Raw genomic sequence first — 144179 nt, 5'->3', positions numbered from 1 at the left:
TTCCTCTTCAGAGGGAAAAATAATAAATTCCCATTACTCTAGCACTTCTGAAGAATAGTTTTTCTATGCTTCAACTTATTCAAATTTTATATTTCTTAATAACTTTTATAATTTTCTATGTTTAGGTTCAAACTATTTGTTAAGTTTATTCATTGATATTTTATAACTTTTTACCAATATAAAAAGAATCAAATTTTCATATTTTCTAGCTAGTCATTGCTGGCTGATAAAAATACCATCAATTGTTTTGGATAACTTTATCTTATATCAAGCTATTAAAGGGTCTTGCTGACTTTGTTTACCAATTAATTCTGTTGAATTTTCTGTATGATATAAAATGTTGTGATCAATCTAACCATTTTTTCTTTTAAAATATGTATAAATGTTCCCCCTTATTGCATTAGCTAGAGCCTTCAGAATTATTTTTAATCATGGATGTGAGAATATACACCATTGTCCTATTCCTAAATTTAACAGAGACATAGTACAGGTGAGGTAACTAGGTGTTATCTTGCATGTCAATTCCAAATCATATGAAGGGCTGTCTGAAGAGCTGAGTTAAATGTAATTCTGAGGCTGTGTCAGGAAACAGCGGTATGGCTAATTATCAATAGCTACCATATTTTTGTGAGGAGGTGATTGTGGGACATGGATTAATAATATTGATAGATGTTATAATATTTAGCTTTACTTGATATGTAACTTCTATTTTGATTGCCTTTTTGATCTAACAGTTACCAAGACAAAATATCTAATTTACAGGTAGAAGCCCCCCCTCCGCCTTTTTGTTAGAGAGACGGCTTCTCTCTTTGTTGCCTGGGCTGGAGTGCGATCATAGCTCACTGCAGCCTCAAATTCCTGGGCTCAAGTGATCCTCCAGCCTCAGGCTCCTGAGGAGCTGGGACTACAGGCATGTGCCACCACATCTAGCTAGTTTTAAAAATTCTTGTAGACATGGGATCTCACTATCTTACCCAGACTGGTCTCGAAATCCTGGGCTCAAGTGATCCTCCTGTCCCAAGGTGCTAGGATTATAGGCATAAGCCACCACGCCTGGTAGGAACTCTCTCTTTGTAGTTCATATTTAATTTAATTGCATCATGGTTGAACAATGTTTGAAATTTTATTGAAATGTTCTTCGAGTTAATTTCTGCAGATTGTCTACAGGTATATATAAAGGATATGCATTCTGTTTTGGGAGGTAAAACTCTATATATCTTATAAACCAACCTTATAAGATATTTAAATATTTCTATAGCCATAATCATTTTTTGTTCAATTAGTCATGAAATTCTCTGGGAAAGGCATAAGAATTTATCTTTCTGTAATGTTAGTTTTGTCAAATTTTTCTTTCTTTTATAATAGTATTTGCTAATATTGGTACATTGTTTTCTGTTGTATAGATATTCATGTTTAATATCTTTTGATAGATTATTTTAATAAAAAATTCTGTCTAGATCAGTTGAATGTTTTTACTAACTTTTGCCTGGTATGCATTTCTCGTATATTTTTATTTTGAAATTTTCTATGTGATTTTATTTTAGGCATAGGCACCTCACTTACAAATATAAAAGATGAGATACAGAATTGAAAAGATGAGACTTATATGATTGACATCATCACCAAAAACAGTTGACATCCAAAATTGAATCAGTTTTGAACTTAGAATTCCAAACAAGAAACTTGCTATAATATATGAACAAATTCCACCCACGATCTCTTCAGCTACAAAAAAGGGGCGTAAATAAGAAATAGTTAATAGAACTTGCCCTTAATTTTAATTGATATTCCAGGTTTATTTTCCTTTCTGTCATTATCTTTAAAATTAGCTAACTGCCACAATGAACATGAGAGTGCAGATATCCCTGCGACATATTGATTTCAATTCCTTTGGTTATATACCCAGAAGTAGGATTACTGGACCATATGGTAGAGTTCTACTTTTAGTTTTTTGAGGAACTTCCACACAGTTTTCCATAATAGCTTTACTAATTTACATTCCCACCAACAGTATACAAGAGTTTCCTTTTCTCTGCAATCTTACTAACACTTCTCTTTTATCTTTTTGATAAAAGCCATTTTAACAGATGTGAAGTGATATCTCATTGTGGTTTTCATTTGCATTTCCCTAATGTTTAGTGATGCTGAACATTTTTTAATGTACCTGTTGACTGCCGAGTGCTGTTGCTCATGCCTATAATCCCAGCACTTACAATCCCTAGGGAGGCCGAGGTGGGCAGATCCCTTGAGGCCAGGAGTTTGAGACCAGCCTGGCCAACATGGTGAAATCCCATCTCTATTAAAAATACAAAAATTAGCTGGGTGTGGTGGCACATGCCTGTAATCCCAGCTACCTGGGAGGCTGAGGCATGAGAATAGCTTGAACCCGGGAGGCAGAGGTTGTAGTGAGCCGAGATCACACCACTGCACTCCAGCCTGGGCAACAGAGCAAGACTCTGTCTCAAAAAAAAAAAGTACCAGTTGACCATTTGTATGTCTTCTTTTAATGTCTGTCTGTTCTTAGCCTATTTTTTAATCGGGTTATTTATGTCCAATATATGGAGTCAACCTAAGTGTCCATCAGTGAATGAATAAAGAAAATATGGTAAACATACACAATGAAATAGTATTTGTCCTTAAAAAAGAAGGAAGTCTTGTTATTTACAACAAGATGGATGAACCTAGAGGACATTATGCTAAGTGAAATAAGATAGGCATGATCTTACTTATATATAGAAACTAAAAAAGTTGAACTTACAGAAATAAGAGTAGAATAATTATTACCAGAGGCTGGGGATGTAGGGAGGAAGAGAATAGGGAATTGTTCATTAACAGGTGCAAAGTTTCCAAGAGAAAGCAGTAATAAGTTTTTAGATCTATTCCACAGCAAAGTGACTATAGTCAATAATAATGTATTGGTATTTCAAAATAACTAAGAGTAAATTTCAAATCTCTCATCATAAAAAATTATAGTTAAATGAGGTGATGTTAATTAGCTTGATTCAATCATTCTACATTGTATATATATATCAAAACCTCACATTGTACCCCATAAATGTATACATTATGATTTGTCCATTAAAACTAATATTAATAAAAATAGCTCATTGTCTTTGGGGTAGATGGACAAATTTTCTTGTTTCTGTGTTGAAAGAGTTTATTTTCAACTGCTAAAAGCCATGCTTAAGTTTGTAAAATTTGGTCAGTTTAGTTTAAGAGCTCCTTTTGGTCTCCATTAAGGAATTTATTCAGTGCCTTTAACATGTCAAACATGTAATAAATAGATTTTAGAGATATATGAAGGAACAAGTAGGAAGTCCCTAAACTCATGGAAGTGATACTCTAGATCTAATGTAATACACACAGGAAATACAGAAAGAGGAGTGTCTCTAGGCCTCAGGTGGGTGAATCTCCTGCATTATGTTGGCCTGCCAAAGTGACTGATCGCTTCCTTATTTTTGAGCATTTCATATGTTTTAGCTTTTCCCCCTGATAAACAATGTTGCAATGTATATTTCTGTACATACATTTTTCTGTGCTTCTCTGAGTGCTTTTTAGGTTCCAAAAGTAAAATTCATGCACCAAAAGATATTTGCTTCTTTGGTGTTGTTACTTTTATATTTTGCCTAATTGCTTTCCACAGAGCAATGTCATGATGCCCTTCCCAGGAAAACAGGGAGCCCGAGGCCATCATAGGCTCATTTGCTGGAACTACACATGGCTCTAGGCCACATGAGCTCTAGGCACAGAGCTGGTCATGGCAATAATTTTGAGTCCAGCATCTCCTGTCACTAAAATATAGGATGGAGGCTAACTCTAGTTGCAGAAGCATACAGGAATCTGGAGTTAGAAGACTCCCGTTTGAATGTTGCTTTTTCCTTTAAGAAAGGAAAATACATTTTAATAAGTAACATGTTTGCTGACTAGATTTGTTAAGCCAGGAAAAGTCTCAAAGCAAAGCCATTACTGCTTATACTGTTTTAAAATTTCTAGCACTCGAATTGGAAAGAGTAAGAACTCTGAGTGAAATAATCTTTCTTAATTTTTCCCTATTATAAAATATGTGCTAACTTCACAGATTAGTAACACTGTTTAAATAATTACAGAAGTGGCCGGGCGCGGTGGCTCACGCTTGTAACCCCAGCACTTTGGGAGGCCGAGGCGGGCGGATCACGAAGTCAGGAGATCGAGACCACGGTGAAACCCCGTCTCCACTAAAAATACAAAAAATTAGCCGGGCGTGGTGGCGAGCGCCTGTAGTCCCAGCTACTCGGAGAGGCTGAGGCAGGAGAATGGCGTGAACCTGGGAGGCGGAGCTTGCAGTGAGCCGAGACTGCGCCACTGCACTCCAGCCTGGGCGACAGAGCGAAGACTCCGTCTCAAAAAAAAAAAAAAAAAAAATACAGAAGTTATAAAAACACTGGTTACTCTGAAAAATATTGATTCACAATTGTCAAATGAAATAGCAGTAAAGCTTATGAAGCATCTTTATTTCTTAAGGAAAATTTGTATTTCAAAGGTGTTGAAGTTCAGAGAAAGTCATAATGTCTAAAAAAGTAAATTCATCATTCTCTTTCTCCTACAGCAGAGTTTTTACTGAAGTTATTACTATTATTATTTTAATAGTGATTACTTACAGTTTTTATTCCTCTGAAATATAAAAAAATAAAGTTCCATTCCATTGATTATTATCAAAATTACAAGGCAAGCTCTATGGAGGCAAGGGGACTTTGCTTATTGTGTTTATGGTTAAATCCTCAGGCCCTAGAATAGAAATTCTCACATAGTACATATTAATAAATAATTGTTGAATCAGTAAATGAATGAACTTCCACATCAGAACCTTTATTCTTCCTTTTCCTTTCCCTTCTCCCAATGAGTACCAAAAAAGTTCCCCTGATTAGCCTGTAGATGTCATTTCTGATATAAGTTTCCCTGAAAATCCGTGGTCAGTATATAATATCTTAAATAAAGCCTGGTAGAACACTGAACCAGGTTTAGTAGGTGAATATGGATCCTCCTGAATGGCATGCATGATTGTATTTCTTTCAGGTTTTTCAGTTCCCCCAAGGGTGGTCCTTGAGTTTTTTAAATGTTCTGAATATAGAAATTTCTTTGTTGCTCACCTTAGTTAACTTCAGGAAGGTCATAGCTATAGGAGGTTTTATGGTGAGTGCTCTCTGAGTGCCATATTGCGTCACCTCCCTTTGCACCCTGGGTTTTAGTAGAGGTTGTGTTTATAGTTGTTTGGCTTTCACACACATCACAGATGGTGAATTGGAAGTACCTAAAGACGATGTACCTTTCTGTGCTAAACTGAGATTCCAGGTTCACCACAGATGCTCCAAGCTTCCATGGGCTAGGTAAACTAACACCATACAGAGAGCTTCACCCATCTGTTGTCCATAAGCCTCAAAGGCTGAAAGCAAATACCTCCTATGCCCAAGTGGGGTAACTGTCCACCACCTGGATCAGCTCCTTTGAGGGAAGGGTGAGAGGGGTGGTGGTCCTCAGGATGATTCTTCTTGGGAAAAATATTCTTCACTTCTGAGTTTTAGGATAAGGCAGGCATAGGAAAGAATAGAGGTATACAGGGTCCCTGGTTGCACAACAATGAAGCACTCTCTAGGGACAGGGAAAACAGTTACAGCTAAAATCTCCCCTTCTTGAGTAGTAGGAGAGGTAATTTAAGATATTCTTCATTGCTGAGGGGAGGGGGGGAGTAGAAGAATCCCCTTCTTCACATAATCTAGGGGAATTCACATAATCTAGCTAGGCTTAGAAATTATCTGACTTTCTCATTCATTCTTCCCAATGGTTTTAGAAATCAATCTCCATGAATGGAGAGTTCCTGATATTACTCACTTCCATCCAAATTTTCCTCTATTTATGATGGCATTCTAAGTTTAAATGTCTATCAGTTGTCCTTTTCCTCTGCCATTAAATGTGCATGTAGTGGTAAATCCACTGCAGCAGAGTGGATTGTTTGATACCATACAGATCAATGGATTAGAATATGTTGTGGAGGCACCTCCTAAGCACACCTTTTCCACAGGAATGGGGGTAGTGGTGGAATGAGACAATGCTACATAAGACCTTAGAACAAAGAAGACACCCAGTGCATAGAATAGTAGGTCGTCAGTTTATCAAGGAGACTGTAATAATTGCTTTTCCAAAACCAGTGCAAGTGCACCACAATAAAAAGGTAAATAAATTCTTAGTAATATTATGGAAATGCTTTGATTTCATAGACACCCTGAAAAGATCCTATGAACCCCCTTCCTCCACTAGCCAGGGATTCAGAGACTAAACTTTGAAAATGACTTTTCTAGGAGGAAGATACAGGGTTTTGACCAGAGAGGAGCACATAAGTTGCTTCTAGGGATGGTGGTAACATGAAATTTCTTCTCCTGATTAATAGTTATATAGCTGTATACATTATAATCACTATTATAATATACATATATCATTTATTTTATATACACACATAAACATGATAAAGGGGAAAAAAAGTACTTATGGTTTAGGGCTATCTGAAAGCGGTGAATGAAACAGCTCATGGAAACTTTGCAATCCCTCTGCTAACAAGCACTATTCTCTGGCCCTGTAGATGGCTAATAACTCATACTTCCTCCCTTATTTGACAGCTTTTTATGTTGCCAGCATGAGATACAGTCCCAGGGCAAAGGGAAGAGAAGCTGCCTCCTCTCACTACTAGTGGATGCACTATTTGGCTTATCTTCTAAGCTCATCTTCAGCACATAAAAAAGAACATCCCTCATTCTGGTTGTCTGGCATTCTGGTTCAGCCCAGGCCTGTGGAATGTTGCTCCCATAAGCATCTCCGTGAAGAGTCTCAACCCAGTCTCACAACAAATATGTAACTAACATTAAGTAATGTATAATAGTGCTTTGTAAAGAGTAAGTCACTAAACCAATACTCACTATTATCTTCCTACAAATATAACTTATGGTAGGATATTACAAAATACACATCAGCTTTCAGAAAATACAGGATTCTGATGTTAAGAAAAATTTTTTAAAAAGATACGTACCTAAGGTATGGTTTCTTTTACTTTGTAGTCTTTTGCCAAAATCCATAATACTAGTAAATGTAATTAATGATATAACAGAGGTCATCAGACTTTCTCCATTAATTAAACTGATGAGGCTTCTAGAAAGCCCTACATATGTTGAGGGGGAAAGATGTTTTTTAAAGTGAGAAAAACATTAAAAATTAAATGTTAAAGAATACAATTTTCTTAGCAACTATAAGGATGGTCTTAGCTATGGATTTACTGTAAGTTAAGTTTAGATAATCATAATTGGCACTAAATTAATTATGGCCGTTATGTTTATGTAAGTGAGATAATTAAAGTTCTCATTCCTTGCTTCAAAGCACAGAGGAAAACATGAAATTTATTATTATTTTTAATTCAGTGAGTTATTCTATATAAATGCATGCATGATAAATCAGATATATTTAAGATAAGACAGAAAATGATGATTGAGGAATAAAGTAAATTTACAAACCAAAGCTTTATAACATGACATCCAAACAAATATTAAGGCACTTGTTCACATAATCTAGCTAGGCTTAGAAATTATCTGACTTTCTCATTCATTCTTCCCAATGGTTTTAGAAATCAATCTCCATGAATGGAGAGTTCCTGATATTACTCACTTCCATCCAAATTCTCCTTTATTTACGATGGCATTCTAAGTTTAAATGTCTATCAGTTGTCCTTTTCCTCTGCCATTAAACGTGCATGTAGTGGTAAAACTACAACTTTGAGCATCTATAGTGATTTTCTAAAAGCCATAGGAGGAAATGTTATTATACAGTAAACGTACTTTCTGTGAATCAACCACTCTATAACTGCAATCACAACCTAACTACAATCAGTACGCTGATAGAAGAGATGAAACACCAAGGCTGTTCCTGTGTGGCTCAATTGCCTTGGCCATCCCATACTTCACCTCTGCCTGTATCTATGCCCTTCGCTGTAAGACTTGGCAGTGATTCTCACCAAAAAGATCTAGTTTGTTTTTTTATGAGACTCGATGAAAGCAGAAATTTTTTGCCTCCTCTCTGACTCCTGCCACCGCCATGGCAGCATTCCTCTATAGGAATATAAGAGATACAAGAAGGAATCTTAGATCTTCCCAAATGAGGCCATCCTGGATCACTTTGCCTCCCCAATGTCCACCAGCTGATTACAGATTCCTTAGTGAACCTAGCAAGATCAGCAGAACCCAGCCCATATCATCAGAACTGCTGGATTCATGAGAAATAATAATTGTTGTTTAAGCCACCATATTTGGAGTTGTTTATTACTCAGCAAAACCTAACTGATATTATTGTATAATTATTCCATTTTAGAAAATGGAAGTATGGCAAAATGTAAATACTCAGATATACTTAGTAGATGTAAGGGCATAGGAGGAGTCAAAGGACATGAAAAGCTCAAGCCAATGTGAATGTACTTCTGTATTCTGACTGTCCTGGGCAAATTTTTCATGTATATATTTAAAAAAGTATACATATGCACATACACATGCACACACACATACACATATATACATATATCTAAATCTTATAAATCTTGCTTTGTAAACTCAGGAACGATGCTGCCAAGAAGAAATTACTTTTAAAAATTTCTTCTGGAAAGATACAGGGAGGAGACAGACAAAATTCTGAAAGTAATGGCAAGATGGACAAAATTTATGAACATAACCTTGCAAGGTACTCTTCGTAAATCAAATTCAACAGCAGCAGGGTAGAAAATCAGTGGAATACTAGATTACAAGATAACAAAGTTAGACAAGAGTGAAATCGGATCTCAGGTATCATAAGAGTCTCTCCAATATAGAGGAGAAAAGGGCTGGCACTGACAGTCACAAGGAGGCAGGGATGTGTGCTGAGAGTATGGGGAGGAAGACAAGAATACAGGGTTGGGTGGTGGATGTTGGCATCTTCTTCTAAAGTGTCATCTCACTCTCTTAATGTCCTTTGTCTTGAAGGCTCAGCTCTCATTTATTCATATATTTACACTTGATGTGTCTCCCCTACTCTATTTCTACCTGCGTTAGATAGCTATTTCCCCTTTAATTGGCTAGAAAGTAAAATTAAAATTGAAAAGAGTACACATGTTGTGTGTGTGCAAATGTGTGCATGGGTTGCCATATTAATATTCTATTTTAAAGCAATTTTTCTAGTTCTCATTAAAAAGTGATGAAGGGAGACAATAAAGTTATTGTTTTTCTTGCATGAGGCTTTTTTTTTTTTGCTCTTCTGGGCTAAATTGAGTTGGTATTTTACTTTTAAATATAGATTGATTTTTCTTAAAAGAGTATACACTCAAAACACTGTGTGATTGATGATTTTACCATTTTTTGGCTTTTTAGGCTTTCAGTCTTGATGATGACAATGACTCCAAAAGCAAAATATTTTTAAAATGGCATTGTCCTAATGATTATTTACAAAGGAAAAGAAATATTGGGCAACAGAAATGTCACCACAGTGTATATGAAATATTGTAACATCCCAGAACTGTTCTGTTGGCTCAAGGTAGAAGTATGTATAAAGTCAAGGGTTCTAAACTAATCCCCTCTCCTATTCCACAATTGCGTACAATACTTTTTTTGACACTAAGTAAGCCCGTCACTGGCATTTCTTCTGCCCTAAGCATGACCTCCAGAATCTCTGCTTAATCCTCAACCCCCAATCCCTCACTACCTGACTTCTCATAGTGAAAAGCTACCAAAAGCAAAACATCTTAAAACAAATACAAGTTCATTATGAAATATGATATTATAAATATAGAAAAAGAGAACAATATACCTACCAAGGTCTCTTACAGCAGCTGCGGTTAGCATGGGATCTGAACTCACAAGGATAGCTGAAAATAATAACCGCGAGGTGGGCTTCAAAAGTAATTTATTTACAGATGCCAGATACCAAAGAACTAAGATATAATTAACCAAAAAGCCGGGAATTGTAATTAAAAGTATCTGCAAAGAAATTTTACAATTAGAAAAATCAGACTGCTTCTGTAGTCCATTTTAAGAAGAAGATAATCAGCATTATTGGAGATACAGAATCAACCAACACCAACAGTACCCACCAGCAGACAGAGGGGTGGGGCCATCTAGCTCACGCTGCTTCAGCTGACTTCCACTTGACCAAAGATGCAGGAGATGGCTTGGCAGAGCTCAGATGAGACAACCCAAACCCCTTTTATGTCTATTCTTTTTGATTTCATCTTTTTGTCATTTGTCTGAATTCCATGTGTCTGGATTTGGCTTAAAAGTATAAATTATTCTAACAAATTATTTGCTTCTAATGCAGTTTAAGTAATGGCCTGTATTTACAAAACTGTTTTGATTACTTTGAAAGAAACGTACACCCTACTTATGATTTGGAGGGTTTTTTCTTGAGGTCTTTCCCTGATACAGTTCAAATTTCACATATTAAAAAACTTAAGGTTTTTGAATTAAAGTTTAGCTGCTTCTGTGTTTTCTTCTCTGCTTTTATTCTCTTAGATTTGAATGTAGGAAGCTCTAGAACATAGGTATTTAAAACATGACTTTTCTTAGCAATTTCCTTTTATTGGAGCTAATACACTTTCTCATAGCACTCTTGTAGCATTTCAGTGTTAAAATTATATCTGGTATGAAGTTATGCGAGTCAGATTTTCAGAATTACTGTTTTCTTTCATTATTTTTACCCTGGGTCTTTGATATGCTAGGCAATTGCCAAGATATGGCTTATTCACTAAATTATGAAGCTGAATTTATTACTCCCATACCCTTTTCTTTCTTCTTTGTTCCCTATTTTGGAAAAAAATATTTAAAAAATTTGAACATAGATAATATGTGGTTCATGAATGAATGGTATTACCAAAAAAGAATGCTTACCTGCCAAAACAACTTTCGAAGCATGTATGTATCCATGTCAAGTGCAGTAGTAAAGAAAATTACTGGTGTAAATATACGAAAAAATAAGTCTGGACTCATCCATTGTATGGCGTTTGCGTATCTTTGGACCTAATATTATACAAATATATCATCTTCTCATTTATTCATCACTATTAGAATAGAATACATGCTAGGCACTCCTAAATCTAACAGTAGAGAAAGACAATTTTTAAAAGATATATCACACAAAGGAGTAAGTGATCGTATCAAATTCTAGAAACTACAAATAATTGACCATGGCTTATGTAGAAGATATGTGTGGAAGAATAGAAGGGATAGAGACTGGAAAGTTAATGCAATTCATGCAATAACTAATTAACAATGTTTAACATGAGATATTTAGTGGAAATGTGTAACTCCTATTATAGGTATCCATTCAACATTCACTTATTAGGGAAACACTGAGTACCTACTGTGTTAGGTAATATCTTTGCATTTGGGAGATAATTCTCCATGCACCTCTTGTGTTTCTCCATGGTTTATGCATACAGGCATTGATTGTTTTTCTTCCAGACTATCTTTTCATGAATGTTGGTATGGCTTAGAAGGCAGAGCAAGTGTCTTCCTCCAGAGCAAATGACAGGTTTACTTTACTGTCCAGTGTAATAAAGATAGTATCTCCCTCAGAGACGTTTATTACATTTAAAGAACAGATACAGGAAGTACATTGACATGGGTACTAAAGAATATGCAGCAGATTTTCAGGCAATCAAAACGAAGAAAGAAGTTTCAGGTAGGTGGATAATCATGCACAAAATTCACAAAAGAGTAAGTGATTGTACCAAATTCTAAAAACTACAAATAATTGGCTATGGCTTATATAGAAGATCTGCGTGGAAGAATAGGCAAGAGAGCAAATGAACTTACTACCCATTATAGAGGATTCAGGTTCTCTTAGCTTACATTTCTTCTCCTGTGGCCAGATATATAACCCAATGTAGGTGCAGATTTCACCTGGCCCTCTTTGCTTCTTTGGGATTATGGTTCAGGAGACAGGCACAAGAAAGTGTTAACTCTGGTTATTGCTATTGCTGTGGATAATAAAACCCTTTTTCTCTGGTCCAGGAGTCCCATCTCTTTTTCTGGGATCATGAAACTGGCAGGCTAGCTTATTAGCTGGCAAGTAGAGAAAAATCTTAGACCCTTCATGGGTCTTAACATTGGTCTCTTCCTTTGAAGGAGTTGCTGACAAATAGTAAAGCTTATAGAAGTACTTCAAATTGCATCTGTGTCAAAATCATATGATTATAAAACCTGTTTATGACAGGTAAAGTAGTAAACTGCTTCTGGTTCTTACATGAATACATGTTTTGTATAATACTTTTAACATTATTGACTAAATTTGTTTGGGAAAGTCAATCATTTCAGACAAGTTCTCACATCCATTCTGATTGACTAGGGCAGATATTGGCAAATATGGCCCCTTGCCCAAATCTGCACACTTAAGAGACTAGTTTCTCTTCTAACAGAAACCCTTTAAAACCGTCTTCATTGAGGAAATAGCTTAGTTCAATATTATAATATTTTTGCTACTCAAGTCCTGTACCAGCAGTACAAAGTCTCCCTGAGCTCCTATGTCATTAGCCATTTTTTTTCTAAGCTTTTAAAATCTGTTTAACATTCCTTGGCCACTAATACTTTCAGTAGCTGTATGTACTCAGTAGCTGTATGTACTCAGCTTTTGCAGATCTCAGCTAGACCTCAGCTTTTGCAGGCCTGGCTCCTTTTTCTACATGCCTGATGTGATGCTAGCCACATCACAATCATCTATCAACTGGCAGAACAGTGAGGGGATGAATAATTTTTGCAAATTTTAAATGCCATCTCTGCATTTATACAATTCTCAAATAAATAGTGTAAAATACTCATTTACAATACACACCTGTGAAGATGTAAAGCTTAATACTTCAAAACTGCATCCAAGTAAAAATAATATCACAGGGACAGGAATTGGAAAGTCTTCCAAGAGCAGGTTCAAAAATGCTGCAAAAAAATATGTTGTTACTGAAAGGCAATGAGATATCTCATTTATAGAACTTTAATGTGACATGATTTCTTAAAATTGTGAACAATGTCTTACAGTTTCACTACTTGTTTTTTTTGTTTGTTTGTTTGTTTGTTTTTTTAGGGTAATTGGCTCTGTCTTTAATTTTTTTTTTTTTTTTAATTATACTTTAGGTTTTAGGGTACATGTGCACAAGGTGCAGGTTTGTTACATATGTATCCATGTGCCATGTTGATTTCCTGCACCCATTAGCTCGTCATTTAGCATTAGGTATATCTCCTAATGCTGTCCCTGCCCCCCCCACCCCCCACCCCACAACAGTACCCGGAATGTGATGTTCCCCTTCCTGTGTCCATGAGTTCTCATTGTTCAATTCCCACCTATGAGTGAGAACATGCGGTGTTTGGTTTTTTGTCCTTGCGATAGTTTACTGAGAATGATGTTTTCCAGTTTCATCCATGTCCCTACAAAGGACACGAACTCATCATTTTTTATGGCTGCATAGTATTCCATGGTGTATATGTGCCACATTTTCTTAATCCAGTCTATTGTTGTTGGACATTTGGGTTGGTTCCAAGTCTTTGCTATTGTGAATAGTGCCGCAATAAACATACGTGTGCATGTGTCTTTATAGCAGCATGATTTATAGTCCTTTGGGTATATACCCAGTAATGGGATGGCTGGGTCAAATGGTATTTCTAGTTCTAGATCCCTGAGGAATCGCCACACTGACTTCCACAATGGTTGAACTAGTTTACAGTCCCACCAACAGTGTAAAAGTGTTCCTATTTCTCCGCATCCTCTCCAGCACCTGTTGTTTCCTGATTTTTTAATGATGGCCATTCTAACTGGTGTGAGATGGTATCTCACTGTGGTTTTGATTTGCATTTCTCTGATGGCCAGTGATGATGAGCATTTCTTCATGTGTTTTCTGGCTGCATAAATGTCTTCTTTTGAGAAGTGTCTGTTCATGTCCTTTGCCCACTTTTTGATGGGGTTGTTTGTTTTTTTCTTGTAAATTTGTTTGAGTTCATTGTAGATTCTGGATATTAGCCCTTTGTCAGATGAGTAGGTTGCAAAAATTTTCTCCCATTCTGTAGGTTGCCTGTTCACTCTGAAGGTAGTTTCTTTTGCTGTGCAGAAGCTCTTTAGTTTAATGAGATCCCATTTGTCAATTTTGGCTTTTGTTGCCATTGCTTTTGGTGTTTTAGACATGAAGTCCTTGCCCACGCCTATGGCCTGAATGGTATTGCCTAGGTTTTCTTGTAGAATTTTAATGGTTTTAGGTCTAACATTTAAGTCTTTAATCCATCTTGAATTAATTTTTATATAAGGTGTAAGGAAGGGATCCAGTTTCAGCTTTCTACATATGGCTAGCCAGTTTTCCCAGCACCATTTATTAAATAGGGAATCCTCACTACTTGTTTTCTCTTTTCGTGAGTTTAAAATCCTCCCTCACACTTATCAGCACACAGAATCAGTGTGACTGTTAATCTACCGGGTTACTGTTTTACCTCTCCTATGATGTATCTCATGCTCATCTCCTTAGAAACTTAACAAACATTACTAGCAATTATTGGCTCTTGGGTTACTATTGAAATATTTATAGTAGTTTTGTACACATTATAAATCAGAGATTAGTTTCTTTAGCAATCCTGCAATAAAAGGTTAGTAAGTAAACCTTAATGAAATCTTCTGGTTCAGGAACAATGAGAAACTAGACCAATTTAAAAAACTAGTTGTGGAATAGTGGGTTTTGCTGCAACTGGTTCATTTTCCTCCTGTTTTCACTCATTCTGGCACAATCTGGCACCATCGTCCTTCTTGTAAGGCTGAGCCTGAGAATGCAAAGCAGAGAGGTAGGACCGAAATTGAGGTGAATCTGGGAACCTGACAATGGGTCTCCAGGTGCAGTCTCTGAAACTGGAGGATATGGGGAGAAAGGGCTCTCCGATGCGGAGATAATAGGGAAGCTCTTGGCATGGTTGGCTGCAGGTATGTGATCCCGGAGGAGCGGGAGTCAAATAGGATACGCCGACTATTAATTCAAGGAACACTTTTCTGAAACACTTTGCCACAGTGAAGGAAATAAGGAATTGTATTCTCAGAGATTTTGGGAGAAGATGCATGGGTCTTGGAAGATAATTACTCAAAATATGCAGGGAAGGAATAAAATTGAAGGGCGTTTTTCTTACAGAACATCATTTGTCATATTTATTTGATCAAGATGATGAAGATTTATATCATAAGGATCTAGTCTGAAGCACTAAGAAGAATAAGACATCAGTTTAAGAAGAGGAATATGAATTCTGCTAAAATTGAAGCAAGAACAAACATCAAATTTATGTTGACACTTGGGTGGAAGAATGGTGACTTAATTGATGCTTTATGAAAAGTTTATATGTGTCTGGAGACAATGCTCCAAAGAGAATGGTTTACAAATGAATAATTAGTTTTAAGAAGGGATAAGTAATGTTGAAGAAGAAGCCCACAGTGGCAGATCATCCACATCAGTTTGTGAGAAAAAAATTAATCTAGTTCATGACCTAATTGAAGAAAACCAACAATTAACAGCAGAAACAACAGCCAACACCATAGACATCTCAGTTGGTTCACCTGACACAATTCTGACCGGAAAAGCTCAGCAAACTTTACACCTGAGAGGTACAAAAACCATTGCACCCAGATCAGCTACGGACAAGACCAGAACTTTCAATGGACATTTTAAATAAATGGGCTCATGATCTTGAAGCATTTCACTGAAAACTTGTAACAGGAGATGAAACCTGTCTTTACCAGTGCAATCCTGAAGACAAAGCACAATTAAAGCAATGGTTACCAAGATATAGAAGTAGTTCAGTCAAACTACAAGTGGACTGGTTGAGAGCAAAGGTCGTGGCAACAGCTTTTGGATGCTCAAGGCATTTTGCTTGTTGACTTTCTGTAGTGCCAAAGAATGGTAACATGTGCTTATTATGAGAGTGTTTTGAAAAACTCAGCCAAAGCTTTAGCAGAAAAATGCCAGAGAAAGCTTCACCAGAGAGTTCACCACAGCAATGCTCCTGCTCGTCCCTCTCATCCAACAAGGGCAATTTTGTGGGAGTTCTGATGGAAATCACTAGGCATTCACCCTATAGTCCCAGTTTGGCACCTTCTTACTTTTTTTCCCTAATCTTAATAATTTTTTTAAGGGCAGTACATTTTTCTTCAGTTAATAATGAAAAAAAAAAACCGCATTGATGTGGTTAAATTCCCAGAACTCTCAGTTCTTTAGGATGGACTAAATAGCTGGTATCATCCCTTACAAAAGTGTCTTGAACTCGATCAAGCTAATGTTTAGAAATATAGTTTATACTTTTATCTTTTAATTCCATTTTTCCACAAATTTTTGAAGTCTCCTTGAATATCTACCCTTTATAGAGGGGAAAAATTCTTGTGACTATTCATGTTAACTTAAATTAATGCTGACTTAATTTTCTATTTTATAAATATACACAGACATAAAAATTGATACAAATTTTGTTTATAGCTCTTAACAAACAAATTTGTGAAATAAATGCATTCAGAAACAAACTAAAACAACATTAATGGAATGGATGCTGCTGTTTTACCGAGGCGTAAACATGGTACTGGCTGCTATGGAAAAAGTTACAGTCATGTGCCTTGTGATGATCATTTTGTCTACAACTTTACTCTTTGCAGACCTCACGACTATTGAAATGAGGGGAGGGGATCTGAATTCCCAAAAGAATGTCAACTGGGCATGGAGGCTCATGTCTGTGATCCTTGCACTTTGGGTGGCCAAAGCAGAAGGATCCCTTGAGGCCAGGAGTTCCAGACTAGTCTTGGCAACAAAATGAAATCCTGTCTCTACAAAAAATAAAATAATTAACGAGGCATGGTTGTGTGTGCCTGTGGTCTTAGCTGCTTGGGAGGCTGAGGTGGGAGGATCACTTGTACCCCAGGTGTTGAAGCTGCAGTGAGCTGTGATTATTGCCACTACAATGGGTGACAGAGCAAAACCCTATCTCTAAAAAAAAAAACAAACAAACAAAAAAAAAAAACACTAGAATGTCTTTGTGCTATGCAAATCCTAATTTGAAGAATTCTGCATTAAATTCTCTCCAAACATTTTTCTAACTCCAGTGAGCAGTTCAGTTTTTATTTGATTCAGTATTAGGCTTGGACAGTAGTTAACTAAATTGGATTAAAAGTTAACTGTTTTGGGAACTAATAAGGAGTTTTTCTTTTTTTAGATATAGGCAGTCCTTGCTTTGCACAGTTCCAATATGCATAAATATCAGTTACCACAGTTAAGTTAAATAAAACCAGTCCAACAATGTGGTTAATATTTCCATGACCACAGTATTGAGAAAACTTGCATAAATTTTGCTGCTAGCTCTTTAGTCCACAAATCACTGTGCAAAAAAAAAAAAAAAAAAAGATTTGCATCATGATCAGTCCCCTATTACATTACTTCTTTCAAAGTTTGTTGGTGATTCATTACTGATCATCTGTTCAGTTCATGCACATATAGCAAAGCACAAAGTGCATAGTAGTGTTGCCTCCTCAACCCCAAGGATTAAACTCGTGATCATTTACAAAAATGGATAATCAAAAGAGGTAATTGGTTAGCAAGGGACAGGGCAGCAAAGAAAAGTGATAATGCTGGAAGTGCAATTGGATGTGATTAGATTTGAAAGTGGTGACAGCAAAGCAAAGATAGGTTGAGACTCAGACCTGCATGAAACTATGATACAAACCTATTTAAAAAGTCTGATAAATGTAAAAAAGTAAAGTTGCTTCAACGTCTTTCAGTTTAATTGCACTGGGAACAGAAAGCTGCTTGTGGTTGAAATGGAGCATTTACTTGTTTGGATTGAAGACTAATCAAAAACAAATCCCAATCAGTTTGACTAGCATTCAGGCCAAAGTGATAACTTTAGTTACTGAATTGAAAGAAAATGGTAACGACAAGAAGACTGAAAGAGAATATATTATTACCAGTAAAAGCTGGGCTCATCATTTCAGCAGTCGGCATGAATTGATGTTAAGCTATCTCATGAAGCAGCAAGCTTCAGATAGAATGTTACAGAAGATATAGCTGACTATGGGAATGTTAACGCTGCTGCTGTTCAAGAGGCAGTTCTAGATATGTAGCCAGGGGAATTTAGCAAAGTCAAATGTATAGACATACATTAAGAAAGTGGTTGTGATGTAAAGAATGACCATGTCTCAGGAAGTGATGCCAGCAAAAAACTTCACATTAAAGGAGCCCTCAGGTACTTCATTACACTGAAAATGCAAAGAATAAACTTTTGGAAGCTGACCCAAAGTTAAGAAGGAGTGAGACAATTTGCCAAGGCATAGAAAAGATGCTCACTAGTAAGTTATATGATAAGACAAGCACTATTCAAACTATTCTTGACAAAATTATAAAGAAATGTTTTAGTGTTTCAATGTTTCTAATATTTCGAATTACTAAAATTTAGTATACTAAATAAATATTAGTTTTACATTATTAGAAAAAAATACATTTTTTTGTTTTTTTGAGACGGAATCTCGCTGTGTCGCCCAGGCTGGAGTGCAGTGGTGTGATCTCGACTCACTGCAAGCTCCGCCTCCTGGGTTCACGGCATTCTCCTGCCTCAGCCTCCCGAGTAGCTGGGACTACAGGTGCCTACCACCACGCCTGGCTAATTTTTTGTATTTTTAGTAGAAACAGTGTTCCACCGTGTTAGCCAGGATAGTCTTGATCTCCTGAAAAATATTTATAGCCAACAACAGGAGAGGTTTTTGTTTTGAGAAGGTGTGATGCTATGTCACCAAGGCTGGAGAGCAGAGGTATGATCTCGGCTCACTGCAACCTTCGCCTCCCAGGCTTGAGCGATTCTCCCACCTCAGCCCCTCAAGTAGCTGGGACCATAGGTGTGCACCACCACTCCAGGCTAATTTTTTTGTGTTTTTAGTAGAGACGGGACTTTGCCTTTTTGCCCAGGCCAGTCCTGAGCTCCTGAGCTCAAGCAATCTGCCCGCCTTGGCCTCCCACAGTGCTGGGATTATAGGTATCAGCCACCGTGCCCAGCCAGGAGAGTTTTTAATCTAGCAAATTTAAAAGTCACAGAACAATCATAAATTTTTGCATAGATTAAGATTACACTGCATAATTTCAGCTTGCATGCTCAAAGCCAGGACTCTTGCATGTAAAAACAAGCTAGGGAGTCTGCAAATTTAATCAGATGTAAATATGCACATCAAGTCTACAAACAGCTACATTTTTCCTTATGGTATTCAGTTATAATTTAACATTTACTTCTTTTTTTTTTTGAGGTAGGATCTCGCTCTGTCACCCAAGCTGGAGTGCGGTGGCATGATCTTGGCTCGCTGCAATATCCACCTCCTGGCTCAAGTAGTCCTCCTACCTCAGCCTCTGCACATGCTAACATGTGCAGCCAATTTTTGGTTGTTGTTGAGACAAGGTTTTGCCATGTTCATGGGGCTGGTCTTGAACTGCTGGACTCAAGTGATCTGCCCATCTCAGCCTCCCAAAGTGTTAGTATTACAGGTGTGAGCCACTGGACCTGGCCTAACGTTTGGTTTTGATATTGCATTTATGTGTTTCTATATCAAAAGCTTTGAAATAAAATTTTTATAATACTGTGAAAAAAAATTACTTATTACACATTAAAAAGCCCATAACAAATATTTAACTTTGTGTATTATTGTTATAAAAGTACAATAAGTAATATCATAACATTTGCTTCCATTTCATTTTTTTCTGCTTCTTTGTAATACAGTCCCTAATTAGGACAAAGAAAGTGCAAAAAGTGTTTTCTTTTTGTTTATACCATGTTCTTTTCTTCTCAAAATAGCAGGCATAATTTATAATTTGGACAAAACCTATGGGACACCCTTCCCCAACCCTTGATTTTCTGCCTGTTTTCTTCAATTCTCTCCTTCATTGAAATCTGACCCTGACATAGCAAGTAAGAAGGTATGAATGAACACTTTGAACCCAATAGGGTGAATGTTATGAAAATCAGATTCTACACGTCTTTCCATAGGAGCAAATTATTATTGGATTCATTTGATTGAAAATATTGAGATAAAGGTATAAGTTTGAGAACAAAATTATATCCTATTACTTCTACTTTCCTTAATTCTATATGGTAGCATTTATAAGATGTACTGGAAGAATAAACTCAGATAAAGAGATACTTACCTCCAATGGTGCTGATCAAAGACAATGTTAGAATGACTTCAGGGAGGTCCTCAGGAAAACTCCTTAAATATTCCAGCCATGTGTCAGAAAAATTTTTATGAAGATTGATGTTAGAAACAATCTCTGTATGATCATCCATCTTGTTGTTTTTCACAGTCCATCTGAATCTAAGAAACATAAGATTTGCCTTCTTGGTGGCCTTCTAATAATTTTCTAAAAAAGAAAAAAAGCCCTATTCTCCTTTAATTATTTCTAGTGATTTCTCATGGTCTGCCAAATTTAGGGATGCCTCTCCCTTCTATGATGCTTTCAAGTTAATGTAATAAAAAAGTCGGAACCCCAAATGATAGAGACTACCAGTGTTACCTTATATTTACTTACAATGCCAAGCACTACTCAGTTGTTACCCACTCGGAATCCACCCAACTGTCTGAAAGAAGGATTCTCCATCTAACCATTCACACTCACCAATGTGGTCATTGGAACCACAAGCTGGTGCAGGTTACTTAGCTCTGTGGAAGGACAACAAAGGGTTTTGTCCTCAGATTATCTAAGCCTCTGCAAGCACGTTCTGACAGCTATTCCAAAGTAGTAGGGAAACCAGGGAAGAATATTTGGATCTCTTTTGTTGTTTTATCCAGACAGAAATTAATAAATCATGATAATATCCAATCACAGCCTTCTTTGATCTCATTTGGGACACTGACAGACCAGGTGTTCTCTAAATTTATATGTGTATATAGCAACCAAGAATGTAAGAAAAATATTAAAACCAAAAAACTTTCTTAAATCAGGGAAATTGTTACATGTTCTATTTCTTTGTTACTTCTTGGAAGAGGAACAAGAGGGGCCTTGATAAGAGTTTGAAACAACAGACAGTTAACCACAGTCAGGCAATCTCGTCTGCTTCCCATGGAAAGGAAAGTTTTACATCAAAGGTCTTACATTTCACACAGGATATTATGATTCTATCTCTCATAATGGTAGCTTGACATTTTTTAGTGCCTTCTATCAGCATCTCATATGGCTGCCTTGCTAAGAAATTATAATTCCTGGCCGGGCACAGTGGCTCACGCCTGTGATCCCAATACTTTGGGAGGCTGAGGCGGGTGGATCACGAGGTCAGGAGATTGAGACCATCCTGGCTATGGTGAAATCCGGTCTCTACTAAAAATATAAAAAATTAGCCAGGCATGGTGGCGGGCGCCTGTAGTCCTAGCTACTCGGGAGGCTGAGGCAGGAAAATGGCGTGAACCCGGGAGGCGGAGCTTGCAGTGAGCCGAGATCGCGCCACTGCACTCCAGCCTGGGCCACAGAGCGAGACTCCATCTCAAAAAAAAAAAAAAAAGGAAAAGAAATTATAATTCCTCTCATAATCTGATAATCTGGCAATTTGTTTTTTCAGTTTCATACACACACACACACACATTATATATATATGATATATATATGTTTTCTTATGTCTTTCTTATTATAAAACAATATTTTGAAGGGGAAAATAAATACGTTTATTGTGAACACTTTTTGAAATAAATATGTAAACAAGTATTTCAAAAGCAGAAAAGAAATGACCCAAAATCATATCATCCAGTGGCTCTTACAGGTTTTATTTGCATTGTTGGGCTCATCCTTTTACGATTAAATTTTGTGCTGTTTTCCTCTTATTATTGTATCACCAGCATCAAAAGCCTTATAGATAACATTCACAAAGATTGTAACATATTACTGAGAGGTGACAGCATGCTGGCAGTCCTCACAGCCCTCGCTCGCTCTCGGCGCCTCCTCTGCCTGGGCTCCCACTTTGGGGGCACTTGAGGAGCCCTTCAGCCCACCGCTGCACTGTGGGAGCCCCTTTCTGGGCTGGCCAAGGCAGAAGCCTGCTCCCTCAGCTTGCAGGGAGTGTGGAGGGAGAGGCGCGAGCGGGAACCGGGGCTGCGCACGGTGCTTGCGGGCCAGCTGGAGTCCCGGGTGGGTGTGGGCTTGGCGGGCCCCTCACTCGGAGCAGCTGGCCGGCCCTGCAGGCCCTGGGCAGTGAGGGGCTTAGCACCTAGGCCAGCGGCTGCGGAGGGTGTACTGGGTTCCCCAGCAGTGCCAGCCCACCGGCACTGCGCTCGATTTCTCACCGGACCTTAGCTGCCTTCCCGCGGGGCAGGGCTCGGGACCTGCGGCCCGCCATGCCTGAGCCTCCCACCCCCTCCATGGGCTCCTGTGCGGCCCGAGCCTCCCCGACGAGCGCCACCCCTTGCTCCACAGCGCCCAGTCCCATCGACCACCCAAGGGCTGAGGCGTGTGAGCGCATGGCGCGGGACTGGTAGGCAGCTCCACCTGCAGCCCCTGTGCGGGATCCACTGGGTGAAGCCAGCTGGGCTCCTGAGTCTGGTGGAGATGTGGAGAACCTTTATGTCTAGCTCAGGGATTGTAAATACACCAATCAGCACCCTGTGTCTAGCTCAGGGTCTGTGAATGCACCAATCGACACTCTGTATCTAGCTGCTCTGGTGGGGCCTTGGAGAACCTTTGCGTCTATACTCTGTATCTAACTGATCTGTTGAGGACGTGGAGAACCTTTATGTCTAGCTCAGGGACAGTAAATGCACCAATCTGCGCCCTGTCAAAACAGACCACTGGGCTCTACCAATCAGCAGGACGTGGGTGGGGCCAGATAAGAGAATAAAAGCAGGCTGCCCGAGCCAGCAGTGGCAACCCGTTCGGGTCCCCTTCCACACTGTGGAAGCTTTGTTCTTTCACTCTTTGCAATAAATCTTGCTACTGCTCACTCTTTGGATCCATGCTGCTTTTATGAGGTGTAACACTCACCGCGAAGGTCTGCAGCTTCACTCCTGAAGCCAGCGAGACCACGAGCCCACCGGGAGGAACGAACAACTCCAGATGCACTGCCTTAAGAACTGTAACACTCACCACGAGGGTCCGTGGCTTCACTCCTGAGCTAGCAAGACCACAAATCCACCAGAAGGAAGAAACACACCTGAACATCAGAAGGAACAAACTCCAGACGCGCAGCCTTAAGAACTGTAACACTCACCGCGAGGGTCTGTGGCTTCACTCCTGAGCCAGCGAGACCATGAACCCACCAGAAGGAAGAAACTCCGAACACATCTGAACATCAGAAGGAACAAACTCCAGACGCGCCACCTTAAGCTGTAACACTCACCGCGAGGGTCCGCGGCTTCATTCTTGAAGTCAGTGAGACCAAGAACCCAGCAATTTCGGACACATTACCACCAAGGTAAAAGTGCATACTCTGGCTGGCCTACTGGCCCATGCCTATAATCCCAACATTTTGGGAGGCCAAGATGGGAGGATCCCTTGAGGCCAGGAATTCAACACCAGACTGGGCAACATAGCAAGCCTCCATTGCTACAAAAAATAAAAAACTTAGCTCAGTGTGGTGCTCACCTATGGTCCTAGCTACTCAGGAGGCTGAGGGGGTGGTGGGACATTGTTTTGAGCCCAGGCATTCAAGGCTGCAGTGAACTATGATCATGCCCCTGCATTCCAACCTGGGTGACAGAGTGATACCTTCTCTCTAAAACAAATTTCAGAATCTGCGGTCAGACTACTTGCATTCGTAGGTCTGATGGGCTTCTGCCTATAGGTTGAAAGACTCAGGGTAACTTACTTTAACACCACTGGCCTCAGTTTTCAAATCTGTATAATTTTCTAGTCTGTGTAATTTCTCTCCCTATATTTATTATTTTTTGGAATTACCTAAGGAGCTATAATGATACTGGTGCCTACGTCCTATCTCCAGAGATTCTGATTTAATTCAGTCTGGTCTGCAGCCTGGGCTCTTCAGGTAATTTTAATTTAACCCAGCCAAGGTTAGCAACCACTGTGATCCACTCAATTCAGACAACATTGCTCAATTTTTAGTCTCAAAGCCAGCTTCTTTTCAATATTCTTGGTGAGGTTTTGTGAGAAAGGCTGTCAATGCCCTTCAGCCAAATGTTACCAGAAATACATCTGTAGTCCACAAGTTTTGTTTGTTATTTATTTGTTGCAGTGAAGGAGATGACTCACCATGGGAAACCATGGGGTATATCAACGAAAGAGTGTTAGAAATAACCTACTAGAGCACCTGCGCTTTGTCTGGGTAATTTTGGAAAAGGTCTGTGGAAGTGAGGGTTCACTTTAGGTAGGGTGCTGTCAGAAAGTGAGGACAATTCCGGGATTGAGTATTTCAATAAAACTTTACTATAAGGAGGGTAGACTAGAGCTAAGATACAGCTGTGATGGGCACAGAAGCAGCAGTCACTCATTTTAGCTGAGACTGGGTGTTTGGTGTTGTATAGGTTGCACAATAACCTTTGTGTCTCATTTTGCTAAGGTTTGAAGTGACTTTGTCTGATGTTGATGTTCTGTGGGATCATTTATGTCAAAGAGGAGAACAACATTGGCCCAGCTGTGAGCCTAAGGCCAGCTTGGAGCAACATAGTGAGTCCTATCTCTGAGTATTAGATCACTTCCTGGATTTGGGGGCTGTTTTGGGTTTTGTGTTTGGTTCTTTTCCTCAAAGGATTTCTAAATTCTTTAACGTTACCTAAACATATCAAGAACTGTAGGTAGACCTGAAGATCTCGAACGTAATACAAGTGACAGAGAAGAGTGAGCTCAGCTATGTCGCTTAACAGAGATTCTCAACCTTGGCCACACATGGAATCATGTGGCGAGTTTTAGAAAATACTGATGCCTTGGTGCCCTCCCTCCAAGGTTAATTTAATTCATCTGGGGTGCAGCCTGAGTACCGGGAACTCTAAAAGCTTTCCAGTGATTCTAATGAGCAGCCGGTGTTTAGAAACACTGCTCCAGGGGAAGCCCCTGCCATTAGGAAAGAACATTTTGGTCAGTTAGTAATATTTGCTCTTAACATCAAACTATTGAGAAAAATATTGTCAATGTCACCTCTTAACTTGCCCACTCTTATGCCAAGACTAAGAATCCTTGAGTATACAGGCTAGACGAAATAAGGAAAATTATTTTCTGTACCACAGTTACACATTCCTACATGCTTTCTGAATTTAATATAGTTAAGAAGCCTATTGTTTTCCAAACTAAGAATACATGCTCCCATGAGCATTTTTATCATTTCTAAAATTATTTAAAAATTGTAATAAGTGTTTACAGATTCAATTATAATAAATTTTGTTTCAGAAAATAATAAAATTGTGCTGTGGTCTGAGAGAGTAGTTATTGTGATTTCAGTTCTTTCGCATTTGCTGACAAGTGTTCTTTGTTTGACCATATGGTTGATTTTAGAGTATGTGCCATGTGGCAATGAGAAGAATGTATACTCTTGTTTTTGGGTGAAGAGTTTTGTAGAAGTCTATGAGGTTCGTTTGAGCATGCTGAGTTTGGGTCCTGAATATGTTTGTTAATTTTCTGCCTTGATGATCTGTCTAAAACTGTCAGTGGGATGTTGAAGTCTCCCACTATTATTATGTGGGAGTGTCAGTCTCTTTGAAAGTCTCTAAGAACTTGCTTTATGAATCTGGGTGCTCCTATGTTGAGTGGATATATATTTAAATAGGTATCGTTAAATTGAACCCTTTACCATTATGTTATTACCTTCTTTTCCTTCTTTTTTTTTTTTTTTTTGATCTTTGTTGGCTTAAAGTCTGTTTTGTCTGAAATTAGGATTGCAACCTTTGCTTTTTTCTGTTTTACATTTGCTTGGTAGATCTTTCTCCATCCATTTCTTTCAATCCTGCATGTGAGATGGGTGTCTTGAAGACAGCATACCATAGGGTCTGAGTTCTTTATTCATCCTGCCACTCTGTGCCTTTTAATTGGGGCAGTTAGCCCATTTACTTTCAAGGTTAGTATTGATACATGTGGATTTGATCTTGTCAGCGTGATGTTAGCTGGTGATTATGCAGACTTGACTGTGTGCTTGCTTTACAGTGTCACTGGTCTGTGTACTTAAGTGTGTTTTTGTAGTGGCTGGTAATGGCAACATCATTCTCGACATAAGAGTGAGCTAAGGTTTTACGACAAAGACATCAAAAACAATCGCAACAAACGCAAAAATTAACAAATGGGATCTAATTAAACTAAAGAGCTACTGCACGCAAAAGAAACTATCAACAGAGTAAACAGATAACCTACGGAATGGGAGAAAATTTTTGCAAACTATGCTTCTGACAAAGGTCTAATATCCAGCGTCTATAAGGAACTTAAAATAATCTACAAGAAAAAACAACCAACCCCATTAAAAAGTAGGCAAAGGACAAGACACTTCTAAAAAGAAGACATACATGCTGCCAACAAGTGTATGAAAAAAAAGCTTAACATCACTGATCATTAGAGAAATGCAAATCAAAACCACAAGGAAAGTACCATTTCACACCAGTCAAAATGGCTACTATTAAAAAGTCAAAAAATAACAGATGCTGACAAGGTTGTGGAGAAAAAGGAAAGCTTATACACTATTGGTGGGAATATAAATTAGTTCAACCACTGTGGAAAACAAAGACCTAAAAACAGATCTAACATTTGACCCAGCAATCCCATTACCGGGTATAAACACAAAGAAATGTAAACTGTTCTATCATAAAGACACATGCATGCGTACGTTCATTGCAGCACTATTCACAAAAGCAAAGTCATGGAATCAACCCAAATGCCCATCAATGGTAGACTAGATAAACTAAATGTGGCACATATACACCATGAAATACTATGCAGCCATAAAAAATGAGATTATGTCCTTTGTAGGAACATGGATGGAGCTGGAAGCCATTATTCTTAGCAAACTAATGCAGGAACAGAAAACCAAATACTACATGTTCACACTTAAAAGTGGAAGCTAAATATTCAGAACACGTGGACACATAGAGGGGAATACGCTGGGGCCTACTTGAGGGTAGATGGTGGGAGGAGAGAGAGGATCAGGAAAAATAACTAATGGGTGCCAGGCTTAATAGCTGGGTGATTAAATAATTTGTACAACAAATCTCCATGATACGGGTTTACCTATACAACAAACCTGCACATGTACCCCAGAACATAAAAGTTAAATTATAATCATATTAATAATAATAAAATTACCACAAATCCTGTTTACTCTTAAATTCAGAGATATATATGATCAAATTCAACACAGTTTATCTCTCTGGCTATGCATATGTTGATAAATACCATTTGGCTTCCCCAACCTCTACTCCAAAATCTCATAAGAAATCTCTATTTGAGAATAGATGTCATTTTAAAATAGTTCTTAAAATACTAACATTACTGTAGCTTAATATGTTAAACGTATGGGTAAAGAAATAGCTATGAGAATAAACAGGTTTTCTGTTTTTTATTTTTTGAGACGGAGTCTCGCTCTGTTGCCCAGGCTGGAGTGCAGTGATGCGATCTCGGCTCACTGCAAGCTCTGCCTCCTGGGTTCACACCATTCTCCTGCCTCAGCCTCCCGAGTAGCTGGGGCTACAGGCGCCCGCCACCACGCCCAGCTAATTTTTTGTATTTTTAGTAGAGACGGGGTTTCACAGTGTTAGCCAGGATGGTCTCGATCTCCTGACCTTGTGATCCGCCCACCTCGGCCTCCCAAAGTGCTGGGATTACAGACGTGAGCCACCATGCCCAGCCACAGCTTTTCAATGTAATTAAAACTCTTCATCTTAAGCTGACTTTTGACAGCTTTGTAAAAGTCTGTGAGTCCAAATCCCATTAAGGAAAAAATATTGGTTAATCACATAGGTCCTCTGCATTAATTTATCAATAAGTTAGTTGACTGAGCACAGTGGCTCACGCCTGTAATCCCAGCACTTTGGGAGGCCTAGGCGTGTGGATCACTTGAGATCAGGAGTTCGAGACTAGCCTGGCCAAAATGGTGAAACTGTCTCTACTAAAAATAAAATAAAATAAAATAAAAAATAGCCAGGTGTGGTGGCACATGCCTGTAATCCCAACTACTTGGGAGGCTGAGACAGGAGAATCAACTGAAGAGGCGGAGATTGCAGTGAGCCTAGATTGTGCTACTGCACTCCAGCCTGGGTGACAGAGTGAGACTCCATTTCAAATATAGATATATATTTCATGTTAGCTAAAATCTCAATTCTGTTTGTGCGTGGAGGAAATTAATGACTGCCCTCTCAAAAATGACATGAATTCGCCCTTGTCAGTCAGCCAGCATTGAGAAATTTTGTCTCATGAACCGTAAGTCACACTAATTTACCATGTTCCTGAACATGGCAACAGTCTTCTTCCTTCACATTGGAACATTTTGCAAGAATTAGGTGAAGAAAGCATCCTGAAGAGGGCACTGTGGGATCTCAGTAATCTTCACAGCTACAAAGCTCATGCTTAATGGTTTATTTTATATTGATACCTGAGGCTGGATTGTCTCCTTAGTAAACTCTCCTACCACACAACGCAGACATCTTACTGACTCTGAAGGTGGGTGGGCTATTGCCCTCCTAATGCCCCTCCACTCAGAATGAGCCCTTCCTCCGGCTCAGGATCAGCTCCACACACCTGAGGCGATTCCGTGAACCAGTGAGCTTTCCCCTGGGGCTGGACTTTTCAGTTTCAGTAACGCAAAGGGAACACATGCCACTGGATAGTTCACAAAGAGTTGATGTAAAAAGCATAAGGGAGGAGGGGAAGCGGCTAAGGGGTAGAAGTTCAAACCGAGAGGCTAGCTGATCTTTGGGAAAGTGTTTCATGGTCTGCCACAAGAAAGGCGGAAGCTCCAAGAGGGAGTGGCTGAATCTCTAGCCGGAAAACTGTGGGAGCCTTTGTTCCTCTAGGAGCCGAGACTGGGAGAGAAAGTACCAGTAGGAAAGGTCAACTTCCAGAAAAGGAAACTAGAAACTGGAGAGCTCACCATCCGGAGCCTCAGGAGGAGTATCCCGTGGTGTGCTAGTGAGAAGTAGGGGGCAGCTATTTCCCTCACAGCCAAACAGCCCGGACCAACTGCAGCCTCACTGACAGTTACTTGCTCCAAGCTCGCCCCTAGTCTGCACCGTTTAGCTTCAGGCCCATCTCCTCTTACTTGATTGGCTGATGAAATGCAACGTCATTGCTCCTGCATATCTCAGGCATTTGAGGGCTTAAGGCTTTGTTTTTATTTTTAAAAATAAATAAGGGGTGAAAATGAACCGACAGAAATTGCGCCATTGTGTTAATTTAAGACTTTGGGACAGTGGATTTCTGACAAAGAGCTTTCCCAGAATTCTAGTAAAAGGAAGTTTCCTGGATACGATAGTGGGGTAGAGATATGAGGACGCAGGTTGCTGGGTTAGGAAAAAAGCGAATGGATATTCTGGGCATGTAAGAGAATGAAATCAAGATGACAAGGTGAACTTTCACTCTGGGTTATACATGAGGAAATTTTCAGGAATAATGATATATATGCTCATTTGTTTTTTCTAAACATAATATGTAAAAAATATTTTAATTGAAATTACCGTTATTACTATAGAGCCAACTTTTCACATTCCTACTCTCATAAAATATCTTAAAGTTATTTAAAATTGTATTTAATGTTTTGTTCTCTGTGTTTCATTTCTTTCTCCCGACCCACACGTTTATAAGTGAATGGTGGTAAAATTCCCAACTCTTCATTTGGCCTCCTCTGATACTACCCTGATGAAGAAGGCACGAGGCAACTTGTTTGACTGGATGGGAGTAGAAGACCAGGCTCCCTACATGGTCTCCACTGAGGCATGGGGTGCCTCTTTACGGCCTGGTTGTTATGAAAGTTCCAGCTCCCACTAGGCCTTTTCTGATACTGCTCTGGTTGGGGTGGGGGAACAGGCAGGGTTCTGGCATCTTGTATGGTATGGGTGAAGTTTAAGCTTCCTACTCGGTCTTTGCTGGTATGTGGGTACAGGGAGTGGGTGAATAATTTTCTGTGGTGTTTGGTTAAAGTAAAGCGGTTATTGGTGACATTTGCTGTCTTGCTGGGCTGCCCCTTTTCTTGGGTCTTTAAAAAATCTATTCTCGGCCAGGCGTGGTGGCTCATGCCTGTAATCCCAGCACTTTGGGAGGCTGAGGCGGGTGGATCACCTGAGGTCAGAGGTTCGAGACCGACCTGACCAACAAGGTGAAACCCCATCTCTACTAAAAATACAAAAATTAGCCGGGCATGGTGGCAGGCGCCTAGAGTCCTAGCTCCGGGAGACTAAGAAAGGAGAATCACTTGAACCCGGGAGGCGGAGGTTGCAGTGAGCCGAGATTGCGCCACTGTACTCCAGCCTGGGAGACAGAGTGAGGCACCGTTTCAAAAAAAAAAGGATTCTCATTGTTGGAAATACATACCACATATCCGTGTGTGGGTTGTGGTTCATGGGTAGATACATATTTAAAAATTAATTAAGTTGCAAACCTAATATTTGCTACATTATGTATTTGTTTATATACATATGTCTTGTTAAGTTTATATATATATACATATATATATCAAACAGGAAATGTAAATGTTGTCTAATATTCCTCTTTAGAAATACACTCTAATGACCACATACTGGACATCCTTGTAATCCAGAATCATTCACCTTTTTTTCCCTAAGAGATGGGATCTCACTCTGTCACTCAGGCTGGAATGTAGTGGTATAATCATAGCTCACCGCTACCTTAAACTTCTGGGCTCAGGCAATCCTCACACCTGAACCTCCTAAGTATTTGGGTGAATACTTCTACAGGCATATCACCACACCTGACTAATTTTTAAATTCTTTTTGTAGCGATGGAGTCTTGCTATGTTGCCCAGGCTGGTCTCAAATTCCTGGCCTCAAGCCACCCTCTCCTCAGCCTCCCAAAGTCCTGGGATTATAGGCGTAAGCCACCTCCCACGGTATCAGTGGAGACCATGCAGGGAGCAGTAATGGGGCACTCTTCTCTTTCCCATCCAGGGGGCTATCATCAGAGACCTAGTGAAGAGCCTGAAGCCCCACTCCTACCTAAACAGTAAGAAGACACCCCTTCTTCGGCTGTGTGTCAAGACTGAGTAGAGAACTTGAGCTTTTATTCCAACTTGCCTACAAGAGGTGATCCCACTTCTCCTGCCAGAGCAGTGTCAGAGGATGCCTGGTAAAACCCAGGATTTAAATAAGATCCAGTATCTTATAATATCTGCACTGTCCAAATAGAAATTGAAAATCACTCATCATACCAAGAACGAAGGTGATCCCAACTTGAATGAGAACGGACAATAAAAGACACCAACCCCAAGATTACAAAGATGTTAGAATTATCTAAAAAGGATTTTAACATAGCCATCATAAAAATATTTCAGCAAATACTAATAATTATGAACACTATTGAAATAGATGAAAAAATAGAAACTCTGGGCAAAGAAATAAAGTTCCAGGGAAAAAAATAGGTGATATAAAGAGAAACCAAATTACAGATGCAAAAAATACAACAACAAATTCTAAAAAAAAAAAAAAAAATCAGCAAATGGACTGCCTTGCACTTCTCTTGTTAAACTTATTCCTGGTCATTTAATTCTTTTTGTTTTGTTTTGTTTTGCCATCACAATGGAACTGGTTTTTTAATTTTATTTTTGCATTATTCATTGTTAGTGTATAGAAGTACAACTGATTTTTCTGTATTGATCTTGTATCCTATAACCTTGGTGAACTCATTTATAGGTCAGTGCAAAAGTAATGGCAAAAACTGCAACTACTCTTGCACTAACCAAATATTAGCTCTAATAGGCCTTTTGTAGATTTTTAGGGGTTTCTGTATATGGGGTCATGTCATCTGCAAGTAGATATACTTCACTTCTTGTTTTCCAAACGGTATCCCACTCCATCCCCCGCCTTTTAAAAAATCTTGCCTAGCCGGGCGCGGTGGCTCACGCTTGTAATCCCAGCACTTTGGGAGGCCGAGGCGGGCGGATCACGAGGTCAGGAGATCGAGACCACGGTGAAACCCCGTCTCTACCAAAAATACAAAAAATTAGCCGGGCGTGGTGGCGGGCGCCTGTAGTCCCAGCTACTCGGAGAGGCTGAGGCAGGAGAATGGCGTGAACCCGGGAGGCGGAGCTTGCAGTGAGCCGAGATCGCGCCACTGCACTCCAGCCTGGGCGACAGAGCAAGACTCCGTCTCAAAAAAAAAAAAAAAAAAAAAAAAAAAAATCTTGCCTAATTGGCCTGGCTGGAATTTCAAATACACTGTTTAATAGAAGTAGGGAGAACATATTCTTGTCTTGTTCCTGATGTTAGGGAAAAGCTTTGTTTTCACCATTAAGTATGCTGTTAGCTATGGGTTTTTCATACATGCCCTTTATTGATTCAAAGCAGTTTCCTTCTATTACTAGGGTTTCTTTTTTTTTTTTTTTTTGGTGTTTTTTGTTTGTTTGTTTGGTGTTTTTTTTTGTTGTTGTTGTTTTTTTGAGACGGAGTCTCACTCTGTCGCCCAGGCTGGAGTGCAGTGGTGTGATCTCGGCTCACTGCAAGCTCCGCCTCCCGGGTTCACACTGGTCTCCTGCCTCAGCTTTTTAATTATATAAAGTTGTTAGATTTTGTCAATTGCTTTGTCTGCATGTATTGAGATTATCAAAAGCTTTTCTCCCTTATGGTGCATTACCTCGATTTTCATTTGTTGAACCAAACCTACATTCCTGAGATAAATCCCACTTGATCGACATGTAAATTTCTTTTTTATATGCTGCTGGGTTCAGTTTACTAGTATTTTACTGAGAATTTTTGCATCTATAGTCTCAAGAGATAATGATCTACAGTATTTTCTTGTGAATTTTTTTGTCTGGCTTTGGTATCAAGGTAATGCTGACCTCAAAAAATGAGTTAAGAAGTGTTTCCTTCTCTTCTACTTGTTGTTGTTATTGTTAGGATTTGTGAAGGATTTGTGTTACCTCTTTAAGCATTTGGTAGAATTCACCAGTGAAGCCATCTGGTGGCTTCTTTTTTGTAACACATTTTTTGATTACCAACTCAGTTTCTTTACTTGTTATAGTTATATTTACATTATCTATTTTTAGTCAGTTTTGCTTGTTTCTATTTTCTATTTCTCTTTCCACATCTGCTCTAATCTTTATTGTTTCCTTTCTTTGCTTGTTTTGAATTCAGTTTGCTCTTCTTTAGTTTCATAAGGTGGAAGATTAGGTTATTCGTTTGAGATTCTTCTTTTTATTGACTATATATATTTATGATGTGCAATGTGGTGTTTTGATACATGTATATATTGTGGAGTAATTAAATCAAGCTAATTAACATATCTATCCCTTCACACATTTATTATTTTTTGTATGTGTGGTGATATACTTAAAAATCTATTCTCCTAGGAATTTTCAAATATACACTATATTATTAACTGTAGTCACTATGTTGCACAATAGCTCTCCAGAACTTATTGCTCCTGTTCAACTGAAAGTTTGTACCCTTTGACCAACGTCACTCTATTTCCTTTTTCCTCCATCCTCAATCCCCTAGTAAGCACCATTCTAATCTCCACATTTTCATTTCTCTACCCCCTCCACATATAATGCTATTGATATCACAGTTTACATCTTTTACATATTTTTCCATGACCAAATTTTTATAGTTATAGTAATTTTTAATACTTAAAGATTCTTTTACACTGGATTAAGTCTAATTTATGTGCCACTTTTACAGTATTTAGCATATCCTAAGTTTGACTATATTCTAACCTTTACAGTGAGTTTTGTACTTTTATGTTTTCATGTTATTAGCATTATTTTGTTTCAACTGAAATAACTCCCTTTATCATTACATGTAAGGCAGGTGTCATGGTGGGTGAACTCCCAAAGCTTTTTTATATGGTTACTAAATTCATTTAGATGTTCTACAGTGTTTTCTTTTAAAAGCTGTATTTTGCACTTTGGGAGACCAAGTTGGGAGGATTGCTTGAGTCTTGGAGTTTGAGGCCAGCCATGGCAATACAGTGAGACTTCATTTCTACAAGAAATTTAAAAATTAGACAAGCATGGTGGTATGTATCTATAGTCTCAGCTACTCAGGAACCTGAGGTGGGAGAATCACATGAGCCCAGGAGGCAGAGGTTGCAGTGAGCTGAGTTTGCACCACTGCACGCCAGCCTGGATGACAGAGCAAGAGCCTATCTAAAAAAAAAAAAAAAAGCTGTGTTTTATCTTCATATTTAAATCTTCAGTGCATTTGAAATAGGTTTTTGTCTCCAGTCTTAGGTAGGGGTCAATATATAATATATAATTTTGCCACATGGATATCCAATTGACACAGCATCTTTTATTGGAAAGATCATTTTTCTCTAATCTTATACACTGTCTGTTTTATTTGTATATTTTATATATTATATATATATATCAGGTGACTATATTTGTGTGTCTTTTTCTGAATCACTATTTTATTGTATTTTCTTATCCTTAAATCAATATCACATTGTATTACTTTAGCTTTATATCTGGAACAGAGGTAAGTCTTCTGTTCGTTATCTTGGCTTTTTCAGAATCAGCTTGTCAATTTTCACAATTAAACATTTTTTAAAAACTGGTTGAATTTTGATTAGGTTCGTACTGAATCTAAAAATCAGCTTGGAAAGAACTGACATCTTTATGCCTTTCCCTGTGTATGAATATGTTGTATCTTTCCATTTATTTAAGTCTTTAATTTTCTCAGAAATATTTTGCAGGTTTTAGTGGAGAGGTCTTATAAACCTTTTAATATATTTATTTCTACATATACTTTTATTTCTTTTTATTGGGGAGATGAGCTGTTGTTGTAAATGCTATATTCAAGTGTTTGTCTTCTATGAGCTTACTGAAGATATACAGAAAAACAATGCTTTAAGATACTATTTTTTAGAACAGTTTTAGGTTTAGAGAAAAATAGAAAAGATAGTATAGTGTTCTTATGTACTCCCTTCTCTAGTTTTTTTTCTATTATTAACATCATACATTAGCATGATACATTTCTTAAAATTAATAGACCAAATTCAATACATTTTTCATAACTAAAGTCCACAGTTCATTCTGATTTCCTTAGTTTTTACCTAATGTCTTTTTCTATACCAGGGTGCCAACCAGAATATCACATTGCATTTACTTGTGATGTCTACTTAGGCTTCCTTTGGCTGTGATAATTTCTCAGAATTTCCTTGTTTTTGATGACTTTGACTATTTTGAGGAGTCAAGTATTTTGTAGAATTACCCTCTCTCAGAGCCTGTCTGGTGCTTTTCTCATTATTAGACTGGGGTTATGGGTTGGCAGAAAGCCCACAGAGGTAAGGTGCCATTTTCATCACATCTCGTCAAGTGTGTGCACTGTCAATTATGTTTGCATAGATACACTTATCATACAGTTAGATTTTCAGGTTACAGTCTGCACTCCTTGGAATTCCTAAATTTCTTTTTCTCTTATCTTAAGATAGAAGCTTATTGATTTAAATCTCTCATCTTTTCTAATATATGCATTTAGTGCTATATATTTTTCCTCTGAACACTGCTTTTACTGCATCTTACAAATTTTGATAAGTAGTATTTTTATTTTCATTTAGTTAAAATATTTTTAGGTTTTTTTTGAGATTTCCTATTTAACCCATATGTTATTTAGAAACATATTGTTTAATATCCAAATATTTGGGGACTTTCCATTTATCTTTTTGTTATTTCTAGTTTAATCCCATTGTGGTCTGAGAACACATTTTGTATGTTAAAGTGTTGTTTTAACTCCCAGAATGGGTTCTAGGTTGGTTAACGTCCTGTGTGAATTTGAGAAGAATAAATATTCTGGTGTTTTTGGATAAAGTGATCTTAATGATATTAAGTTGATTGATAGTGTTTTCAGGTCAATTACATCCTTCCTGATCTCTTGGCAGCTTGATCTATTAAGGGATGTTGAAGTTTCTGGCTATAATAGATTTGTCTATTTTTGCTTGTGGTTCTATCAGTTTTTGCCTCACATATTTTTAACATCTATTGTTAGGCACATACATATTAAAAATTATTGTCTTCTTAGAGAATTAACCCCTTTATTGTTATATGATGCCCTCTTCTATCCCTGAAAATTTTTCTTGTTTTGAAATCTGCTTTGTCTAAAGTTAATATAGCTACTGCAACTCTCTTTTGATTAGTGTTAACATGGTATTTTTTTTGGCTCCTTTACTTTAAACTTATCTGTGTCTTTATATAGTCATTCCTTGGTATCCACGGGAGATTGGTTGCCTCCTCTCCAGTACTCTACAGTACTGTAGAGATGAGTGCTCAAGTCACTTACATAAAATGGTGTAGTATTTGTATATGACCTACACACATTCTATCATATACTTTGTTTTAAACATTTTTATAACATTTTTATTGCTTTATATGAATACTACATTGAAAGCCCAAGCATTCCATTTACTCACAGAAACTGTACAATTATATATTACTTCATAAACACAATGAACACATTACAGTCTACAAAATCAGAAATCACAGAAATTTAAAAATTCTGAGTATCAAATAATACAGATGAAGAAATAGGCATAAATATGGCAGCCCATAATTTTGACAAAGAAATTGTAGCTTCTCTATCTTTAAATACGTGAATTTGAAAATACTGAGTTTGGAGTAATCATTGTGCTTTGTGTTGGTCTAAAAAATATAACACTGGCTGTCAAATAAGCATGTTTGAAAATATTTAATTCACTTCAAAATGTCATACAAATTATTGTGGCTTCTATGTACCCTAAGGCTTCAGTCATTTAGCTCAGGTACATTGCTAAAAGTAATATATTAATTCTTTCAGTACAGTGATGTTTCATATCATTTACATGCTCTGGAATAAAATAGAAAGAAATGTGTTATATTCAAAATATTCAGAAAAGCAAGCAAAAGGTCAAGGAAACTGCTGATTATTCTGAAATAATCTTGTGTTGAGGTGGGAAATTAAAGAAAAATAAAATTAAAAAGAGAAAAAAGTTTTCCTGTTTTAGGCTAACTTGTCCAAGAGGCAGCAACAGGCACAGCCCAGACCTAGGAAAAGTCTTGTTAATATTATCTAATGTGCTCTGGAGACTCTCCCAGCACTCCCTCAACACAGGGAGAAGAAAAACAAATTTTCCTTTGTTTTATGGAATGAGTTTATAGATTCTTGTTGTCTGTAACTAGTGACTTTAAGTATTCTGTTTTATCTAAGTACAAAAAAGGTCATGAGAAGCCTGAGTAGGCCTGAACTACAGCTGCCTGGGCCCCATAGTGAAGGTTATAGGATAAGCCTGTGCACAGGCAAACCTAGATACCGAACATCTGGGTTGCTTGGCAACGGTCATCTGCAATCCTGTCTTTGTCCTGCCTCTGGATCCCTCCTTTCATGCCACTGTAAGCTTGCTTCAAGCTAGCCCACCCCATTTTGTGAAGTGTGTATGAAAGTCAGGTGCTGTCTTTGTTCTGGGCCCAGTCTTTTGGACATGAGTCAGCTGGGCCTGAGTGCACTCTAATAAAGATTCTCCTGTTTCAACCCAAGGTCTCTCTCATCCTCCTGAATCCCATAACATTTCTGGTGAGCCAGCCAGGAGGCCGTGGAGAGGACAGGTTGGCTGTCTCCTTTGCCTGTAGGTGGTCTGGGGCCTCAGCAGTGGGAGACCTGTAACTTCAGGCACCACTGGAAGAACTTAAGCCCAGAGAAGGAAGCAAGGAAGCGGCTCTTCCACTCCCCAGCGCCCCTCCCCATACAGTGCATCAAAACCTGGAGGGTTGCAGGACAATCTCAAGAGCAGCGCGCAGACATCTGAACCGTGGTAAGGTTTTGGGGCCCAAGGCAGGGAAGCCCGTCCCCTAAGGACAAAGGGGAGCTTGATCACTTCCCAGGGAATGACCACTAATCCAACCCAGAACAGCTGGGTGTGGCAGGAGAGGCTTGCCCATTTGGATGAACCTCTTGTCCCCACTAACAAGTAAAAGTGGTTCACTGGATCTGGAGACAGGAACTGGAAAAGGGGAGGAAATGGGCCAATAGAGTGGCAAGTGCAGCAAGGTAGAGCTTGCTGGCAGGGTGGCAAGAGTGGCTTGCCACCCCAACTGGGAGTGTGTGGGTGCATGTGAACCCACCCGGGACACGAGAGAGAGACTTGTTTCATCTGATGAGTTCTGGGGTAGGGGAGGTTTGTGAAAGCGTGTGAAAGAGACGGTTCTGGGAGAAACCAATGTGAGGAGTGACATGCAGGGGGCTGCAGGTCTCTTAGTAGAGGCTGTATGCTCTGAGCAACCTATAGGACCAACTGGGTTCGATCAACCTAAAAGGAAAGGAAGAGGGAGTGTGCTGAGCCTTGAAGGGAGAAAGGGAAGAGTGAATGTGATGCATTGTCACTGGGAGGAAATGGGAGGAAAATCCTCGAAACCCACCCCCTTGGAATGCATGCTAAAGAACTTTAAAAAAGGCTTTGCAGGAGATTAAGGAGTCAAGTTAACCCCTCAGATGCTGAAAACTCTCTGTGAATTAGAATAGCCCTCTTTTAGTGTGGCGGCCTGGCCGAAGACACTATAGATAAAGAAATTGGCCATGTGTTTTAAGGTGGTGACTAGGGTCGGAGGACAGCCAGGACATTCAGACAAAGACTTTATATTTACTCATGGCTAAATAGATGCAGCCCTGCCTAGCAGTTTGTTGCAGAATGCTCGCAGCTCACGCCAAGAGAAATCAGCTGCTCTGGCAGCTACAGAGTTAAAAGGAAAGTCACAGGGGCTTGTAGCACAGCCGAGCCAAAAGTGTAGGTAAAAATCAGCTGCCCTGGCAGCTATGGAGACAAAAGAAAAGTCTCAGGAAAGGCAAAAAAATTGGTTTTGCAAGAATTACGGGACAATCTACCCCCCCTTTACCAAGCCTAACTGCCTCTAAGAAGTTAAGTTCAAATGGATACACGCTCCCAGACTCACCCGAGAAGGAGAAATCAGAGCTCCAGGAAGTTAAAGTGAAAGGTTTGAAAAGTCAGGCAGGCTGTCTCAGGTCTGTCCGCGCCCAAGTTATGCCTGTACCTCTTAAGAGGACAAGTAGACCCCCATTAGGACCCAGATGATGCAGTCTAGCTACAGTGTCTGCAAAGATGCCGAGAAGCACTTCTGCAAGGGCTTTTTAAAAGATGGTAGAAGAAAAAGGCAATCGATATAGAAAAAAATCTCAGAGGTGCTCCAGGGTGCAGATAAAAGCACCAGCCAGTTTCATAAAAGACTTTGTGACACATTTTGGTTGTACACTCCATTTAACCCTGAGGTTGCTGAAAATCAGCGCATGGTGAATACGGCGTTTGTAAGGCAAGCCCAAGGAGATATCAGGCAAAAATTGCAGAAGTTAGAAGCTCCGCAGGCGTGAATGCTACTCAGCTTATTAAAGTGGCTACCAAGATGTACATTAACCGAGATCAGGAGGCAAAAAAGGAGGCCGATCATTAAGAAAGGCTAATTTGCTAGCAGCAGCCCTTACGGGAAGAGAAGCTGACTTTGCAAGGAGGCTTGGACGCGGGCATGAACGCAGTCGTGGAAGAGGCTGTTCTGGACAAGAATTTGAAGGCCTGCCGAGGCTAAAGAGAGATTAATGTGCACGGTTCAAAAGGAAAAGACACTGAAAAGATGAATGTCAAAAGAATAAGGAAAATGATCAGGGCCATGGTATAAGAAAATCACCAGCCAAGGGCTACTGCACCCGGAGGAACCCAAGACCTCCTGCACCTGCTGTAAAAGACAGGATATAAAGTGTCAGGAAAAAAGGCTCAAATTTGCTTTAAAAGTGTCCAGTATTTAAGCTTTTATATAAGCCAAGAGGAAAGATGGCTTAGTAGTGAACAGAAGCAGGCTGTTTGTGCACTTCCTACTCCAACCACCAGGCGTCAGATAAAAAAGTTCCTATGGGCAGCAAGGTTCTGCCGCATTTAGATGCCAAATTTCTTGCTCATGGCTAAACCATGATACGAAGCCACAAAGGGGGGGAAAGAAGGAGCCCCTTTTCTGGAAGGCCAACCAGGAAAAGGCTTTTAAGGAAATCAAAAAAAGCCTTGACTCAGGCCCCAGCTTTAGGACTACCAGGTCTAACTAAGCTTTTCTTCTTGTATGCCCACAAGCGAAAGGGACGCCATAAAGATTCTAACTCAAGCCATAAGGTCATGGCATCACCCGGTGACATACTTATCCAGCAATTAGATTCTGTGGCACTTTGATGACCTCTTTGTTTTAAAGCACTAGCTGCCACTGCCTTACTGGTGCAGGAAGCTAATAAACTGACTTTAGAGACTGTGAATACCCTAAACCCAGCTACCTTGCTCCTTCCTCATAAAGTCAGTGCCAGAAGGCCCCCTTCATTGCTGTATGGACGTGGTAGATGAAGCGTTCTCAAGTGGAGAGATTTGACAGATCAGCCCCTCAGGGACCGGGACATTGAATATTTTACTAATGGAAGCAGTTTCATACTAAAAGGAGTCCACCAAGCTAGATATGCAGTAGTAACTTTGAACTCAGTAGTAGAGGTGCAGTCTTTGCCTACAGGAACTTCTGTTTAGAAAGCAGAGCTAATAGCTCTGACAAGAGCTCTCTGGCTAGCAAAAGACCAGAAGGCAAATATTTACACAGATTCCAAATATGCTTCTGCCACTTTGAATGTTCATCTGGCTATTTACAATGAAAAAAAAAAAAAGACTTTTAACTGCTGGAAGTAAAGAAATAAAGTACAAGGAAGAAATTCTACACCTCTTAAATGCTGTATAGGCCCCCAAAAAGGTAGCAGTAATGCACTGCAAAGGGCACCAAAAAGCAAGAACACTGAAGGCTAAAGAAAACAGAAAGGCAGACAAAGAGGCAAAGCAGGCTGCAGTGACAACTCCACCTTGTAAAGAAGAAGCCTTAGCTATACCTCTCCTCCTGGAGATTCCCTTCCCAGAGATCCCAAGCTACACTCCAAATGAAAGGGCTTGGTTTGCCCAGGAAAATAGAAATTACATTGAAGGAGAATGGTAAAAAATCTCCAATGTGAGGCTAGCCATACCTGAAATGGTGGCCCCCAGATTTGTAAAACAGTTCCACCAAGGAACTCACATGGAAAAAAAAAAAACAAAAAAAACCCAGCACTTAAGACATTATTAGGGCATCATTTTCTATGTGCCATGGCTCATTGCTATTACTCAAGCCATTTATAAACAAACAGTGTTTAACTTGTGTTCAGAACAATCCACGACAAGGGCCTACTCAGCCCCTGGGAGTTCAGAAAACAGGCGCCATACCCTGTGAAAAACTGCTTATGGACTTCACTGAATTGCCCTGAGAGGGGGGCTATCAATATTGGTGTTCATTTGCACCTTTTCAGGATAGGTCAAGGCCTTCCCCACCCAGACAGAGAAGGCACTAGAGGTGACCAACATGTTGTTAAGAAACATTATTCCCAGATTTGGACTGCCTCTAACTCTAGAATCAGACAATGGACCAACATTTGTGGCTGAAATAGTTCAGAACTTAACTCGACTATTAAAAATAAAGTGGAAATTATAAACAGCCTACAGGCTGCAGAGCTCAGGTAAAGTGGAGTGCATGAACCGGACACTCAAACAGCTGCTGAAGAAATTTTGCCAAGAAACTCATCTAAGGTAAGATCAGGTCTTGCCCATGGTCCTCTTCCGAGTCAGGTGCACCCCCACCAAACAAACTAGGTATTTGCCCTGTGAGATTTTGTTCAGCCGGCCACCCCCATCATAAGTCAGATTAAAAGGGATCTCTGTAAACTAGGAAAACTAACTTTAAAAAGCCAAATGCAGTCTCTAGGAATGGCCATGCAAAAAGTGCATGGCTAGATATAGAAAAAATGCCTATTAAGTCTGACAGACCCCCAATACACCCTTTCAAACCTAGGAACTTCAGTTAAGTTAAAAAATAAAATCCAACCGCTCTAGGACTCATATAGGATAGGCCCCATTCTATAATCTTGTCTACTCCTACTTATGTTAAAGTTTCAGGAATCATGCCTTGGATTCACCACAGTCAGCTAAAACCAGTGGCCCAGGATCAGTGGATCAGTCAATAAGACCCAGACCATCCAACCCGGCTGATCCTGTGACAAGATCATGTAACTAGCAGAAATAACAGTAGCCCTGCTGTGGCCACTCCGGAGGCTGGCCAGTCTATGCGCGGCGGAAGCTTGAGGAAAACTGTAAGCCCTGCTGTAGTCACACAACCAGAAGCTGACTAGCCTACGCGTGGCTGAAGCTTGAGGAGTCATCATCAAATGAGTAGATGTGAATACAAATTTTATGTTTAATTACTATCTTAGTATTACTAGTTGTTTTATTACTATGCTATCATTATTGCCAATCTGTCTGCCCAAGGGAGAACTCTTTCTGTCCATGTTTGGTATAAGAATGTTACTTTTTACCTTGGCTTTATTTGCACTTAAGTCTATACAAAAAGAAAAGCACATAGATAGTTGTCATCAGTGCAAGCACACTACATAAATAAGAAACACAGTAGTTAAGACTTTATTGTACTTTATGTACTATGAATACACAGAAACCCCTCTGGAGACTTGTATGTACGACCAAACAACCTATTCAGTCTGTGACCCAAGGAGTAGCCAGTCTTATGTATGCTAGAGCCCTAAGCTTTTATCTAGGACCTGGTTTAAGATTTGTACCAGGTCAAGGAAAGGAAGTCTTTTAAACCAGACCAAAGTCTCTCTCCCATGAAGGAGTCAGATCTTTATATTTTAATGTTTGCCAGATAACATCCATAGGCTCACTCTTTCCCCTAATCCACAGTTCCATGGAGTACTATAGTATCTGTTTACACAGTTGGCTAAAAACATAGCTAGACAAACTACCACTCAGCTAATGGCTTTGTGTAAATATCAACGTTTGCTCAAAGAAGAAAACTTGTCTCTTCATGCGAAATTAAGTAATATTGAGGCCTTCTAGTAAACTCTTTTATAAAAGGCCTCAAAGGGGGGAATGAAGCGGGAAGTTAAAAAAAATAATAAAATTAAAAGAAAGAGAAATAAGTTTTCCTGTTTTAGGCTAACTTGTCCCAGACGCAGCAACAGGCACAGCCCAGACCCAGGAAGTCTTGATAATACTATCTAATGTGCTCTGGAGACTCTCCCAGCACTCCCTCAACACAGGGAGAAGAAAAACAAATTTTCCTTTGTTTTATTGAATGAGTATATAGATTCTTGTTCTCTTAACTAGTGACTTCAAGTATTCTGTTTTATTTAAGAAGTACAACAAAGGTCATGAAAAACCTGAGTAGGCCTGAACTAGAGGTGCCTGGGCACCACAGTGAAGGTTATAGGATAAGCCCGTGCACAGGCAAACGTAGATACCGAACATCTGGGTTGCTTGGCAACGGTCATATGCAATCCTGTCCTTGTCCTGCCTCTGGATCCCTGCTTTCATGCCACTGTAAGCTTGCTTCAAGCTAGCACACCCCGTTTTGTGAAGTGTGTATGAAAGTCAGGTGCTGTCTTTGTTCTGGGCCCAGTCTTTTGGATGTGAGTCAGCCGGGCCTGAGTGCACTCAATAAAGATTCTCCTGTTTCAACCCCAGGTCTCTCTCATCCTCCTGAATCCTGCAACAGTGTTAGCTTCATAAGTATTTATTTTACAAAATAGTAAGCTAATGTTTCAACACAATTTCCAAGATAAAGCACATTTTCTCATAAATAATGTAGTCTTTTTCTCAGGCACCTCAAAGTATAAAAAATAATTTTAGTTTGAACAAATCTCTTGGAATGTGTTTAACCTTGTATTTCAACAGACTTAAGATTTCCAGGGTTTCACAAGGGCTAGATTTTATTTGAATTACTCAGAAGAGAAAGAAAATGTCTTCTGAAAGAGGTGAACTCAATCATTACCAATAGAAAAATATCCACCATATTTATCTCTTATAGAAACAGAGGATAACATTTCCCTCCTTCAAATTATATATATGTTATATAATATTATATATATAATTTAATATAATTATTATATATATAATTATAATTATATATAAAATAATATAATATATAATATAATATAATAATATATAATATAATATAATAATTATATATAGTTTGAATTATATATAAATATTATATATATTTCAAACTTCATTGTTTGTAGTCAAATAATAAAATCTGGAAGCTAGCATGAAACCCTATAATTCACATGTTAAAATGTTGAAACTACGACCAAAATATGAAACTCCTAGAGCTATCAGAAAGAGACAAGACAAAAAGTTTTATTGTGTGTGTATAAACTAAAAGTGATAATCTCAAAAATCTTTCAAAATTATAATTATTACCTTCCAGTATAAAAACTAGTTCTAAATTTTAAAAAATCTATACACAAATTACTGATTTGCTCAGACCAACAAAAAGTCAGCAGTAACCAGAACCCAGAGGAGCTGATACTCACAGTTCTTACATGTACGACTCTTCAGAAATCATCTATAAAGTACTTTAAATAATGACAAGAAAAAAGTCTGTGCCTGTTCAGTACAGACACAACTAACCATTTTGTTCCCAAATATTTTTGATCTATTGCTAGTTGAATCCAGAGATGTAGAACTCATGGATATAGAGGGCTGACTGCATGTAGTGAATGTCTTGTAGACAGCATATAGATTTTTTTGAAAAAATGTAGTCTGGGCCGGGTGTGGCGGCTCACGCCTATAATCCTAGCACTTTGGGAAGCCAAGGTGGGCAGATCACCTGAGGTCAGGAGTTCGAGACCAGCCTGGCCAACATGGTGAAACCCCGTCTCTACTAAAAATACAAAAATTAGCCAGGCGTGGTGGCATGTGCATGTGCCTGTACTCCCAGCTACTCAAGAGGCTATGGCAGGAGAATTGCTTGAACCTAGGAGTCGGAGGTTGCAGTGAGCCGAGATTGCACCACTGCACTCCAGCCTGCGCAACAGAGCGAGACTCCGTCTTAAAAAAAAAAAAAAAAAAAAAAAAAAGGAAGAAAAGAAAAAATGTAGTCTGGCAATTACTTTTAATTGGTATATTTAGACCATTCATTAGAAGGAGATCATTGATACAGTTGGATTAGTATCTGCTATGTTTATAACTGTTTTGCTATTTACCCTTGCAATTTGCTTCTTTTTCATACTTTCCCTAGCTTCTCTAGTTTTAATTATTTTCTGTGATTCAATTTTCTCTCCTCTCTTTGCATACCCATTAGACTTCTTTTTAAAAACATTTTAGTGGCTTTCCTAGAGCTTGTAAGATACATTTACAACTAATTGTAATCTACTTTAAAATAACACTATACAATTTCATGAGCATTGTGGGTACTTTATAATAGAGTATTCCCAGTTTCTCCCTCCTATCTTTTATAATATTTTTGCCATTTATTTTATTTATCCATGTGCTATAATTACACAGTGCCTTATCACTGTTATTACTTTGAACAATTAGATCAAGTATATAAAAAATAAAATATCTTGTTTTACCTTTATTTATTCTTTTCTGATGCTTTTACTTTTTTATGTAGATTCAAGTTTTCTATCTACATTATTTTTGCTCTATCAAAACAGCTTCTTTTATACACACACACACACACATTTTGGCATAGCAGATCTGTAGATCTGCTGGCAATGAATTATTTGATTTTGTTTGTCTGAGAAAGTCTTTATCCTCCACTTTTAAATAAGAATTTTAGGTTGGTGGATTTTTTTTTTTCTTTAAACACTTTAAATATTTTACTCCACTCTCCCCATGCTTGAATTGGTTTGATGAGAAGTTCACTGTAACTCTTATTCTTTTTTCCTCTATAGATAAGATTTATTTCCTCTCTCTTATTTCAAGATTTTCTCTGTCTGTTTTTCTGAAGTTTGAACATAATGTAGATTTTTTTTTTGGTATTTATTCTGCTTGATGTTATCTCAGATTTCAGAGTCTGTGATTTCATGTTTGCCATTAATTTTGGAAAGTTCTCAGCCATTATTCAAATATCTCTTCTCCTTAATTCTCTCTCCTCCTTCTGGTATTCCAATTGTGCATAAAAATTATTGGAAAATTTGTCACCATTTTTGGATATTTTATTTTTCCCCCTTTATATTTTACTTTGGGAAATTTCTATTGAAATATCTAGAAGATATCTAGAAATATCTGGAAGCCACTAATTCTTCCCTTGGCCATGTGCAATTTATTGATAAGCCTATCAAAGACTTTCTTCAATTTGTTACTCTGTTGTGATTATCATTATTACTCTCTTGCATTTTCTTTTTATTGCTTCTTAAAGTTTCCATCTCTCTGCTTATATTATTCTTGCCCATTGTCTATTTTTTCCACCCGAGTCCTCAATATATTAATCATAGTTATTTTAAATTTCCTGTTGGATAATTCTGAAGTTTGTGTTTTATCTGATTATAGTTTAATGTTTGCTTTGTCTCTTCAGACTGCCTTTGTTCTTGTCTTTTTTTTTTGAGACGGAGTCTCACTCTGTTGCCCAGGCTGGAGTGCAATGGCACAATCTCAGCTCACTGCAACCTCTGCCTCCCAGGTTCAAGTAATTCTCCTGCCGCAGCCTCCTGAGTAGCTGGGATTACAGGTGTGCACCACCACACCGGCTAATTTTTTTGTATTTTTAGTAGAGATGGAGTTTCACCATGTTAGACAGACTGGTCCTGAACTCCTGACCTCGTGATCTGCCTGCCTCAGCCTCCCAAAGTGCTGGGATTACAGGTGTGAGCCACTGCTCCTGAACCATTCTTGTCTTTTAACATGCCTTGCAATTTTTTGTCAAAGGCCAGACATGATACATGAGGTAATAGAAACTGAGGTAAATAGGCTTTTAGTGTGGGTTTTATGCAAATGTGGCTAACAGTTGGGTTGCATTATTGTTTACTGTAGCAGCAGGTGTCAAGTGCTTCACATATCTATAGTTTCCTTGTTTCTAAGAACTGCTTATTAATTAGAGTCTGAGACTTGCAACTATTTCAGCTATAATCCAATGCTATTATCCTAGAACCCTGTTGATGGTGGTAAGGAATTGTGGAGGGAAAGCATTCTAAAATCTTATGATTAATTCTCACTCTTTTAGTGGGCCTGTGTACCTTGGCTACAGGCTATTGAGGTGGGAAATTAAAGAAAAATAAAATTAAAAAGAAAGAGAAAAAAGTTTTTCCTGTATTAGGCTGATTTGTCCCAGAGGCAGCAACAGGCACAGCCCAGACCCAGGAAGAGTCTTGATGATATTATCTAATGTGCTCTGGAGACTCTCCCAGCACTCCCTCAACATAGGGAGAAGAAAAACAAATTTTCATTTGTTTTTATGGAATGAGTTTACAGATTCCTGTTCTCTGTAACTAGTGACTTCAAGTACTCTGTTTTATCTAAGCAGTAGGGTGAAGGTCATGAGCCTCTGAGCAGACCTGAGTTACAGTCACCTGGGCGCCATAGTGAAGGTTATAGGATAAGCCTGTGCCTAGGCAAACCCAGATAACAGACATCTGGGTTGCATAGCAATGGTTATGTGTAATCCTGAGTTATGAATCTGTTACAATTTGATTAACTGTCTTTGTCCTGCCTCTGTATCCCTGCTTTCATGCCACTGTAAGCTTGCTTCAAGCTAGCTCACCTCCTTTTGTGAAGTCAAATGCTGTCTTCGTTCCGGGCCCAGTCTTTTGGAAGTTGAGTCAGCTGGGCCTGAGTGCACTCAATAAAAGATTCTCCTGTTTCAACCCTAGGTCTCTCTCTCATCCTCCGGAATCCCACAACACTATGACCTTCATACATTTTCTTACTTATTTTTCTCTCCCTTACCACTTTAGATGAGACAGGAAAGCAAGAGGTGACTGGAGTTAGGTCATTTTCCTTCCGTCTACATAAGATAAGGTTCTGGTTATATATATCTTTTTTTTTCTTTTTTTTCCTAGAAAGTAGGTTTTTGTTTTTTTTTAAGTGAAAAATGCACTGGGCTTATTTAAAAATGGTTACATTTCCTCTTCTGTTTTTAAACATATGAAGTGATTTTTCTTGGCTCTTCACTATGAAAAGCTGATAAGGTTCCTGGAGGTGAAACCTATGGAATTGTGGGGTCTCCCTAAGACTGCAGCTCTGAAGAGTTTATCATTCTGAAGCTGATTCACACGAAGCCTCTGGCAGTGCATCAAAATTATCATTGATATGTCCCTACCATTTTATAACACCAGTGACTTTAATTCCAAGTAAGCTGATCTCAGTGCCTTTCTATTCATGTCTCTGCTGATTTCAGGGTTGTAGTTTTCCCTGTGCCTTTAATTCTCTGAAGAGTCTAATAAAGACCATTGATTCTCAGTTTGTTCAGCTTTTTTCTTGTGTTAGGATGAGATGATGAATTCCAAGCTCTTTATACGTTAAAACTGAAACTGGACATCTTATTTATTTTGGAATATTGACCTTGAATCCAGGATCTTGCTGAATTGACTTGTTAATTATAGTAATTTCTCTGTAAATTTTTCTAATTCTTTAAGTACAAAATCATGTCACCTGGAAATAAAGACTGATTTAATGCATTCCCATCTTTATTCATTTTATTTCTTTCTCATGGCTTATTGTCCAAGCTAGGATCTCCAGTCAACTGTTGGAGAGAAGGACTGAGAGTGGTAGGAATTTTTGTCTTGTTACTGAGCTCAAAGGAAAAGTATTAACAGTTTCATCATTAAGTGTAATGTTAGCTGAAGGTTTGTTGTAGTTATCTTTCATTATATAAAGGAAATTCTCTTATATTCCTAGCTAGCTATTATTCTTTCATAAATAGGTATAGAAACATATCAAATGTTTTTTTCTGAATCTATTAATCACATTATTTTTCTCACTTTTTCTGTTAATACGGTTGTATTAGTCCATTCTCACACTGCTATAAAGAAATATCAGAGCCTAGGTAATTTATAAAGGAAAGAGGTTTAATTGACTCACAGTTCCACATGGCTGGGGAGGCTTCAGGAAACTTAACGATCATGGTGAGAGGCGAAGAGGAAAGGAGCACCTTCTTCAGATGGTGGCAAGAGAGAGAAGTGAGTGAGCAAGAGAGAAGCTATCAAACACTTATACAACCATCAGATCTTGTGAGAACTTGCTCACTATCACGAGAACAGCATGGGAGGAACCGCCCCGATGATCCAATCAATTCCCACCAGTTCTCTCCCTCAACACCTGGGGATTACAATTCAAGATGAGATTTGGGTGGGTACACAAAGCCTAACCATGTCAATGGTGATTTAAATTGATTGATTTATGAATATTAAATCATGCTTACATTACTGGAGAGAAGGAAACCTTAGTGATAATTACTGTGTATCCTTTTATAACATATTGGTTAATTTGATTATCCAATATTTATTTTAGGATCAAAGCCCAGGAAAGATACTGGTCTGTAATTCTTTTTTCTTGAAATATTTTTATTAAGCTTTATTATTAAGCTTATATTGTGTAAGTAAAAAAAGTAATTAAGGTCGATCTTGATTGATTTTGAGATTTATTTTGCCACGGTTGAGGATGTGCCCAGGAAAAACAAACAAGTCACAGTAGGATCTGTGCCCTGTGCTTTTTTTCAGAGAGGATTTTGGGAATGTCAATGTTTAAAGAGGAAGGAGGAAGCAGAAGGGGAAGAAAAAAACAGGAAGGAGGGTAGTAATTAGCACTCAGTGAGTCTATGTTTTACATGTGAAGAGGAGGGAGTGGGACAAAGTCAATTATGCATTCATTTCATGCTCAGTAAATCTACCTTCTACATAACATAAGCATGTGAAATTGCAGTAATCTATTTGGGAAAAAAAAAGGAAGGTAGTCTCTTGTATCACCTAGTTCCCAAACTTAACTTTCCCTTTGGCATAGTGAGTTCAGGATCCTGAGATTTTGTTTTCTTCCACATTTTCCCCAATTCTTCAAAATCTTTTGTTGAAAGCATTGCAGAAGAATATTAGTCTCTGGTTATGGGTTTGTTGTGATCCCTTGTTGCTAGATAGTTTATTCCTATGAGGTTAGATTCCACGTTACTAGGAAGGCTCATTTCTAGGAGGTTGTCAAGTCTTGTGTCCCAAGGAGCGAAAAAGGGGAAGGAAGAAAGAATGAAATGGAAAAAAGAGAAAAAGGGGGCTACCAAGACCAGATTACAGCAACAAAGGGAAAGCAATGTTGGAAAACAGATTCAGGCTATATTACAAGAAGGCTGGCCGGGAGCGGTGGCTCACGCTTGTAATCCCAGCACTTTGGGAGGCCGAGGCGGGCGGATCACGAGGTCAGGAGATCGAGACCACGGTGAAACCCCGTCTCTACTAAAAATACAAAAAATTAGCCGGGCGTGGTGGTGGGCGCCTGTAGTCCCAGCTACTCGGAGAGGCTGAGGCAGGAGAATGGCATGAACCCGGGAGGTGGAGCTTGCAGTGAGCCGAGATCGTGCCACTGCACTCCAGCCTGGGCGACAGAGCGAGACTCCGTCTCAAAAAAAAGAAAAAAAAGATCTAGTCCAGATAAATTATAGGTAAATAATAAAAACTGAAAAACAATAGACAAGGCTAGAATCTAATAACAGGTGTACTATAGTTTCTTTTGAAATGTAATTTTTTATATTTTCCTATTTTTACCAAAGACAAATCATAGTAAAAACAACTTATCTGCAAAACAAGTTGTAGTATAATAAGACTGTTATTATAGTGGTTGTATGGCCTGATTATTTGCATAAAGTACAGCAAGAATAATTATTGGTCGATAGGCTCATTTTGAATTGGCTTTACTGGAGCTTTCTTATAAAGAATGACGGATTTTACTTTTAAGAAGCCTCTAGAGCCTAGAAAAGGATTTATCTGTGCCTGCATATACCTCCATGAATTGGGTGAATTCTATTCTTCTCAAAGTCCCAAAATAACTTGAGGTTCCTGGGCCTGTCAGAACGTGACATTCTTTTCTTACCCCAAGTCAAGAGATGTAAAAAAAATTGCATGGACAAGGTATGAGACTAGTCCTTTCAAGGGCCTTTTATCACCTTATGAAGTCAATTTTAATTCCTCAAAGCCGTCTGTTTATATCTGAAAATATGCCAGTTCAGTCAAAGCCTTGGAAACATAACCAATGTCTCCAATTGTGTCCTGTTACAAAAGAAAACATATTTTTATTGAAATTATGCAAATAACTATGTTGCCATAAATTAAGAATACTCTCAAATGGTTTCCACATTCTGGAGAAATCAGGTAGACTGAAAGAAATATGATTCAAATTTTGATCACAAGAGTATAATTTACTCAATTGTTAAAAAGCTATAAATAGCTCAGCTACTTAGAAGGCTGAGGCAGGAGAATTGCTTGAACCTGGGAGGTGGAGGTTGCAGTCAGCTGAGATTGCACCATTGCACTGTAGCCTGGGCAACAAGAGCAAAACTCCATCTCAAAAAAATAAAAAATAAAATAAAATAAAAGGTATAAATAGCTCAAAATAAAAAAATCTTGATTCTGACCAAAAAACCCTGAATCTCCAATGTGTCAAACACAAAAAGTCATAAAAATCATTTTAGTCCCCTATTCATTCAGTCCAATGCAATTACTCATTCTGTTTGATACTGGGGTTAGTAATCCTTCTGAACACATTAGTTCTTCAATGAGAGTGCTGAAATTATTTTTTCTCTAGTTTCATGTCACAATCAGAAGGATTGTCAGAAACCTGCATTTAAGAGCTTGTCAGAGTTCTTCCTTTGAACTCCTTAAAGAAGGAAGTTTTGGGCTATTGCTGGTTATAAACCACTTTTTGAGAGGAATCAAAGTAAAACATTAATTGTCTGTGGATGACAAAAGCCCAAACAGCCATGGTCAAAGATACAAATGACAAGAAAATTTGGTTATTTCCGTAACATGCAACAATTTAATGTAATAACCATATGTATTGTAGATAACATATACAAAGATATATTAGAATACTAGAAACCTCATATAATTTTGAAATACATATTACTAACACATTTATATAAATAGGACTCAAAGAAAGTTAAGCACCATTTCATATTTGATAATGCTTCCTGTATGATTTTAACATCTTGAATTAACTGAATATGTCTCTTTTGGACTTCAGAGGACCTAGCACCAAAAAAAGTTAATGAGATTAAAAAAACTGAGTTTGGGACTTGAAATTTTGATTTTGAAAAGTTTTTCGAGTATTAAAGGTTTAAAACACTTGATATCACAAAATAGTATCCCAGTTAATCCCAAATAACTCGTTAACTTAGATAAAATGAGAATTTAAAGATTTTAAAAAGCACAAAAACCTTTACTCTTTGATAGACACTCAGTTTCCCAAACAACAAGACAACATGAGCTCAACTGAATCTCTCTCCTCTTTCTTCTCTGTCTCTCTCTCTCTTTATGCAGTTTACTCAAAAGGTAAAAAAAACTTTTACTGTCTCTTAATATTAAATGAAAATCTTGTTCAAAGGAGAAAGCCATATTTTACCTTTGCAAAGTGTAAATATTATTATTGCAAAACATAATTTTAAATACAATCTTATAAACAAATCCATCCAAACTTACCTCATAAGATAATATTTTTATAAACCTTTTATAATTCTTTTATATTTTCTTTTTTCTAACTTTCTTTATCCATTGTTTTATCTATTTTTTTTTTTTTTTTTGAGACTGAGTCTCACTCTTTCGCCCAGGCCCGGGGTGCAGTGGTGCAATCTCGGCTCACTGCAAGCTCCGCCTCCTGGGTTCACGCCATTCTCCTGCCTCAGCCTCCCTAGTAGCTGGGACTATAGGTGCCCGCCACTGCACCTGGCTAATTTTTTGTATTTTTAGTAGAGACGGGGTTTCACTGTGTTAGCCAGGATGGTCTCGATCTCCTGACCTCGTGATCCGCCTGCCTCAGCCTCCCAAAGTGCTGGGATTATAGGTGTGAGCCACCGCACCAGGCCTTATCTATTATTTTTAAACACTCCATTTAATATAGTTTTTACAAACCTCTAAAATAGACAAAATTACTTTTTTCTTTTTTAGAAAACTACATTTCCATGTCTTTTTATAACCCTTTAAAAAAAAACACATTCTCTTTTTCTTATATACTTTGTGTATAGAATTGTTTCTCTTATATCTAGTAGTTTTAATTACAGCTATTAATTACAATGTTAACTCTTAGTAACACTTATTTTTATTTTTAATGAAAAACCTAGTAAGTAACCAATTTTAGTTATGTACTAGATGCAGAGTCCAAGACAATGAACAATGTCTGAGGCTGGGCCTTGAAATGGCCCTACGGGCTCAAATCTAAAGACACGTTTATAGGCAAGTTAAGCAAGTATCAAAAGTATTAGACGAGCAAAGTTTTGTATCTAGCAGAGACAGTATCTGACCTTCCTTATTCAGACCAAATGTCTAAATTAAACTTTGAAGACACCTCTGTTTTATTATACCAATAATTTAAAAACTGTCTTTATTTACTAAAGATTATTAAAGTCATGTAAACTAAAAGGCATATGAGTTAAAGTTTTTATTTTCCTGATAAAATATTTGAGTTAAGCACTTACTTTCTCTAAGCCAGTTATAGAACTCTTTTATCTATTTTGGTAGTGAAACATCATGTACATATAGCATAAATACACGGACATACAGATACATATATTTTAAAAAGTTGACTATTTGAGTCACATAGCCAGCTGTGAAAGAAAAATAAAAATAAAAATTGTTGGTATGTGTTTTTCCCCCTCTTTGAAGAGTTTTACAAGACTGATAATTTTTCTCCCTTCAAGTATTTGGAAGTATTCACCCAGTGAAGATACAAGAGCCTTGGTATTTCATCTGGAGGATTTTTAATAATGGATTTGATATCATTAATAGATATCTCACTTCTCTGTTTTTTTATTTTTTCTTCTGTCTATTTTGATGTTACATTTTATGCCAATTTTCAAAGTTATTTTCATGTAATTGGTAAAAATATTGTTTTTCTTAATGTCTGTAGGATTTGTGGTAGGGTTTCCCTATTTATCACAATATTGGTAAATTGTATTTTCTTTCTTCTTTCTTTTGGTTAACCTCACCTGGGGTGTATAAATTTTACTAGTAAATACCCACTCGAATGTTGTTATTTTATCTTCTATTTTATTGAGTTTTGCTCTTGTCTTTGTTATGTTCTTTCTTCTACTTTGTAATTTTGATTTCCTGCTGATTTACTAGTATCTTGACATGGAAGCTCTGATCATCAATTTTCTGCCTTTTTCTTCTAATGTGTGGATGTAAGGCAACACATTTTCCTTTGTTCACTTCTTCAGCTATATATCACAAGTTTTGATACGTCATATCTTCATTGTAATTCTGTTCAAAATATTTTCTAATTGGTTTATCACTCTTTCTAAAGCATGAACCTCTAGAGCTTTCAATTGTGAGACTAATGCATATTTGTCTCCTTAGCACTAAGAGACTATGAGAATTTTTTCTGAGCCGTTGAGAGATTGAACTTAGCTCTTTGGTTTTTTTTCTCTGCACGAAATCAGAATTCGATAAATGTTTTGCGGGAGAAGGTGGCTCTATGTGTGAGTTTCTTCAAGTCTTCAGTTTTGTTACTCTAGCCCAAGAAATCACCAAATGCTCTTTTGATTTCTTTGTTGCTCAGCAGCAGAGTTCTACTTAAGGTCAAAGCGGGATTCTTACATATATCAACAAGTATCCTCAGGAAAAAGGTGTTGGCAGCTTTTCACTGCATGAACTCAACACTATTTTTTAGAGTTTTTAATCTCTAGTGCCCCTTCCTAGAGATTTTTATCTTCTAAGAACCTTAGGTCTGGAAAAGTTCCACTCTGACTTCCTGAGGTTTTGATTTACCTTTTAACTTCCCACCATGTGCAGATTTGCAGTTCAGCAAGATGTTAAGGGAGAAATTGGCACGTGTCTGAAGCTCTACAAAGTCTTCCATTTGTCACTCCACTCACTCTAGGGCTGCAACATTCCAGAAAACTCCAAAGGTTTATCTGTTTCCTGATTCTCAACTTCCAACCCACAGAGTACTGACAAAAATAATCCCAGGTTGTTGCTGCTGACTCTCAGCTCACCTCTGTAAGACTCCCCCCCTCTGTGTTTTACTCCCTCTAATTCTTGTTGGCTTTTCAGTTGCCTGATGCCCTTAAGTAAATTCTTGTGTAATTAATTCAGTTTATATAGTTATTCTCAATAGAAGCGTTAACCTCCTGCAAACTACTCCATTTTATCAAGAAATGAAAGCTTTGAAAATGTAATTCTAATTTTTGTTTAATTATTTTTGTATATTTTGACACCTTGAAAACACACACATGCAGGCATACACAAACATATATACATGTCACTTAATAAATTTTCCAAAGTCCTTCTTTCCTATCGCAGGAAAATTAAAAATTTCACTTTAACTTCCTATTAGAGAATAACCTAATCGGATGCACTTTTCTGCTACCATGTGGTGTCAGGGAAAATTATTGGTAATTTTTTCTCAACCAACAAAGGAATTGTGGCCTTCTGCCAATCTTAACACACTGTAGCAGAGGACTGAGGAAATCAATACTTTTGAAGATCTCAGGAGAATTATTTGCTCTTATCATTAAATTATTGTGCCCACAATCACCACACCCTTAGTTTAGATCAGTTAGTAGCATTCTTACCATGAGTGAAATTCGTGAAGGACTTTCACACTGGAGAGTTGAGAAATGAGAAAAAAAGAAAAAGAGCCAGGAAAGAAAGAAAGAAGAGGCCAGGCGCCGTGGCTCACGCCTGTAATCCCAGCACTTTGGGAGGCCGAGGCGGGCGGATCACGAGGTCAGGAGATTGAGACCATCCTGGCTAACACGGTGAAACCCCATCTCTACTAAAAAATACAAAAAGTTAGCTGGGCGAGATGGCGGGCGCCTGTAGTCCCAGCTACGCGGGAGGCTGAGGCAGGAGAATGACGTGAACCTCGGGGGGCGGAGCCTGCAGTGAGCCGAGATCGCGCCACTGCATTCCAGCCTGGGTGAAAGAGCGAGACTCCGTCTCAAAAAAAAAAAAAAAAAAAGAAAAGAAAAAAAAGAAAGAAGAAGGATGAGGACTCTAAGAGAATAGGGGCTTCCCAGTCTTCAAATTAACACAAAGTTACAGGAATAATTATAGTGTCATAGTGTCTCCTCATTATGTTGCCATACATTTAAAGTGTTGGGGGTTTATATAAGGTTGAATGAAAGTTACGACATCAACTATTCTTCTCAAATTGGAGGGCCTGTCAGTGGGTACAGGAAATGATACTGTGAAGTTTTGTAAAATGTGGGGACAAATATCTGAGAGGGATATGTTTCCTATACTTTGGCTCCATATAAAAATTTGGGGAAGACCAGTCTTAGGCATCATATAAATCTAGCATGACATACGTTTATGTTTAATTTTGTTTCTCCCTTTTTTTTTTTTTTTTTTGGCCTCAGCTGTATCTGAATTAAGAACTGAACTCCAGCTGAATCTGGACTTTGAAGATTTTCTTAGCCTTAATTATTCAGCTATGAGAAAACCTACTCCTCAAATATCTGTTTTCCCCTCACAAGTATTAATTAACTCACCAGAGGAATATCTTGCTCAGAATCCAAATGGCACAATAACTGTCACTGAAATATGCACCATCTCTACGGAGACTGTGAGGTCCCTGGTACTCCAATGCCTGATTGTGTACATGAATCATCCTCTAATGAATAATGAGAAGATTGTTCCTCTTTTAGTAATACAAGAATGTAAGTAGAAGTGATACATCAATAACGAAAAATATTTATTTTTCTTCAAAATCCATTACCAGAGGTGTTTGTATAAGTCACGTATTTTTAAAAATGTAAATCAATGTATTATATATGTATGGTTAAATGAATCAAATAATGAAGGCATCTCTATCCTAGTCCTGCTTCCTGAGGCAACTGTTCTTATATGGCAAATGTTAAATTGATCTGCTTTATATGGTCTCCACTGGATTTTTGCCACAATTACTGAAGATTGAGCTCTTTTTACACCTCCCTCAACTTTTTCTCCACCCTTTGCCTCCCAATATAGTTTTTTTTTTTTTCCCCTGCTTACCTCTACAACTTTCAACAGCCTTGCCAAATCTGTTTTTTGTTTGTTTGTTTGTTTCATCCACCATACAATTTAGGGAGAAGAAAAGCAAAAAGTTAGGTAGACAGCTAAGGCTAGTCCTTGGAGAAGCAGCTGAAAAATCACAGCTACAGGCACAAGTAGAGCAGCCTGGGGAAAACTCAGGCTGCAGCTGCACAGATAAGGAGGCAAGGTCCAGCATGGAAGCCTTTTTTTCTTTTTGTGATTGGTGGGATCTCAGGAAAAAGTTTTCAGACATGTACCCAGTGGGCACCATGGGCGCTTTCACAGGGAGGGGAGGGGGACTTACCTAAAACAAATCCACAGTTATACAAACAAGAGAAGCTGTGCTTTGTGCTTACCTAGAGACATATCTGTAGCTGCATAGATAAGGGAAGTTACACAGACAGCTGTACAGATAAGAGAATTTGCTCAAGCAGCTACAGAGATGAGGAGTTTCTTATAAAAGCTTCTGAATTCAACTGTAAAACAGCACCCCAATGGGGCTCCCCTCTCTGCTGCAGAGAGCTTTCTTCTTTTATTTATTAAATTTTTGCTTCAACCTCACCCTTTGTGTATCCATGCTCCTTAATTCTCTTGGTTGCAAGACAACAAACTTGGATGACACCTCAAACAACAAGACCATTGACCATTGACCCAGTTTCAGAATGTCTCTCTTAGTTGCCCATTCCTCTTTGCTCTCCCTCCTTCCAAGCTCTGTCACCTGTATTTATCTTCTGTTTTGTAACAATAATTTAATTATAACAATAATTAAACAGCATATAATTTCCTCACAGGATGTTTCTAACAGTAGAAGCCAATAAACAGTATTAAATAATTGTTTTTATATTATAGCAAGTAGTCTTTTAAAATTGAAGTATTTATTCTCCATATAGTCACTGTAAATACTGATATTTTGGGGTTTTAATCTACCACATTACTATTCATTTTCTATTATCTCTCACCTGTTTAATGTTCTTTTCTCTCTTTCCTTGATTTTGAGTTATTTTTAAAAATTTTATTTCCCCATTTTTAAATTTATTAACTAATTTTTAAATAAGATTTCTTTACTCTTCCTTTAGTGGTTGACTTGGGCATTACGAGATATATGCTTGTTAAAATTATTTATTTATTTTAATTAACAAATATAATTGTACCTTTTTATGGGGTATACACAGTGAAGTTTTTTGATACATAAAAGGTATAGCGATCTGATCAGGATAATTAGCATATCCATCTTCTCAAACATTTATCATTTCTTTGTGATGGAAATATTCAATATCCCCTCTTTTAGCTATTTGAAACTATGTAATATATTGATGTTAAACATAGTCATCCTACAGTGCTATAGAACACTAGAACTTATTCCTCCTACCTAGCTAAAATGTCATAACCTTTAAGTAATCTCTCTCTATTCTCCCTTCCTACAACCCTTCCTGTCCTCTAGTATCCTCCTTTCTTTACTTCTGTGAGATAAACTTTTTAAGCTTTTGCATATGAGTGAGGACGTCTGGTGTTTAACTTTCTGTTCCTGGCTATTTCCCTTAACATAATGTTCTCTAGGCTCATCCATGTTGCCATAAATGACAGGATTTCATTCTTTATTATGTCTGGATAGTATTTCCATTGTGCCTATATACCACATTTTCTTTATTCATTCATCTGTTGTTGGGCACTGTGGTTGATTCCTTATCTTGGCTATTGTAAATAGTGCTGCAATTAATATGAAAGTCACCAGCCACAGTGGCTCTCACCTGTAATCCTAGCACTTTGGGAGGCTGAAGTGGGCTGATCGCTTGAGACCAGGAGTTCAAGACCAGCCTGGGCAACAGAGCAAGACCCTGCCTCAATAACAAATAAGAAAGTTAGCCAGATATGGTGGTGAGCGCCTACAGTCCCAGATACTCAGGAAGCTGAGGTGGGAGGATTGTTTGAGCCTGAGAGGTTTGTTGCGGGAAGTCAGGGACCCCAAACGGAGGGACTGGCTGAAGCCATGGCAGAGGAACGTGGATTGTGAAGATTTTATGGACATTTATTAGTTCCCCAAATTAATACTTTAGTAATTTCTTATGCCTGTCTTTACTGCAATCTCTAAACATAAATTGTAAAGATTTCATGGACATTTATCACTTCCCCAATCAATACCCTTGTGATTTCCTATGCCTGTCTTTACTTTAATCTCTTAATCCTGTCAGCTGAGGAGGATGTATATCGTTCCAGGACCCTGCAATAATTCCATTAACTACAAAAATTGTACAGCATGTGTGTTTGAGCGATATGAAATGTGGGCACCCTGAAAAAAGAACGGGATAACAGCAATTGTTCAGGGAATAAGAGAGATAACCTTAAACTCTGACCGCCGGTGAGCCAGGCAAAACAGCCATATTTCTCTTCTTTCAAAAGCAAATGGGAGAAATATCGCTGAATTCTTTTTCTCAGCATGGAACGTCCCTGAGAAAGAGAATGCGCACCTAGGGGTAGGTCTCTGAACTGGCCCCCCCCGGGACGTACCTGTCTCTTATGGTCGAGATTGCAGAGGTGAAATAAACTCCAGTCTCCCATAGCGCCCCCAGGCTTATTAGGAAGAGGAAATTCCCACCTAATAAATTTTGGTCAGACTGGTTGATCTCAAAACCCTGTCTCCTGAGAAGATGTTGTCAATGACAATGGTGACCGAAACTTCATTAGCAATTTTAATTTCGCCTCAGTCCTGTGGTCCTGTGATCTCACCCTGCCTCCACTTGCCTTCTGATATTCTATTACCCTGTTGAGTACTTGATGTCTTTTACCCACACCTATTTGCACACTCCCTCCCCTTTTGAAAATCCCTAATAAAAACTTGCTGGTTTTTGTGGCTTGTGGGGCATCATGGATCCTACCAACGTGTGATGTCTCCCCCAGATGCCCAGCTTTAAAATTTCTCTCTTTTGTACTCTGTCCCTTTATTTCTCAATCCAGCCGACGCTTAGGAAAATAGAAAAGAACGTATGTGATTATCGGGGCAGGTCCCCGGATAAGGTTGAGGCTGCAGTCAGCCATGATCATGCCACCACACTCCAGCCTGGACAACAAAGCGAGACCCTATCTCAAAACAAAACAAAACAAAACAGCCAACATGAGAGTGCAGAAGATATCCCTTCAATATACAGATTTCCTTTCCTTTGGATAAATATGAGCATAAATCACAAGCATCCATTGACAAGCCAAACAACCATCACCACTCTTCAGCGTTAAAGAATAATGCATTCTCCCCTTCCTACTTCAACAGAAGATCTAAGACAAGCTTTGGAGCAAATACTCTTAATTCCTTTATCCTGTAGCCTAGAGTTTTGGTGACTATCTTGCCATGAACTATACAACTTGAATATATTAATGAATTACTGGGAGCCACAAAGACGGTATCCCAAATATCTGTACGAAAAAAAAAGTTTTTCTGGCTTGTCAGAGAGCTTTAAATCAATAGTAGTCTCATCTGTGCTCTTTCTACGTACCATATACTTTTAATTTGAGCCTTATAGTCCAAGACATTTTAGGTTCTATACCATGATCTTCTGCATTTTCAAATTAATGGGCTACATTTCAGGCTTCAGTAAGTTAAGGAAAACATGCACCTGTTCCACTGAAATGTTTCCTCTTTTGTCATGGCTGCATCCTTTTTAAAACAAATTCTTACAAATTTTGTAAGAAGACAAAATGAGTTACATGGTATCCTACTCCTCTCCCTTTTCCTAATTACTCTGGTGATTTCCTCTGAAAAATGTAGGCATGATGAGTCTAGGATCTTTGTGTCTGTCCCACTTTAGATGCCAAGCTTCATAAACAAAGCTGTAACAAATTTCAGTATTAACTATGGACTAACAGACTGATGAATATCAGTATATCACTTGGGAAAATCAAACAAGATTTACAAGATTTATTTATCTGCAGGACATGTAAGGAAGTTCACAATCAGAATATACAGGAAAATGATCGGAAATCCTTTTTTTTTTTTTTTTTTTTTTTTTTTGAGATGGAGTTTCGCTCTTGTTGCCCAGGCTGGAGTACAGTGGGGCAATCTCGGCTCAATGCAACCTCTGCCTCCCAGGTTCAAGTGATTCTCCTGCCTCAGCCTCCCGAGTAGCTGGGATTACAGGTGCGTGCCACCACACTCGGCTAATTTTTTGTATTTTTAGTAGAGACAGATTTTCACCATGTTGGCCAGGCTGGTCTTGAACTCCTGACCTCAGGTGATCCACTCGCCTAGGCCTTCCCCAGCTCTTGAGATTGGAATATGCCAGTTGAATAGCCTATGTATCTTCCATCAATCTACTAGCTAGATATCAGTTAATTTTACTTCTTATTGAAATACAAATGTCAGTAAAGAAGTTATCAACTAAGAAAATGATTCTTCCTTGCTTAGTTTTGTAACAAATATTAGCAATATAAATCCCTAATTCTGTTGAAATTCTCATATAAGTATTTCTTTCTATGCATTGTTGTTGTTGACTTTAAGGATGTGTTCATATTTTACCGCCAAACTCTTCACATTCATCCCCCTCCACCTGTTTAGAATGACTATGTAGTATCTTCTTGAGAAAGACTATTGGTAAAATCTAGAAACTGAGACAAAATGATGTCTGAGCAGTCAAAAATAAATGGCACACCGGATCACATGCACTCTCTAAATAACATTTCAGAAAAGAACTACTAAAAAAAGATTTCTCTTTTCCTTCAATGGTAATGAAAATTCAAAGCAGCAAATTTAAAAAGAGTGAGAGGTTACTGTAAGCAGGAAAATTACAGCAGTCTGGCAATTAGGAAGAGGACAGAGAAAAAAGCCTACTGTGAGAAGACCTAAATATGCAAAATGCAAAATACTTCATGTTAATGTTAGCAAAAACTTACTTAAGGGCCAACATAAATTGTATATGTTCATTTTTATATCATATCTAAGAAGCATCATTGACAATTACAGTGATGGCTTTTTGTTAATTTTAAACTGCAATAAAAAATGTACATTTTAGGCCGGGCGCAGTGGCTCACGCTTGTAACTCCAGCACTTTGGGAGGCCGAGGGGGGCGGATCACGAGGTCAGGAGATTGAGACCACGGTGAAACCCCGTCTCTACTAAAATTACAAAAAAATTAGCCGGGCGTAGTGGCGGGCGCCTGTAGTCCCAGCTACTCGGGAGGCTGAGGCAGGAGAATGGCGTGAACCCGGGAGGCGGAGCTTGCAGTGAGCTGAGATTGCGCCACTGCGCTCCATCCTGGGCGAGACTCCGTCTCAAAAAAAAAAAAAATAAATAATGTACATTTTATTCAGAGGGCTACATGAAGACATGTCAGTAACACAATTTGGTTACACTTTGGTCAAAGTAGCTATTTTTTAAAGTGTTGATGCGTGAAAAATTGTTTTTCTTGAGTGTAGTCACTCGAGTGAAAATTAAACTTGTTTCTCACTTTTTCCACTTAATCATGGTATATCTTTGAGTGATTTTCTTAACGTCACTGAGACTGCGTTTTCTCATCTGTACCTAATAACTGCACTTACCCAGATAATGTGAATAAATGGTCCCTATAAAATGCTTATAGCATTACTTAGTACATTCATCTTGAATATCTATTATTATTATTATACATTTATTTTCTGAGGTTATTCCAGACTCTGGAAATTCCATTTTAGTAATATAGTCAGCAAGTGACTACACTATACTTTATTATTAAACTTATTTATAAATATATAATTATAAATTTATATAATTCTTAATAAAATTAATTTATTATTTATTACATTATATTATATTTTGCTTAACCATTTTTCTATGATAAATATTTAGGTGATTACCTATTTTTTCTTATTCTTGAGAATGTTAAGATTATATTAGATGTTATATATCTTTGAAGAACGTGTAGGAATTTGAATATTTGTTAGTTTTTTTTAATAAAGTAAAATATGGCAAATCTCATATAGTATTAATTTTAATGTCAAAGAGGCAATGGCAAATCAAAAGAGCATTACAGATTAAAGGTATCAAGAGGGCAATACAGTGTATAGAAAAGAAGTATAGTCACAAAGAACGTTTCTGATTTGTGTTTTTCAGGTACATCTAGTTCTTCTATTTGTCTACCTATAGGTGCGCTCATAACATTTTAATTTATTTCATGTGTTGTCATCATTATCCTCTGTATTACTCTGAGAAGCAAGATGTTACCTGTTTGTGAAAAAGAGGGTGAGTGAAACAAGGCTAGTTTTAATCATTAAAAAAAGAAATTCCAAGGGCTCTGGCAAAATCCGTCATGAAAAGAGTTGTTATGAAAAAACTCTTCCACATGCTTGGTAATTCCCGCAGTGAAGGGTATATCTTTGTTAAAGTCATAGTTTACTCTGGAATATTACAAAGGTAGGCTGTTAGTTATCATTAATACTTATAGTAAATTGAGTTTAAGAGTCTTTATTGAGGACAGATTTTTGCACGAGAGAATACAGACCACAGACAACTGGTGGGAGGAAGCTCATTGAGAGGTAAAAAAAGGTAGAGACTGGAAGGAGATTTTTCAAAGAGACTATTGCAGTAGTCAAGATGAGAGTTGATGGTGGCCTGGACTAGAGTAGCAGCAAAGGGGACTGAGGGAATAAGGACAAGTTTAGGATGGCAAGATTTGCTGAAGGAACAGCTGTGGTAAAAGAGCAAAATATAAGAATTGTCCTGATGATTGTTTTTTGGTGTTAGATGAAGAAAACTTTTACAAATATGGGAAAGATTAGAGGAAGAACAAACTTTAGAAAGAGAATCCAGAGTTCAATTTTGAACACGTTAATTTTGAAACGCCTATTTTACATCCAAAGGAATAGGTTAATTATCTCTATATATGAATCTGAAATATATGGAACATATAAGGACCGGTGGTTTAAATTTTGGAGTATAATGAATAGACTCTTCAACGGGACAAATCATAGGTTATGACTCTCACTATTATAGAGTGGAAATAATATGCAAGTTCTGTAATTGGAGTATTTTTATGCCCAACTAAGCATTTGAAAATATACTTTGGTCAATCTCAAGAGAATTTGAATCTGACTCTCCCAATTTTTTACTCATAGCATACTCTTACAAGGTACTGCCATGAGGGGGAGTGTTTGGGCTGTATTCCTCTTATGGATGGACACATGCCTGTCGCTATATCTCATATATATATCAGAATATGTGTGAACCAATACTTCATTTGAGACAGCCTCACATGGAGAATGTAATGAGCCATTCTCTTCTCACATACAGGTAAATTGGAAGGTTTGGGATTTTGTTACTTTGTATAACAATTGTGAATTGTAGGCCGGGCGCGGTGGCTCACGCCTGTAATCTCAGCACTTTGGGAGGCCGAGGTGGGTGGATCACGAGGTCAGGAGATCGAGACTATCCTGGTTAACACGGTGAAACCCCGTCTCTACTAAAAATACAAAAAATTAGCCGGGCGCGGTGGCGGGCGCCTGTAGTCCCAGCTACTAGGGAGGCTGAGGCAGGAGAACGGCGTGAACCCGGGAGGCGGAGCTTGCAGTGAGCCGAGATCGCGCCACTGCACTCTAGCCTGGGTGAAGGAGCAAGACTCCGTCTCAAAAAAAAAAAAAAAAAAAAAAATTGTGAATTGTTATTTTGTACAGTTCAAATTTAAGATTTAACCTTCCAAATTAAATCATGCATTTGGTAGCAACAATTATTTTAGAAATAAATGAAAACAATGATTTGGTTAAATATATAATCGAATTTCATGAATTACTGGTTTCCAATGAGGTTATATTAATATTAATGTCTTTGAATATTTCTATTCATTCCCTGATTCAGGTCCCCTCCAATCATCACCAATTGAATGACTGCTTTGATTTGCATTTTTTCAGATTATTGATAAGTATGAGCATGTATTCATGTATTTTTTAGCCATTCAAGTTTCCCCTTCTGTAAAGTTCTTGTCTATGTCTTCAAGTAATGTCTGGTTGGCTGTTTATATTTGCAAATTTTTTTTTTTTTTTTTGAGACAGTCTCGCTCTGTCACCCAGAGCTGGAGTGCAATGGTGTGATCTCAGCTCACTGCAATCTCTGCTTCTGGGGCTCAAGTGATTCTCCTGCCTCAGCCTCCCAAGTAGCTGGGATTACAGGTGCCCACCACCATGCCCAGCTAATTTTTTGTATTTTCTTTTTTTTGAGACGGAGTTTCACTCTTGTTGCCCAGGCTGGAGTGCAATGGTGCGATCTCGACTCACTGCAACCTCTGCCTCCCGGGTTCAAGTGATTCTCCTGCCTCAGCTTCCCAAGTCACTAGGATTACAGGTGCCTGCCACCATGCCCAGCTAATTTTTGTTGTTTTTTAGTAGAGAAGGGGTTTCGTCATGTTTTGAGGCTGGTCTTGAACTCCTGACCTCAGGTGATCCACCTGCCTCAGCCTCCCAAAGTGCTGGGATTACAGGCGTGAGCCACAGTGCCCCTTTTTGTATTTTTAGTAGAGACAGGGTTTCACCATGTTGGCTAAGCTGGTTTCGAACTCCTGACCTCAAATGATCCTCCTGCCTCGGCCTCCCAAAGTGCTGGAATTACAGGGGTGAGCCACTGTACCCGGCCAGAAATTTTTTATATCTTAGATCCTTTACATACTAGATATTAATTACTTCTCCCTGTTTGGCATCACTCTGTTACATTTTTCAGTTATACCATTAGGGGAACAGAGTATTTAATAGAAAACCGAAAGTCCACTTTTTGTGGATAAAAAGTGTATGGATTTAACAATGTTAAGTCAAACTATAAGTTGTTAATAAGTTTGAGTTTGGGGCATTGATGTCTTTATAGTGGAATTTCCTTCAGCCATAAATACTATTATCCATTTATTCAAGTCTTTCTAAATGTCTTTTAGGAAGGTTTTACAATTTTCTCAATGTAGGTGTAATTTTTGCTAGGTTAATTCTTTAGTACTTTTAATTTATTCACTATAATTAATGATATTTTTTAAAATGTCTAGCCGGTTATTATTAGTGGTTTAGGAACATTTTTGGATTTTTTAAGTTAACCAATATTGGGAAACTGTGCTAAACTCTGTATTTAAGTTTTTCTGTTGATTTTGATTGTTTTTCATGAAGTTGATTCTCTCTCTTACAACTAATGACAGTTTTGCTTCTTTCTTTCCAATTGACACCTCTTTTTATATTTAATACCTGCAATAGCAGTTATCTTTTTCTTGTTTCCGATTTAAAAGACCATGTCTACAATTTCCTTACAGTTAAATATGACATTTGCTGCAGTTTGATCACTAAGCATAAAGTTAGGAAATATTTTCTTATTCCTATCTCCTTTGTTTTTATGATAAACACGTTGTTGAACTTAAGAAATAATTTACTGGTACTTGTTGAGATAATCATGGTTTTTCATAGCAATTTACTAATATGATAAATTATATTGACAGTTTTCTAATGTTAAGCCATTTTGGAAATTGCTCTGCTTTATATTTATAAGTAAAAGAGGACTATAATTTTATTTTCTTGGATTATCCTTTCCTGGCTTTAAAATTAAAATAACACTAGCCTCAAAGAAAGATCTTAGTAATTTTATAATTCTCCCTTTTGAACATGAATAAGATAGATCTATTCCTCAACAATCCTCTAGGTCTGTTATTTATTTATTTATTTTGCAAAGCAAGTCTTTGATTTTGATTTACTTGCTTACTAAGTTATTGGCCTATTTAATTTTTAAATTTTTGTGGCCAATTTGCCACTTTCAGAAATTTATTCATTTTGTGTAAGTTTTCATATGACTGTTCACAATATTGTTTTGTTATTTTTGCTATTTGTTGCATTAGTATTAGTTCTCCTTTTTCATTCTATATTGTTACTCTGTATTACAGAAATAATTTTCTGAGTATTACATGCCACCGGTTTGATCAATTAATCTCTAAAAAAATTATATTTATTCTATTTGTGTTTGTTTTTATTGATTTCTGCCTTTAGTTTTATTATATTTTTCCTTCTCATTTTGTTGAGTTCCTTGTTTGCTTCTTTTGCTCAATATTGACATCTGATATAATTAAGGTGATATATTAATTCTGAATGCTCCTTTAAATCTGTCCAATAATTTTAAATGTCATTTTTTCCTTTTTCCTGCAGACCTTTTTTAAAAAAATTATGTAAGCAAATTTCTTCTTTTTCAAAGAGTTTTTAATACAATGTTTATGCTTGATTATGGCTGGGAGATTTTCCCCTTTTGAAGGGGTGGCCTGCCCCTCCACACCTGTGGGTGCTTCTCGTTAGGTGGGACGAAAGAGTTGAGAAAAGGAATAAGACACAGAGACAAAGTGTAGAGAAAGAAAAGCGGGGCCCAGGGGACCGGTGCTGTGCTTACAGAGGACCCACACCGGCACCGGCCTCTGAGTTCCCTTAGTATTTATTCATAATTATCTTTACCATCACCGGTGCTGTGCTCTGAAATGTATATGCGAACATCTCCATAAACCTTTTAGCAGTATTGCTCCAGCAAGCCCCACCTTATTCCTAAAGGCGGTTTTCTCCTTACTCAGTAAACAAAGCACACAAAGGGTTTTACCTGGAGATGTTCCATCGCCCCAGGGACGGGCAGGAGACAAATGTTTTTCTTTTTCTCTAGATTTAAGAGAATGGTGATGACCTTTAACCATAAGCAGCCTTTAGGCACTTGTTTAACAAAGCACATTCTGCACCGCCCAAAATCCTTTTAACCTTAAGTCACCACAGCACATGTCTCTTGCAAGGACAAGGTTGGGGGTAGGGTCACAGATTAACAGCATCTCAAATACAGAGCTAAATGGAGTCTCTTATGTCTACTTCCTTCTATATAGACACAGTAACAGGCTGATCTCTCTTTCTTTTCCCCACACCTTTTGTTCACTCTTCTGTGTCCCAAGTCTCTTTTAACCTAAAAATGTTGTTTTTAAGCTATTTTTTTTTTTTTTGAAATAGGGTTTCACTGCATCACACAGGCTAGAGTGCAGTGTCTCCATCATGGCTCACTTCAGCCTCAACCTCCTGAGCTTAAGCAATCCTCTCATCTCAGCTTCCTGTTTAGCTGGGACTACACGCATGTGCCACCACGTTCAGGTAATTTATTTTTATTTTTTGGTAGAGACAGGGGTCTCACTATGTTGCCCGGTATGGTCTTGAACTCCTGGCCTCAATCATTATGAAATTGGTTGCTTAACTCTATAATTTGAATCTGGATTTAAAAATAATAAATATAAGATTTTATTTTTTAAAAAATTAGAAAATAAGATTATGAGAGGTGAGGAGAATTATGCTAAGGTATACGTGTTGGGAAATTTAAGAAATTGACTTAAAAAAATAAATATATGTATTGTCCTTAGTAAGTTAAGAGAAAACAGTAGAATAATAAAATATAACTCTTAATGTAGCAAGATAATATTTAGCCTAATGAAAGATAAGACAGAAGAAAATATACTAAAATGAAATATAAAAAAATTAAAAGTCCTATTATATCAGTAATTACAACATACAAATAGGTTAAGGCTGGGTGCAGTGGCTCACAACTGTAATCCCAGTAGTTTGGGAGGCCAAGGTGGGAGAATTTTTTTTCCAAGTGTTCAGTTAATATTTCTCTAATAGAGGAAGGCTAAAAATAAAGTGATAGGAAAATATATGGGAAAAATTAATGTAATAGAATGATGTACATATGCTTATGAAAAGACATGTATAAGAATGTTTATAGCACCACTATGAAAAATGCTTCCAATTTGAAAAACAAAGAAATGTTAATTAATAGAAGAATAGATAAATAAATTGTAACATACAGTATTTATAGAATAGGATACTATACATCAGTGAGAATGAATAAGCCACACTACAGGCAATAACATGGATGGATTTTTAAAATCTACTGTTGAGTAAAAAACCCAGACACAAGTGAAGACATATGCTATGATGCCATTCATATAAAATTCAAAATCAGTTGAGCCTAGTCTATGGTGTTAGAAGTAGGAGAATAGGGGCCGGGCGCGGTGGCTCACGCCTGTAATCCCACCACTTTGGGAGGCTGAGACAGGCGGATCATGAAGTCAGGAGATCGAGACCATCCTGGCTAACACGGTGAAACCCTGTCTCTACTAAAAATACAAAAAAATTAGCCGGGGGTGGTGGCGGGCGCCTGTAGTCCCAGCTACTCCGGAGGCTGAGCCAGGAGAATGGCGTGAACCCAGGAGGCAGAGCTTTCAGTGAGCTGAGATCGCGCCACTGCACTCCAGCCTGGGCGACAGAGCGAGACTCCGTCCCTCCCCCGCCCAAAAAAAAAGAAATAGGAGAATAGGTCAGGTGCAGTTGGTCATGCCTGTAATCCCACTGCTTTGGGAGGCGTTGGCAGAAGGATCATTTGAGTCTAGGAATTTCAGGTCAGCCTGGGCAACACAAGACCCCATGTCTGGGAAAAAAAAAAAAAAGCTGGACATAGTGGCTGCACATCTATCGTTCTAGCTACTCTAGAGGCTGAGGTGAGAGGATCCCTTGAGCCCAGGAGTGAGTTATGATCGCACCACTCATTCCAGCTTGGACCACAGAGAGAGACTTTGTAAAAAGAAGCAAAAACAAAACCCCAAAGCTTTGTCCCAGCTCCTTATGAGAGGGTGGTAGTAGTAAAACACAAAAGGCTTCAGGAGGTGAACATTTGATGATTTCTTTGTCCTTTTTGTTTTTAAGAGCCAAGAACTCTGGAATAAGAAGAAGACGACGAAGGAGGGGGGGAGGGGGTGGAGGAGGAGGAGAAGAAAAGGAGAAGGAGGAGAAGGAGAAGGAGAAGGAGGAGGAGGGCCGGGTGCAGTGGCTCACGCCTGTAATCCCAGCACTTTGGAAGGCCGAGGAGGGCGGATCATGACGTCAAGAGATCGAGACCATCCTGACTAACATGGTGAAACCCCGTCTCTACTACAAATACAAAAAATTAGCCGGGCATGGTGGCGGGCGTCTGGGCCACAGAGCGAGACTCCGTCTCAAGAAGAAGGAGAAGGAGAAGAAGAAGGAGAAGGAGAAGGAGAAGGGAGAAAAGAATCCTTATCATTAATGCAAGTGGAAGGAAACTCTTCACCAAAGAATTGATCACGTCACGAAAGGTGAAATCATTGCGGAATAGATTGCTTAAATATATAATTTGAATCTGGATTTAAAAATAATAAATGTTAGTTTTTTCTTTAAAAGAAAAAGTCCATTGGTTAAATTCAGCTTGAATCCTTTGCTACTACATCAAGAGCTAACAGTTCAACAACTGATGTCCACAACCTCCCACCTCATTTCCTTTCTCAGTCCAGGTAGCAGGAAAATGGAAAAAAAAAAAAAAAGATTTTTTTTTTTCCAAACACTTTCTCAGTTTCCCCAGTGGTCACCTTTGAAAAGGGAAAAATGTCTGAAAATAGGCAAAGCTGAATATAAACATCATTTAATTCCCCCCACACAGACAGCCTCCGCTCCTGTGAGGGCGTGGGGAAAAGGGAGTGGAAGAAGGGGGCTGGGGAGGAGGAAGAGGCGGGAGGTGCGGTGGGGGCACAGGTGACGCTCCTCCCGCCTCCCTAGCAGAGCTCCAGGCGCACATCCGCAGTCAGCCACCTCGCCTGCGCCTCCAGGAGCGAGGATGGAGAGGCTGGTGAGCGGGGCCGGGGCTTGGGAAGGAGGGCGCAGGGCGGGCGGCGAGTGGAAGGCGCGGAGCTTCGGCTCTCGCCACAATCTGGTCGGGGGACTAGATCAGTGGTGTTGATGGCAGCGCTTTTCTCTAAGCGCTTTATCTTGCTGAGAAGCGGATTTTGCCTTCCAAAGGGTGGTTTACAGGCAGCTGCTGGCGTCCAGATTCTCCATTCCAATTGCCTGAAAAAAAGATGCACCAGGCCGGGGCTCCGGGGGCGCTTGATCCGCGCTGGCGAAGCTGGCGCATCCTCCGGGCAGGCTCGGCTCGGCTCACTGGCTCCAGCTCCCAAAGCTGGGGAGGCACAGCCTATTTTAAACTGCCCCCAAAAGGGAAGGAGAAATGCTGTATTGGTTCCATGCTGGCACCAAAAGCTGCGGCGGAGATACAGGTTTCCAGGCTCGCTCTCTCCGGGAGTGCTCCTGCCTCTCCTCTTTGTTATGCAGCCCCTTTCTCCCTCCTAGCCCTTGCCTGGGGGAAGCCATGAAGGATCAGTTAAAGCTGAAGCTACACTTGAGAGAGCTGAAATGCTCTGTGATCATAATACTTTGAAGGGTTAACCCCGGGTATCTAGAGAAACAGACATTTTGTTTATTAGGAACCAGCATACAAGACAAAAAACGGAGAAGGTTTTCATATACCCCATTGGTATATGAAATCCAAATACAATGGTATTGGTATAAAAATCCAAATACAATGAATGCCTCAAGATAATTCTTTCATGTATGGTTTGTTGGCAAGACCACGTAGCCAATGATTTCACTGTCTTTCTTAACAAAGGAGAATGGTGGTCTGTGAGCTACGGTCTACTGCAAGCTAGATACTGTTAATCTTCTTTGTAACTATCCTTCTAAAAATGAATTATTACCTCGTTTTACACATAAACAGGCGGAAAGGCTGATATTTCCAAGTCCTTGTGACTACATGTGGGGTAGTGTGGATTTGGACATAGAAACTTGCTGAGAAAGAGGCATGAATAGGGGCAATATAGCTACCAGGTGGGCAGCTGTCTGGTAAGACCCAGGTTTTTGTGAACCCTGGACTGCATGGCAAGGGTTATAAGTGGGCTTCTTTGTTTTCAGGACTGTAGTTCCCCCTATATGATTTGATCGATTAATTTTTTTAGCTACCTAACACATATTGGCGTTTACTATAACCTAGGCTCTATACTAAGTGCTTTAATTTCCTAATTCTCATAATAACTGTGAGATAAGGGCAACATTTATTTAGTTCTTATTCGTACTGGCAGTATTCTAGGAGCATTATATACTACTTCATTTAGTCTTTTTAACCATTAGATTGGTACTATTAATTTTCCGGAGTCTCAGAGAGGTAAAATGATTTCTTTTGCTCACAAATCTAGTATTTGTTTTAGCCCCAGTCACCTCCCTGTAAATATATAAATACTGTTGTTTTCAGATTGGTCATATCTTCAGTTATTCTGCACGGACTCGAGGAAAAAAAAAACTGTAAAATAAAAATACGTATCTATTTAAGAGTAAGGCTTTCCTTCTGATTTCCTTTGCCTCAATCACTGTGTTTTGTTTCTTAACATTGCTGGCTCCCAGTCCACAATATATGGTTTGGTTTGGTATGTATCTGCTTTCTCTCTTGTCCTAAAACACAGATTTTCTCTATGAGAGCTTGTCCATTCTGCATTCTTCATCATGGCCTCTGCTGGAGCCTGGATTTCCACGTCAGAGAGAAGCCTAATGGTTTAAAAAATATCACATCGATTTGGAATGCCAGTATCCGTCTCCACAATTGCCTTAGCTGAAAATAAAACAAAATGTGTTGGGTGGGCACTGGCAATGGAGCCTGAGGAAACATTTTGCCTGATTTTTTCTGACTTTCCTAGATAATTAGATAGGATAAAACAGTCTCAGTAACACTGAGAAAATTATCGAGTTATATTTTTTTTCACTTCAAAACCAAAGCCTTTGTGAGTATAATACCCAGCAGTCGACAGGCAGAGTGAGCAGATCTTTGTAGGCTGTGAGTATGTATTCAGGCAGCTGAATCATCTTGGATTTCTCAAAGAGCAGTGACTATGTTATTAGTCTTAGACCTATGAAGACAGGAAGAGAAGTCACAAGGAAGGCATAGCATGCTTATGGTATGCTTGAGTATCGAATATAAAATATATCTGCAAAGAATAATTTGTCCTAATGGCACCTTCAGATGATATAATCTTGAATTCTCTGTAGCCTTAGAGATGTAAGGAAAAAGCAACTTACATCACAAAGATCAGTATTACTGTATACTATGATGCCACTGCATGGGGTCTAGGATGAGAGTCTAAGTGATTGGTTCTCTCTAGCTGAAGACAAGAAGACACTCAGGTATGTGGCAGCACTTGGGATAGGCCACGGGGAGGTGAGACATCATTCCTTCCAGGACATCTATCCTGAAAGATCCATCAGGAACACTGTGATGGAGATAGTGATGGAGACTCCCTGTCTCTGGCAGTTAGTGAGTGCTGAAGAAGAGCCCTTTTCCAGCAGGCCAGTCTCTAACATGATGCTGGGTCTTCACCCAGACCATGACAGCTCTGGTGCTCAACACACACAGCCACCTCCAGGGTACAAGTTGGCCCCAAGAGAGCTGAGACAATATTGGCTCCAATTTTTATCATCTCATTGATCTCAAACCACAGACCCTGACCAGGACAATTGGGGGCCCTCTCCTTACAGCTACACTCCTAGGAAAGACCACCATCAATGATTACCAGGTAATTTTCTACCCCTACCTATGAAGGGACTTGGTTAGTAACTTCTCTTGCTAGAGGAAAAATGAAGCTTATTATATAAGATTAATGTTTGTGAAACACCTGTTATTTGGAATTGGTTTGGTACTTCCTCTTGAAATTTCCCTCATTAAGTTTAGGTCATGGCTGTTTCATAAGGAAAGAAAAGGGCATGTATTGACCAGAATTAAAATTAACAAATCCGTTGAGTAGGAGGATATTAGAATTGAGTGGCTCCCACTGGACAGGAAAAGGAAGAGAAATCCTTGTGGCAGGTAAAGGAGGAGAGATTTAGATCCTTGAGAACTCCGTTCCCCCACCCACTGCTCCTAAGCCCACAGGAAGAAGGCTATCACAAGACAATAAAAATCCCAGAAAAATTGAAAGACAAACAGAAAGACCCAGCTTGGAGTGATAAGGAAAATGAATTCCAGCAGGGAAGTCATTGTATCTAAAAGGAATGGCAAAAGAATGGCAAAAACAGGGCTTAGTTAAGGCAAACACTGAGAATGAGGGGATGGGATTCCCACAGGTAGAATACCACCCTTTAACAATGATCCTGACCTTAAAGCAAGGTCATTTAAGTGATTATGGTCCAATGTTCTAGAAATAAGCTTCAAATTATAGTCGCAACAGATGGGGCTAAACAGGAGCCGATCAGAACATATAACTTCAGAAAAGGATGCCCGTGATGAGTTTATTAAGGAAAAAATGGTCAGGACATCCCGCTAAAGCAACAGGATTCAGTGGATATTGAGGTTCTTGGGAGGCAATGAGACAGGCACAAAGAGACCACTACTTAATGGAAGACTATGATCATACTGCTAAATACCATAAAAGAATAGACAGAGCCAAATAAGAGACTGTTTCTAATGAAACAAGCAGCCAATGTCCCAACCTCAGGAATTTAACTCAGTCTGAGAAAGAAGAGTAGTTTCAAAACTGTCAAGTCTGCTTTAGTGCTATGTTTTTTTTCACTGACAAGAATCAAAGACTGATAGCTGGGGGAGTGGCTGGGGGTGAGGGGTGTTGACAGGTAGTAAGCATGCTGGAAACAGTGTCTCAGGGTGTGGGGTATATGGTGAGTGTATTTGGGAAGTAGTCATCTTTCAAACTGGAAAGCAGATGGGTGTGTTCAGACAAGATCTGGAAGTTGTGGCATGGCAGACAAAGGGAGATAGGACCCCTTTGGCACTGGAGGCAGAGGCTTGAATCTTCTTGGAGCACTAAAATTTCCAAAAGACCTAAGCAGAAAATGCTTCCGAAGAGGAGGATCTGTATAGCAAGATGACTGTAATCAGGCTCATAAAAGTAAGACCTTACATAAATACAAGTGAGGGGGAAGACATTTCATGTAGGAGGAATGGCTCAAGCAAAAATACCAAGGCGGGAAATTGTGTGGTGCATTTAGAAGTAGAAAAGGCTAGCTGGCAGGGAGGGGATGCATAGGAAGGCAATGGAAATGAATTTGCAAGAACGAAAACGGGCTAAGAACTTTGAACAATTTTCTCTAGATAGTTAGGGGCTATAGAAGAGGATGGCATCTTGTGCAAAGAGGAATTTAAGGAAAATTAATCTGTCAATAGTGTGTAAATACATAAGCTGGATAGTAAACTTAACTAAGTTAGGGACTATATCCGCCTTATGCACCATTGTCTCCAAAGTACCTACCATAGTGCCTGGCATGAAGTCAGACTCAATAGAGATGATTAATAATAGAATAAATGAAAGAAGTACAGTTGTCCCTTGGTATCCATGGGGGCTTTGTTCCAAGACCCTCACATATACCAATTGGTGGATGGTGCAAGTCCCTTATATGAAATGCTGTAATATTTGCATATAACCTATGCATATCCTCCCATATATATAAACTCATCTCTTGATTATAATTCCTAATACAATGTAAATTCTATATAAATAGTTCTTATGCTGTATTATTTAGGCAATAATGACAAAAATCTATGTTTGTTCAGTGCAGATGCTTTTTTAAAAAATATATTTTCCATCTGTGGTTACCTGAATCCATGGATACAGAACCCACAGATACAGTGGGCCAACTATATTGGCAAAAGTTCAGTTCCAATAGAAGACAAGACTACTGCACAAAACACTTAGTGTTATGAGCTGAGACTAGGGTAGTAAAGAACAGACACTTCACATGGGTACCAAGGAACAGACACTTCACATGCAAGAATCTAATGTGTAAAGTGACTAATTTCATATCTAGGTAGGGGAAAAATGATTCATCCTGGATGACTTGAGTGCCTGGGAGATAAAAGTACAAAAAAGTAGCTGTTTTGGGTAAAATGATGATTAATTTGATGTTATTCATAAATTTAATTATTCATCATTCGTTCTTTTTTTTTATTCAACTGACAGCATCTTAGGCAGAAGGAAAGATAAAAGAACTAATGTAGGAAATAGCTTGGTAATTTCAAGTCATTGAAAGAATGGTGAAGTGGAGCTTGGTGTTCAAGGTGGAAAGCACAGTGACATGAGATTGGATAGCATATTTGTAGGTGCTGAGCTGCAGGTAGTGACAGATGGGGTCACGCTTTATTATTAGCAGAGCTTCTAGACAATGACTTGATGGCTTTCAGAGATTCCTTGGCTCTGTGGAAACCAGTTTAAATGCTTTTTAAAAACAGCTTCAAAATTGAATTTAACATATTGTTGCAGGACAATGAAGCAGGGACTGCTGTGTGAATAGCAGTTTGGTCATTCCTCACAACAATGATTTGGTCATAGGCAATAACAATGTACTTTTGTGATGATGTGTCAAAATTTTTAAACCAACAAAACTTTATACATAGGAGAGGCAAGATAGTGTGGTAATTATGGTTATGAGCTCTGAAACCAGACTGCCTGGGTTTAAATCCCTTCTCTGTCACTTCACAGCTGTGTGACCTTGGGCAAGTTACTTAACTTCTCTGTGCCTCATTCTTTATTTTGAAAATGATGACAATACTAGTGCTTCCTGCCGGGAGCGGTGGCTCACGCTTGTAATCCCAGCACTTTGGGAGGCCGAGGCGGGCGGATCACGAGGTCAGGAGATCGAGACCGCGGTGAAACCCCGTCTCTACTAAAAATACAAAAAAAATTAGCCGGGCGTGGTAGTGGGCGCCTGCAGTCCCAGCTACTCGGAGAGGCTGAGGCAGGAGAATGGCGTGAACCCGGGAGGCGGAGCTTGCAGTGAGCCGAGATCGCGCCACTGCACTCCAGCCTGGGCGACAGAGTGAGACTCCGTCTCAAAAAAAAAAAAAAAAAAAAAAAAAATTATAGTGCTTCCTATATAGATTTATATGAAGTATTGGATGAAATGCTTTATCTCAAGTGCTAAGAACAGTGCCTAATACATAATAAATGTTCAATAAATGTTAGTATTAGTGGTTTAGTAACCTTATGCAAAATATAAGTTGGAGTATTATTTTAATGTATCATCTGGTGTGATTTTTTATTCCAGTACTTTATTTTTGTCCTCTGGTTTTTCAAATCAGACGATTAAGCTTCCATTGCCTTAGAGAAGGAATACTAAGCAGAAAATAAATTTTAGTTTCAAAAGCCAAAATTTTGCAATACCAAGAGACTTGGCATTCCAGTTTCAAATGACTAAATGCTAAAAGATCAAGGATATAATGTTCATGCTAGAAAGGGTTATTGGATGAATGCAGAGTGATGGAGGAACCAGCTTTTCTGGCTCAGGGAGATAAATATTTTGTAGGCTGGGAGAGCAAAATGGGGCTGATTGATGTCTATGCTCAGATACCAGTTTGCATCCCCAAAATAAGGCCCCGTGCCCAGGCCCCAGACATGGGAAGTTCAGGAGAGTAGAAAATAGAACCTGCAAGTAGTTGTCAAGATCCAAGAAAAAAATAATACCTGTGTCTCACAGTCCCCTAAAGGGACTGTAGGAAGCACCATGCTTGTCCATCATGGCAAGTGAACAGTAAAACAGAGATGAATTGATACACAGGAATTTAGGCAGAAAGCCTTGTAGAATTTCCTTTCATCCAGCACAAGGGGAACCCAGGGACAGCCTCGAAGAACATGAGCAAGCACCAGTTCATCTTGTGAGCAATAATTGCACAAACTAATGACAGTGATGACTTGAGGGGAACACAGCCATTTTAGCAAATGCTAGCATAATAGATGGTTGTAATCAATGATTAGCAGTCTTGTCTTATAGCTGGGCATTTTGTGAACCCCCAGGAATGTAGACGCAATGCTGGAGATTGGGACAATTATGGGGTATTGTGGTGGTGAAAGACTGAATTGACAGAGATTATGCAACATTGATTGGAAGTAAATTCTTATCTCCAGTTGGAATAGTAACTGAAATAAAAATAAAATTCAGTTAAAAACAGATAAAAGTTATATTTTTTACTCATCTGTATTATGAAAAATAGAAATATAGAAAAAATAAAGGAAAAAGTTACATTTCTTGCCTTTGCCCCTTAGTATGAACATACATACAGACCATATGAATGGATCCATGGCACTATTGCAGAGAAAAGTTCAACTGCCTCTACCCTGACTTATTATTTTATAGAAGGATGATGCCCAGAATAGCATTATCTTAAATACTCCCATGATTTATAAGAAGGCCAAGGATTTCTGCCCAGACACATGAAAATAAGTCAGTGAAAGAAAAAATTAAAGCCAGTACTGGTTTTTAAAACATGCAGTTTATATAAAAGACTTGCAGAATTAAAATCAACCTCAACAAAATTCAAGGCAGTCAAATAATGTTCTTGAAAAGTGGTTACCCTCTGAGTTACATTTTTAATATTAACAGATGTGGATTTTTTGGGAAGTGGATGCTGTCTAACATTTGTATTCTCAGCATTTTCTGTATTTATTTAAGGCAGTTTGTTTTCCCCAGTGATCCTATGTTTTTGAGACCTCGCTCTTGACAATGGTGGTTTTAGAAGCAAGGCCCCAAATTGCCAGGGATTGCTATTGTGTTGGAGCCACCCTACTGCTTTTCCCTCCTCATATCCTGAGCATGCTTTGTTATTTCTTCCATTTATAACCTCAAGTTCTGCTCCCACAAAACCAAAATTCTCTGGGGGGTAAAAACTTAGCTACAACATTCCCTGAAATAGCGATTAGATTGACGCTTCCTTGGATTTGTCCAAATCCAAACCCCCATTTCTGTACTTTGCTTTCTGTCTTCAGGTGATCAGGATGCCCTTCTGTCATCTGTCTACCTACAGCCTGGTTTGGGGCATGGCAGCAGTGGTGCTGTGCACAGCACAAGGTAAAGAAGCTCAATTCCCCTTCTTGGAGCCCAGCAAACACAATTTCTGGGGTGAAGACATTTAGCCAGTATTGTTTGTGCTGTGCTGGTTCCATTTGTCTGCATGAATGATTTAAGCATGTAATCTGCCTGGAGGAGTTGGAGTGATTCTTTCTGCTTTCCACATTTTTGTTTTCGATGTAGAAGCACACTTTGATATTTAGAAGCCGTTTCCATAGTATATGAACCAGACTTACGAAAAAATCCTCTATTTTAAAATGTCTTTTTCACTTACTGAATTGAATTACAAATAATGATTTCCTCTGTTTTTAAAGATATGGGAATGCTTGAATTCAATCTTTTTGGAAAGTAATCTGGCAGTAAGCCTTAAAATTGGATGTGTTACCTTTTTACAGAAAAATGTAGAAAACAATGAAATGTAGAAGTTATATAGGCTCATATTATCTGTTATATAACAAATTTGGTTGTGCCATCTACTTATCTACTGAAGTTCCTAGCTCTTCCTCCTCAGTTCCTTGGGAGGCCACACTCACTTTACCACTGGCCTTTTCATCACTTGCAGTGTGATGTTGCTCAGCATCAGCCTCCACAGATGTGGGTGATGCTGGTGAAGATCAGGTGGGCTTCATGCCCATCTCCAACTCTGGTCCATAACATTCATCACAGGACTTATCAACTGACCAGAGGAATCTAAGTGAGATTCCATAGAGGTAGCAAAGAATTGTAAACTTCCCCTAAACGATTTCTTCCATGGTCAAAAAGAAAAAAAAAAAAAAACTCATCTAAGAGTTGAACTCTAGTTTCGAGTCCCCTTTCACTCTGCCTTCTAAAAGCAGTAATTTCTTCAAATCTCTGGTCTGCAAAATCTCAATAAACTTTCAAGAAACCTCAATCCTAGCAACAGATAGTTTCCCAGAACTTTTCACATCTTCCAAGAGTACACATCATTTAGTTTTGAATTATGCAATACTCAGGTGTTCCAACCTGTATTTGTTATACCCATCTTTCATTCCCTGATGTTGTGGGGGAGTTGCTTGTTTGCTCAGCCTTCTTTTTTTTTTTCTACTTATACTTGGCAACATTTTATCCAGATTATCAGTCTTTAAAAACAAGTCTGGATGCTTGTGATCAAGTTTACGTTTTGTGTACCATTTTATTAGTGTCTTTATCTTTATTAATTCACTGCGATATTTGAAAGGGAGGGTAGGAGGTCTGGAAGTAAGTATTCATTTTTCATTATCTCTTCTTTTCTATTAAATGTTGCTAGAATTAAATGTTTCTCTGAGAACTGTCTTTCTTTTCTTTCTTTCTTTTCTTTCTTTCTTTCTTTCTTTCTTTCTTTCTTTCTTTCTTTCTTTTTCTTTCTTTCTTCTTTCTCTCTTTCTTTCTTTCTTTCTTTCTCTCTTTCTTTCTATGAAATTTCACTGTCACCCAGGCTGGAGTGCAGTGGCACAGTCTCAGCTCACTGCAACCTCTGCCTCTCGGGTTCAAGCAATTCTCCTGCCTCAGCCTCCTGAATAGCTGGGATTACAGGTGCCCGCCACCATGCCTGGCTAATTTTTGTATTTTTAGTAGAAACAGGGTTTCACTTTGTTGGCCAGGTTGGTCTCAAACTCCTGACCTCAAGTGATCCTCTCACCTCGGCCTCCCAAAGTGCTGGGATTACAGGCGTGATCCACTGCACCAGGCACGTCTTACCCATTTCTATAGATTTTTAGCATATTATGTTCTCATTGTCATTCAGTTATAATAATTTATGATTTTTTCTATGTTTTCTGGTGTACCTAAGACTTAAAAGAAGTATGTAAATTTCTAATTTTATTGTATTATGAACAGTGTTCAAGGCCATACATAGGGTAGCAACTTTTTTGTGGCCTATTTTGAGTTCAATTTGGAGGAATGTTTTATGTGTGTTTTGAAAAGTTTATACATCCTTTCTTTGAGTAAAGTGTGTGTGTGTGTCTGTGTGTGTGTGTCTTATGATATCTTTATTCATTTAGTATGAGTTCTTGGGTTTGTAAAGTTTATTATTTCTCTTTCATTGTATTGACTTTCTCAAAAGTATGGCTATTTGTTATTATGTTGAGATTTTCCATCAAATAATTTATCATAGTATGAGTTGCTAATATTGGAGAAGGGAAGAAATTTATATTTATACACAGAGAGAGAGAGATCTACATACATATAAAGTATATAGTGTATATAATATAAACATATAAAACATTGATAATATTAAATACCTAAAGTATATATATAAATATATATTGTTTTTCAAATTTTCTTTTCTTTGTGACATGGACTTACCTTGTCACCCAGGCTGGAGTACAGTGGTGCGATCATTGCTTATTGCAACCTTGAACTCCTGGCCTTAAGCAATCTTCCTGTCCTATGCTCCTGAGTAGCTAGGACTACAAGTACATGATGCTACAGCTGGCTAATTTTTACATTTCTTGTAGAGATAAGGGTCTCATCTCTTGCCCACGCTGACCTTGAACTCCTGGCCTCAAGTGAGTCTTCTACTTTGACTTCCCAAAGCACCAGGATTACAGGCATCAGCCACTGTACCTGGCAGTTTTTCAAATTTCCTATTTAACTTTTTTGCTTTTACAATTGTTTAAATATATTAAATTGAAGGTTCTCAGTATGATTGTGGATTTAAATTTTTTTCTTTGTAATTCTATTAGTTTTGTTTTATATATTTTGGAGTTATGTTGTTAGGTGCATAAAGGTTTATGATTACTATAATAGATCTGATTTTAGATTGTTCCTTTTATCATTTTGAAAAACACTTTTGCCCTTTCGGCCAGAACTGCCATCTTCCAGTAATTCACCAAAATAACAAACACAAAGGGAAAGAGGAGAGGCACCCGATATATGTTCTCTAGGCCTTTTAGAAAACATGGAGTTGTTCCTTTGGCCACGTATATGCAAATCTATAAGAAAGGTGATATTGTAGACATCAAGGGAATGGGTACTGTTCAAAAAGGAATGCCCCACAAGTGTTACCATGGCAAAACTGGAAGAGTCTACAATGTTACCTAGCATGCTGTTGGCATTGTTGTAAACAAACAAGTTAAGGGCAAGATTCTTGCCAAGAGAATTAATGTGCATATTGAGCACATTAAGCACTCTAAGAGCTGAGACAGCTTCCTGAAACGTGTGAAGGAAAATGATCAGAAAAAGAAAGAAGCCAAAGAGAAAGGTACCTGGGTTCAACTAAAGCGCCAGCCTGCTCCACCCACAGAAGCACACTTTGTGAGAACCAATGGGAAGGAGCCTGAGCTGCTGGAACCTATTCCCTATGAATTCATGGCATAATAGGTGTTTAAAAAAAATAAATAAAGGACCTCTGGGCTGTAAAAAAAAAAAAAAAAAAAAGAAAAGAAAAATACTTTTTTCCCTTCTTACAGTGTTTTTGTCTTCCATTCTTTTTTTCTCTCCTTTTAGAAGTCTTGCTGAACTGATTTTGGAACATTCGAGTCTACTTATTGAATTTTTCCTTAATCCCTTCCATATCATTATCTCTTTGTGCTACATTCTAGAATAATTTCACAGCCTGTTCTTACTTTTTGCTAATTTACTCTTCAGTAGCATCCATCTTGCTAAGTCAGCCAATCTGTTGCAATTTTACATTTCTCATTTTCTATATCTCTAATTTCTACTATTTGTAATGCTTTTATTACACTTATATCATCACATGTATTCATGTCAAAGTATTTATTGTCTTATGATGTCTTTATTCATTTTGTATGAGTTATTGGGTTTGTAAAGTTTATTATTTCTCTTTCATTGTACTGGCTTTCTCAAAAGTTTGGCTATTCGTTTTTATGTTGAGATTTTCCATCAAATAATGTATGATAGTATGAGTTGCTAACATTGAGGAAAGGAAGAAATTATCACCATAGCATTTAGTGAAAGCGGAGAGTGTGTAAATTATTATTTGTGTGCCAAAGCTTCAAGATCCTCCAGAACATTGTCCCATAAATCTCTTCACCTATGTTCCTATATACACTCTTGCTTCTTGGAGGCAAACACCTCTGTTCCACCTGTTTCCTTTGTAGATTGTGTGTGTGTGTGTGTGTGTGTGTGTGTGTTTGTGTGGAATGCATAGGGCTGCTCCATCTTCTTTACTTGAAGTGGTCACTCTGCCTGTTATCCTTTGGCCTTTTCCTGCTCTTTGCTTCTACTTCTCCAAGCATGGAGAAGATTGGTGAATCTGCTATCCTACCTGGCAGTTTACATCTTCAATCTCATTGTACCTACTTCGCAGCTTACACAGATCATTCACAATTTCTTGTAACTGAGAGTTGCTTTCTTGTTTTTCTACTCTGCTACTATTCTTTAAAGATTGAACAAACATTTGAACCTATCTATTTCTCTGGCATCATGTAGGAATGTAAATAAATGTTTTCTTCTTTGCATTTTCTCTATCTTTTCTATATTTGACATTGAATATACATTTTATTTATAATCAGGAAAAAGTGTATGTGTGTTACAATCTTTAAATATAAATGTTCTTTTATGATTCCATAGTGCAAGTGGTGACCCAGGATGAAAGAGAGCAGCTGTACACACCTGCTTCCTTAAAATGCTCTCTGCAAAATGCCCAGGAAGCCCTCATTGTGACATGGCAGAAAAAGAAAGCTGTAAGCCCAGAAAACATGGTCACCTTCAGCGAGAACCATGGGGTGGTGATCCAGCCTGCCTATAAGGACAAGATAAACATTACCCAGCTGGGACTCCAAAACTCAACCATCACCTTCTGGAATATCACCCTGGAGGATGAAGGGTGTTACATGTGTCTCTTCAATACCTTTGGTTTTGGGAAGATCTCAGGAACAGCCTGCCTCACCGTCTATGGTGAGAGTCTCTGAGAATCATTGTCTGTGTCTGGAAATACTATTTTCAAGAATGTTTGGAACATAGCCATAGTGCCCAGTTTTTCAGGATTTTAACCACAGAAAGGGTCATGAGAAGATAGCCTTTCATGTCTACTATAGCTGTGTTTATTATTATTTGGAGAGTTCTTGGGGCTACACTGAGTTCTTTGGCTGGAGCTATCTTTTCTCTGAGGGATCCTGCTGTCAACAGGAGAAATTTGAGGACAATGTTGAGGGCAACAAGTTCTCCATAAGCAGTGATATGATTCAGACTTGGCTTTGCCCACTAGCAATCATGCGACCCTAGAAGGGTCCTATCCACACTCCACTGGAGTTTCATTGTCTGGACAATAAGTGTGAAATAGATCATTTCTAGGGTCACTTACAACTTCAACTTTTTGGATCTAAGGACAGAGCCAGATTGGACTAGCCTTGAGCCAGTTATGATTGTCCTTCTCATTTTGCTTGGGGAGATAGCTCTTTCAGGATTGATAAGGGCACATAGAGCAGAGCCTTTTCATACCTGAAATGATGCCAACTAAAGATATAACTGGGCAAGAGCATTCTTTTAAAATCCAAGAGGCTTAGTTTGATGAGATTCTTCTTAACTGACACACAGCTGAGATGAAAGATTAGGAAGTGGGATTAAGAGATTACTTCCGAGCGTGGCACACATGGCAGTAGTTTTAGTGAGTAGAGGACAAACTTATGGTTATTAGGAATATTAAGGTGAGAGTTTAATCATGCCAATAATATTGCCCACAGGGAAGAAAAGGCTTAGTAGGTGAGAATGCAAGGGAGATAGGACAATGCCAAAAGAAATTTCTTTTACTTATTTTGCCTATAATGAGTCCTCTCTGTAGAATCTTATGTCGTTTCTTTCTTGATTTCCACTTCTTTCATTCTCTCTTTTTCTGTTTCTCCTCCCTGTCTCCTTCCTTCCTTTCTTCCCTCTCTGCCTTCCTTTCTTCTTTCCTTCCTCCTATCTAATTTTTCTTTTTTTTCTGTCATATTTTTCTCATTTGTGTTCCTTTTTATTCTCTTCCTCTTTTCCTCTCATCTTTCTTTTAGTCTCCTTCCTTCACTCATAGACTTTTGTATTTTTTTTTCCTGAAAAGCAGACGTCTCTGAGCTTTAAAGCTAGTAATTCTGTTCTCTTCCACACTGACCTTTTCCAGCCACAACTTATAACTTTCATGTAAGCCATTCTTCCATACATCATAGGACCTCAACACTCAGTCTGGCCCATCAACCATATTCATATTTTTTCACTTTTGTTTCCCTTCCTCCAGTGCTCACAGACATTAGTAATCTTTTTTTTTTTTTTTGAGACGGAGACTCGCTCTGTTGCCCAGGCTGGAGTGCAGTGGCGCAATCTCGGCTCACTGCAAGCTCCGCCTCCCGGGTTCACGCCATTCTCCTGCCTCAGCCTCTCCGAGTAGCTGGGACTACAGGCTCCCGCCACCACGCCCAGCTAATTTTTTGTATTTTTAGTAGAGACGGGGTTTCACCGTGGTCTCGATCTCCTGACATCATGATCCGCCTGCCTCGGCCTCCCAAAGTGCAGGGATTACAAGCGTGAGCCACCGCGCCCGGCCCAGACATTAGTAATCTTAGCCAGAGCCACAGTTCCATAGCCCTACTTCCCCAACCCAGTGTCATCTACCTGCCTCTTGAACCTATAAGCACAGCCCAGGCTTTCAGTTAGCACTGCCATTTAATTATCTTGTGGGCTCCAAAGCCAACCACAGAAAGACAAGTTTACGTTTGCTTAGAAAAGAAAAATTCTATATTCTAACAAAAATGAACTCACTAGTAAGGGGATTTTCAAAAGGTTACAGGCTACAGCTGGCCTGAAAACAATTTTCTCATGAGCTAGTTATTTTTTCTTAATTTAATCAGGTGATTTCTAATGCTCTTCCAAGAGTCATTTCTTGATTTCTATGGTTATTAGCTATGAATTCCAAATTCGCACTTTGTGTAGCTCTTCCAAAAAGGGATTTCCCAGCTCTCCGCCATGCATCTAATTCACTGGTCCAGCTCCAAGAAGAAAATGGCTATCTCTAAGCAGTAGCCTTTCTATGGGCTCTCTGTTCCAAAACTGCCCTAGTGCCTCTGATAGGTACAGGACACATGTATGGCAGTGCTGGTTGGTGGTTATTGTCAAGCCATTTAAGAGGAATACCTAGAAGAAGGCAGAGATGCTGCATTGCCCCTGGAAGAGAACAGAATAATTAGGACTGTTTGGGAGAGAAGAGTATCATCTGACTTCTCAATACTCTATGTCCATCTGACAAATTCTGCTACAGACAAATTACAGAAAGGGTCTTTCTCATCCCAGGTTTATACTAGGCCAGTCTCCATCCTGCAGATCAGAAAATTAGACACAAGAGGAACTGGAAAGTCCCCAGTTTGGGTAGGATATGCCACACTATCTTTCTAGCCTCCATTATCTTTCTATAAGCATATTTCCTTCATCTCTCTGAGAGACTGCAGGACTCAGACCAGGTGCTTAACTGATAACAGATCATATTTATTTTTTGTCCCAGTACAGCCCATAGTATCCCTTCACTACAAATTCTCTGAAGACCACCTAAATATCACTTGCTCTGCCACTGCCCGCCCAGCCCCCATGGTCTTCTGGAAGGTCCCTCGGTCAGGGATTGAAAATAGTACAGTGACTCTGTCTCACCCAAATGGGACCACGTCTGTTACCAGCATCCTCCATATCAAAGACCCTAAGAATCAGGTGGGGAAGGAGGTGATCTGCCAGGTGCTGCACCTGGGGACTGTGACTGACTTTAAGCAAACCGTCAACAAAGGTAAGAGAAAGTGAGCAAGGTGGCTGTGGTTGTGTCCGTGTGCATGCATCTGGAAGGCAGTGAATGTCCTGCAGAGGTTTTCAGCCTCTTAGCATAATCTATTTGGAGAAAGAATGGGGCAAATAAGGAAAAAACAAAACAAAACAAAAATTGAAGAAACAAATAAAGCAAGTTTTACTTTCATAAATGTGGTTCATTGCCCACACACCAAATGCTGTTGCTGAGATCCATTCATTTATTGATTTCTTCCACTCTACTAACGTAATTAGGTCTGTTCTGGGCCAGACTTTGGGTTGAACACGAAAAGTGCAGCAATGAGAAAAACTCAGTCCCTAAGCTTCTAGTCTACTAAGGAATAGAGATAAATGGATGGGCAATTGTAAAACTGTGCATTACATTCTCCAGTGAGAAAGCTATGATGCACCATGGGAGGATTGGAGGTTGGGAAGGAGGGGCTCAATCTGGGGGAGATTTGGAAGGTTTCCTGGAAGAAGTGACATCTGTGATGAAATCACTGTATAATCTACACTGTGAGAAAGCGACCTATCTGAAGTGCTTTCATCACCCATTTTAAAGCAAACTGTCTCCTCTCCAAATCCCTTTTTGCTTTCTTGTGTTTTTGAGCAAACTGTCTCTGGGCCTCATAGATACAAGAGGTGAGAATGACAGAGGAGAGAATAAAGTGAGCAGAGATTATAAAGACAAGAAGTTTTAGCAATAATAGCCATGTCTTTTCTCTGTGTAGTTTAGAAGCACTGACTCTTTTTTTTTTTTTTTTTCTTGAGATGGAGTCTCGCTCTGTTGCCCAGGCTGGAGTGCAGTGGCGCAATCTCGGCTCACTGCAAGCTCCGCCTCCTGGGTTCACGCCATTCTCCTGCCTCAGCCTCTCCGAGTAGCTGGGACTACAGGCGCCCGCCAACACGCCCGGCTAATTTTTTTTTTTTTTGTATTTTTAGTAGAGACGGGTTTTCACCGTGGTCTCGATGTCCTGACCTCGTGATCTGCCCGCCTCGGCCTCCCAAAGTGCTGGGATTACAAGCGTGAGCCACCGCGCCCGGCCGAAGCACTGACTCTTGATGAAGCAGTCAGTAATAAGCCTCATAAAAAGTATTATTCCTCTTTTTTGGAGAAATAACGAGCAATAAACTGGAAAAGCTTTCTACACCCACCTCTTTACTGCAGTGGCCTTTGGAGTCTCTGAAAACCCCGACTAATCAGAAATTGGATATTTAGGCAAATTTGGTCAAAAAGACTTGCAGTGTTGGATTTGGATATTTGTGAAGAGATCTTCAGATTCAGCCATGGCAAAGGGTATATTTCCCGGAAAAACAAGAACCTAACAAAGAATATCTTTTTTTTTTTTCCCCAAGAATGCCAGATTTGACTTATATCACTTACAGTGTATATATACCACTTGTATAATGTTTGTTTATTCTGTGAACATTTACCAAAAATCTTCCATGCTCCAAGCATTATGTCAAGCACTGGAACTATAGAAATCAAACAAATCCCTGTCTGAGGTCTGAGGTGTTCAGTTAAATAATGATGTGATGACTCCCATTATGGAGGTATGGAGAAGATGCTAGAGACTCCTAAATCAAGGAGTTCCTCATGTGCCTTTGCATTGCAACATGACACTGAGGAACTGATATTTAAGCTAAGTTGCATTAAAGACATAGATTAGAAGAAATTTAATAAAAACTTTGAGATGAGTTATCTCTGGAGGTTGAAATCATGAGATTCATGTTTCTTTCTTTATACTTCTCTGCATTTTCCACAATTTCCTCAATAAACATATATTCTTTTAATAGATAGTACGGCAAAGAATATGTGCTTTAGAGGCAAACAGACTTTCAACCAAGCCTTGGCTATCCCATTTGTTATTCTGAGTTTGATCTCAGTTAAATTCTCAAAGCCTCAGTTTTCTTTAAATCTGTTAGAAAATAATAACTCTTGGGATGTTTTGAGGATTAAATGAGATAAGTTTAAAGCTCTTATTACATAGTAGCCGGATAAAACAACGTTAGCTATTACTAATATCTAAATATTATTAAAATAATATGAAGTCATACGTATAAACCTACATATGTATGTATTTAAGGATAATTTTAACTAAAAGCTCAACTCTATTGCTTTATTACTTTTTGCCTCAACAATTTCCTCTTGTGACGTCATTTTCCTTTTCCTTTCTTCAATATCTATAGGCTATTGGTTTTCAGTTCCACTATTGTTAAGCATTGTTTCCCTGGTAATTCTTCTCGTCCTAATCTCAATCTTACTGTACTGGAAACGTCACCGGAATCAGGACCGAGGTGGGTCATCACAGGGGGTTCAAAAAATGACATAAATTAAATTTTATTTTTAATGACAATTTGTGAGTCATTTGAAGATATAAATAAGGGAATGGCAATAATGTGTTTTGTTTGTTGTTTCCAAAATATAGAAATGTTGATACTGTTTTAAAATGCGTCGGGGCGTTTTCTTGCAATTGGACATTTCTGCTTTTGGTTTGCTAATATGACTTAAAAGCTAATGAAATGAAACAATGGTGACAGAACCAAAGAAAGAAGTCTGGCACCCACGCAAGGCCCTTTCCACTCATTAATGAGAAGGACAATCTCTTCTCTTTTTATAGCACTTCACAGGCCATCTGCCCATTTAAGAGACTGCAATTGTCCAATTATGATCACTCATTAAGTAACACTTTCTGTGTTATACGCCCACGATGCCTCAAACACTATCAGCATCATGCAAGTGATCCATACTTACAGTAACTGTGTCATGTCGTTCTGCCCTTCTAGACTGTAAATTTCTCTTTATCTTTCACAACTATCACAGCGTCTTATATATACCAGGGGCTGAATAAATGTTAAGTTACTGAATGAACTGATTGAGGACAGAGAGAATTTTTAAGGTGATTTTTTTTTCAATTCCCCTTCTCCTATTGTAAATTCAGTACCTCATAAATGCCAGTCTAAGATATTGTGAGAAATTATAAAACAAGAGACACTATAAAGCAAGAGCAGCGAGCTAGATAGAGAGGAAGAATGAAATGTCTTTGGTTTCTGTAGACAGTGCATAATTTATTGAAGCGAATACAAAGCTGCAGTTGAAGTTTTGTATAATGGGAATTTGCTAGCGTGAAGGGGTAATGTGGGAGTTTCCTCCATTTCAGATGACTGAAGGATAGGGGTCAGGAAAGAAAAAAAGTTGGCTTTGATTGCTATTTTAGACTTTGATTAAAAATCTTACTCATTTTTTCCTTTCCTTTTATGTTTTACAGAAATGTTTCCTTTTAGTTTTATGTTTACATTTTTATGTTTTTGTTCATGTTTCAAGTTTTTGACCACTTTATTTTGCATAATCCTCCAGATTAATTCTTGTGAATTTATAAAACACAAAAAGCCTTCAGTGTCAGTGGCCCTTTTGCAAAAGTAGGTAAAGGTATTTGTTCTGTCCAGGAGAGAAGATTACAAATCAGTTAATCTTACTGCACATAATTATAAGCCCATGGAACTCATAAGTGCTCCACAGAATAAAATCAAACACAGGAGTCTGTTTGATTCTACTTTATCCAGACATTTTTCTTTTCCAATTAGGAAACTGAAGCCCAGAGAGGAAAGCTGACTTCCTTCCATAAGTTCATACAGCTTCTTAAGAGTAGGCTAGGACTAAACCCCGGTGCCCTGACCTCTGCCAAATGTTCTTCCTGTCATTACTGATGCCCCAATGTCTTGACTTGAAAGGAGCTATTGTTATCAGTTGCATTCACTTAATCTGTGCTTACTGTCAATGTCCTTTTCTTTTGGAAAGTGCAAGCAGGCAAGTATAAAGTATTTAAATTCATTTTTAAAAGTCCCTCTTGGGCAAAAGTTTTATAATGCAATCTACTCAAGCCTGAGGTAAATTCTACTGGAAAGAGACATGCAAAATAATTACCCTTGTTCATTAAGCAAGTCTTGGACTTTCTGGGAAATATAGTCATTCAATGGCAATATCCGATTCTTGAAGCAAAAAGAATCAGCTTATTTCTCTGCCCAAGTTTTTCCTCACTTATGAAATAAATACCTGAACCTATATTGACTCCTATATGCATCAGGATTGCCATTTACTGATGATGTCTTCATGACATATGGCCAATTGAATTAATTCCTCTGAATGTTCAGTGGCATATTTTCAATGACTGGATTTTTGACTCATTTCTTTTCCATTTGTGTTGCTTATAAAAGATACCTGAGGCTGGGTAATTCATAAAGAAAAGAGGTTTATTTGGCTTCTGAAGGCTATACAAACACAGTGCCAACATCTGCTTCTGGTGAGGGCCTCAAGCTACCTCCACTCATAGCAGAAGGAAAAGGGGAGCCAGTGTGCACAGAGATCAGATAGCGAGACAGGAAAATAAAAGAGGGTGCTGCCAGGCTGTTTTACCAGCTCTCATGGGAACTAGAGAGAACTCACCCACACCAAGGGCATTAATCAATTCCCAAGAGATCTTTCCCCTTAAACACCTCCCATTAAGCCCTACCTCCAACATTGGGGATCAGATTTCAACATAAGATTTGCAGGATCAAGTATCCAAACTATAACAACCGATTTAGAAAATTTTAACAGCCAGATAATTTGGCTTCATATACTTAACAGCTAGTAAAACCAAGAGTTGATTATGCTGAAGCTTAAATGCTCAGGGCTAAGAAAATACTGGTTCGTTTAGACCGAACTTCAGGTTATACAAAAAGTTGGGACAAAGAAAAGAGAAAGGAAAGAAAATCATAGAAGATAGTGCCATTTTTTATTTCTACAATTAACAAATTCTGGTTGATATTTTGTGAGGAAGGGGAATAGTCCTACACATTTGCCTTCCAGTTGTTTTCATCCTTACTTTTCTTTCTTTTTTTCTTTCCATCATCTTCTGAAAACATAAAATTTCCAAATGGGCAGGAAAACATGATTGGTCCAAAATAATACAAAGATTTTGAACTCGGTGACCTCAAAAATGGTGATGTGAACAGAAACACTAAAGTGAAGAGGTGGAACTGAGAGAGAGAGTGTTTAGAGTTTGTAGAAAAGCAAAGGAGACAGATGCATTAGTTTTTGAATTTATTGAGTGTGAACAGACAAAGAATTATCTTCATGTAGCTCCAGTAGCCAGTAATAAAAATCTGGTAAGTAAGGTAAGTCTGTTAAGTTAGGTCAATTCTGTGTTGGGTAAATGTCCAAAACAGAAGTTTATTTTAGGTCATAACCACTACTCATTACTCACAAATGCCTAAGCAAACTTATAGTTACTGATGTTATTTTTGCATAGAAGTTAGACTACCATTACTTTTCTTGTGATCCTGTATAATGCCAGAGAGTATGACATTGGTTTTTTCCAACTGTAAAGTAGCACAGGCCATTTCTCTGCACCATTCCTGATAGAATTATCACAATTACTTCCCAGGAGACTACCACAGTAAGACTAATAAGATTTCAAAGAACATTCTTTTCTCTTTCATGAATCCAGTACTTTAAAACAGTAAGTGAGAAAGAATTAAAATTTCCCAGGGAAATTTTCCATTATCTCAAAATACTTCTTTCTATTAAAACCCAGTGATTTCATACAGTTGTGCCTTTCACATATATGACAATGTAGTTAAATTTGGAGTTGAGAATAATCTTTTATTTCTCATTAGTCATCCCACCAACAATTACATGCTTCTCAGAAACAATAAAAGAAACTTCGCTTTGGGGCAGATCATCATAGACAATCACCTAATTTTTAGGCAGCTTTATTTTGTTTGGTTTGGTTTGCTTTGCTTTGCTTTGCTTTGGTTGAGTCAAGGCTGCTTTGGAGAACAATAGAAAATTTAGACAATCATGTAAAATTTATATGCCAAACTTCACTTTTTTTCAAGTACTACCTAATCCATTAGAAGTATGTTTTTCATCTGCATGAGCTGTATATTTATCTTGATTTCCTTCTCTTCACAATAACCTAACCTATGAATGGGTTCCTGGCAATGTATAATAACAATGGCAAAGTTAATAAAACGTCATTTCCTGGATAACAGCATGGGACTTTCTCCTATTTTAAGCTTAATACTTAATACAAACAACAAAGGTGTTCAATAAACAATTTGTGATGATGTAATTGGTCATTAATTGAAAGGGGAAAACAATATCTGTTCCCCCCTCCTGAAATAACAACCTGTGCTTTGCTCAGAAAGCACTTTTGCTTCCTGTACAAAGGCTGTATGAATGGGTAGCCCTCTGTCTGGGCTGTATGAAATAAGAACATTTGCTTTGCTCAAAAAGTACTTATGCTTCCCTGACAGAGGCTGGATGAATGGCACTACCCAACCCCACCCCAGTATCCTCATAGTTTCAGGAGGAAGAAATGTGATGCTTTACATGAGAAAAGCGATAAAGAATCTTCATTGAACTGCTTAGATTAGTATTGCTGGGCGAAATCTTGAATTCTAAGGCTATTTTTCTGCAAAAATTTTACAAATTTTGTATGATTTACCTATCATGCCAAGATGACATACATAATCTTATCACAAAACCCTTAGCAGATTCTTAATGCCTGGATATTCTTGCCTGGAGCTCTTCTTTGCTGTTCTCTCTAACACCTAAACCCACATGGGCATAGATGACCCAAATTTTAAGTTTCAATCTATATGTGGGAAACATCTTTAGGAATCAAGACATCTCAGTCTCCTGCCCAATAATTCAATGTATGTTCAGCCCTCAAATGGCATACTCATCCCCTTGGCTTTTTGGCCATGGGGCTGTTTAAGGAGATTAGCTGTCAGTACCTGTTAGACCAATTAATGAAAAGCAAAAAGGATGAGAAAATCTTCCAGCTGAAAAATCCTCTAACATCTCTACTCCTTTTGCATTTTAGCTTGCATATATCCTTTACCTAGTGTCTATTACCAGTTTGTTTTGTTTGGAACCGTTGCGCATTTCAGTAGTATAGTCACACCCATATAATAAGCTTGCCTCTAAACAGATACAAGACCCTAGCCTCGACTAACAAAAGAAGCCAACTGTATGCTATTTAAACTGGAAAAGATTGGGCCACTTAATGAAAGTACTCAACATGGCTTACAGAGAGGGAAACATCGTAAATGCTGTATTAATTTTCTATTGCTTCTTTACCAAATTATCACACATTTAGCAGCTTAAAACAACACACGTGTATTATACTACAGTTCTAGAGGTCAGAAGTCCAACATGGGTCTCACTGGGTTTAAAACAAGGTGTCTGCAGGGAGACATTCCTTTCTGGAGGCTCTAGGGGAGAATCCATTTTTTCCCCTCTCTCTCTTTTCCTGCTTTTAGAGACTGCCCACATTCCTTGCCTTGCATCTTCAAAGCCAACAATGTCCAGTTGAGTCTTTTTCACATTGAATCACTCTAAATCTGATACGTTTGTCTCCTTTTTCCTTTATAAGGATCCTTGTGATTACAATGGGCCCAACTGCATAATCCATCTCAGGGTCCTTAATTTAATCACATCAGCAAAATTCCTTTTGCCATGTAAAGTAACATATTCACAGATTCCTGGAATTAGAATATGGATGTCTTTGGGGTGCCATTATTATGCCTACCACAAATGCTAAGAGGGTGTGGGAGTGAGTTACTTAGAGGGACAGCTGTTTACTGACCTCCCAGTGGAAGCATTCTCTCTCTGCAATTCCATAGCTTTTGCTCTGTTCCTGGCAACTCTCTATCAAAGAACTTCAAAACCTGGTCAGAACCTCCGACCAGGCAAGGCTTTATTTTCCAAGATTATATTTTGTCTCTCAAATCTGTGATGCAAAAGCATCACTTCTGCTTTCCCTTGTTTTCTATCACTAACTGTAATATTACAAAAACTTTTTTCTTAGAATCTCAGTTCTTGCATATTTCCTGCTTCTCCCTATTTCCACCTTTTCATAGAGGAAGCAATTCTAACTTCCTTTGTCTTAGTCATAAGCATCCCGTAAACACAAGTTCACAGGGAACTGTGAAAGTTCAAAGTGGGAAAATTATATTTATCACTATGTGTGGTGATAGTAGGCATAACCAAATTGGTCTTTCCCCATTTATCATAACTTATTAAACTGGGAATTTCTCAGTCCCAAATACTTGCAGAGTCATGTTATGAGGTCATTATAGATTTTAGGAGCCTCAATGCTTTTCATATCATTTTCAGAATTCTTCAAAATTCCCATTTATAGGCTCTAATTGATTTCAGCAACCCATATGCAGTAGAGCAGTTCTTCCACTAACAATTTTTTTAAAGACAGAGCTAAAAATATATATATTTGATGAAGTATATTAAGTAGAAAAAAATGTTAGAAATATGAGGAAAAAAATTAAGAAATAAAAGTATGTTCAGTACAATTTAATTTGAATAATTTTAATCTCTAAAAATAACCATATTGTAAAAAAATACAATTTCTTCTAGTAAATAAAGAACAAATGAGATTTTGTACTACAAACATGCAAGACATGTTTTGCAAAAATCACAACTTCGATGTTAAGTTCCGCATTTCATGAGGCACAATTATGGAAATTTATGAATGAGAGGCTATCAAAAGAGAGCCTCTTGCCCTTCTCAGTATTCAAACTAGATAGAATTTCATGATGACTGACCAATTCTGCTAGTTCTGAGTCTCTGTGGACACTAGTTTATAAATTCTCCAACCTTCTCCCATTTTTATATAATAAAGAGAAATGCTAGCCTTGTATTTTGAAAGTCCTTTAAAGAGTTCACGTTAAATACCTTTGGGATTGTGTACACAATTTTCTTTTAATCTTTTTTAAAACTATTACTTATTATGAATTTTTGTTTTTATTTTTATTTTTATTTTTTTATTTTTATTTTTTTTGAGACGGAGTCTCGCTCTGTCGCCCAGGCTGGAGTGCAGTGGCGCAATCTCGGCTCACTGCAAGCTCTGCCTCCCGGGTTCACGCCATTCTCCTGCCTCAGCCTCTCCGAGTAGCTGGGACTACAGGCGCCCGCCACCACGCCCGGCTAATTTTTTGTATTTTTAGTAGAGACGGGGTTTCACCGTGGTCTCGATCTCCTGACCTCGTGATCCGACCGCCTCGGCCTCCCAAAGTGCTGGGATTACAAGCGTGAGCCACCGCGCCCGGCCTTTTTGTTTTTATTTTTTAATCGAAAACAGAAATTGTATGTATTTATGGTGTACAACATGATATTTGTATATATGTATACATTGTGGAATGGCTAAATCAAGCTGATTAACATGTGCATTGCCTCATATACTTATTTTTTTGTGGTATGAACACATAAAATCTACTCTGTCAGTAATATCAAGTATACAATACATTGTTATTAACCGTAGTCACCATGTTGTACAATAGATCTCTTGAAGTTATTACTCCTTATCTAACTGAAATTTTTTTCATCTTAACCAAGGCCACATGAAATAATTGAGAAACTGAATGTGATATTTATTTCTACAACATTTCTCCTTCAAGAGTTTAAAGTTTTCAACTGTTAATTTTGGCAAGAATGATTGCAAATGACATATAAAATTGGTTGTTTTCTAGTCAGTCATTTTTATTAGCAACAATGAACAATTACTTAGTGATTTTGATCAAATCCTGTCCTTTACAAATTAGCTGAGTACCTTTGGACAAGCCATTTAACTTCCCTGTGCCTCCTTTTCCTCACTGAGTAAGATGGGGATAATAATTGTAACTGTGTCTCACAAGAATGTTGTGAAGATTTAAACGGGAATACATACAAGGGCTTAGAAAAGTGCCTAATGGTCGGGCGCAGTGGCTCACGCCTGTAATCCCAACACTTTGGAAGGCCGAGGCTGGCGGATCACGAGGTCAGGAGATCGAGACCATCCTGGCCAAAACGGTGAAACCCCGTCTCTACTAAAAATATAAAAAATTAGCCGGGTGCGGTGGCGGGCGCCTGTAGTCCCAGCTACTTGGGAGGCTGAGGCAGGAGAACGGTGTGAGCCCGGGAGGCGGAGCTTGCAGTGAGCTGAGATCGCGCCACTGCACTCCAGCCTGGGTGACAGACCGGGACTCCGTCTCAAAAAAAAAAAAAGAAAAGTGCCTAAAACGAATGATACGCTGGAACACTGGCCTGGGAGGAGAGGAGTGGAGTGCTTATTTGTAGCTGTTGCCAACTTCTGTGAAGTAAATCTTCCCACCATAGCAAATTTCAAGGTACTAACAATTTAACCATCGGCATGAACCAATAAAGGTCTAGCACACCAATGCGGCAGAGTAAGTTTGTAACAAATGTTCGTTTTTGTAATTACTAAATCTAAGGTACTTTTTCTTTTTATCGATGTATATTTTCATGAATTGTACAAATGTTCGAGGAGGGACGAGTTTAGAGAGGTAAATGGAAGGACAAACAGGAATTGTAGCAGTTAGGAAAGCTTTGAGGAAGATTTCGGGTTATCTGAATCTGTTTGGACACATGGGCATGAGTATTTGAAAGGGAGAAGAACTCATACAGTAAGTCTTAATGTCATCAATAGGTTCTTGGAAACTGCGAGTTTAAGCAAAATGGCATGTAACAAAACCAATTTTACCACAGGCTAAATGATAGAAACAAGACTTAAGTTCCTATGGCATATTTCTCACAAAAACATCACCAAACTTTTAATAAAGACCAAAACATTTCTAATATTAAACATCGAAATAAATGTGAGCTATGCATACATTTAAGAAAGAGTAACAAAAACAAGTGAGATAATTATTCACTCAGTGATTTCAGTTCAAGGGCATAGGTGGCCGGAACCTATCCTGTCAGCTCAGGATGCAAGGCAGACACTGACACCAGACAGGACGTCAACCCATAGCAGGGGGCGTTTACACGCGCGCACACACACACACACACACACCCACACACAGTTACTCATTGGACATGCAATTTACATAACATGCAGTACATGTTTGGGATGTGGGGGGAACCGGAGTATCCAGAGAAAACCCATGCAGACTTGGGGAGAATGTGCTAACTCCACACAGTGGCCCTGGATGGGAATCTATTGTTTTTCTCATCAACATTATAACAAGATGTGGAATGAAAGGATGTTGTTGGAGGACCTGCTATATAAGTCATTTCAGTAGCAGTCTTCGGAGAAATTTGTGGGGACCCACTGGGGAGACAGAATCAGAAAATGTGCGTACTAAAAACATGCCTGTACTGAAATGAACTTGTGATGCCTAGATGAACTTGTGATGCCGAAAACTGATTTCCTGCTAGTGCAATTGTATCTCTTTTTGAAGAAGAGAAACGGTTTTGCTTAGATATTTTTTTTGTAGAAGTGTGGGAAGAAAAATTACTCACTGAAGCTAGTGCAAGTCAAGGGTAGAGATAGGACAGTTCCTGTACGGATGTGTATAAATGCATTTCCAGGAAACTAAACTGCCACATGTCAGGAAGAGCGGCTACCTGAAGGTGCTTGTAGATCCAAAGCTGCCCTAAGTTCCCCATCAGCACTGATTCATGAGTTTTGCATCTAGTTTCTCCTATCCTTACCACAACTTGGCTGTTCTGCCTTCTCTGCACTAAACAATTTCTTCACTCTCTATTCCATATGTTTTAAACTTCTCTTATTATTTTTGTTCCCTCACACATTGCTTCATAGATTACCCAATCCAAAAAGAAAGAAAAGTGAGAGGAAAGAAAGAAAGAGAGAGAAGAAAGAAAGAAAGAGAGAAAGAAAACGAAAGTATATTCCTGAACCACACAAAACGACAAAGAATCACATTCTCTACAAGTGTCCTGTGTATTTGCAAATTAACCAGTACTTCAGGTAGTCCTTAGGTATTCTAGAGTTTAGAAGAATCCTAAAAGCTCTGGCAAGGGCTGTGAGTAAAGCATGGTCTTTGAGGCGACGGAGAGAGAAAGATATATAGAAACTTTATTTTAGAGAAAGGAAAAACTTCTTCAGACCAGATGCAGAATCAAGTAATCAACCATTCAAAGTCAGGCTCAATTTAAGAGCTTTTTTTTAAAAAAAACAGACAAAAAACAACAACAAAAATGTATACTAGTGATCTTTAAAGGAAACCATGCTATCATTTAGATTATTATTCTGGATTCCAGTCAGTAGTTAGGTCATATAAGAATTATAAATTCTGTTATTGGTAATTGATAATGGAGATGACAGGTTAGGGGGATAGGCAGGGAAATGACAAGTGAATCAACAAATAAGGATACTATTAAAACGAGATTTTAGCACAAGGAAATAATATAGAATAATATAAAATATAGCATGCAATGAAAGAGGATAACTTGAAAACGATACCCGTTACTTGGAATTTGTTAGGGAAAGCTTCGCTGAGGTGGTGACTTTTAATCAGAGACCTGCAAGGAGAGAATAAGCCAGCCATGGAGGAGACAAGGGAAGAGTGTCTTTTAGCAAATTAATTGCAAATGTGAAAGCTCTAGGCAGAAAAGTCATTAATATTTTACAGGGTGAGGTGGCACACATCTATAATCCCAGCACTTTGGGAGGCTGAAGTGGGCAGATCACCTGAGGTCAGGAGTTTGAGACCAGCCGGCCAACATAGTGAAACCCCATCTCTACTGAAAATATGAAAATTAGCCGGGCATAGTGGCATGTGCCTGTACTCCCAGCTACTCAGGAGGCTGAGGCAGGAGAATCACTTGAACCCAGGAAGTAGAGGTTACAGTGTGCAGAGATTGCACCACTGCACTCTAGCTTGGTTGACACAGTGAGACTTCATCTCAAAAAAAAAATATATATATATATGTATATATGTATGTATATATTTTAGAGCAGTGTTACTCCAAATAATGGTCTGAGGATGGTTGCCCATCCAAGAAGTGTTCTTTACTAGTCTGAAGCAACATAAGTACATAACTGAGAATAAATGCTTTCACTCTATGGTAAGAATTTGACAGTAATTTCATATCTGTTAAATCTGATAATTTAAAATGAATTATGTTATTTTATGTCATTTTTCTAGTAATTCGTTTTTTACTATTTAAATTGAAAAGTATTGAGCCATGTTGGGAGAAGACAGTCTTTCCATGGCCCATTGATATCTGATGTTAGAAATATTGGCAGGATCTAAAATGTGCAGAACTTTGCAGGTTCTGGTAAACAATTACCTAAGATTACACAGAGAGTGAGAGGTGGTGCCAAGATAAAATTCCAAGTCTTTTACTTCATCATCTATGTGCCTTGAGAGGATCCCAGGCTCCCAGTATGTGCCAGAAAGCCACTAGCCCTTGGAAAGGCCTCTACTTCGTGACCATTTCTACCCTGTCATCCAGTGAGTTATTATCCATCAGAAACAAAGCTTACAAATAGAATACATTTTGATCATTTGGAATTTTTGAACATGTTCCTTATAGTCTTAGGTGATTTGCTAAACCATTATTTCCTAGGATTACGTATGCCCTTTTATTTTTGTTTTAGTTTTGTTTTTGTTTTTTTTTTTTTTTTTTTTTTTCAGAGATAGTGTCTTGCTATATTGCCTGGGGCTGGAGTGCAGTGGTGAGATCATAGTTCACTGCAGCCCCAGTCTCCTGGGCTCAAGTTATCCTCATGCCTCAGCCTCCTGAGTAGCTGGGACTACAGGTGCATGCCACCATGTCCAGCTATTTTTTTTTTAATTTTTATTTTTTGTAGAGACAAGGTCTTACTATGTTGCCCAGACTGGTCTTGAACTCCTGGGCTCAAATGATCCTCCCGCCTTGGCCTCCCAAAACACTGGGCTTACAGCCATGATCCACCGCATCCAGTCTACTTTTGTTCTTGTAAAGAGTCATAGTCCCCTCACATCATACTGGGTCAGAAATGTCTATTTCCTTATCTTTGCCAATGAATATACACTAGAATAACTCTGTGTTTCTTAATCTCTCTATTATTTATCTTCTTAAAATCTATTATGATAGAATTTACAAGTGTCCAAAGGTAATACCTTGTTTTTCTTTTATCCAGAGCCCTAAATGAGTCACGCAGCACCCTGAAAGTCATTCCCTGGTCTACTTGAATTTGACACAAGAGAAAAGCAGGAGGAAAAGGGGCCATTCTCCAAAGGACCTGAAAGAGCAAAAGAGGTGGGAGCGAAAGCCTTAAGGATCCCACGACTTTTTACTGCCATCTGAGCTACTCGGTGTTTGAATCCCAAGAGGAAGTCATTTTACCTCTCAGGTCTGTTGTAGGACTTGATTTTGTAAAGCAATGCCATGTTATGTGGTTGAAAGGGCACTGGACTTAGTATCAGGAGCACTGAGCTCACAGACTGACTTGAGCTCCTACTGGTGGGGACCTCTGTTAGTCACTTTACCTCATCCAAAGTATAAAGGAATTGGACCAAATAATTTACCACATAGCTCTAAAACTTAATTTAAAATGTAATTCCAGAAAAAAAAGGGAATAAGCAAAGGGGGAAGAATAGAAAGAGAGAGAAGAAAGAATACAGAGCGTTTACCTTTTGCCTTTCTGTTGATGTTACATCTCTTCTTCCCATGTTCTTAGGTCTATGAGTCTGTTTCCCCATCATTTGGTATCTAGTCCAGTTCCTGCTTACTGCTTTGCTAATAGCTGGCCTTGCTAGAATCCTTGGTTTCACTGCTGTTCTTCATGTGCTTCTATGAGATTTACTCCAACAAAAATAGGACTGAATTTATTGTGAAGTAACACTGGCAATCTTAACTTATTCATTTAACTTATTTATTTTTATAGCTAGATAAATATTGTTAGTCTTAGACAATAGCTCACATTTTTTGAGAAGCATGCTTTCCCTGTCCATTTGTCTTATAACATGACCCAGCCCTATTTTACATCATTCTAAATTCAGCCTCATATAATGAAAATACATTATGAAAACAGATGTTTAGGAGATGTCCTGTATAGCAGTCAGCCAATTCACATGCTTTGTCTCTGCTGGCTTCTTTCTCCATGCATTAACTTTTCACAACAGCAGAGGAAGCAAATATGAGCATACAATCCCTTTGTTCTAAAGATATTGTTCCAGCTAGTGGAATGATGTTGAATCTTTAATAACCATTATTAGTTGCTTTTTCAGTATCTTCTGCTTTGTCTGTGTCTATCCAGTGGCCTAGGAATTAAAGTGTAAGTTGTTTTCGCTGTTAAATTGGATATTTATATATATATAGAGAGAGAGCAAGATTTTCATGTGTTATTTAATTCTGTATTGTTTCTTATATTTGTAGTAAAATATTGAACAATTAAAAGTGTTGACTCCAAATATTTGGCTTATGATATTCTCTTGGGAAATGTGGAAATGAATGATAATCCTTGTCTTTTCCCATCATATGTAAAACCCTCCCCTCCTCTCTATCTTCCCCCTCCTAAAAGATGAGCTAGGCCGGGCGCGGTGGCTCACGCCTGTAATCCCAGCACTTTGGTAGGCCGAGGCAGCAGATCTCGAGGTCAGGAGATCGAGACCATCCTGGCTAACACGGTGAAACCCCGTCTCTACTAAAAATACAAAAAATTAGCTGGGCGCCTATAGTCCCAGCTACTCGGGAGGCTGAGGCAGAAGAATGGCATGAACCCGGGAGGTGGAGCTTGCAGTGAGCCGAGATAGCGCCACTGCACTCCAGCCTGGGCGACAGAGCAAGACTCTGTCTCAAAAAAAAAAAAAAAAAAAAAAAAAAATGAGCTGCTGTTTCTGACTAATCACAAAAGCCCAAACCCAAATCAGATGTCTGGCTGGTATGAACTCCTTTGAGTTGGTGCCCATGTCCTTTTGACATGACCCTATCAGTTCTGCAGCACTTCCTTATATATGTTCTTTTGATTTTGCTTTTAGATACCAACCTTTGCAGACCGATTAGCTCACATAGTTTTGAATTTAGTGGGAATCATCCCCTTGTATTTTTCTGTATTTCTAGTATCTGCTAAATTGGTACTAGATCAGGCAGGATGACTTAATGCAACAGTTCTCAAACATTTTGGTCTTAGGACCCCTTTATGCATTTAAAAACATCATTGAGGATCCCAAAGAGCTTTTTCTGTAATGTGAATTATATCTGTTGATATTTATCATATTTGAAATTAAAACTGATAAAATTTAAATACAAAAATATATAACCATATATCCTATTAGCTATCAGAGTGATGCCAACATCATACATCATACAGCTTCTGGAAGACTTCAGAGCACATTTATTAGAGAATGAGAGTGAGAAAGTCAAATAATTTATTGGTGTTATCATGACAATAATTTTTTGATTACGTGGACCCCCTGAGATGGTCTTAGGGACAATGCTAAAGACTACAGATATAAAGTATAGGCAAAGAAGAAAACCACCTTATGGGAAGATTTCTTGAGTCTTTCTCAAAGGAACTCCTTGCTAAACATCTAGCTTCATGGTACCTAAGCATTTCACCTTTTAACTAGGACTTCAGGCCATTGCATTACTGGGAGCTCCTCCTCAAAATGCAGAGAAAGCTCAAAGACTAATTTTTATCTATGGTTAATAATTCAATTTAAATTGGCTTATTAAATGGCTTTTCAGTTACTTTTCAGGATGTTGAGATACTTGGACTTAGGATAGGTATGTTTAATGGGGAAGACTTGGGAGGTTATAGAGAAATAAAGAGGAGAAGGAAAGAGTAATTGAGAGCATGCCTCTCTGCTGAGAAGGTGGCTCCATGTGGAACACCACAGCCTTGCTTTCTCCTCTATGTCTCCTGCCCTCTCACCCTGGGAGGCTGCTCACCAGCCCTTCTATGCTTATCCTAAACTTTCAACTACGGGTGCTTTTTTGTATTTGTGAATTAGAAAGAGGTAGCTTGGGCTTTGCATATTTAAGCAGATTGGGAAAGTTGTAAACTTTTGAGTCCCTTAGAATAATTCAGTCATGTATTTCTGTTCTTAGTAAAAATTTAGAAAAATTCCAGAGTACTGCAAACCCGCTTAGAGAGAGGAGAAAACAGAAGAAGTCTGTTGTGTTTAACTGAAACTGAAACTGCAAATGGAGGGGTTTTTTTGTCATTTTATGTTTTCTTTTTGGTTTGTATTCCTCAATCCATGACTTGATAACAATTCATAAATCTAGGTTCAAAGAGTGCAAAATCCATATTACTACTAGGAATCATAAGGCTTTGATTAAAATAATTTTTTTGAACTTTCTTCTATGATATTCTGAGCTTAGAAAGAGTATTTTATTTAATTTTTGTTGTAGAGACAGGGTCTCACTGTGTCACTCAGGCTGGAGTGCAGTGGTGCCATCATAGCTCACTGCAGCCTTGAAACCCTGGGTTCAAGCGATTCTCCTGCCTCGTACTCCTGAGTAGCTAGGACTACAGGCATGCATCACCATGCCTAGCTAACTTTTTATTTTTTGTTGAGATAAGGTCTCACTATGATGCCCAGGCTGGTCTCAAACTCCTGGCTTCAAGAAATCCTCCTGTCTGGGATTAAAGGGGTGAGTGACTTTGCCTGGCCTTTGCCTTTTAAAATAAAGCTTCTTAAATTATTTCTTCACAGCGGTGATATTTTTATTTTTTGTTTGTTCTCAAAATATTCCAGATTTGATTTCATCCTCCCCTCCACAGTTGCTCAGGCTAATTCACTTGCACAAAGTCACATAGAGCAGTGACTCAATCTAAGCAAGCCAACATTTACACAGACTTCGTAATCATTTGTCTTGTGAGGTCCTGAAGGTAATTAACCCCATTTTTGTAGGTGTGAAAAATGAGCCTTCATACTTTTCAGTGACTTTCTTCCAGTAGCATTGTAAATGCTTTCGGCCGAAACTCCAACTGAGAAATCCCGGCTTCCTGTCTAGTGAACTCTCTTTTCTGCTCACCCTGCAGTGATTTATCTCAATCTTACTTGCCAGCATATCCTGTTTGTTCTGTACTTATATTCAGAATCCAGCTCCTACCTCCAGTCTTACACCTGACCCAAACCACTATTATTTTTTTTCTAGATCATTGTTATTGCTTTCTAATTAATCTTCATGCTTCTGCGTTCTTCCTCTTTCACTCTATTGGAAACATAACTGTTCTAAAATATGTCAAGTCAAATCACATAATTCTCCTGCCTAAAATTTCCGAGTGCTTCCCATCTCACCTAGAATACAAGTCAAAGTCTTTATGTGGGCTATAAGGCTCTAGATAATGGGGCTCGCTGATACTCTCTGAAGTCACTTTCTGCTACTCTCTCTCCTGATCACTAGTCTCCCGGGTATTTCACCAACATTTCAGACATGTTTCCATCTCAGAGCCTTGGCATTTCCTCCTCTCTCTGCCTGGAATGTTCTTCCTGCAGGTACCTGCATGTCTCATGTGCCTTTTCCCCTGAAAAATACTTTATAGAGACCCTAAAGATACTTTAATACTTTTAACCGGACTCGTATTAGTCTAGATAGTGGGACACTTATCTCAGAAATTTGAAACTCAAAAAGAGAGAGAGTTGTGTGCTCTAGGAGTAGCTTTTATGTTCCAGTGCAGTTAGAGAGGCAATGAAGCCCAGCCGCTCAGGTGCAGTTAGAGAGGCAATGAAGCCCAGCCGCTCAGGTGAAGCATTTCAATTACCACATGATTCTGGATCTGGTTGTGTTTAGCTCAGTAACTTGTACATATGTTAGTTTATTTTCTAATAAATCAGAGACAATATTGCAAATACAGTCAGCCCTCCCCATCTGTGGGTTCCACATTTGTGGAGTCAACCAATCACGGATAAAAAATATCTGAAAAAAATAACAATACAAGAATAAAAATAGGCCGGGCGCGGTGGCTCACGCCTGTAATCCCAGCACTTTGGGAGGCCGAGGCGGGCAGATCACAAGGTCAGGAGATCGAGACCATCCTGGCTAACACGGTGAAACCCCGTCTCTACTAAAAATACAAAAAATTAGCCAGGCGAGGTGGCAGGCGCCTGTAGTCCCAGCTACGCGGGAGGCTGAGGCAGGAGAATGGCGTGAACCCCGGGGGGCGGAGCCTGCAGTGAGCCGAGATCGCGCCACTGCACTCCAGCCTGGGTGAAAGAGCGAGACTCCGTCTCAAAAAAAAAAAAAAAAAAAAAAAAAGAATAAAAATAATACAAATTTAAAAACAATACAGTATAACAACTATTTGTATAATATTTACATTATAATAGGTTTATAAGTAATCTAAAGATGATTTAAAGTATGTGGGAAAATGTGCATAGGTGATATGAATATACTACGCCCTTTTATATTAGGAACTTGAGCATCTGCAGATTTAGGTATCCATGGAGGTCCTGGAACCAATCTCCTGAGGAAACCGCTCAGCTGAGAAAACACGTTCCCAAGTTTATGTATCTATATTCAAGACCTGAGCTCTTACTAAAACTTTCCTGAATCGCTTTACCTTATGTGAGTTTCAATGTTCCTATCACTGGTGTTTGATGTCCCTCCAACTACTTTGGCAGTGAGAAGGTACTCATCCTGTTTGAGAGATAATATGCACAGTTTTGACATTACGCTTTATTCTGGAGAATCCCTTTTCCATTGCATAGATTTCCCTTGGCTAGAGTTGTTTTGTTTTCAACAGCATGTTTTTTAGCTTTGGATCTTGAGGAGAAAGAGCAGGAGAGCCAATAAACAAGTCTGGGGAGGGGAACGTTTCCAGATACGTCAGGTTAAAAATAGCAAACCAAAAACCATGAACCACTCATTACAAAGCCAGATTTGAATGAATTTCCATTCACTCTCATGAAGTTTCAAAAGCTAAATATATTGGAGAGAACATTTCAACAGTCATGAAAAGATGAAAAGAAAGAAAACAAGCAACTTTATATAATTAGATCACAATTTTTGTTTCATTTATTAACCAAGAGATGGAATAGAGGTGCTGATATTAGGTGAAGGTTGTGATAATTTCATACCGAATAAATATATAATTTTCTTATCGTAAACTTTATGTTTTAATGAGTAGTTTTCATTAGAAAGTGAAACTGCATTTCTCATCATTAGATTATGTGTTTCTGCCAGTAGCGTTTATGTTGATCAGAACAACAGCATGTGTCTCACAATAGATAGCATTTATCAAGCATCAATTTAGGCATCTCACTGTACTGGGTCCTGAGAGGTATTTGCGGAGGAAGACACTACTAAAAATCCTGGTTCTGAAGAAATTAAATATTTAATAAAGGACGAAATAAATCTACCTGCATGTATTATTTAGAAATGACTTGTGGAAATTCATGAAGTACTATCATGAATAGAAAATGAAATTCAGAAATACGTTATTTGTTGTTTTCTTCTTTCTCTTCCTTTCTTTCTCTTTCTTTCTTTCTTTCTTTCTTTTTCTCTCTCTTTCTTTCTTTCTCTCTTTCTTTTTCTCTCTCTCTTTCTTTCTTTCCCTTTTTTACAGAGCCTCGCTCTTGTTGCCCAGGCTGGAGTGCAGTGGCACAATCTCAGCTCACTGAAACCTCTGTCTCCCGGGTTCAAGCGATTCTCCTGCCTCAGCCTTCTGAGTAGCTGAGATTACAGGCATGTGCCACCACACCCGGCTAATTTTTGTATTTTTAGTAGAGACGGGGTTTTGCCATGTCGGCCAGGCTGGTCTTGAACTCCTGACCTCAGGTGATCCGCCTGCCTCGGCCTCCCAAAGTGCTGGGATTATAGGTGTGAGCCACTGTGCCCAGCCAGAAATATATTTATTATAATTCAATTTGTACTTTGATTCTACATAATTACAGATGTAATGCTGATATTTTGGATATGGATGATAGAGAATAAAATTGGCATACAATGATCGTTGTTGAAATTGATGCCTTTGGCCGGGCGCGGTGGCTCACGCTTGTAATCCCAGCACTTTGGGAGGCCGAGGCGGGCGGATCACGAGGTCAGGAGATCGAGACCACGGTGAAACCCCGTCTCTACTAAAAATACAAAAAAATTAGCCTGGCGTGGTGGCGGGCGCCTGTAGTCCCAGCTACTCGGAGAGGCTGAGGCAGGAGAATGGCCTGAACCCAGGAGGCGGAGCTTGCAGTGAGCCGAGATTGTGCCACTGCACTCCAGCCTGGGCAACAGAGCGAGACTCCGTCTCAAAAAAAAAAAAAAGAAAGAAATTGATGCCTTTATATTCTCCTCTTTATTTTGGTGTATGTTTGAAAATCTTATAATCCAAAGTTTAAAAAATTACTCATATCTTACTTTGCTAAGCAAGAACACTAGTGTCTCCTCTTTTTTCACAATATATTCAACTCTGCCACATTTTTCATCTGGTTTCCAAATAAAACTTTTTCTCAACAACCTGGAATTCCATTACTATAGACTTATATCAATGAAAATAGAATTCCAAACACTCTGCAGTCAATCATTCATCAAAGCATGGGTGCTAAAATGAGTATACAACCATTCTCTTGCGAAGTATCGTAGTAGGAAAGAGCTGACAGAAAGTCCAGGTGCTGATGCAGTTTGGGTAAGCAAACAGAATATAGTTTTGGATTTAGAAAAAAAATAAGTGTGGCCAGGATACATAGCACAGAGGTTTCCAATAGTTTCTCTTACCAATTGGTGTGACTCTCTTGACCACCAATGATTTAACAGAGGATACACTATTGCAGACAATCAAGTTGAAATGATACTCTCTTTATGCCCCTGGCAGCATCACTTCTTCCTCTATGACCAGACTCTTCCTGCTCGTGGCTTGAACTGGATGCAGGTGGGAGGTCACCCATCTGCGCAGGTGCCTCATAATTTCTGGAGTTATGCTACATACCACATAATTGCAAAACTTTTAACACATATTTTATTTATTATCCTTACAAACTCCAAGCTATTATAGCCAGTTCCTAACACATTTTCAAATTCAGTACTGTTAAATCAGACATAGTAGTCACGCCTTTACACTCACTCCTGGCCTCATTTGACAGTGATCCTAAGGGACAATTGACTGAAAACACAAAATCCATTTAATTGGCATTTATTCTTGAACGACATGATCTTAGCCCATTACAAAATTGCTTATACTCCTTGCATTTCTGGAACAATGCTACAAGAAGCATTTTCAGGCATTGTCAATGTATTTGCTGAAAAATGATTCTGAAGTTAAAGTACATTATACTTCTTAGTGTTCCAAGTGAAAACCAATACTAGAAAAACTATTTGCCTGAAGGAATTGGCACACTCTCTCCTTTAAAAAAATTTTTTTTAAGTTCCGGGGTACATGTTTGGCATACGCAGGTTTGTTACATAGGTAAACATGTCCCACTGGGGTTTGCTGCACCTATCAACCTATCTCCTAGGTATGAAGCCCAGCATGCATTAGCTCTTTTTCCTAATGCTCCCCCCCCTCCACCCAACCCTCCCCTGACAGGCCCCAGTGTGTGTTGTTCCCCTCCCTGTGTCTCCTTTTTTATTCTTACTATACACAATCATGTGTTGCGTAATGATGATTCTGTCAATGACAGACTGCATATTCAACAATGGTCCCATAAGATTATATAACGGAGCTGAAAAAATCCTCTCACCTAGTGATGTCATAGCCATGATAAGGTTGTAGAGCAATGCATTGCTCACAACATTTGTGGTGATATTAGTGTATACAAACATATTGTGCTGCCACTTATATGAAAGTTTAATACATACAATTATGTACAGCACATAATACTTGATAATGATAATGATTATGTTACAAGTTTATGAATTTACTATAGTATACTTTTTATTGTTTTAAGTGTACTCATTCTACTTTTAAATATATAGTTAATTGTAAAACAACCTCAGGAAGGTCCTTCAGGAAGTATACCAGGAGAAAGTATTATTATCATAGGAGATGACAATTCTTTGGACGTTATTGCCTCTGAAGATCTTTCAGTGGGACGAGACATGGAGGTGGAAGAGAGTGATACTGATGATCCCGACCTTGTGTAGGTCTAGGCTAATATTATGTCTGTGTCTTCATTTTTAATAAAAAAGAATTGAAAGAGTAAAAAAAATTTTAAATACAAAGTGTTCATACAATAAGAATATGAAGACAATATTTTAGTATAGCTGTATAATGTGCTTGTGTTTTAAGATAAGTGTTGCCGCAAGAGTCAAAAAGTTAAAACAAATTAAAAAGTTTATAAAGTAAAAAAGTTATAGTAAGCTAAGGTTAATTTATCACTGAAGAAAAATTATTTTTATAAATATAGTGTATCCTAGATGTACAGTATTTTTTAGTCTACAGTAGTCTACAGTAATATCCTAGGCCTTCCTATTCACTCACCACTTACTCACAGACACCCAGAGCAACTTCTAGTCCTGCAAGCTCTATTCATGGTAAGTGCCCTATACAGATGTACCATTTCTAAATCTTTTCTATCATATTCTTATTGTACATTTTCTATGTTTAGATATGTTTAGATACACAAATACTTACCATGATGTTACCATTGCCTCCAGGATTCAGAACAATAATATGTTGCACAGGGTGGTAGCCTAGAAGCAATAGGCTATACTAGATAGCCTGGGTGTGTAGTAGGCTATACTATTTGATTTGTGTAAGTATACTCTATGGTGTTTGCCCAATGACAAAATCACCTAACGACACATTTCTCAGAGCACATCTCCAATATTAAGTAATGTGTGACTATAAATGACTAATTTTCCTTCTTGCCTTGATGGTCAAGAAGCCAAGGTCCGATTAAGATGCTTCTTGCTGATTATTAAAAATAATACATGCTCATTATAAAAAATTGTTAAGTACAGAAGAATAATAATAAAGGAAGTAGAGACATAAAAAATATTAGTCCATTACACCACCATCCAGAAAAGCCACTATTTATTTGTTTTAAGAGCCAAATATGGTACTCAATCAATGGAATTGTATTTACCATTATGGTTGGTACACGATTGCTCACCTTTTCTTGGTTCCAACATTCCTAGGTTACTACTTTTTAAGTATATATATTTTGAAACTGCTTCAAGTTACTTTGGTGAAAATAAGGGGCAATCAAAATTAATCCTTAAATAAACAAATATAGTGGAAAATATGAGGCAAGCATTTCCAAGTCTGGGTTTCCTGACATAATATCTACCCAACTATGCGATTATGAGGATTCATCAGATGAGTCCCTGGTTACACCTAGAAAACTGTAAAGTGCTATAAAATAATAATAATTAAAACAGCTAACATTATTGATCACTTTACTATTTCACCAGACGCAGTGTTTATTGCTGTTCATACTGTGTCAATTAATATCCACAACATCTCTATAAAAACATACCCTTATTTTATTTACAAAGAAACAGCAATAACAAACCCTAGATGCTCGCGGAGGCTAAGTAATTTCTTCAGTTATAAAGCTAGATATTACTAGATGAAAAGAATTTTGATGTGTTAGAAATTTTTGAAGTGATTTTAATTAAAACTTCTTTGAGAATGTCTCCAGGAAGTAATACCTGAAGTCCAGCCTTTAGTCATTAAACAGTCCACTTCACTAGTTTGTAAGGCAATGAAAGAGTAGATTGAGATCATGTTTGGGGTTAGTAGTATAGCTATGTAGAAATATCATTCCTCTATTAGAAGAAACAAATAAAAGTGGGAAGGACACCTAACTGACATATTCAAAAGTTTGATGGAGAGCAATGAAGCACAGAGAATAAATGAAGAATCCACTTCAGGGAACTGAAGAAGGAGGGAATGGAGTGAAAAGAGAACTGCTTCTATCCTGAGATAGAGTCAGGAGGTAAGAACTACTGGCTTAATCACGTGGTTGAGCATTCTTTCCAACTAATATTTATTGAGCATCAATTACGAGAAAGGTATTCTGCTTGGCTCTATTGATATAAAATAAATAAGACAAGATGATTTCTCTAGAGATGCTGTGAGAAGTCATCATATAAACTGTGACAATGTTGGACTACAGGATGACAAATATTCCAGGCAGACAGACCAGCATATGCAGAGGCAGGAGGTGTGGAACACCAAGTGAGGCTAAGGAAGGGAAGCATTAGGCTGGAGGTTAGGGTGGGCAGTGGAGAAAGGAACATGCAATGAACTGGAAACATAGGCTGGGTTCATAGCACAGAAGGCTGTTCCAATACAGGAAGTGTGCCTTTGCATTTTGACCCTGACACTAAAAGGATGTGCGATCTAATGTTAGATGAATTCAATTGAATTGGTGAATATTTCCCTCAGTCAGATATCTGATTCCGTAGACTCAGGGTTATTCTAAAGACAGAAATTTGATATATTTCATTCTGGTCAATGGCAGTCTATATCAAAGGAATAAACAAGGAAATTTCTTGGTTTTGCCATTGTTTCTTTTTTTTTTTTTTTTTTTTTTTTTGAGACGGAGTCTCGCTCTGTCGCCCAGGCTGGAGTGCAGTGGTGTGATCTCGGCTCACTGCAAGCTCCACCTCCCGGGTTCACGCCATTCTCCTGCCTCAGCCTCTCCGAGTAGCTGGGACTACAGGCACCTGCCACCACGCCCGGCTAATTTTTTTTGTATTTTTAGTAGATACGGGGTTTCACCGTGGTCTCGATCTCCTGACCTCATGATCCGCCCACCTCGGCCTCCCAAAGTGCTGGGATTACAAGCGTGAGCCCCCGCTACCAGCCGGTTTTGCCATTGTTTCATAGCACAAAGGGGACAGAGGAATTGGGTGATATATTCAGTTTCCGTAATTTTTGTGGTTTTGTTTTGTTTATTTTAGTTTTTGTTATATATTTATTTATTTTTATTTTATTATATTTTATACTCAGGGGTACATATGCATGTTTGATACACGGATATATTATGTACTGTTGGGGATTGGACTTCTAGTGTACCCATTATCCAAACAGTGGATTTCCTGTTACTTTTTTCCACATTGAATTGTATATGGGCTCCCATCAGATAATAGTAAAATCATTGAGCTAAGAGGCCTCAGAACTATCATGTCTGACCCCTATATTTTACAGATGAAGAAATACATTTTACTCAAGATTACACGCACAGATAATGATGCAGCTTTGGTTTTGGCTGAAAGGTCTTCATGGGTGGTTTCATTCAGAGCCGTCAGGAAAGGAAGCAAAAACTCTGAAAGAGTGTGAGGTGGAATATTGAGTTTCATTGCTTCATAAATAAGTCTAGATTGTTGCGGTCCTTATTCAGCTGCTCATGGGAATTCCCACTGAGGCAGCTGAAACAGCTGAGAGGCAGGTGACTATGCAACAGGACTACATACACCAAAAGAATGGTCAGTTGCCCACACAACTTAATGTAATCCTCAGGACCAGTATCTTCAGGACTTTCTCAAGCCTAGGTTTATATACACTAATTCTGTTTGATGATATACTCTTGTTGGGAACGCCCGACTTTATGCCTGGGTGGATCAATCACACAGTGCATTATTATGGGCAAAAAGTAACTTGGTATCCCAACGATCAAGGATTTCCAGGGCTCAATTGCAAGCCAAAAGCTGTTTCTCAAAAGGAAATAGTTTTGTTTTTCTGAAAATTTGTATGGCTTCACTCCAAAACCGAGCTTTGAACTGTAATTCCTTTTTTTTTTTTTTTTTTTTTTTGATGGAATCTTGCTCTGTTTCCCAGGCTGGAGTGCAGTGGCAAAATCTTGGCTCACCACAACCTCCACCTCCCGGGTTCAAGCAGTTCTCCTACCTCAGCCTCCCAAGTAACTGGGACTACGGGTGCCCACCAACACACCCAGGTAATTTTTTTGTATTTTTAGTAGAGACAGGGTTTCACTATGTTGGCCAGGCTAGTCTCAAACTCCTGACCCCAGGTGATCTGCCCACCTCGGCCTCCTAAAGTGCTGGGATTACAAGTATGAGCCACCACACCAGCCAAATTGTAATTCTTCTGATGAGACTTGCCACAGGCTCCTTGCAGCATCCTATTTGACAGTTTGAGCACAGTCACATCTACCCATGCACCCTCTGTTATGGGATCCATAGACTGTCTCCCTGTCTCTGCTCTGTTCCTTCTCTGTCCCCACACGTGTGCTGATTCACTTTACCCAAAAGCTTGAGATTTTAGCCTTCTGTAAAATAAGAATAAGTTACCATTCTTTTTCCCTTGCCACATCCTTTTCCTGAGGCAGTGAGCAAAAAGACCCCACCAGTTATAATGCATGAAAGGAAATGGTAATGAATAGGAAGGAAAAATAGACACTAACATTGTAATATTATTTTGGCACATGCCTGGAACATTGTAGAGCTTCAGTAACATCAGCCATTTTTTCCCTAATATGAACAAGAGGAAATCTAACAGCTTCTTCAACCATTGAAAAGGCAGTTCTATGAAATAGAAAATAGATGTGTTCATTGGAGGGGGTAGTGGGTTGAATTGTGTCCCCACAAATACAGGTCTACATCCTAATCCCCAGAACCTATGAATATGATATTATTTCCTAAGTGAAGTCTGTGCAGATATAATTTAAGAGTCTAGACATGAGATCATTCTGGATTATCTGGGCATGCCCTAAATCCAGTGAAAAGTGTCCTTATATGAGACACACAGAGGACAGGAGAAGGCAATGTCACCACAGAAGCAAAAACTAGAGTGATGTGGCCACAAGCTGAGGAACATCTGGAGCCACCAAAAGCTGGAGGAGGCAAGAACAGACTGCCCCTAGAGCCTTTGGATGGAATGTAGTTCTGCAAACACTTTGCTTTTAGAACTGTGAGAGAATAAATTTCTATCATTTTCAGCCACCATCTTTGTGGTCATTTGTTATGGCAGCCATAGGAAACTAACACAAAGATCCAGAGACCAGGACCAGAACCAAAACAGAAAAAGTGAAAGATAAACTTTCTTATTACTGAATCTGCTCAAGAGTGTGAGAGACTGAGTTATGAAATAGTTGGCTTCAGTAATTGGAGTTGGGGTTCAGTGGTTCAATGGTCAAAAGGGAGAGAGGCTGGTGACAGGGCGAGATCTTGTCTCTTAAAAAAAAGGGAAGAAGAGAATTTATTGGGTGGAACTGGAAATTTTTATAAACTCATGCTCTTATTTATTCAGATTTACATATTCCCGACCATAGTTTTTTGGAAGCACATCTCAGGAATTCCCAGATTTTACTCACGCTATTGCCCATAACCTATAGTGGGGTTAAGAATAATACAATTGGTCCAAACAGGAAGATTAGTTTCCAGGGAAGGAATAAGTCACTGTTGATTATGCCTGGAAAATAGGCTGGAATCATCAGGCAGAGCTTCGCATCTGTGCAGCTGTCTCCCTGCAGTTGATTTATCTAATGCTTTCTATGATTGCAGACGAACAGACTTTCCGATGGACAAATAAAGAAGCTGCCTTATTTATATTAATATAACCTCTTTCTTTGAACCTCTAGCCTGCCTGGGACACAAAATCACATAGTTTCAAATGACATTAAAGTCAGCTAAACAATTTTTCTTGCCATTGAGAGAGTAGAGAATTAATATTGAATCCAGTTAGGTTACCTTGTTAGATGACTGTTTGGAATCCACAGGCAGGAGTTCTTAACCTGGGCTCAGGGGCACGTAAGGGGACAACTCCACAGTCCCCTTGAAATTCTAAGCAATTTTTTGCTTTCTGGAAGGACTCTAGTGACCTCCATATCACTAAGTTTAATGACTTTTTTTTTTTACCTCTTCTGTACATGTCTCACGTTAGACTCTTTCTTGAAATTCATTGTCTTCTGTAATATGATGTGCTCTTGATTTTCTCCTCATCTTTCCAGCTCATCCTCCTGTACTTAATTTTTAAATTTTGCAATTCTTGAAAACTTGCATAAAGGCTCTCTTGTTTCCTAATAGTGTACTCTTTCCCTGTGTGATCTCATCCTTGCCATGTCTTCAGTTATGATCTCTACACTCACAAGTCCAAAATTACTACTTCTAACTCCTTGGAGCTCAGATATTTGTATCTAACTGCCTACAAAACATCTCCACTTGCTGACTTACAGGCAACTCAAACTGAACAGGTCCAAAGCTGAACTCCTGGTCTTTCCCAATCCCATAACTTGTCCTCCTCCAGTTTTCTCTATTACAGTGAAACACGAGAGTTCCCTGATGCCCCTCAAAGGACATGTCACGGGTGTGGCTCGCCCGTTCAGTCACCAGCACTCCTCAAACCCCTTATGGGAGGGAGAGCACACAGACAGGCAGGTGAAGGAGCCTAAGTGGAGTGTGTTACAGTGTGCCCTTTTAGCCTTGCCATCCGTGAATGGCTTGGGTGTTTACCAGCTCAGTGGACCCTCTGCCTTTCTGCAAGGGCAGAGGGGCAGTTCGACAGCTTTCTGTATCCTGAGCTCTTGCCCAGCATCTCGGAAAAATCAGGTCGCACACGGGCTTGAAGGATGAATGAGGGGTTTTACTGAGTGATAGAGGTGGCTCTCAGTGGGATGGATGGGGAAACAGAAGCAGGGAATGAAGTGGGAAGAAGATCTTCCCTGGAGTTTGGCCATCTCGTGGCTGCACTCTTCTCTGACCACCCCAGCTGGAAACCTCTTGGTGTTCAGACATTTCCTCTTCTTTTCTCTTTCTCTATTGCACCATTTTGCAATCCGTCTGCTGGTCTACTCATCTTCTCCTCTGCTCATCTGCTTCTGGAGCCTGGGATTTATATGAATACAGGATAGAGGGTATGGTGGGCCAAAAGGCAACTTCTTCGTATGAAAACAGTAATGCCTGTCCCCATTTAGGGCCACAGGACTTCAGGCTTGAGATAGGGGCCTTTGCCAGGGAACCACTCTCTTCTACCCAGTGTTTCCCTGTTTCCTGTCCGTATCAACAGGGGATGGTGTCATCATCCATTTGGGCACAGGGTTCGCTAGAGGGACAGGACTAATAGGATAGATGTATATACGAAGGGGAGTTTATTAACAAGTATTGACTCACGCAATCACAAGTTGAAGTCCTACAATAGGCTGTCTGCAAGCTGAGGTCCGAAAACCTCAAAAGTAGGGAAGCCGACAGTGTAGCCTTCAGTCTGTGGCCAAAGGCCCAAGAGCCCCAGACAAACCACCGGTGTAAGCCTAAGAGTCCAAAAGCTTTAGAACTTGGTGTCCGATGTTCAAGGGCAGGAAGCATCCAGCACGGAAGAAAGATGAAGACCGGAAGACTCAGCAAATCGGCTTCTCCCACCTTCTTCTGCCTGCTTTATTCTAGTCTTTCTGGCAGCCGATTAGATTGCGCCCACTCAGATTGAGGGTGGTCTGCTTCTCTCAGCCCACTGATTCAAATTTTAATCTCTTTTGGCAGCACCCTCACAAACACATCCAGGAACAGTACTTTGCACTTTTCAGTGCAATCAAGTTGACACTCAATATTAACCATCATGCACACTGCCAGAAATCTGGCAGGAATGCACAATACTTCTCCATTTGTTTCCATTTGATGAAATAGGACTTTGATCAAAGCCTTATTACTGTAACATCCTAAATATAAAATATACATCTCTGCATCTCTACTGCTACTGCCTTTATTCTAGACATTATCATTGCTTGTCTGAAATATTGCCAATCCATTCTTTACAACACACCCAAGTAATCTTTCTAAATTCTGATAATGATGTTATGTAACTGACTGATATTCTCCAATGGCTTCCACTGTTCTTAAGATAGCTAAGATCTCTGTTTGATATGCATCTTTTTGTTTGTATGTATTTTTAGAAAATGTTTATTGTTTTTGTGTGCAAAAAAAAAATAAAAAATAAAAATAAAAAAATAAAGATAGCTAAGATCTGTAACGGAGTCAACACTCTGGCCTCTAGCCACTTTGTCAGCTTCATTTGATACTATTTCCTCTGACTCTGTGCAATTCATCTATGATGACTGTGTCAGTTATCTAATGCCATGACTGTGTTGTAAACCACTACCAAATCTGTGGGGCATATCACCACCATGTATCACTCATGTATCTAGGATTTTATTGGGGATTTGGGGATGAGAGGTTGGTCACAGAAAGCAAATTATCTCTATTCATGTTTCCGCCCTCCTCCTGCTTTTTGAGCAACTTTGCAGAACTGTGTTGACATCAATTTCTTTTGGAATTGTCAACACAAAAAAGAGTTTAGAGAATCGAATTTTAGAAAATAACTGCAAAATAAAACAGAAATTTTTTAAGGAGAGAGGAAGGAGATGATGCATTTGCTCTCTCTTTATGAGCCAGATACTGTGCTATGAACTCAACTTATATGGCTTTATCTTTGCAATGAATCTACAATACTGTATCACTATTCACATTTTACAGGGGAGGAAACTAAAGGTCAGTAGGATTAAATAAATGCAGTTCTCAAATTTCACAGTTTGACTTTGATATAACCCACATTTTCAGTTTTCCTTTACTTGTTCTTTGTTATGCGTTTCAATCTCATGTTGAAATTTGATCCTTAATGTTGGAGGTGGGGCCGAATGGGAGGTGTTTCGGTCATGGGGGCAGATCCCACGTGAATAGATTAATGCCCTCCCTTGGGGGTGAGTGAATTCTCACTATATTAGTTTCTGAGAGAGCTAGTTGCTAAAATGAGCCTGGAATCTCCCCCCTTCTCTTGCCTTCTCTGTCGCTATGTGATCTCTGCACACATCATCACCCCTTCACCTTCTGTCGTGAGTGGAAGTAGCCTAAGGCCCTCACCAGATGTGGGTGCCCAATCATGAACTTTCCAGCAATCAGAATTGTGAGCCAAATAAATCTTTTTTCCTTCATAAATTACCCAACTTCAGGCATTCCTTTATAGCAACACAAAATGAACTAAGATATTCTTTACCATATTTTAAAACGTGGTAGTAAAATTAGACGTGATTAAGAGACCACAGTCTTAGCAGGATATTCCAAGAATGGACATCTTTGCTTGAACTCCACTGAGGCCCAAGGCCACTCTACTGGAACATATGCATTTACTTCTTTTCTTTGTCTCTATGGCACACTTTTCTTTTCTACCTTCTCTTCTCCTTTTATCTCTTTTTTTAATGTCCAGACTCCACTTTATATCATAGGTCTCCCAGACATTGCTGAGGAGGCTATAGTCCATTAAGTACCTATCTTCCAAACTGTCAGGAATGCTGAGAATTCTCTACTGGGCTTAATGAAAGAAAAACAGCACAGGTTTCTAAGTCTGAGGAATGCAAGATAGAATCTCAACTCTGCCAATTTTTTTGTTTGTTTTTTTTGAGATGGAGTTTCACTCTTGTTGCCCAGGCTGGAGTGCAATGGTGCAATCTCCACTCACTGCAACCTCTGCCTCCCAGGTTCAAGTGATTCTCCTGTCTCAGCCTCCCAAGTAGCTGGGATTATAGGTGCCTGCCACCACGCCAGGCTAATTTTTGTATTTTTAGTAGAGACAGAGTTTCACCATGTTGGCCAGGCTGGTCTTGAACTCCTGACCTCAGGTGATCCACCCGCCTCAGCTCAGCCTCCCAAAGTGCTGGGATTACAGGCATGAGCCGCCGCACCCGACAACTTTGCCAATTATTAATTTTGTAACTTTGAAAACATTTTCTAACTTTATTCAGATTTGAATTTCTTATTTGAGGAGAAAAAAAAATAAGATGTAATATCTTCTTGCTTGAGCCTACTAGCCTTCAAATTAGCTGCACTTAAATTGAGAGCGAGGCGTAGAGGTGGGGAAGCAAAAAAGTAAGGCAGGTTTGAAAACAATACGTATAAGAATATTGTGTATGTCCTGGAAACAGAACTCACTGGGAGGAAAATAGTATAGAAGCCTGTAAGTTTCTGAGGAAACTGGATTGCAAAAGAAACCACAGGCATGACTAAAAATGCTTGACTGTTTAAGACACTGAAACAACAGCTAGGCCACCTCTTGAACAAGCAGCTGATGAACGTACTCTGTAATGCCTATTTCTGTTCCCAATCTTGTGCTTGGCATAGGCCCTAAATATATGTCTGTTCCCTCCCATGTTGTATTCCCACCCTTAAGGACAATTCTATTTTCTGCTTCTAAAGATTAGGTCCCTAGGTCTAGGAATAAATTGCCACTACCCATGCTTTGGGACTTTCACTCTGGCAGGGGCTGCAAGAATCTGTCAGCTAGCAGAGCCCAGCGGTGTTTGGAGAAAGAAATCCCTTAATCACCATGGTATAACTAGTGAGGTTACTTCTCTTCCATGAAGACGTTCTGCCTCTCCTCTCTGACTCATCTATTCTCCTAGTAACACTAGTTCAGCGTGGAAGTGATAGCATTTACTTACACATTATTTACACCATATACTCCTTTTTTAGTCTTTTGAACACTCATTGTGCCACCAGGAAAACTCTTCAGGTCTTTGATCACAACTAAAAGTCAGAGTATATGGTCTGACTATTACTTATGGGGACTGTAGGTGGAATGTTTTTAAAGGGTCTGTCAACATAGACAGGTAGCACATCTGTCCTCAGCATGCTTTTTTGTCCTCTGTGAATTTTTTTTTTTTTTTTTGAGATGGAGTCTCTCTCTGTTTCCCAGGCTGGAGTACGGTGGCGCTATTTCGGCTTACTGCAAGCTCCGCCTCCCGGGTTCACGCCATTCTCCTGCCTCAGCCTCCCGAGTAGCTGGGACTACAGGCGCCCGCCACCATGCCCAGCTAATTTTTTCTATTTTTAGTAGAGACGGGGTTTCACCCTGTTAGCCAGGATGGTCTCAATCTCCTGACCTTGTGATCCACCTGCCTCGGCCTCCCAAAGTGCTGGGATTACAGGCGTGAGCCACCACACCTGGTTGGTTCTCTGTGAATTTTTGGCAAGGTTTGCTTGGTGCCTTGGTTCTGATGGAAAGTACACATTTCTGCTGGCATATCAGAGTCCAGGGTAGACTGGTACACAGTGGCACTAACATTTTGTGGCCTCCAACCCCTCCACATCCCAGGGCATCGAGGTATACATCTCCTTTAAGGAGTGGAGAGCAAATGGGAAAGGTAGGGAGGGGAAAAGAGCATGTAGGAAGGGAAAAGAAAGAGAGAAAGAAGGTCTATAGTTCCCTTCTTGTAAGTCTCCACTGGGCACACACCTGCTTCTTCATGGGGAAAGCCTGCTAATGTGCTCCACGATGCTTTCCTTTTTCTCATCCCTTCACCCAACCTACTTTCCCATTACAGCCTTTCCTCCATAATCCACCAAACAGTAGCCAGGTCAGGTTCAGAGCAAGATAAGAAGCCTGGAGACATATGACTGTGATCTATGTTACTGACATAAGAGTACTGTAGTTCCTAAATGAACAAAAGAAAAAGAAAACTAATTTATTACTGTCCCAGAATAGTAGCCAGGACTGACCCTTGCTAAAAAATCTCCCTTTCCCCAACTCTGCAAAGGAATTGAATGCACAATAAAAGGAGAGCACCTCTCCCAGAGTCCTCTTACTTGCTCCTTCCCTTCCAGTGTTTCTTTCCATCTTTACCTGAGGGCTTCGCAGACTTTATCCTTTTCATCCTGAAAGCATTGCTTCTTTCTAGGATGCTAAGAGTTATTTTCCTGGTAACCTAGCCCATAAGAGAGACTTAAAAAGCACTAATTCCATTTACTCCAATTAAAATAATCAAATGCACCATTCACACTAAGGTATTACAATTATTTCCAATCAAGAAATTTTCATTTTAAATATAGAACTCTAGAAAAGCCTTAATTAACAGAGCAGAAATAAAAAATTGGTCAGGAATGACCTCCTCCACTAGCAAATGTGTTTTGTTTGGCCTACCAAGTGTTTTAACAAAACAGAGAAGTTTTTTAAAAACCTTTTCTACAGAAGTATGAATTCCCTGGCTTGCTTTTTAAAAACCTCAGCCTGTCTTCGGTGATATGGTTTGATCCCATTTTCTGAGGACAAATTCAAGCCTGCTGCAGAAATTTGCATAAGTAACAAGAAGCTGAATGTCAATCCCCAAGAGGATGGGGAAAATGACCCCAGGATGTGTCAGAGGTCTTCATGGCAGCCCCTCCCATCACAGGCCTGGAGGCCTAGAAGAAAATGGTTTCTTAGCCCAGACCCAGTGTCCCTATGCTGTGTGCAGCCTAGGGACTTGGTGCTCTGCATCCCAGCTGCTCCAGCTGTGGCTGAAAGGGGCCAACATAGAGCTCGGGCTGTGGCTTCAGAGGGTGCAAGCCCCAAGACTTGGCAGCTTCCATGTGGTATTGAGCCTATGAGTGCACAGAAGTCAAGAATTGAGGTTTGAGAACCTCTGCCTAGATTTCAGAAGATGTATGGAAATCCCTGGATGCCCAGGCAGAAGTTTGCTGCAGGGGCAGGGCACTCATGGAGAACCTCTGCTAGGGCAGTGCAGAAGGGAAATGTGGGGTCAGAGCCCCACACAGAGTCCCTACTGGGCCACCACCTAGTGGAGTTGTGAGAAGAGAGCCATTGTCCTCCAGACCCCAGAATGATAGATCCACCAACAGCTTGCACTATTTGCCTAGAAAAGCCACAGACACACAATGCCAGCCTGTGAAAGCAGCTGGGAGGGAGGGTGTACCCTGCAAAGCCACAGGGGTGGAGCTGCCCAAGATCATGGGAACCCACCGTTTGCATCAGCGTGACCTGGATGTGAGACCTGGAATCAAAGGAGATCATTTTAGAGATTTAAAATCTGACTGCCCCAATGGATTTTGGACTTGCATGGGCCCTGTAACCCCTTTATTTTGTACAATTTATCTCATTTGGAACAGCTGTATTTACCCAATACCTTCCATTGTATCTAGGAAGTAACTAGCTTGCTTTTGATTTTGCAGGCTCACAGATGGAAGGAGCTTGCCTTGTCTCAGATGAGACTTTGGACTGTGGACTTTCGGGTTAATGTTGAAATGAGTTAAGACTTTGGGGAACTGTTGGAAGGCATGATTTGTTTTGAAATGTGAGGGCATAAGATTTGGAGAGGCCAAGGGCAGAATGATATGGTTTGGTTCTGTGTCCTGGCCCAAATTTCATCTTGAATTGTACTCCCATAATTCCCATGTGTTGTGGGGGGGGACCTAGTGAGAGAGAATTTGAATCATGGGGGTGGTTTTCCCCATACTGTTCTCATGATAATGAATAAGTCTCACGAGATCTGATGGTTTTATCAGGGGTTTCTGCTTTTCCATCTTCCTCATTTTCTCTTGCCACTGCCATGTAAGAAGTACCTTTAGCCTCTGCCGTGATTCTGAGGCCTCCCCAGCCATGTGAAACTGTTAAGTCCAATTAAACCTCTTTTTATTCCCAGTCTCAGGTATGTCTTTATCAGCAGTGTGAAAACAGACTCATACACTCAGCCAGAGGACTGCCCACTGCTTCCCGTAGACTGGCTATGATGCTTCGTTTGCCAAGACCCCACCACATCTTATCTTGTCCACAGGGTGTTACACTCATTTCGGTTACCTCCCTGACCCCTCATAGAGCTTGAATCTGCAACTGCTGAACTAAGTAAATTAACACATATCTAGATTTCAGATGCCCCTTCTTCCCCTCCAGAGTGCTTTCTCTGAGACCAACTCTACCATTTCCCAGAGTTAGAAGATCCCCTCTCGTGGCTCTACACATTACTTACTGCCTGTCTTCTTTAATTTGTCTGTTCCCCTTTCCAGCACATGCAAGCATCTTGAGTGTGGAAACAGTTTTGGTGTTCTTTGTAACCACAGCACAATCCACATGATGAATATTCCTGGCAGGCAGATTAAATCTTACCCAGATTAGTATGTGTTTTACTGGGTATTTTCTGTGAAATTACCTCCAGAAAGTTCTTTAGTTTGTCACTTCTTTGGCTATAGTTAGGCAGCCAACAGCAGGACAATTCTACAGAAATGAAATATTTTTTCTAAAATCCAAGGAAGATGATAAATGAGATTGATTAAATTTCAGAAGAAAAGTGGTAAAGCACTATTTGTATAAACCAAATTCTGTACGTGGCTTAGCCTAAGAAATAACCACCTGGAACACAATTTATATCTTCATAGCACATTTTCTCTGTATACACAAGTCCTACTCCCTCTTGAAGCAAGGCTTAATTGTCCTCTCCTTTTGAAGGATATTCTCGGATTTTCTAGGCTAAGATCCAACAGCACTTTGACAGATTTCTATTGTAATGCTTTATTTGGTAAGTATTTATCTATTTGTTTTCCCCAGTGGCCTGTGGTACAGAATCTACATTATTCTTTCAATTTGAAATAACCATCAGAACTAGGCTGAGGGAAGGTGCTCAATATATGTTTGTAGAATAATGTCGCTTCAAAATTGGTATCATGAGATGAACTTAATTGTTTCTATTTGAAACAATATAAAAAACAGAAATTATCTGGCAGTGTTACCAGTAGAAGGTATCCAGGTTCTTGGAATCTAGAACAAAGAACTGGACAAAACACACAAACGAAGAGAGGAAAGCAAGGGCAGGGATTTATTGAGAATGAAAGTACACTCCACAGAGTGGGAGTGGGATGAGCATAGGGGCTCAAGAGCCCCACTTACAGAATATTCTGGGGTTTCAATACTCTAGAGGTTTCCCATTGGTTATTTGGCATACATTCTATGTAAATGAAAAGAATGAAGCGAAGTCACAGAGTCATTTACTCAGTATGTGCCATATTGTAAATAGAGAGGATGTTACCAGGTGTGTGTGATCTAGGTAAATGGAGAGGATGAATGTGAAGTTACAAAGTGTAAATCATGTGAATGGAGAGGATGAAGTGACTACATGTCTGCAGTCTGAACTACTTGGGAGAGTGAAGTGAAAGGATCTCTTGAGCCCAGAGGTCCAGGATGCAGTGAGCCATGATTGCGCCAATGCATTCCAGCCTGGGTGACACAGCAAGACCCTGTCTCATACAAAATAATAATATGATAAATAAATTACCAGTGTGCATAACATGCAATAAGGGCAAGTATTCATTAATAAAATGCTCACAAATATGTACTTTGGATTATGCCATAAAAGGTATTTCTTCCCACGGGTTATGTGAAAGTGCAAAAAACATTCATTTAAAATGTGACTGAGGCTCTCTCCTCCCGCCGCCCAAGATGCCGAAAGGAAAGAAGGCCAAGGGAAAGAAGGTGGCTCCGGCCCCTGCTGTCGTGAAGAAGCAGGAGGCTAAGAAAGTGGTGAATCCCCTGTTTGAGAAAAGGCCTAAGAATTTTGGCACTGGACAGGACATCCAGCCCAAAAGAGACCTCACCCGCTTTGTGAAATGGCCCCACTATATCAGGTTGCAGCGGCAGAGAGCCATCCTCTATAAGCGGCTGAAAGTGCGTCCTGTGATTAACCAGTTCACCCAGGCCCTGGACCGCCAAACAGCTACTCAGCTGCTTAAGCTGGCCCACAAGTACAGACCAGAGACAAAGCAAGAGAAGAAGCAGAGACTGTTGGCCTGGGCCCAGAAGAAAGCTGCTGGCAAAGGAGACGTCCCCACGAAGAGACCACCTGTCCTTCGAGCAGGAGTTAACACCGTCACCATGCTGGTGGAGAACAAGAAAGCTCAGCTGGTGGTGACTGCACACGACGTGGATCCCATTGAGCTGGTTGTCTTCTTGCCTGCCCTGTGTCGTAAAATGGGGGTCCCTTACTGCATTATCAAGGGGAAGGCAAGACTGGGATGTCTAGTCCACAGGAAGACCTGCACCACTGTCGCCTTCACACAGGTGAACTCGGAAGACAAAGGAGCTTTGGCTAAGCTGGTGGAAGCTATCAGGACCAATTACAACGACAGATACGATGAGATCTGCCGTCACTGGGGCAGCAACGTCCTGGGTCCTAAGTCTGTGGCTCGTATCGCCAAGCTCGAAAAGGCAAAGGCTAAAGAACTTGCCACTAAACTGGGTTAAATGTACGCTGTTGAGTTTTCTGTACATAAAAATAATTAAAATACAAATTTTCCTTCAAAAAAAATGTGACTGAGTTACTAATGTCTGTACAACTCAGCAGACAGTTCAGTATAAATTTCAGTAACTTTTTTGTTAAAAAAAAGTTCGAGACCAGTCTTGCCAAATGAAAAAACCCTGTCTCTACTAAAAAATGCAAAAATTAGCCGGGCTTGGTGATGCATGCCTGTAATCCCAGCTACTCCAGCTACTCCAGTGGCTGAGGCATGAGAATCGCTTGAACCCAGGAGGCGGAGGTTGCAGTGAGCCGAGATTGTGCCATTGCACTCCAGCCTGGGTAACAAGAGCAAGACTCCATCTAAAAAATAAAAAAGTATGTTTGCAATTAATTTTAAATAGTTAAGATAATCTGATTTACTAAATATATGAGGACAAGTTTTATGATGTTTAAATGCTTAAGAGAATCATATGGAAATGTGTAATTTTATTATTTGACTTATCCCAATTACCTATGCGTATAGAAAGGATTTTTTTATGGGATTTGTAATCTGCTCTTTTAGGTGCTTAAAGTTCTTGAGAAAATCCATCATATGAAATTGTGACCATAGCTGGAAACATTTATAGGAATATAATTAACCAAGTAAATAAAATATGTTTAAATATTTAGAAACAATCATATTATTGGACTTAGACTTCCATTTCTTGAATTATATACCATTGACCTTTGAAAAACATGGATTTCAATTGCAAGGGTTCACCTATACATGGATTTTTTTTTCAATAAATGTATTAGAAAAATTTTTGGAGATGCCTGACAATGTTTAAATATTCACAGATAAATCATGCCTAGAAATAGCGAAATGTTTAAGAAAAAGCTATGCCATGAATGCATAAAACATATTGATACTAGTCTATTTTCTTATTTACTATATAAAATATACACAAATCTGTTATAAAAAGTTAGTTTGTCTACACTTACACATACAAACACTTAAAGACTACAGGGCACCATTCTCAGTTGAGAAAAATGTAAACAAATCGAGATGTACTATCAAAATATAACTGCATAAAATTAACTATAGTATAAGTTGTACTTCTGTAATAATTTTGTATCCACCTCTCATTGCTATTGCAGTGAGCTCAAGCATTGTATCTGCTTGAAATGTCATGTGATGCTAATTGCCTCCAAGTGAGCAGTTTCTTTCATCCATAAATTGCATATCCCAGTAAAAAGTGACCTTTTGAAGTTCTCACTCATTTTTCAGTGCAATAGCATAAACCTTCATTAACACCATGGGACCCATACAAAGAGTCAGTAGTGCTGCTGGAAGTGCTCCCAAGAAACAGAGAAGAGTCATGACGTTACCAAAAAAAGTTGAATTGTTTGATATGTCCCATAGATTGGGGTCTGCAGCTGAAGTTTCCTGTCACTTCAGGATAAATGAATCTAGTATAAGGCTCATTGGAAAAGAAAAGAAAAAAAAAGAGAAGAAAAGAGAAGATATGAAGCCAACACTACAGCTAGGTCAGCAAGTACCAAAACCTTGCACTTTTTGCAAAATACCTTTTTATGTCATATTGAAAATACACCTTTTATGTGGGTGCAGGATTGCTATAAGAAAGGCATACCTATAGAATCTAACATGATTCAAGAAAAAGCAAAGTCACTATATGATAACTTAAAGCAAAAGGAAGGTGAAGGATCTAAATCTGGAGAACTTAATGCCAGCAAGGATAGTTTGATACTTTTAGAAAGAAGTGTGGCTTAAAAAACGACAAGATAACAAGAAAATCAGCTTTTGCCAACCAAGAGGCAGCAAATTTCCAGACACCATTAAGAAACCCGTTGAGGATAAAGGACATTTTCCTGAAGAGATTTTTATTGCAGATGAAAGTGGCCCATTTTGCGGGGTGGGGGAGAAATGCCACAAAAGATATTTACTAGTAAGGAAGAAAAGCAAGCACCAGGATTTAAGGCAGGAAGGGATAGGCTAACGCTATTGTTTTGTGCAAAAGCAGTTGGGTTTATGATCAGGGCTGTCCCTATCTATAAAGCTACTAACACCCAAACCTTGAAGGAAAATAAAACACCAGCTGTCAGTCTTCTGGCTGTATTACAACAAGAAGGCCCAGAAAATAAGAACTCTTTTTCTGATTGGTTCGATCAATGCTTTGTTCCTGAAATTGGGAAGTACTTTGCCAGTAAGGGGCTTTTTTATAGTTATTTTGTTATTGGACAATGTCCCTGGCCACCTAGAACTCTATGAGTTCTACACCAAAGGCATCAAAGTGGTCTATTTGGCCACAAACTCAGCATATGTAGTTCAGCTTTTAGATCAGAGTCTCATAAGGACCTTTAAGGCTCATTATTCATGGTAGTCTATGGAATGATTGTCAGCACTATGGAGGAGAATCCCAATAGAGAGCACATCATGAAAGTTTGGAAGATTACCCCATTGAAGATGCCATCATTGTTATAGAAAATGCTGTGAAAGCAATCAGGCCCAAACAAATAAGTTTTGCTGGAGAAAACTGTGTCCAGATGTTGTGCATGATTTCACAGGATTTGTGGCAGGACCAGTCAAAGGAATCTTGAAAGAGATTGTGGATATGGCAAAAATGGTGCAGGGATGAGAGGTTTCAAGATATGAATCATGAAGAAGTTCAAGAACGCATAGGTACCACATCAGAAGAATTAACAGAAGACAACTTGATGGAGATGAGGACTTCCAAACCAGTGTGAGACCGTGAGGAAGAGGACATAGGAGAAGCAGTGCCAGAAAACAAATTGACATTAGACAATCTGGCAGAAGGGTTACAATTATTTAAGACTGCTTCTGACTTTTTGTACAACATGGAGCCTCCTATGATACAAGCACTGAAATTAAATCAAATGGTGGAAGGATTGGTACCATACAGGAATATCTTTGGAGAAATGAAAAAGCAAAAAAGGGAGACAGAAATCATGTATTTCTATAAAGCTACACCGCTGTGCCTGCTACTCCTCCTTCCACCTCTTCCACCTCTTTCAGCTCTGCCACCCCTGAGACAGCAAGACCAACCCTTCCTCTTTCCTCTCTTTCTCAGCCTACTCAGTGTGAAGATGAAAAGGATGAAGACCTTTATGATGATCCACTTAATGAATAGTAAATATATTTTCTCTTAGGAATAGCTTAATAACATTTCTTTTCTCTATCTTACTTTATTGTAAGAATACAGTATATAATACACATAATATATAAAATATGTGTTAATTGAGTGTTTATATTTTCAGTAATTCTTCCAGTCAGCAGTAGTCTATTCGTAGTTAAGTCTTTGGAGAGTCAAGTTATATGTGGATTTTTTACTGTGAAGGGAGACAATGTCCTTAGCATCTGCCTTTTTCAAGAGTCAACTGTATATTTAAAATATGAAATAATTTAAGCTTATATATAGTACCTAAAGGTTTATATACATTTTGTTTGTGAAATACATATATATATATATATATATAAGCCAACCAAACAATAACCAAGGACAAACCGTGCTTAATTTAACCGAAAAATGTTTACATTTATAGATTAATACCAAATGTTTTTCAATTATGTTTAAAAGCTTAAGAAAAGCAAAGTTTTCCATTTATAACTGTAGTTGAATGAGTGTCAGTGACAACACAGAGTACTGTAAGTATTGTTTTCTGCACACAAAAGCCTCTATGAATCTTTTCCAAAAAAGCCCAATTGATATCACCCCCTGGGACAGAGCCAAAAAATCTTTCTGATGAAAGTAATGCTGAGGTCAAAAATAAAGAATCTGAAAACGTGAGCCAAAACAGATTGAGACTGAGTAGAAGAGAGGGATAACGCTGTTCAGGGAACTGCAAGAGCTTTAGTCTTGAAGCATGAAGGATAAAGTAGGAATTCCTAAGGAGGTAGATGCCAAAACTCCTTAGCTGGGAAGCTATGTAAGAGGCAGCTAAAAAATAACTCCCCCAGATGCCTCTCACTTTCAACACACATACTCGGTATGGTAAAAATAAATCTTATTGGCTTCTTCTTCAGATCTCTTTTCTGTGGAGAGGCCTTAGTGGGCAGTGCTGCTGGGAAACAAATAAAGCTTTTGTTTGTGCTTTCTTCAGCAGAGCCTGGGGCTAGCTCTGTCCCTCAGGAAACAGAACTCAATTGTTTCTCTCTCCTCATCCCTCTCTTGTTAACCAAATATGCTCATTTCCTGACAGTCAGTGTACCACGTAAGGCCTCCTCCCCTCTTCTGCCTTCAGCTGCAAGGCTTCCATCTGAGTTGAGGTCAACACGTAAGCAGGAATGAAAAGAAATGATAAGCAGGAAATGTTTCAATGGAATAACATGTAAACTATGTACACCTCTGCCCTGCCACTGGTGGTTCCTGGGGGCTCCTCCTCCTGCCTGGCCACAGGCATCTGCTTGTTCCCAACTCAAGGCTTTCACATTTGCTGTTTTCCCTGCTTCAAATATGAACCTTCCCTGTCTTGTTTACTCCTGCACCTCCTGTGCCCAAAACAGTATTTTCACATAATAGCCACGTGAGAACACCTGTGGATGCAAGAATGAAAAGCAAGAAGTTTGAGAACATTATTTCAGTGGCTTCTTCAGCATTCTTCATTTTAGTCCACCCGTGGGGCAGAGAGGACCTTCCTGGACAGAGCCAGAATTGTGTTAGCCTCCCACCCAGGAGAGGCCTGGCTGGTGCCCTTCAGAACCCAAGGCAGAGGAACTGGCAGCCTCTGGAAAGCTCACAGTGCAGTCATCCAAAGGCACAGATGCACTGAGTGTACTTAGTTCTTTTTCCTCATGTGGGGTGTCATACGTCTTGCCCAAAGAAAGAGATCAGGATAAGGGAGTTCCAGGGTGTCATGCAAGAGCCTTGGATTGACGCTGTCTCTTCTCTTACTAGCTCTGTGACCTCAAGCAACCCACTGATCTTCTTTGTACATGTTTCCTTATATGTAAATGAGTTTAAAAGCCTTCTTATATATAAAGTAGGTTAACTTAAAAATAATAGATGGCCCATAAGGTTACATTTAGGAATGGAAAGAATATGTTTGCGAAGATTTAGTAAAGTTTCTCAAGAGGTATGTCTTCAATTTATTTTGATTGTATTGTGGTTTTCAATGATATTATTAGTTATGAAATGAATGGCAGTTTAACTTGGTGGGTACCAAACTATTTCAGATGACTCTAAGATTTCTTAAAGGCACTTCAGGTTCTGCAAATGTCTAATCCTATTTTTTAATAGATTTTGTTTTTTAGGTTTTAAAATAATAGATTTTATTTTTTAGTTTTAGGTTTATAGCAAAGCTGAGCAGAAGGTACATTGATTTTCCACATACTCCCTGCCCCCACATACACATAGCTTCCCCCACTAGCAATATCCCAGATAAGAGCACTATATTTGTTATAATGAAACTTCATATGACATTGACATATCATTGTCACCCAAAGTTCATACTATACATTAGGGTTCACTCTTGGTGTTCCACGTTCTATAGGTTTTGCAAATGTATCATAACATGTAGCCATCATTACAGTATTATGCAGAATAGTATCACTGCCCTAAAAATTCTCTGTGCTCTGCTGATTCATTCCCTCTTCTTCCCTAACCCCAGACAACCACTGATCTTTTTACTGTCTTCATAGTTTTGCCTGTTGCGGAATGTTACGTAGTTGGAACCATACAGTTTGTAGCTTTTTTAGACTGGCTTGCTTCACATGGTAATTTTCACTGTGTGACAGTGCATTTCTTTTTAATGGTGAATAATATTCCGTTAAATGGATATACCACAGTTTACTTATTCATTCACCTGTTGAAGGACATCTTGGCTTCTTCCATGTTTTGGTAATTATTAATTAAGCTGCTATAAATATCTGCATGCAGATTTTTGTATGGACATGTTTTTAACTAATATGAGAAAATTCCAAGGAGTATGATTTTTGAATTACATGTTCAGAAGAAACTACCAAACTGTCTTCCAAGGTGGCTACACAATTTTTCATTGCCATCTGCAATAAAGGAGAGTCCCTGTTGCTCCACATTCTCACCAGCATTTGGTGTTCTCAGTGTTTTGAATTTTCGACATTCAAATAGGTGTATAGAGGTATCTCATCATTTTGAGTCACATTTCCCTGATAACATACGATGGTGAACATCTTTTTATGTGCTTATTGGTGAGATGTCTGTTCAGATCTTTTGCCCATTTGTTATGGGCAACCAATCTGGTTATTCACTTTCTTACTGTTGAGTTTTAAGAGGGTTTTTTCAGGGGGTGGGTATATTTTGGATAACAGTCTTTTTTTTTTATCAGATATGTGTTTTGCAAATATTTTCTCCCAGTCTATGGGGTCATCTTCTTATTCTTTGTAAGTGGCCTTGACAGAGCAGAAACTTTTAATTCTAATGAAGTCTAGCTTATGAATTAGTTTTAATGAATCATGGTTTTGGTGTTGTATGTATAATGTCATCACCATACTCAAGGTCACCTAGATAGGAGATGGCAAGGTGGAGAGACTTCCTTTCTCCATATTTTTTTAGACAAGATGAACATATATTATATCCTAAATATATCAACCAAATTGTTTAAATAAGCATGCCAAGTGTTATACAATAGATTTTCATGCCCCCAAAACCACGTGTTACATAATAAACATTCATGGCCCCAAACAATGTAATTTTAGATTCACCAAAGTTATGCAAAGAAAAGAAAAAAGCTCTGTTTTTCCTTTTTAAAAAATCAATCATTTCTAACTCAGTCTCCTAACTTGAAATTTTTGATACACATTTGGAAATTAATTGTGTGCAGCCTCATGAGTTGCAGTTCAATGTTTAGAAACATGGTAATGGCTCTAAGAGCCAAATAGGGTCCTCAGGAATCTGGGAAGAAGGGGAGGAATTACTTTAGGATGAATGTAAGTTTTGTAACACTGAAATTGAGATTCCTAAGTGAAAAGGAAAGGAATGAAAACAAAACTTGTTTATGTCTCTAAAGTGGGAGGTGCAATTTCACATACCCGCAGAAGTCAGGAGAGGTAAATGAAAAAATAATTTAACAAGATGCTTGTTAAAATATGTTAATAAATAGTTTTCTCTCCTGACTCACTCCCTGACCTTTGAAGGGATTCTTTATTTGGACACCTTGACTTTCAACTCCACTTTCCCCCAAGATTATGCCTTCAATTTCCCCTTTGCCCTCCTGCCTATTCTTTTGTGAAACTCCATGTAGCTATCAGACTCAGCACCCCAACCAAGAGCAAAGGTCTCCATTTGCTAATAAGGACAGGAATTTAGACATGCATAATGTTGCAAGAAAACTAAGAAAATAGAAGAGGTAAGCCAAGTAGAACAAGAGCTCCAATATACATGTGTGAGTAGACAGAGAGCCTTCCCCACTTTGACAGTGATGGCAGCCAGCAGAATTTGTTTTTGCAACAGTTAGGCTCAGCAATTCTCCAAGCAGTGGCAATGTTCCTGCACTCACACTGCACATGGTTTTGTTACAGGAAAGGAGTCCCGATCCAGACCCCAAGAGAGGGTTCTTGGATCTCATGCCAGAAAGAATTCAGGGCAAATCCACAGTGCAAAGCAAAAAGAAGTTTATTAAGAAAGTAAAGTGGTGAAAAAACTTCCTACTCCGTAGACAGAGTAGAATGTTCCCAAAAGTAAGAGGAGAATGCATCCACCCTAGGTACAATACTTGCTTATATATAGGATAAAAAAAGATGATGAGGAGACATGCTCTGTTGCAAGGGTTTGTGATACAGGATTTTTTAATTACTATATTTTGCAAGAATCAATATTATCTTTAAAGCAAAATTAAGAACGCTTCTGTTCTGAAGATATCAGGATATTGATAGCGCGGTGGCTCACACCTGTAATCCCAGTACTTTGGGAGGTCAAGGTGGGGTTTTTTTATCAGATATGTGTTTTGCAAATATTTTCTCCCAGTCTGTGGGGTCATCTTCTTATTCTTTGTAAGTGGCCTTGACAGAGCAGAAACTTTTAATTCTAATGAAGTCTAGCTTATGAATTAGTTTTAATGAATCATGGTTTTGGTGTTGTATGTATAATGTCATTACCATATTCAAAGTCACCTAGATAGGAGATGGCAAGGTGGAGGGACTTCCTTTCTCCATATTTTTTTAGACAAGATGAACATATATTATATCCTAAATATAATATATATCAATATAAACTCCTGTGATCAGGAGTTCAAGACCAGCCTGGTCAACATGATGAAACCCCATCTCTACTAAAAATACAATAATTAGCCAGGCGTGGTGGTGCACACCTATAGTCCCAGCTACTCAGGAGGCTGAGGCAGGAGAATCGCTTGAACCAGGGAGGCAGAGGTTGCAGTGAGCAGAGATCCCACCACTGCACTACAACCTGGGCAACAAAACAAGACTCCATCTAAAAAAAAAAAAAGATATCGGGATATCAGGATACTCCCAAGTCTGGGCCTGATTAGTAAAAATTATAAATCTGTTCCCTTAACTGTAAACATCTAGAGGCTAGGAAAACCTAACTTTCTAGGAATGCAGCCCAGCAAGCTCCAGCTTCATTTTTCCTAGCTTCACTCAAGATGGAATTGCTCTGGTTTGAATGCCTTTGACAGTTTGACTGTGTTTGAATTTCTCATTGAATGAGTCCATAAGAAAGTAAAGAGAGAGCAGCAAAATATACCTAAGAAAATTAAGCTCAAACACTTGACATAGTGAATATAAATGACTTCTAGACTCTCACTGGAGAAAAGGAAGGAAATTAAGAAGAGAGAACTCTGTAAGTCGTTAGTGGAAGGAAACCACTGTTGAACATCACTGAGAATGCATATATACTCTTTGTTGTCCTTCCCCTAATGCTGTACCCCAGGAAAGCAAGGCTGCAGATGTTTCCTCAACAAAACACTGAGTGTAGTAGAGCAATGCAGCTATTCTGGACTTGGAGCCAGAAGACCCAAGTTCACATTCTGGCTCCACCGTCATCATGCTATCTCTCACAAATTATCTCCCTAGACATTGGCCTCCTAATTTTTAAAAAAGAGATGACATTAAAATATTCATCTTATACTCCTATTAAAGAAAAGACAAGAGGTAATATATGTACAAGAATTTTCAAACACTAACATGCCTTATTAATTTGAGGTTGTTTAATGACTTTTTAATGCTTTAGCACTTGTGGTGTTCATACTAAGTATTTGTGATTTAAATGATACAGATCAGAAAGAGAATTCAGAGTTTTAATCCAAAAAAGAGTCTGGATATTAACAGAGACATTTGGCAGGATAGAAATGAGTAGTGTAAATAATATGAAAGGTTTCTAAGTCACGTAAAACATCGGTTAAAATCCAAGATCTGCAATGTACTAACTATGTGATCATAGAGTTATCACTTTTCATATCCCAATGTCCTCATCTGTGAATTATTCTTTGCATTGTTTTCAGTATTAAGAAAGCACAGCAGACCATAACATTTCTTTTCTTTCCTCCCTTCTACTTCTTGACATGCATTCTCAGTATCCCAAGCTCATTAAAATCCAGTAAAATAAATGTACATCAATAGGTCCAAACAAAAGTAGTGGCATGGCATAAGGTGGAGAATAAATGTTTCTTTCATGGTAGACAATGTTGGAGTCTATTCAGCTTGTGATCCTATAACTATGTATCATTTATGTTCTCAAAAACCCATAGCACCTAGGGTAAAGAAGTTTCAGGTGATGCAAGACTAACATTAGAGTGTGCAGTGGTCATTATAAAGTGGGATGCAGAGCACCGTGGGAAAATTATGTTTGTGTGACTGTCACTGTGACTTTATAGATTTGGGGCTTTTTTTTTTTCCTGACTAGGCACTGTACCTAGGAGTGTGAAAGGAAAATAAATCTTGGGGCCCCCAAATCACTAAGCTAAAGGGAAAAGTCAAGTGGGAACTGCTTAGGGCAAACCTGCCTCCCATTCTATTCAAAGTCACCCCTCTGCTCACTGAGATAATTGATTGCCTCCTTTGGAGAGGCTAATCAGAAACTCAAAATAATGCAATCATTTTTCTTCTCTGCCTATGACCTGGAAGGCCCCTCCTGACTTCAAGTCTTCCTGCCTTTGCTTAAAGTTGTCCCACCTTTCCAGACTGAACCAATGTTCATCTTACATATGTTGATTGACATCTCATGTCTCCCTAAAATGTATAAAACCAAACTGTGCTCTGACCACCTTGGACACATGTTGTCAGAACCTCCTGAGGCTGTGTCACAGGTGCGCATTCTCAACCTTGGCAAAATAAACTTTCTAAATTAAATGAGGCCTGTCTCACATTGTTTAAACAGAACAACTTAAGCAATGACACATTTCTCCAATAAATGAAAATGTGTATTAAAATATTTTAACGCCGGGCGTGGTGGCTCATGCCTGTAATCCCAGCACTTTGGGAGGCCGAAGTGGGCGGATCACGAGGTCAGGAGATTGAGACCATCCTGGCTAACATGGTGAAACCCCATCTCCATTAAAAACACAAAAAATGGGCCGGGCGTGGTGGCGGGCGCCTGTAGTACCAGCTACTCGGGAGGCTGAGGCAGGAAAATGGCGTGAACCTGGGAGGCGGAGCTTGCAGTGAGCCGAGATAGCGCCACTGCACTCCAGCCTGGGTGACAGAGCGAGACTCCGCCTCAAAAAAATAAATAAATAAAATAATAATATAAAAAATATATATTTTAAACACAATGTAGTGGGAGTATGCCTGAGAAGGCGAAACTTGGACTGGTTTTAACATGGGTGTGTTAAAGGAGACAATTGCTTCAGAGTCCAGGTGTGTTTTGTGATGGAAGTGTCATCACAGTCTGTCACTTTCCTAGGGCAGGGTGAGGTATTTGTTTTTCTTTCTTCCTGGATATCTTGAGAAACCACTATAAGACAAACAGGTTGTGGCAAACAAAACATCTGCCTTTCTGGCGGCAGTAGCTGAGACTCCCCACTTCTCCTTCAAGAAAGTCTTGGCATTAGGTCTGACCTTGGAAATGAATGGGGACAAAGTGCTTGAAGCCAGCAATGGTAGCAACAGCTCAGTGCTCTTTACAGAGCAAAGGTTTCCCAGGAGCAAGCCAAAGTATGTCTTGTACATAGCCAGGGTCATTGCACTGCAGCAGGAGCGGCATCAGCGAGGAGAAAATTTCTTTGGAAATGTCCTTCGCTTTAGGCTGTAAGTCTTGGTCCAGAATAATGAGTTTGTGGAGGCAGTTTCAGCATATTCCAGCCTCAAAGTGAGGTGTGTGGAGTCTCAGTTCCCTGAATATGATGAGTATGTGTAAGACCTTGGAACATTTGAGGTTACCCTGAAGAAGATGACTAAAAGGGAGGAGAGAAGCCTGGTATAATGAAGGGTAATTCAATATGAAGGCTTAACATGTTTTGATTTGAATAATAAAATAATGAAACATTATTTGTCTCCTTATTTTAAATGGGTTCAATTGGTTGCCTTAGTAGTCATGATTAAGAATGCACTGAGGTGAATCTCATACCATAAACTAAGAAATGGAAAAAAAATCAAATTTCTCATATTAAAAAATTTACCCAACTTTTTCTCCTGCTTCCAAATTAAAAATTATTTTATCTCACATAGAAAGAATCCCTGCTTTGGGGAGAAGGCTGAAGTTGAATCTCCTTCAACTTTAAAAAAATGTACATGATTATAATTCTAGAAAATAATAGAAATACCATACATATGATAAGTCATAATTATTCTCATCATTCTATGTATTAGCCTTAATGAAAATATTGAGGGTCACTTACAAGACAGGCAACTAACTTTTTAAAGTTAGAATCATACTGATTAATGCTATTATTTGAGCAATCAGAAATTTAGTTTGATTTTATTAATAGTATGACTTGGTAAAAAAAAAAATAAAGAAAAATAAATACTGTGAAAGGTACAACAACAAATATATGAGAGAAACCAAAATACAAAATTAAATGTTTTGAATTTAGCAGTTAGGATAGTTTTAAGTATGGTTTGGTATCTCTTAGAAACCTAAGGCCTGCCACATTTTGGCAAAGGTATAGAACATACATTCATGAAGAGACTTTATTCCTAACAGTTTAGTAGTAATGTTCTTGACTGAGGTCCTTGATATAGAAATGTGATTGTGACAGATTCACTTAAGTGAATAACAAGCAGATATAATGAGTCAAAATGAATATTTTTGCAAGTTAAATTGAGTGTCTGTATTGAGAAAGGAGAGGAAAGATTACATTACTGGGTGGGAATTTTCAATGATACAAAAACAGATACTTTAGAAAGTAATTTTTAAAATTAATCTAGAGAGCTACTTCTAAATCACTGTTTTGAGAGAAGCAATAAGGACATTCCTTGGGAAAAATAATCATATTGCTGTAATGTTCTTTATAACATAGAAACCATAAGCAATTTAGCACATTATAGAGGCTCACCACTTCTCTCTGGGCTTTCTCTGCATTTTCAACTACTGGAATCCAGTAACTTACACATAGTGGTTTTCAGTAAATATTTATTAGTTGGACAAATGAATGACAGAAAAATTTAGAACTTTCCATTTTGAGTGGATTTATTATTCTTAAACTTTGACTAACTCATTTATTTTCTTCCTGGCTGGTACTAAACCAGAAATAGTTCTAATTTTTCAAATTCCTCCACTAATCTACAAGGCTCAAATTCCTTTAAAGAAATTGTAGCTTAAAAGTAGACAGATTATAAGTTATTATAAATAAGTTCTGATCCATGTTCTGAGCAAGTTATTCTCTATTTGATTAAATTAGCTAGTCCTTATTAACTCAAAATAAACTTCTTAACTCTGAAATTAACAATACATATACCACATACATACAAACTATATATATAGTGGTGAGCCTCTATAATGTGTCAAAATGCTTATGGTTTCTATGATAAAGAACATTACAATTTTTGCAACATGATTTCTTTCCTAAGAAATTTGTCCTTGTTGCTTCTCTAAAAATAGAGGTATATTTTCATATTTTCCTTTATCCTTACTGAAAGCTTTATCATTTCAACATTATTGACTTAATGTCAAATGTAAGGCCGGGCATGGTGGCTCACACCTGTAATCCCAGCACTTTGGGAGGCTGAGGCAGTCGGATCACAAGGTCAGGAGATCGAGACTATCCTGGCTAACAAGGTAAAACTCCGTCTCTACTAAAAATACGAAAAAAAATTAGCCGGGTGTGGTGGTGGGTGCCTGTAGTCCCAGCTACTTGGGAAGCTGAGGCAGGAGAATGGTGTGAACCCGGGAGGTGGAGCTTGCAGTGAGCCAAGACTGCGCCACTGCACTCCAGCCTGGGTGACAGAGCAAGACTCCGTCTCAAAAAAAAAAAAAAAAAATGTCAAATGTGGTAGTCTGCAATATGCCCCAGGTGGATCCTTGGATTGCTCTTACAGGAAGAGTATATACACAAGTTATTATATCAGGCTGTTGATGTGACATATTCTGATTAGTCAGTCTTATTATTATGACATGTTGAATAATTGGGAAATCCAAATTAATCACCTCAGGAAATTACAGACATATGAATTCTCACCTATGACCCATCATCCTGTCACAGGCATGGCTTCCCTAACAGGTTGTCAGGCTATCAGAAAAATTCCCTGTCTTTCCCCAGGTTTCAGTTTATTGCTACTACCTGAGACTATGAGATGGGCCACTCCTCACTGAACACTAAAGCTAAGCAACTAACTATTCCCAATCATGATCCATTTAAGGTTGTGAACTGTGAACCCTAACAATCTGAGACAGGTCTCAGTTAATTTAGAAAGTTTATTTTGCCAAGGTTGAGGACGCATGCCCAAGACATAACCTCAGGGGGTCCTGACGACATGTGCCCAAGATGGTCAGAGCACAGCTCGGTTTTCTACATTTTAGGGAGACATGAGACATCAATCAACGTACATAAAATGAACATTGGTTCAGTCCAGAAAGGTGGGACAACTCAAAGCAAAAATGGGACAACTCCAGGCAAGGAAGGGGATTCTGGGTCACAGGTAGGTGAGAGTAAAACGACTGTATTCTTTTGAGTTTCTGATTAGCCTTTCCAAATGAGGCAATCAGTGTCAGGCCTCTGAGCCTAAGCCAAGCCATCGCATCCTTTGTGACTTGCATGTATATGCCTAGATGGCCTGAAGTAACTGAAGAATCACAAAAGAAGTGAAAATGCCCTGCCCCGCCTTAACTGACGACATTCCACCACAAAAGAAGTGAAAATGGCCGGTCCTTGCCTTAAGTGATGACATTACCTTGTGAAAGTCCTTTTCCTGGCTCATCTGGCTCAAAAAACTCCCCCACTGAGCACCTTGCGACCCCTACCCCTGCCCGCCAGAGAACAAACCCCCTTTGACTATAATTTTCCTTTACCTACCCAAATCTTATAAAACGGCCCCACCCCTATCTCCCTTCGCTGACTCTCTTTTTGGACTCAGCCCACCTGCACCCAGGTGATTAAAACTTTATTGCTCACACAAAGCCTGTTGGATGGTCTCTTCACACGGACGCGCGTGAAAATCAGGTATGCATTTATCTCAGTGAACAGACGGATGACTTTGAATAGAATAGGAGGCAGGTTTGCCCTAAGCGCAGCTTGACTTTTCCCTTTAGCCTAGTGATTTTGGGGGCCCAAGATATTTCCCTTTGACATTTCTTCCCTTTTCTTTCTAAAAAATCTTTTGGAGAAAACATTTTAGAAGAAAATGAGTCTCTGGTTCCAGCTTTCATCTGATCGCTCTTGGCTAGGATGGTTTATCCCTAGACAGGTAGGTCCTGAGTTACTAGGAAAACTCATTTGTAGAAAGTTGTGAAGTCTCATGTTTTATGAAGAGAAAATAGGGTAAGGAAGGGAGAAAAACAACAACAAACAAAAAAAAATCCTGGTAAATTGATATAGGCCACATGACTCTGAAGTTCATAAATCAGTAGGCAGGTATGAAAGTGGCTTCTCCATGTAAATAGGTTGTTGTTATTTATTTCTGAAGTTTAAGTTGTCTAGTTTCAGTTCACAGGGCTTTATGAGAGCAGAGCTTAGTTTTCAATGATACCAAATTAGGAAAGATTAGGGGAAAAAAAGAAGTAAAAATTTATAACATTATTTCGATGACTGGTAGCCATGAAAAATTAGAATTCGGTTCAAACTGTGGAAAATAACAAAAATTAAAAAACATTAGGCCAGACTAGAATCTAACAACAGGTGTACTATAGTTTTTGAAACTATAGAGTTTTCACTCTTGTTTCCCATTTTTACTAAAGACAAATCATGGTAGGACTGATTTGCTTTATTATACTTGGCCTGATTATTTATATAGAGTGCAGCAAGAATAATTATTTTTATATCGGCTTTTAAATTGGCTTTGATGCAACTTTGTTCCATAGAAGGAATCTCAGGTAAGACTTTTTAAAAGCTGAGCCCAGCCATGGATTTGTGCCACTTTCATGCACGTCCATATGAAGAGACCACCAAACAGGCTTTGTGTGAGCAATAAAGTTTTTTAATCATCTGGGTGCAGGCAGGCTGAGTCCAAAAAGAGAGTCAGCGAAGGGAGATAAGGGTGGGGCCGTTTTATAGGATTTGGGTAGGTAAAGGAAAATTACAGTCAAAGGGGATTTGTTCTCTGGCGGGCAGGAGTGGGGGTCGCAAGGTGCTCAGTGAGGGTGCTTTTTGAGCCAGATGAGCCAGGAAAAGGACTTTCACAAGGTAATGTCATCACTTAAGGCAAGGACCAGCCATTTTCACTTCTTTTGTGGTGGAATGTCATCAGCTAAGGCGAGGCAAGGCATATTCACTTCTTTTGTGATTCTTCAGTTACTTCAGGCCATCTGGGCATATACGTGCAAGTCACAGGGGATGTGATGGCTTGGCTTGGGCTCAGAGGCCTGACATTCCTGCCTTCTTATATTAATAAGAAAAATGAAACAAAATAGTGTTGAAGTGTTGGGGCGGAGAAAATTTTTGGGGGGTGGTATGGAGAGAGAGAATGGGCGATGTTTCTCAGGGCTGCTTCAAGCGGGATTAGGGGCGGCGTGGGAACCTAGAGTGGGAGAGATTAAGCTGAAGGAAGATTTTGTGGTAAGGGGTGATATTGTGGGGTTGTTAGAAGAAATACTTGTCGTGTAGAATTATTGGTGATGGCCTGGATACGGTTTTGTACGAATTGAAAAACTAAACGGAATAAGAGAAGAAGAAAAACAGGTATTAAAGGTCTAAGAATTGGGAGGACCTAGGACATCTAATTAGAGAGTGCCTAAGGAGATTCAGCATAGTCCTGTCAGCAAAGATTATTTATTTACTTCAAGAGCTAAGAATGGCAGTTTGGGGATAGCACGAGGAGATACCAGCTGTGATGGCTTGGAGAAACAGTGTAAACCGGCAGTGTAAACAAGAGCAGGGCATGCATGAGTAGTTGAGAATGGAGAATAGTAGTATGACTAGACAGAAAATAGTAGGGATGACAAGTTTTTTGGGAGCACATTCGAAGTTGGTCTGGTGTCTGGAATGAGACTGGGGCCTAATAAAAAGAGGTGTCTATACATGAGCTTAAATTGGCTGTATCTTGTAGCATTCCCAGGACAGGCCTGAATTCTGAGAAGCGAAAGTGGTAAAAGTATTGTCCAGTCCTTTTTAAGTTGGTGGCTGAGCTTGGTGAGGTGTGTTTTTAATAGACCATTAGTCTGTCACTGAATACTAAGAGCCTGAAAAACTGCTTGGCTGATTTGACTAATAAAGGCTGGTCTGTTATCAGACTGTATAGAGGTGGGAAGGCTAAAGTGAGGAATTACGTCTGACAGAAGGGAAGAAATGACTGCGGTGGCCTTCTCAGACCCTGTAGGAAAGGACTCTACTTATCCAGTGAAAGTGTCTACCTAGACTGAGAGGTATTTTAGTTATCTTACTCGAGGCATGTTGAGTAAAGCTAATTTGCCGGTCCTGGGTAGGTGCAAATCCTTGAGCTTGATGTGTAGGGAAGGGAGGGGGCCTGAATAATCAATGAGGAGTAATAGAATAGCAGATGGAACACTGAGAAGTTATTTCCTTGAGGATAGAGTTCCACGATGGAAAGGAAATGAGAGGTTCTAAGAGGCGGGCTAGTGGCTTGTACTATAGCATAGCCTGCCTTTGCTGGTGTGTGGCGATCAGACCTGGTGGAACTGCCATCAACAAATCAAGCGTGATCAGGGTGAGGAACAGGAAAGAAGGAAATATGGGGAAATGGGGTGAATGTCAGGTGGATCAGAGAGATACAGTCATGGGGGTCAGGTGTGGTATCAGGAATAATGTGGGAGGCCGGATTGAAGTCCGGGCCAGGAACAATGGTAATTGTGGCACTTAACAAAGAGTGAGTACAGCTGAAGGAGCTGGGGAGCAGAAAGTATATGCGTCAGGTATGAGGAAGAAAATAGATTTTGGAAGTTATGAGAAATGTAGAGAGTAAGTTGAGCATAGTTTGTGATTTTGAGGGCCTCTAAAAATATTAGGGTGGCAGCAGCCGCTGCACGGAGACATGATGGCTAGGCTAAAACAGTAAGGACAAATTGTTTGGACAGAGAGGCTATAGGGTGCAGTCCTGGCTCTTGTGTAAGAATTCTGACCGCACTAACCATGCCTAGGAAGGAAAGGAGTTGTTGTTTTGTAAGGGATTGAGGTTTGGGAGATTAATTGGATACGATCAGCAGGGAGAGCACGTGTGTTTTTATGAGAATTATGCTGAGATAGGTAACAGATGAGGATGAAATTTGGGCTTGACTGAAGTAATTGGAGCTGTCTGTGAAACCTTGCAGCAGTACAGCCCAGGTAATTTGCTGAGCCTAATGGGTATCAGGGTCAGTCTAGGTGAAAGCAAAGAGAGGCTGGGACGAGGGGTGCAGGGGAATAGTGAAAAAAGCATCTTTAAGATAAAGAATGGAATAGTGAGTTGTGAAGGAAGGTATTGAGGACAAAAGAGTATACAGGTTGGGCAGCACGGGTTGGATAGGCAAAACAATTTGGTTGATAAGGTGCAGATCCTGAACTAATCTGTAGGACTTGTCCGGTTTTTGGACAGATAAAATGGGGGAATTGTAAGGAGAGTTATAGGTTTTAGAAGCCCATGCTGTAGCAGGCGAGTGATAACAGGCTTTAATCCTTTTAAAGCGTGTTGTGGGATAGGATATTGGCGTTGAGCGGGGTAAGGGTGATTAGGTTTTAATGGGATGGTAACGGGCATGTGATCGGTTGCCAGGGAAGGAGTAGAGATGTCCCATACTTATGGGTTAAGATGGGGGGATACGAGAGGAAGACGTGAAGGAGGCTTTGGGTTGGGGAGAAGGGCGGCAATGAGATACAGCTGTAGTCCATGAATAGTCAGGGAAGCAGATAATTTGGTTAAAATATCTCAGCCTAATAAGGGAACTGGGCAGGTGGGATAACTAAAAAAGAGTGCATAAAAGAGTGTTGTCCAAATTGGCACCAGAGTGGGGGAGTTTTCAGGGGTTTAGAAGCTTGGCCGTCAATACCCACAACAGTTATGGAGGCAAGGGAAACAGGCCCTTGAAAAGAAGGTAATGTGGAGTGGGTAGCCTCCGTATTGACTAAGGGGATGGACTTACCTTCCACTGTGAGAGTTACCCGAAGCTCGGCGTCCGTGATGGTCTACGGGGCTTCCAAGGCGATCGGGCAGCATCAGTCTTCAGCCGCTAGGCCGAGAAGGAGTCAGAGAGCCTTGGGCCAGAGTTCCAGGGGCTGTGGGAGTGGCTGCCAGGTGAGTTGAACAGTCTGATTTCCAGTGGGGTCCCGCACAGATGGGACATGGCTTAGGAGGAATCCTGGGCTGCAGGCATTCCTTGGCCTGGTGGTCAGATTTCTGGCACTTGTAGCAAGCTCCTGGGGGAGGAGGTTCTGGAGGAATGCCTGGCCGCTGTGGTTCAAGCATTTGGAAGTTCTTGTGTGCTGGAGATGTGGCTGGGGTTTGTCTCACAGTGGAGGCAAGGAATTGCAACTTTTTTCTATTATTG

The 144179-nt window shown here is 39.0% G+C and overlaps 3 protein-coding genes, 1 long non-coding RNA gene and 1 pseudogene across 8 annotated transcripts in view; 4 read left to right on the top strand and 1 right to left on the bottom strand.

Annotated features, from left to right (window-relative positions):
* The window catches only part of SLC9C1 (solute carrier family 9 member C1), a 175937-nt gene extending 155579 nt beyond the window's left edge, over positions 1-20358 (bottom strand). The window contains 7 exon segments of the mRNA XM_032755066.2: positions 1564-1725; positions 7055-7183; positions 9848-10013; positions 10920-11048; positions 12862-12962; positions 20207-20262; positions 20264-20358. Of these exon segments, the coding sequence (XP_032610957.1) occupies positions 1564-1725; positions 7055-7183; positions 9848-10013; positions 10920-11048; positions 12862-12962; positions 20207-20262; positions 20264-20286 (766 nt within the window). The 5' untranslated portion in view covers positions 20287-20358.
* A 43982-nt stretch (positions 20359-64340) lies between these two features.
* Positions 64341-69872, top strand: LOC131383387 (uncharacterized). Its single transcript, XR_009213376.1, has 3 exons — positions 64341-64405; positions 68098-68235; positions 69841-69872. It is a non-coding gene; the product is annotated as an uncharacterized LOC131383387 (long non-coding RNA).
* A 793-nt stretch (positions 69873-70665) lies between these two features.
* Positions 70666-101912, top strand: CD200 (CD200 molecule). 5 transcript variants are annotated; one of them, XM_032150195.2, is made up of 6 exons: positions 70669-70777; positions 78738-78819; positions 83353-83679; positions 86249-86521; positions 88726-88833; positions 100470-101911. In XM_032150195.2, the coding sequence occupies exons 1-6, from the start codon at positions 70766-70768 to the stop codon at positions 100475-100477; spliced, it is 810 nt and encodes a 269-aa protein (XP_032006086.1). In that variant the 5' UTR covers positions 70669-70765; the 3' UTR covers positions 100478-101911. The 5 variants fall into 5 exon arrangements, with proteins under 5 accessions (XP_032006085.1, XP_032006086.1, XP_032006088.1 ...); XM_058437516.1 differs by lacking the exon at positions 70669-70777 and adding an exon at positions 72141-73544; XM_032150194.2 differs by lacking the exon at positions 100470-101911 and having other exon boundaries at positions 70666-70777; positions 88726-95280.
* LOC116466498 (large ribosomal subunit protein eL21-like) lies at positions 81646-82168 on the top strand (annotated as a pseudogene).
* Positions 101913-124351: 22439 nt separating the features above from the next.
* Positions 124352-125209, top strand: LOC116466962 (large ribosomal subunit protein eL8-like). The gene has a single exon (XM_032755069.2). The coding sequence runs from the start codon at positions 124365-124367 to the stop codon at positions 125163-125165; it is 801 nt and encodes a 266-aa protein (XP_032610960.1). The 5' UTR covers positions 124352-124364; the 3' UTR covers positions 125166-125209.
* Positions 125210-144179: the final 18970 nt, after the last annotated feature.

This window comes from Hylobates moloch, unplaced genomic scaffold (assembly GCF_009828535.3).
Source record: "Hylobates moloch isolate HMO894 unplaced genomic scaffold, HMol_V3 SCAFFOLD_4, whole genome shotgun sequence".
Taxonomy (NCBI): domain Eukaryota; kingdom Metazoa; phylum Chordata; class Mammalia; order Primates; family Hylobatidae; genus Hylobates; species Hylobates moloch.
This window is presented reverse-complemented; position numbering and strand designations above follow the sequence as displayed.

What these genes read in the sequence shown, in the direction of transcription:
- CD200 (XM_032150194.2), top strand. An exon ending in GGTGCTGTGCACAGCACAAG is followed by an intron (nt 78,820 to 83,352) that starts GTAAAGAAGCTC and finishes ATGATTCCATAG; the next exon opens with TGCAAGTGGTGACCCAGGAT. An exon ending in TAAGCAAACCGTCAACAAAG is followed by an intron (nt 86,522 to 88,725) that starts GTAAGAGAAAGT and finishes CAATATCTATAG; the next exon opens with GCTATTGGTTTTCAGTTCCA.
- LOC116466962 (XM_032755069.2), top strand. Translation starts at nt 124,365, where the DNA reads ATGCCGAAAGGAAAGAAGGCCAAGGGAAAGAAGGTGGCTCCGGCCCCT.